Here is a 144,179-nt window from a genome sequence, read left to right as displayed (position 1 = left end):
CCCATGGGGCAAATGCCACAATGGGAGAATGCAGTTAATATGGAAATGATTTGGAATTAAGCATGTCAAAAACACCAAAATGAAACATATTAGTTTGGGGAATACTGAAATGATTCATTTGGATCAAAAATGTCAAAACAAAACATAGAATGTTTTCAGAATTTCTGTTCTGTAAAAAAATTTGAAATTTCAACTTTTGAAAAAAAATGTTGAAATGTCAGAATTTCCCACAGGCCAGACATTCCAAATTTTGCTCGGCTCTAATTGTATAATTTTCTAGTGTCTCCTTCAGTACGTAAGTTTTAGGCCTGATAACCTTAACAGATACCCCCGGTCTAGTTTACAGCACTACTGGACAGCCCAGTCAAGCTTGGACATGGGCAAGAATTTCAGCCAACATTTCATCAGTGTGATCAAGCAAACAAAAAAGACTCACGTTCACCAAAGGCCATATGCTCCCACTGATTCCTAGTGCAGCTCTCAGTTGAATAGATGGAGCACTGGTGTAAGGCAATATTTAACCCTAACAAATAATGGCTGAGCCGTGGAACATCTAGCCCTTCAGCTTTAACCAACAAGAATTTCATAGATATGTACACTCATTTCAGGTCCCATCCATGATACAGTTTAAACAAGTTTCCAAAATGTTTCCCAATTCCTACTGCTTCCAACGGGGGTTGTGGGTTATAAGAGTTTCCAGAAGTTTCAACTATGTCATGTGTGTGTCACATAAATATATACTGCAGGAAATAACTGATTTTCAACACGTACAATTAAAAAAATTTCCAAGGTAGCATTTCCCTCAGCAGCCTGAAGGAAAATATCCTCCCATTTCACTCCTAGAGATTAGGTCTAGGTGAGAGATCCTACCAGAGACTATATGGTCCCTTTATGGTACAGCTTTCAGATGCTATTAGGGGTTCTCATCACTCACAAGCACACATACATACACATTCTATCCATAAAGAATACTATTTGAACATTGGATAAATCCACCTTATTAATCCAATAGCATGATTTATCATATAATAATAATAATAAGTGCATATGGAGCTTTAATGATAACTAGAGCGGGTCAAAAATCAGAATTTCCATCCCACATTTCATTTTTGCTCAGTATAACACTGAACTGTGGCCACCTGGGCACAGTAGTGTCTCATGGGAGTTGTAGTTTAGGTGCCTCATGCCCACATTCTCCTCTGTGGTCCAGGCTCCCTGGCCAGACTATGTATCCCATGAGGCACAAGAGCTGTCACAGTGCATCATGGGAGCTGTAGTCCAGCCAGGGAGTCCAGTCTGTACTCAGGCAGACATGGATTAATGTCAAACTGACCCAAAATGAAATAGTTCAATTATGTTCAACAACCTGAAATGTTCTAACCTGGGATGACTGAACCCAAAATGAAATATTTTGGTTTAGTTTTCCTGATGAAAAAAAATCAAAACATTTCCACAAAATCAAAAATTTCTTGCAGAAAATATTGATTTTGCAGAAACAAAATTTTGCATTAAAAAAAAATAAAAAACACTGTCACCGAAAATTCCTGGCCGAAGCTACTAATCACTAAAATATCAATACCATGTCCCAAGGATTTTAACAAAACAAAGGAGGACAACATGCTTGGAAAAAAATCATTGCATCATCTTTAGTTCCCCATGCATTCAGACACTATATAATATTTAGCAAGCACTCATGAGTCGGGTTTGTCAGAAGAAAAGAAACAGCACTAATTAAATGAAAGGGTGCCGATCATACCAAGTCCAATCAGGCTTCTGCGTATATCCAGTCCACACTAGGCACTGTGTGTGGCTCACAAATATTAGCACAACTCCTCCTATCAGAGTAAGACAAAACCATTGTCTCATTAGCATGGCAACTTCTGTGCTAGTAAAATGATAGTTGTTCTAACAGGCACCTTCTCTCCCGTGCTTGGCTGCAAACAAAGGAGATGCTAAGGAGGTGGTTCTTTCTTAGACAACGCCAAGACTAGAGTTGGTTTAAAAAAGAAATGTGGATGTAAAAAAAAATCCTTTTCTGAACAAAATTAAATTTGAAAAATTTCAACTCAGTCTACAGTGAATTAAAACAAAAGGATAAAAGAATGTGTAACATTCCATCTTTTTCAGGGGGAAGGGAAAAGAAACGAAAGTGCACAGCACTTGTATTCATTTGTGCCACATTAACCAAAGGTTCATGTTTGGTAGGTAGCAATCATGTCAGACAGAGGCTGGGTGCTTCTGGGAGAAGTGGGCGTTGAGAGGGGCATTGAGAGGGGGCATATATTTACTAGACCAAGATGCATTTTTTTCATCAAAACATTTGTTCACGCCCGGTGGCTTGTCGCCCAATATTAAAATCCTCACTGCAGATTTTAATGTTGTTTGACATTTTTAATTTAAAAAAATGAGAAATTTAGAAAAAAATGTCCAAAAAATAAATTAAAAACTGCATTTTTTCAACCAGCTTTAATACTGGCACATGGGTGCAACTCCCTTTCATTGTGGCTGGGTTGGGACAGCCTTCATGGCGATAGAGCAGCATCTCTTCTTTATTCTGACATTCAGTTCAGATGCTCTCCTGAACCGCATCTCTCTCAGTCTCTTGGGGTGCAAGCCATGCCAACACAAGCTTTCTGCTACTTCCTGCCTCCCACTGGGCTATAAATATGGCCAGGAAGGCTGTGCTAAGAGCATTTTGACATGTTCACTTCTGGTCCCAGTCAGAATCAGGAAGCAGAAAGCTGCACAGCTACAAAAGCGATTGTTGTTCATAACATTCTCCAGTCCTTTCTAAACCTCCAGTTACAGTATTTTTTGCAAAAGTCTCCACACCCTACCCCCACCCTCGGCCTATGAGCCACCTACCTCTCTGTCTGAAGCGGAACCAGCTTTGATTTTGGGAACAAAGAGTCCATTCCAGAGCATCCCAGCCTTGCAATGAAACTCAGTGTTATGCACAAGTTTTCCAATGGGGCAGCTCTTTGTGGGTTTAGGCCCCCCTTCTCTCATACAAACCTCTTTGGTCTTTTAACACCTGGTGATGCTGCAGATTTTAAGTGTCTTTTATATGCAACATTAACCAGGCAGGACAGCATGAAAAGAGACAGATGTTTTGGTTAAAAAACAAATCAGTGACCTATCTAGGGATTTAGCTTGGCCTTGCGGCATTACCAGTCCGTCCAGGTGCTTCAGCAGTACCAGCTTTGTGCTGCTGGGTCAGCTGACTGATCCAGACTAAAGAGAAATGTAAATGGGGCGCTTGTTACTGTACAAAGGGGTCATCGTTAAATTCACAGTCAAGGTGATCCTTCCTGCTCTGAATGGGCTTGACCCTTTTCTATGTGAGCGTGTGGACTCCTTGGCTTATTCCTACAGCCATTCTACATGTTATTTAGCCATGCTTTCATTCCAACAGAGCCCCAAGAGCAATTAAAGACTAAACAGGGTTGACAGATGCTAGTAATGTGCAACCCAGCCATGGAAACACTAATCTAACCAGATGTGTGGGTGAGGAAGAAAGATTCCTGCGTCTGTACAATTGAAAAGATTATACTCTGCAACTAAGGGCAAGAGTGAGGCTCTAGTTCATTGTGATGGCTGCTGTGCATTCAGGTCAATGCACAGCAGACCGTGTGCAGATTGCAAAGTTGGTGCGACACTTGTGACAAGCAGAGAAAGAGCTCGTACTGGAGATACGTGTGTCAAAACCCCACAAGCTCATTTGGGGAGGAGACAAATCCAGTCCCCTTTGTTGTCCCACCACAAAACATGAATAACTCTTATTGAAGTCAAATGGATTTGCTCATATTTTGAGGAGGGAGAAAGAACCAAGGTTCAGAATGCTTGCAAAATAATTTCCAGGGATGCCAGGCAGCCACGTTGCATCATCGGATTCAATTTTTTTGGTCTAGATTCTGATCTCACTAGAACACCAGTGCAAATCAGGCGTCGTACCATCAAAGTCAATGGCATTAGTCTGGTGGAAAACAAATGTAGATCAGAATAGATTAAAACCAAATTTGCCCCGATTGCAGCAATTGGCAGCCAACTGCTGAACTGCAAACCCAAAGTACAGACATAATTTGGACTGGTGGAATTTACCTGGGTTTCAAGCAGGGGTAAGCGCCACCAGTGCAGTCCTGCCTCCCCTTTCCCTGTCTACACGTGAGGCATTCAGGGGTTCAGACACACTGATGGCTGGTGTGAGGACAAATTACCAGTGTATTCAAAAGCTAAAGATTGTCAGTAACTACCCCAGCAGTTGGTTGTGTATTCATCTGTAATTCTTGTGTTGTATTTTGCTCTGTATGTGTTCAATATGTACCAATTCGATGGCGGTTTCAGTAACTACGGGGACGGTGTAAATACGGCCTGAGAACTAGATTTGTGCAACAATGATTGTATTTCACATCAACGTATTCACCATTTCATTCAAAGCCATTGGAAGCCCTGCAGTGTAATTTCTTTGCACTAATTTCCACTTCACTGCCAAGCGCCCCCACATTTCCCCAAAAAGACATGCATCACTGGGAGCGTGGGAAGGGGGAACTAAGTGGAAACCAGTGGCCCTACTAGCCGAAAGACAAATGAGGACTATTTAGGATAGCGGAGGAATGCTTGATTAGTTGCCAGCTGAACAGACCCTTAGGCGGGGACCAGTGTTCAGTGGGGCACCAAGAAATGATCTAGCGATTATACCAGTTCCTTTTGTAATTTTTAATAATGGTTTTGCACCATGGGTATTTCATTCTGAAGTCTTTTTCTTGCATAAAGATGTTGTGTTTTATTATATCAGTGGTTGCTGTACGTTGTGGGCCAGGTTCTCCTGACTATCTCAGTGCTTTGATGGCCACCAACATGTAGTAGCTTCCGAAGGGTTAACAAGTCTATCCTCATAACCCCCAGGGAGGCAGAGAGTTTTTTCCATCTCCATTTTGCAGATGGGGGCCTGAGGCACAGAGGGAAGAGGGGCCAAATTTTTAAAGGTAATTGGACACCTAAAGATGCAGATGGGTACCAAGTGGGATTTTCAAAAGTGCCTAGGCAGGTTAGTGCCTAACGCTATTGAGAATCCCCGTAGCTGCCTGTCTGCATCTTTAGGCGCATGAATACCTTTGTGAATCTAGCCTTAAGTGACTTGCCCAAGGTCACCCAGGGAGTCTCTTTCAGAGCTAGGAATTTGACCCAAATCTACTGACTCCCAATCCAGAGCCTTAAACAGAAGGCCATCTTTCCTCTGCTAGTTCCAGTATAAATCAGAAGTAACCTGGCTGAAGCCATTGGCAGAATCAGGCCCATAGATTTTACTCAGCTAAATCCTCAGCTGCTGTAAATTGGTGAACAGTAAAATCTCAGTTTTATGAACACCAGTCTTGCAAACCACTGGTTATATAAACTATTTTTCTCAATGGGGCAGAAAAATAATTACATAACGAAAGTGATGCTGCTGAAGAACAGGTTGACATCCGTTCACATTCCAATGCCTTCAGTGCATCAGACGTCGCTTCATAGTGGTTTGAAGGACAAGAAAAAAGGTAATGTAGTGCACCATACTGCAATGTATACACCATCCCTGCTGTAATCTTGAGATGTTCAATTTTGCAAACTTTTAGATTTTATGAACTCCTCAATCCCCAATTATTTGTGAAATAGGGGTTCTACCAGGCCACAGACTTCCATGGAACTGTGCCAAGGATATGAGGATATGGCCCCTTGTATGCTTTGTGTTATGATTTCATTAGGCACACAGTGGCATGTGCTGTAGTTGAAAATTGGTTCTAGATTATATTTGCATATTGACATTCACTATTGGCTTAGGAATGACATTGATATTTTTTGGTAGGGTGGTCACTGCCTGGCAAAACCAAAAATCTTCGAGAGAACTGGGATAAACGAGCAAACTGAATTTGGAGAGGGTATTCATCACATCCAGAGCCCATAAAAGCTGCCCACATCTCACACTACAGGGTTTCACAAGACTGCAGAATGTCCTCTACAGAAATGATGAGACACGTTACTGCTGATGCTCCAACAGGGTCATTTCACTGAAGTGCTAATTCCCATCTTCACTGTCCCCCCTCTCATGCATAGGGCAGGTTTAACAGCCACCTAGGGCTCCTTATAAGTCCTGCCACTAAGATTGCTGCAAGCATGTGCTGCACCAATGGCCCACCATCCTTCCTACCCATGCCCTCTCCCTGGCCAGCTCCCCCTACAATTTGGGCTGTGTTGATCACATGGGTGCTGATCACCTTCTACTGTCCTAACCTCTGGATGTTCTTCCCTTACTAGGGTCTGTGTCCATAACATAGATTGGCCCATAGCTTAAGCTGTATGTTCTTTGGGGCAAGGACTTTGTACATATTTGTATAGTGTCCAGCACAATGGAGCCTCTGGGTACTTCTGCAATATAAATGCTATATAACAACAACATTGGTAGTCAGGCATATGGCCTTAGGGCAATGCATTGCAGATTGATCTGATTACATGAATACACTGTGCACTATGCTATTGATTTCCATCACCATGAACATTTCCAAAAGCTAATTTTTGCTTTTAAAATTTCAGTTGTAGCAGGAAAGCAAAAACCATTTTATTTTATTTATTTATTTATTTTGCAATTCAGCAGGAATTCAGGGGCTCTGCTCCCCTACTACTGCTTAGTAGCCCTCATTAATGTCTAACTAATTAACTAATGAGTTATATTCATACACTGGGGGAGAAAGAAACCCTTTTCAGTCCTGTGTGATCTCCAGATAAAACGTCAAACAGCACAAAGAGTTGCCACATTAGGCAGTGTTTCTGCCAAGATTTTCTCATTTGGGATTATGGGGCTGATAAAATTAACAGTTAATAGAGTAAAGAGACCGGTAACAGCAGGTACCTTTGGTACTTCTGGCTTCTGTCTGTCTCTAGTGACTGCCTAGCTATAAGTTAACATCCCAGAAGTGCTTTCTGAAATAGTAGGGCATGACTCCAAAATCATTCCTGGCCAATATTCTTTCTCCCAGTTACACTGGTTCTAGCATCCAAGCTTGCATGTGAGCTACTAAATGACACCCAGTCCCTCTGTTTTCCTAGGGCATGGGACAATGTGGAATCATTTACATTTATGTTAGGTAGTTGTAAAATGTGACCAGATTCTAACTCTCCATTCACTTCCACCAGTGTTACCATGTTACATTCAGGCCGCATTCACTCACAGGTGTAAATGACTCCACAGGGTGGAAGGCAGAAGCAAATCAGGCCACCAGATACAGGCCACCTAACTGACCTGTTTGTCAAGCACTTCCGGATACCTTGAGTATGAATGGTACTGGATAAAGTAAAATCCCATGATACACTTTCTAACCAAGCTGATCAAACTGATTTTCATTGCAAGTACCATCAGCTAGAATTTCTGTAATAAACGGTATCAAGGAGAATACAAATACAAGCAAATATTATGAGAGTGTGCATTTATTTTCAATTGTAAAATGACCATTGAGTAGGGCTGAGCAAAAAAGTGTTTCATGAACAAGTTTTCCCAGTGAAAAACAGCATTTTGAACAAAACAATTTTGGCCAAAAAAAAGTTTTGGTTTGTTACATTTTTTTCATTTTTGTTTCAAACGGATTGTTTACATTCCAGTTAAAAAAAACAATTTTCAGTTTATGGGGTTTTTCTGGGGAGGGGGGAATCCGCCCTTTCCCCCCTTTTTTGCCCTGTGCAAAAAGGGGTAAAGGAAGGGAAAAGGTGTGTGGGTGGAGGGAATCAAAATGAAACAAAGTTCTTATTTGAAAAGAAACAAAATGAAAATAATCATTTAACTGAAACCTTCCATGAACATATTTCAAACTTAATTTGTTTAATTTTTTTTCCAAATTTTCCACAGAAAATACTTATCCTTTTTGACCAGCTCTACTTACAAGGCTGTGGTGCCACAAAGATTTGGTATCCTAAACGTGAATGCAGAATTTGGATTCCAATCGGAAAACATGGCATACAGAAATACCTTTGTGCTGTCTGAAACATGAGCACACCACAACAGACAGTGTTGCTATCATCATCTTAATATGAATAAATTGTAAGAAGAAGAAGAAATATGAACAGACAATACTTCTTCCTTAACTAGTACCTCTTTTCATCTGAAGGTCTCAAAGCACAATAAAAAAATTAATAAGCTAAACCTCACAACACGCCTGTGAGGTTGGTCGGTAAGTCCATACCCTTTTCACAGATGCAGAAAACGAAGCACAGAGCTGTTATGCCCAAATATCATAAGGTGTGTTTCTTCGCCTTTTCAGAGGACACCACCTCTTTAGGTTTCAGAGTAGCAGCCGTGTTAGTCTGTATCCGCAAAAAGAAGAGTACTTGTGGCACCTTAGAGACTAACAGATTTATTTGAGCATAAGCTTTTGTGAGCTCACGAAAGCTTATGCTCAAACAAATGTGTTAGTCTCTAAGGTGCCACAAGTACTCCTGTTCTCTTTACCACCTGTTTAGTTCACCTAGAATTACAGGGCAACAACGAATCTGAAAATCAGGCCCTTTAAGGTGCTTCAAGTTGGGAAGCCAACAATAGAGTCATCCAAAATTAGTGGACAATTTTGAAAATGTGGGTCTTAAGTGATTTACCCCCTTAGTGAGTCCATGGTAGAGCCAGAAATAGAACCCAGGAGTCCCATCTCCCAGTTCCCTGTAATAAACAGTATAACATGATAACACCCCATTGCAATACTAGGGTTGTTAGTTCAACACTTTCACTTAGGCTAAGAATGTCAGTGGTTATATTTCTTGTTATTGTTATGCTTGGAGATAATGAAAATTACAAACATATTTTGTTAGTGGTCATCATCATCTCCCCCTAGTGGTTATTCTAACCCTACCAATGAAATCTGTACAGTAAAATATCTATAGTATGTTTAAAGAGAAACTGCGGGTAGAAAGGGATACAGTGAGCAGAATATGGAGCAAGACACTTTGCAGAGGGTTCTTTTTGGATAGAAAGTTTCTCTCTTTAGAATCTATCTTCACACACCAGGGATTGGCTCAGAGACGAAGCAAATTCACAGCATTTGAAAAGTCTAAGCATTTATACTGTGGTGCTCATCGCTGTGAAGTCTGAGCACCTACAGATTACAATGCACTGCTGATCAAAATGTCTTCTGGAAAGTTCATTTTTTAGGTCAGCTCAGTTTAGGGACAGAGCTGTCAGAAATGTGTCTAGACTTCTGCTGGGATCAGATCTCTCATATTCCTTGGAATCTACAGTGAAAACAGAGTGATTCCAAAACACTGTTTATTTTGCTATCGGTCACACCTGTTACTGCTGGATGGTTTTTTGTTCCACCCTCCAGAAAGAAAGGTTTCGGGGAGGGAGAAATGAAATCTACCCAAAAGTTTAAAAGAAAAAACCAACACAAGGGGCAGGTGGGAAGACCTTGTAGCTGACACTGCAAAAGCAGTTCCTGGAGACAAGTGGAGTCTAGTTACCTTTGCATACAAAAGCAATGAACAAATGCACACACCCAGTAATAGGAAAAGTTTGCAAGAGAGCAGCAAGAGAAAGAGAGAGACAGGACATAATCTTGAAGTTCGGAACCATATCGTATATAGGTGCTCAGATTGCGCACTTTGGCTGGGTTTGCAGAGAGAATGCCAAGTTGCAGTTTAGATCTCAATCTCAATTCCTGCCAACATCTGGGGGAGAACTGGACCCTGCATTCTGATATCCTGCCCGCTACACAAAGGTCTGATCTGGACCCAAAGTTCAGGAGAACAGGCCAGTCTGTTCAGACCAGTGGTTCTTATTCAGGTTAATCTCTGCAGAACAATTTTTGGGTTTTCAGCTTTTGCATTGTGAAAAGGGCAGATTGGGGGGAAAGCCAAAAGCAATCTGTAAATACATTTCAATTATAAAAGGAACCAGCAGCACAGCCCCATGAAGAGGGAAGGATCTGACAAGTTCCCAAGTGGCTGCTTTGAAACCCACAGTGTTGTATTTTGAAATGGACACAAACATTAGTGGAAAGTGGGGGAGCAGACAGGAATGGTTTAATAGACTGTGGAATGGCTATTAAAAAAATAGAAAGGGTAAAAAAGAAAAAGCAGATGGCAGCCCCTTCGCAGGAGCCATAAAATTTCATGGTGTATTTTCTATCCATGGTTTCACTGTAATTCAAGCCTTGGGGGCCAACTTTCTCTCTCAGTGGTGAGCGAGAGGCCTTGGAGGGCAGAGCTGCAGACAAGCCTTAACAAAGGATGGACACTTCATGGGCAAACTGATCAAATACTCTAGTCTCATTTCTCTGCTTGGGACTGGAAATAAAACTCACTTTGTGGAAATACTTAGGAGCCTCCTAAATGCGTCCACTCTGCAACCAAGGCAAAAGGTCCTATAACAAAACAAAAATTAAAGGGTCTTATAACTGCAAAGGGAAACCTCTTTGCATTGGCTTTGTATATCTGGGAATAGGATTACAGGGACACAGCATGACAAACTGACAAATAAAGGTTAGAAATAGATAGACTGTCTATAGCTATACGGCCTGATCCTGCACGCAGAACCCCTTTAATTTCTATAGGAGTGTACTACCTGGAAGATCAGGCTCCTGGGAAAGGTATACAATAAGGACCAAGGTTGCATCTCTATTTTAACCAGAAAACCTCCTTACCTGCAACTTCAATCCCTTTGATTACAATGAGCATGGTAAGCTGAATGTCTACTTGTGACATCGACTTGGATGTCAATGGAAGTTTGCCTAAGTAAGGACTGAATCAAATCTCAGTAAGGTCTTTCGGATTTGTCCTTATTTATTATTAGACTTAGATTGGAGCCAAAACCCCAGATCCAAATGCAGCTGAAATGTAATATAAGCTCAGTGGGTGAACTTTGTGGCTTGGGCTGGTTTAATTGTCCTTTCAGTATAAGACATTTGTAGCATTATCTGTTATGTGCACCTGCAAAATCCATCAGTGGCTCCATCATTTCTGAGTAGGTGACATCATGTAACATAGCATTATACATACTGTGCATGTAATATCATGTGTGAAACAAGTACACATCCATTTTACTCATGTATCAGTCCCCTGCAGGTTTCATACACCACCATTCAATGCTAAGACTCCCAAAGCATCGCTGAAATCACAGATGGAAGAGACCTATTAGGTTATTTTGTTCTCTCCCTTTGCCCAGTGCAAGACTGTTCAAACCATATTTTTCAGTGCTATACTGAGTTCACTTTTAAAATGCATCAAATTGAATGAATCAAGGACAAATATAAATAAAGACAACGGTGTGCAGTGTTGTTGCAGCCATGTTGGTCCCAGGATATTAGAGACAACTGATCATTTACAGTAAGGACTGGTTGAAAAATGGGAATTATTTTCTGCAAAAACAAAAAATTCATTTCATTTGAAATATTTTTCAGTGTTCTTGAGAAAATGATTGTAAAATATGATTCTGAAACAATTTGAAACAAAAATTGTTTTGATAGGAATGAATAGAATAGAAATTAAACATTTTCAGTTTGCAGTTTTTCCCCTCCTTTTTCCGCCCAAGAAAAAAAAATGGCCAAGAAAGGAAAGGAAAGAAAGGAGGGGAAAAACCACCCCCAATTTTTTAATTCAATTCCATTTAAAACAAAAACAGTGTTTCTACTAGATTTGCAATTTTTTTGTTTCCAATTGGTGTGCCAAAAAATAGCAGAAGAAAATGTTTCACAAACATTTTCAAATAATTCAAAAAGCCATTTTTCATCACAAAAAAAATGTTTTTAACAAAAAATATTCAAATATTGTTTAAAAACTATTTTTAAAAGTACACATACTCTTTAGTGAGTCTTCATTTTTAATGTACTATATTTATTTATTTAGCATTGTAGCGATCCAGTTAGACTCTTGGCCCCATTGTGCCTGGTGCTGTACAAACCCAGAGTAAAACACAGTCCCTGCCTCAGTAAAATCTTACAATCTAAGGCCCTGATTATGCATTTGTTCAAGTTTGTGCATGTGAGTATTTCTGCTGGTGTCAACCGGACCACTCAGATGGGTAAAGTGAAGTTCATATGCTAGTGATGGGGGATGAGGGTGTAATTTAAGACAAACTGTAACACTGGGTGTAACAAACATTAGGAAGGAACAGTGGAAGGATGTTGACAGTAACAGCATTTTAAACCATAAGCATAAGTATGTAAGTATAAGTAGTTTTTGTGTTTAATTGGTTAGTCTCTAAGGTGCCACAAGTACTCCTTTTCTTTTTGCGAATACAGACTAACACGGCTGCTACTCTGAAACGAGCATAACTCCATCTTCCTACTGAACAGATCTCTGACCTGGTGCTTTATCTGAAAGCACCATATATGTCTCATCACATCTTGTTGCCATGGCCTCTAGTTACTGACGGGATCAAGAGCTGAAAGAAACTTATGGGAGACGAACTTTTCTTTTACTCTTTCATTTTGTATATTTTGTCCAGAATGTAATCGAAGCCAAATCATAATTGTGCTAATGCAGCTATAATGAGAGACAGAGATGTGATGATTTCACTCCTGCACAGTGCCAGTAGTGAAGCAGCTGCAAAGGTGGTGAGTAAAAAGGAAGCAGTTCTGTACATTAGGGGTCTGCGTTTCAGAAGTGCCGAGTTCCTGAAGCTCCCACTGAAATCAATGGCAGGAGCAGGGCCCAGCACTTCTGGAAATCAGGGCCCAACGTTCCACCTGGTGGCAAGCCAGGCATGAGATGAAATGATCTATTTTCTCACTGATGCACCATGGGGATTTCCCCTGAGGGCTTTCCCTGGTGTCAATGAGTGAAGCCTCCATTGCTAAACTACCAGAGACATTAAACAGGCTTAAAGCTCAGTGCATTAACGGGCCATTTTTTCAGTTTCTTTACAAAGCTCCCCCAGGTAAACATCATGTGAATTGGCAGGGCGAATGGCCTTGAAAGCTCTAATACAGCTGTCTGTAAATTACCAGTGTTAGTAACAAACACGTGAGCTGGATTCCGATTTCCATGGAGGGAGCTTTGCACGGTCTGACACTAGGCGATCAGGAACTCGCTGTTTACAGTGGCTTCTCCGGATGTACAGGAGCCAGCAGCACAGGCTTTACTAATGAGCATTTTTATGGCAAGGTTAAAAAAGGGTCAAGGTTTTAATTATGGACGCTAGCCCTTTGACTGGTCTGTTTTGACAAACGGCATAATATTTGCAGAAAGTCAAGGCAGATAATGGAAAAAGTAAATAATACCAGCAATGTCTGTGTGAAACAAACCCTTTAACATGGGGTCTGGAAAATTCCATCTCCAGGAATTGGATATCGCATCCTACTCCAGTCTCGGTGGTTTGGACTTTTTGCGTAAACACCTACCCCTGTCAAAGAATGTTTAGAGATGAGCTGGCTTGTTCTGAATTAATCCAAGACTGTCCAACCAAAGATCGTTAGCCACACTAAACATTAGTCATGTTTCACACATGATGCCTGCTTGCCAGGCAAAACTCAGCCAGGCTATGCACACTGGTTCTGTACAGAAACTAGAAGTAGGGCTAGTTGAAAAACTTCCATCAGAATATTTTTTGGTGGAAAATTGGGGTTTGGACAAAATGAAAATTTTCTTGCAAAAGGAGTCTCCTTTCCTATACAATTTCCAATTTTTCATGGAATAATGAATATTTTTTTCCATTTTTTGGAAGTTTTCAGCCAAACATTTCAGGTTTGCTGTTTTTCAACAAAAAGCTGAAAGTCTCTGTTGACAAAAATGAAACAATTTTTTATTAGAAATTACCAGCATAATAAATACATACATAATTTTTGACCACTTGTAGTTGGAGACTTCATGGCAACTTTCCCCTATTGTAGCCCACAGAATTACTGTAATAATCTTTCAGTGTAAACGTAGCCTATTCTTTAAAGTATTCCACACAAAACTGGGTAACGTGCCGGAGCTCTCTATTTCCAACCCTCTGTCTTTTTAAATCTGGGACTCTGCTCCAAGGTCAGCACAGCTCTGGCTTCAGTAATACTTCTGTAGTGAGCCGCATCTCCGTTCAAATTGAAGATGTGCAAATAAAGACGCCTGCTTAGAGAACAGCCTGGTCCGTGAGTTCAACTATACTGCAACGTTGAACCTAGTTTGTAACTGGCTAGTGGTTTGGCTGTGTCTAAACATGTTGTGTGTCCATCCACAGCACAGTTAATGCTCCGTTAGTAGCCATGGAAACTAATTGTGTGTCACCCTTCCCAACGGCCAATGATTGTCTTTCTGTACTCATTCATAATATTGTCATTTTGCAGGGTGGACCTGGCCTCCGAAGTGTGCCCGTTCAGCCATTCCTCCTTCCTCACAGGTCTCTATGCAGTAGGACCTCCCAGAATTCATTGCTCCCAAGTGCTGCTGGTTCCTTTTGGTGTGCATGTCCTCCTGACACACTGTTTGCTACTGCATGTACTGCATGGTAGAGCTGCTTAGATTTTTCTCTGAAATGCACCAATACACACGTTTGTCACACAGATGCTTTGTCTCAACTCAACTCAAGCATGTTGTAACCAGCTGGGCTGGGCGAAATTTTACAGACAAAACTTTTTTTTTCCCAATGAAAAAAATGCAGATTTGGGTTGACAAACATTTCCTGAATGTGTGTTGAATTCAACAAATTGCTTGGGTCAAAAACTCTGAAAAAAATCAAATGTTTTGTTTTCACATTTTTAAAATGAAATGTGGGGGGGGGGGTTTCAATTTGAAATGACTTTTCATTTTGAATTTTTACTTCCATTCTATTTTTTAAAAGGTTTTAAGAGCTTGTGAACAAAATGAAAGGCTTTGTTTCAGTTCCCTCCACCCCGCAAAAAATCAAAAAAATTAAAAAATTCATTTTGGGGCAACCTGAAACTATTTTTTTCTGCAGTTCAGCCAGTGAACTGGAAAAAAAACCCAGTTATTTGCAGAGCTCTATTAACCAGGTCAGACGACAGTGGAACAAATGGATGAGAGAAAAACACCATTTGTATTTGTAGACAGTGTCTTAAGAGTGGGAAAATTGCTGTGGATCCTTATCTGAACGATCTGAGCTACTGCACCAGTGCAGTCTCAGCTTTTGGGACCTGAGCTTGCACACAGATCAACGCATATGGACCCTCAGGGCCACCCAGAGTCCCACAGACTTCAGTGCATCTGCATCCAAGTGAAAAGGACATTAATGTATTATGGAGAATATATAATTCAAACATCACACCCATGACTAACCCTCCTTTGTAGGGCAAGATCAATCACATTCAGGATAAACTCTCCCAGATCCACTTGACAGTGGACCACAGCACCATCATCCCCCACAGAGTTTGATCCCAAGTTACATGATGAAGATCTAGAAACCATGAGAAATATTTGAACCATCACCTGGGAATCATGTCCATGCAACATTCCTCTCCACCCCCGTTCCCCAGCCCCCCTGCTGGTAAAGACCAATGAAGAACTGAGTCCACTGCTAATGAAAACGATTGTCTCCTCCAGAGACATGAACCTGGCAACATCCCTGAGAAATGCAATAGTCCACCTGCCACTGCATAAACCCAGAGCACTCAGTGAAATTAAAATTCAGGACAAATGAAATGGAAGAAGGGAAATACTTTTTGGTGCAAGTATTTCACCTGTGAAACTCCCTTCTATGCTATATGACTGAAGCAAATAATGTAGCATAATTCTAAAAAGAATTGCACATTTAGATGAATAACTGTGGCATCTGCAGTTTCATTAGCTAGAACTAAAATCATAAGGGCTATCAGTCCTCTTACTTCAGGGCATAAAGTGATCACCAGCTGGGATTAGAAACAGTCATTCACTAGCGTTTAGAGTCACAACACTAAGTGAAATCCAGCATCAGTTAAAAATTGTGGGAGCATAGCTAATGAGTTAGACCATTGGTCTGTTCCAATGAGTCCACCCTTATGTCCCCACTTAACAGTGGTTGTACACCAGGTTTCTTTAGATACAGGTGAGGACGGTGTATCTTCAGATCTCCTACTCACTTAACAATGAAGCAAACTGGATCCAGGTGGAACAAATCATTTTCAACCCCCATCGCTACCTACAAACTGATACATGTTTATGAGAATTATTTCACCTAGATTACAAGTGACCATTCCCATTAGTGTTAATGTGCAGATAGGACTAGGGCTAGTTTTATGAGGCTTCAGATCGCAGGCTTTTTTTGTGCTGTTCTACTACACTACAGCACTGCGTAGAGAATATTTTCTATGCCCCGAACCCACCTCACATTCACAAACGCAGGGAACAATTTAGGCTTTGTTCTGACTGAGCTCAGATGAGCCAAAGCTTTCATGCTCAGGTGGGCATATGCATCTCTTCTTTCCTGTGCTTTGGTCTGCGGTATCATTAAGATGCAGCTATTTCATGTAGTTATATGGACTTACACGATAACCTCGATGCTGTTACATGAGTAAACTATGCAGTTACACATTAGGTTGTAACATTTCAGCACCTATTAGGAACAAAAGTGCTATTGTGAACACACAGGTTACTGAATAACTGCAGACATCCCCATAAAGAGCAGAAAGCGGTTTTAAGTTGTATTTTTTTTTCTTAGTTCTGATTTATACAAGAGGCAGGATTCCAGTTTGTTTTTTCTTCCCTCTGTGCCTCCTCTCTCCTTTCCCCATCAGCAATCCTCCTCCTGCTCCTTTCCTGGCAGCGTTTCAGGGGGAACGTGCCACAGAGGGCTCAAAATGGGGGTAACTGGGTGAAATTCTCTGGTTTGTGTTATCTGGGAGGTCAGGCAAGATGATCTAACAGTCGCTTTGGGCCTTAGAATCTGAGAGTCTCTGGAACTGCAGATCTAACTGGATTGACCACGGGCCTGATTTTCAGATGTGCTGAGCACCGTCAGTTCCAATTGGAGTCAACAGGAGCTACAGGCACAAAGGTCCTCTGAAAATCAAGGCTGTATACGCTGTGTATGCGTCACCCTGTTGAATGTCTGATTATGCCTGCCTCATACTGAGAATGAGGGGCGATCAGCAGGTTATCTCAAGTGCTTATATACGAATACACAAAGCCTTGGAAACAAGCAGGGAGAACTGGAGGTCCTGGTGATGTTAAGGAATTATGATGTGATTAGAGTAACAGACTTGGTGGGATAACTCACATGACTGGAGTACTGTCATGGATGGATATAAACTGTTCAGGAAGGACAGGCAGGGCAGAAAAGGTGGGGGAGTAGCACTGTATGTAAGGGAGCAGCACTGTATGTAAGGGAGCAGTATGACTGCTCAGAGCTCCGGTACGAAACTGCAGAAAAACCTGAGTGTCTCTGGATTAAGTTTAGAAGTGTGAGCAACAAGAGTGATGTAGTGGTGGGAGTCTGCTATAGACCACTGGACCAGGGGGATGAGGCTTTCTTTCGGCAACTCGCAGAAGCTACTAGATCGCACGCCCTGGTTCTCATGGGTGACTTTAATTTTCCTGATATCTGCTGGGAGAGCAATACAGCGGTGCATAGACAATCCAGGAAGTTTTTGGAAAGCGTAGGGGACAATTTCCTGGTGCAAGTGCTAGACGAGCCAACTAGGGGGGGAGCTTTTCTTGACCTGCTGCTCACAAACAGGGAAGAATTAGTGGGGGAAGCAAAAGTGGACGGGAATCTGGGAGGCAGTGACCATGAGTTGGTTGAGTTCAGGATCCTGACACAGGGAAGAAAGGTAAGCAGCAGGATACGGACCCTGGACTTCAGGAAAGCAGACTTCGACTCCCTCAGGGAACGGATGGGTAGGATCCCCTGGGGGACTAACATGAAGGGGAAAGGAGTCCAGGAGAGCTGGCTGTATTTCAAGGAATCCCTGTTGAGGTTACAGGGACAAACCATCCCAATGAGTCGAAAGAATAGTAAATATGGCAGGCGACCAGCTTGGCTTAACGGTGAAATCCTAGCGGATCTTAAACATAAAAAAGAAGCTTACAAGAAGTGGAAGGTTGGACATATGACCAGGGAAGAGTATAAAAATATTGCTCGGGCATGTAGGAATGAAATCAGGAGGGCCAAATCGCACCTGGAGCTGCAGCTAGCAAGAGATGTCAAGAGTAACAAGAAGGGTTTCTTCAGGTATGTTGGCAACAAGAAGAAAGCCAAGGAAAGTGTGGGCCCTTTACTGAATGAGGGAGGCAACCTAGTGACAGAGGATGTGGAAAAAGCTAATGTACTCAATGCTTTTTTTGCCTCTGTCTTCACTAACAAGGACAGCTCCGAGACTGCTGCGCTGGGCATCACAACATGGGGAGTAGATGGCCAGCCCTCTGTGGAGAAAGAGGTGGTTAGGGACTATTTAGAAAAGCTGGACGTGCACAAGTCCTTGGGGCCGGACGAGTTGCATCCGAGCGTGCTAAAGGAATTGGCGGCTGTGATTGCAGAGCCATTGGCCATTATCTTTGAAAACTCGTGGCAAACGGGGGAAGTCCCAGATGGCTGGAAAAAGGCTAATGTAGTGCCAATCTTTAAAAAAGGGAAGAAGGAGGATCCTGAGAACTACAGGCCAGTCAGCCTCACCTCAGTCCCCAGAAAAATCATGGAGCAGGTCCTCAAGGAATCAATCCTGAAGCACTTACATGAGAGGAAAGTGATCAGGAACAGTCAGCATGGATTCACCAAAGGAAGGTCATGCCTGACCGATCTAATCACCTTCTATGATGAGATTATTGTTTCTGTGGATGAAGGGAAAGCAGTGGATGTATTGTTTCTTGACTTTAGCAAAGCTTTTGACACGGTCTCCCACAGTATTCTTGTCAGCAAGTTAAAGAAATATGGGCTGGATGAATGCACTATAAGGTGGGTAGAAAGTTGGCTAGATTGTCGGGCTCAACGGGTAGTGATCAATGGCTCCATGTCTAGTTGGCAGCCGGTGTCAAGTGGAGTGCCTCAGGGGTCGGTCCTGGGGCCGGTTTTGTTCAATAGCGTCATAAATGATCTGGAGGATGGTGTGGATTGCACTCTCAGCAAATTTGCGGATGACACTAAACTGGGAGGAGTGGTAGATACGCTGGAGGGGAGGGATAGGATACAGAAGGACCTAGACAAATTGGAGGATTGGGCCAAAAGAAATCTGATGAGGTTCAGTAAGGATAAGTGCAGGGTCCTGCACTTAGGACGGAAGAACCCAATGCACAGCTACAGACTAGGGACCAAATGGCTAGGCAGCAGTTCTGCGGAAAAGGACCTAGGGGTGCAAGCGGACGAGAAGCTGGATATGAGTCAGCAGTGTGCCCTTTTTGCCAAGAAAGCCAATGGCATTTTTGGGATGTATAAGTAGGGGCATAGTGAGCAGATCGAGGGACGTGATCGTTCCCCTCTATTTGACATTGGTGAGGCCTCATCTGGAGTACTGTGTCCAGTTTTGGGCCCCACACTACAAGAAGGATGTGGATAAATTGGAGAGAGTCCAGCGAAGGGCAACAAAAATGATTAGGGGTCTAGAACACATGACTTATGAGGAGAGGCTGAGGGAACTGGGATTGTTTAGTCTGCAGAAGAGAAGAATGAGGGGGGATTTGATAGCTGCTTTCAACTACCTGAGAGGTGGTTCCAGAGAGGATGGTTCTAGACTATTCTCAATGGTAGAAGAGGACAGGACATGGAGTAATGGTCTCAAGTTGCAGTGGGGGAGGTTTAGGTTGGATATTAGGAAAAACTTTTTCACTAGGAGGGTGGTGAAACACTGGAATGCATTACCTAGGGAGGTGGTAGAATCTCCTTCCTTAGAAGTTTTTAAGGTCAGGATTGACAAAGCCCTGGCTGGGATGATTTAGTTGTGGGTTGGTCCTGCTTTGAGCAGGGGGTTGGACTAGATGACCTCCTGAGGTCCCTTCCAACCCTGATATTCTATGATTCTATGATTACAACCAGTGCTCATGCTCATTCATCTTGCTTCGGTTCCAGTGCAGCAGGGCCACTGCATGGAGTATGTTTTGCTGATTACCCTATGCTCACTTATGATTACATTGCATCCCACCTAGTGGCTTGTGCTAGCAATGCCACTTCTGCTGGGTAACCTTGAGCAAGTCACTTCACCTCTCTTTGCCTCCCGTTTCCCCATCTGTAAAATGGCTGTGATGATACGGACCTCCTTTCTAAAGTGCTTTGAGATCTACTGATGAAAAGTGCTATATAAAAACTTGGTATTAATTAATTAGTATTATTATTTGCCAGCACCACAGTTTTTCTGGTCAGCGACCTTGAGGTCTAACCTGGGCCTTACCTCAGGCCTCTTATTCTACATATACCTCATGAGAGCACCTGGCAAGTTGCTTGTTCCAGCAACAAGGTGGGAGGGGGCACAACTCTTTCGCCCTGTTTTTCTGAGCTCAGCCAGCTGTTATGCTCTGCAGCTGTTCCAGGCAGCTCAAGGTGGCTTCTCTATTTGTCATAAGATCATGTCTCAATTGCCTGCAAAGCCACTGGACAGGAAGCTATGTTGACGTGAGAGCCAGACCTCGGACTCTACCTTAGGCTGCCCAACTAGCCCCCTCAAAGGGGCAAGGGCATTACACAGCCACAATCTGTGAGGCCCTCGTATTCCTCTGCACTGCTCCTTTCCACTCTGGGGGGCTGACTAGCCCCCCAAACACCCTGGCTTTGTCTGCACTAAAAGTTTCGTCTTAAAATTTCCCATCACTGCTCTCACTGGTTCAGCTCCACCAGTGTTAGCAATGGTGGAAGGGCTAGCATGGGCAGGCCCCTGGTGGCCACCTGCATTGTAACCACTTGGCTGTGCTGATCTGCCCTGAGCAGGGCCAGATGCCTCACCGGTTTAAATGCCAGAGGCGGTCTGTCCCAGAACCGCCACCGCTGCTAGTCCCAGGGAAGCGGGCACAGTGGTAGCAAAGGTGGGATATTTTCCATACAAATTCTAGTGCAGATGCAGCCCCCATGTCTTGGGCGGAGGCGTGTGGTAGTGTTCACAGTGGACCCTCGGAACGTGGGTCGGTGTGTGGTATTGTCTGTGCTTGAATTGCCACAGCCTGGAGGAACTTTATATTGATGCCGACGTTAGACGCTGCTCCTTCATCTGTCGCCAACACAGATTGCTATATCTCACTCTGCCACGGCCCTTTGATTTAGGCTACACCCCTTTCTCCTTTCCTTCCTGCCCTGACACTTTCCTCCAGTCCTCAGCTACCTCTACACTGTAAGCTCGGGGTGTGATTTCCCCTGCTGGCGTGCGCATACCACAACGTTGCCATCGCAGCATGGCTACCAGCAGCGGAGGCATGGCTGAGCAGTGCCGAGGACATGCCCACCAGTTTCAAGCGGGTTTGTACTCAGCATAGTTCAGCTATGTCTCTGCTGCCCCTAACAAGGCCACTGCCACTATACTGCTATTTATACTCACCCCTCGCTTGGTGAGAACTAGCCAGAGCGTGTGTACACCCCCCTAGCTCCTAGTCTACACGCAGCTCTATCTGACACATTCCCCATGTTTATTCCCCCATCCCCCCCCACCGACCGTTCTTCACACGTTCTTGTCAACTGCTGGAAATGGCCCACCTTGATTATCACTACAAAAGGTTTTTTCCCCCCCACTCTCCTGCTGGTAATAGCTCACCTTAAGTGATCACTCTCATTACAGTGTGTATGGTAACACCCATTGTTTCATGTCCTCTGTGTATATAAATCTCCCCACTGTATTTTCCACTGCATCCATCCGATGAAGTGAGCTGTCGCTCATGAATGCTTATGCTCAAATAAATTGGTTAGTCTCTAAGGTGCCACAAGTCCTCCTTTTCTTTTTGTGAATACAGACTAACACGGCTGCTACTCTGAAACCTGAATTCCCCATCATGTGGCACTGGGAACTCAAGAGCTGCCCTCTTCTGCAGAGAAACAGAACAAGAAACGTACAGGGCTAGTTTCCTGGTCCAAGCTGAGGAAAGTGCCAACATCGACAGTGAAAAGAAAGTTAGATGCTGATCTCAGCTGTAATCACCTGAGATGTTAGGAGTGATTCATATCTGAGATTTTTATTTTATAAATTGCTCTTGAATGAATGTTCATGGTTCCCCATGACTTCTACTTATCTCACATGTATTGAATTTGATGGTCCCGGCTGAGATAGGAGCCCTGTTGTGCCAGGCACTGTACAAACACACAGTAAGAGACAGTCCTTGCACCAAATAGGGTAAAGTCCAAATAGACAAGACAAACAAATGATGGGAGGGAAAACAGAGGCACAGAGAGCAAAAGTGGCTTGTCCCCCCCATCACACAGCTGGTCAGTGGTAGTGCCAGAAATAGAACCCGGGCCTTCTGATTCCCAGAAAGCCCACTCTCCTTGAGTCGCCTATAGGCCCAGTTAGAATACACTGACTCAGTGAGGCCGACAGACACACACACGTACTTTGCTTCAGGTGTATCATTCTAAATCAGCATCAGGATAGTGTGGGTTGACCATTACAGAATAGCTATTGGGACTTTGTGTGTTGCATTGCACTTAGTCTACAAGAAAAATAACACCACTTTGGTCCATGGCGATAACCTCCCAGATTAGGTCCCTAGAATAAATTAGTGAAACATTCTATTCTCCTGCTCTGCAATCTCAAACCTCTAAAACATCAACAAAAATTCCACGGGTTTGATGGAAACAATGGTGTTAAGTCTCATGGTGTTTGAGGAATTTCCCAATATGACTGAATCAATTTACTGGCCGCACTGAACCAAGTCGTAAAAAACAGCCCCATCTGAGACAGATGAAAGGCTGAAGTTCCAAGCATTTAGTTTGCACATAAAAACAGACTGAGATTATCATTTACTTTAGAGTTCTTGCTCCAGGACTGAGATCATTTTTTTATTTGAACGTCCACAAGCCAAGTTTAGGGGTACCTCTGTTAAAAGTTACTATGTTTCGTTTAAGAAAAGGAATACTTGTGGCACCTTAGAGACTAACCAATTTATTTGAGCATAAGCTTTTGTGAGCTACAGCTCACTTCATCGGATGCATACTGTGTTTCCTTTGTTGGAATATGATGAAATAGGAATTCTGGAGTTGATGGGAACATCACACGAGAAGGGTATTTAAAATAAAAGAGGAATTTATTATCTACCCCCCCAAAAAACAACCAACATTGAACCATATCTTCATCTTTCTTGTCTGCACACTGTAGCTTTCATTTTACTTTCTTTGGGTCAAACCCTAAAAGCCTTCTTCAAGCAAAACCATCATTGAAATCAAACAGAAAAAAAATCCATTCCTGTGTTTTCTTATTTACATACCTTAGAAATATTAACAGCTAGACATATAGTGTTACATGTCTCTCTAATATCCGACAGATGCATAGAACTGTATGGGGACAGACAGATGTGTGTGAGAGAGAGATAGAGAGATCCCGAAGTTGCTTAGCCTAAGTCAGGAGTGATTAAAAACTGAGTTAGAATGCCAGGAGTTAGCCCTTTTTAATTTCCTAGCTAATGGGTGTCTAAACATTTAGCTAGATAGCCAGCGAATTCCCTTAAACCCACGAAGCACTCTGCAGAAGAAGTCAGCTCATTAAAACCACTCAGCAGATAACTTGAGTTTGTTTTCAAAAAGGCAAAGCCATCTGTCCATAAGGATTTCTCACGCTTCGTATGCCAGCCTTCGCCAGGGAAATACAACATTAAGTACACCAAAAGAAATTGTTGAATGAATAAATTATAAAGGCCTTCAGGGTATCTGTCTGGGGTATTATTTTACACACTCATGCAGAGTAGGTTAAAGGGGCATGTTCTGTCATTATTCCACTCTGTTCTGTCTGGAAAGACTCAGCATCTATATGAAAGTGAGACTATGGACATAGACCGTCATCCAACAAGGCAAGACAAGACTCAACTTTGTTAAAGTCACCTCATTTCATTTTTAACTGGAACTCTCTTTAAAAACCCAATGCTGAGTACATTCAGTGCAGTGAGTGATTAATAGTAGTGGCAAGAACAAGGCAAAATACTGCCAAGGTACTATGCAAGCTTTCAATACGGACTTCAGTCTGGACTTGCAACATCCCCTGCTATTGCAGTTGTGTACCCGCAGCACAGTCCTATCACTGCACATTAATCCTCTCCTACTATTCCAATTCAGGGCCTCACACAGCTCTGCTAATGTACCTCAATCCTGAGCTACGGCATTCCTTTATTGTTCCATTTCCTGCCCTCCATGGAGCTCTGCCAATACACCTCAGTACTAATGTCTTACATCCCAGCTATCCCAACCCTGAAAGGCACACTACTCTGCCAACACTTACGTAGCATTTTACGCACAAAGATTTCAAAAAGGTTTGCAAATATTAAACAATTAATCACCTCAATTCTCACCCCAATTTTTCACATGTGGGGACGGAGACACAGAGTTGGTAGGTGATGTGTCTAAGATCCTACAGAAAACCTGTAGCAGAACTGGGAATACAACCCAAATCACCTGATTACCAGTCCTCCTTCATACAATTCAATCCTGATCAAAAACATCCCAGTCCAATCCAGTTTGGAGGTTTGCTTAACCAGTTTTCCAATCATGCTGAACTGTCGAGTTTTTATGATGTTTAAGAGGGGAGATACCAGGTGAGTCACCAAGCATGAGCAGGATTAGAACACTTACCTTAAAGCTAGCTATCGATGGACCTTACGTTACAAGTTTACAAAATCGCAAATGTTTAGATGCTTATCCACACTTTATCTATTGAGGAGAGGCCTAAATTCTACCATTGAGAGGATATTTAAAATCTTGCCTCCATAAAAGTCAAACTGACTGTTACCATGGACTTCAGTAGGGTCAGGATTTCATTCAAAGTACTTAGTGATTAGTATTGCCTTTGAGAAAACAAATCACTCTTGATAGCAGTAAATCCCCAAAGCGATATCAGTTTTGGCCCGTCTCTTAAAAAAAGAACTGAAAGCTCACATGGGCCAAGCTCTACCCTCAGATATACATGCCCTGGAATTTCAAGCATAGGAAAGAAAAGCTGGTTCTATGCTTCAAGTACAAAGGTAGAAAGCTGAATAGCAGAACTTCGGGCTAATTTAGCGTCAGTGTAATCAGGCGCAGCTCCACGGACTTCAAAGGGGTTACACCCTGTTGCACCATGTTTGATGGTGGCCCTTACTGTGAGACATAGGGCACGTCACTTGCCTTCATGGAGATAATACCTCCCCTCCCTCCCAGGATGAATTCACAAGCTCATGGGGGACAAGGCCTGGATCTCACTATGAGTGGGAATTTCAAACTGAGCTGGGAATTGGACAACCAGATCACAGCCTACGTGCACACCCAGTGCCTTGTATAATGGGGATAGACAGATGTGTGTGAGAGAGAGATGGAGAGATCCTGAAGTAGCTTAGCCTCAATCAGGAGTGATTAAAAACCTGAGGTAGAATGTCAGGAGTTCGCCCTCATTCTTGGTCAGTAAATAGTAGGAATAATGAATGTTTGTACATTGGGTGCAATCCGGTAAGAGTGCAAAGTGTCATTAAGGATCTAAGGGCTGAATGTAGCAGCAAATGTCATGTTTTGAGAAGTCAGTTGCTGAGGAAACAGAACATGGCATAACGATAGGCCCCCCACCCCCTCCCTGCCCCGGCTCATTGCTATCCTATATAATCCTCCTGCCAAGGTTCACGGCTATTCATTGTTCTTGCCAACTGTGTGATGGTCTCTGCTGTTCCTCCAAACAGCTCATCTGGCCCATTAGCGCTCTGAGCTCGAAACCTTGGCCTTACGTTTCCTGCCTGAGCACTGAGAGTTTGTTTCAGCCGGGAGGAATATGTCTCTCCACTCACCTTCGTGTCACGTCATCAGAACCCCTGCCTATTTTATAGCCCAAAGAATAAGCTCCATGTGAAGCCTGCAGCTATGCTAGCATATCTCAGCCTCCTCCAGGAGCCTCCCCCAAGCTGCAGGGTGAAAACAAAACCAATGTTCCACAGCCAGCAGCTCTAGCCCAACTGGTAACATCTCTCCCATCAGGCACTGAGCCATTCCCCGTGACTGCAGAGGTGGTGTTCAAGGACTGTGTGAACAGGGGTAATTGAATTTACTGTGTTTTGTAACAAGAGATAAGAACCACCGGAGCTTTATTTTAATTTTATCAACAAAATGAAATCATTTTGATTCCGTTCTCTTTACAGCTGTCACATCTGAAAAAGATTTCACTGCTTTGGTATCAGCAGACTGGATTTAAAAATAAAAAGAGAGAGATTAAAAAAATTCCCCAATGATCAGGAGGCAAATAGTTTGTAAATTGAGCCACGGTGTCTTTCATTCCTTCTCCACCATCTCAATTTAATTCTGTTGCACCCTTGCCCAGGCAGAAACGCATGCTACCTAACCAAAGATCATAGAAGGAAGGTAATAGGCATACAACAAGGAGTCCCAGAAACAAATAATGCCAGGCAGCGTTTGGAATATTTGCGTTTCAATCGAGCAGAAAGCATCATTTTGCAGTTGTGTTTTGCCAGACTCTTTGCAACACCCTCTTGTTCCTGTTTGATTAATCGCTTCATGCTTAAAAGTCTTTTGAAATACTACTACTTTTAGCAAGCAGAGATAAATGTGCTGCTCTACAGACAGAGGCTGAGCCTTCAGGGTCTGTTTTATTTTGTTCTCCTCTTCCTCTCTTACAGAGCCAGAAAACGTTTAAAACTGGGGTTTGCTGGCTGTAAAATAAGGAGTTGGGCTCTGAAGAACAAAGTAATGCTACACCCCACCAAACACCCCCAACTCCCCAAGCAGAACAGGGATTACAAAAGCTGATGTAATACAAAAGTGAATTTTTCCAAATGTGCAGCATGATTACATATTGGCAAATTAAAGGTCTGATCCAATATAAAACTGTTTCCAAATATATAAACCACTTGACAAGACCATTATTACATCTGTCCTTTCCCTTCTGGCAGAATTTCTCAGTTCTTTATGTGAAGGAAAACAAAACAAATGATCTATTTGCCCTCTATGTGTTGCAGTGTGAGGAACTTGGTTTGGATTAAACGAGAATCCACTCTCTCCCCAAAGCTTTTGCCCCAAACTCAAATCGGAAACCCAAACCTGTTATGTTTCTCCATACACCACAAAGGCTGTTTAAATGAAGATGGTTTTGCTGCAGGACCCAGGGTAGAGCCATGCATGAAAAAGTCTGGGCTGGAAGAGGTTTTCTTATTAAATTGTGGAACTTCTGAGCTCCCCAAAAAGAGTAAGTAAAAAGGTGCGTGCATATGAACAACAATCTTTTATTGAAACAGTAAACTGAAGTTTCTTAAACCTCAAGAGACTTTGTTTGGTTCAAGTTTCATCTAAAAATGGTTCCCCCATTCCTAATGCAGACATACATCAGTGTCCTGATTGGACTCTGTGTCCTTTTTCTTTTTCCTGTTTGAGTGACTGGATACAGAGGTATGAAATGGCTTCTGAATCCCACTAAGGTACATTTAATCGACTACTTATAAGCAAACTTCAAAAGAGTTGAATGAGAATTCTGCAGATTAGTAAAACCTCTTTGGTCTAGAGCTGGTCTTGAAATCAGGGATGAGAAAATCAATTTTTTTTTTGTGGCGGGGGGGAGGGAAGAGACACGGCAGAGGAACAACAAACTTCAAATGAACCCTCCTCCCCCCAGTAAATTTGGGCAGCTCAGCCCTGCACCCCAATTACTTTTCATTTTCATGTGGTTCTGTACTTGCCGCTTGTGAAGAGTACCCTTAGAAAGGCTATTTTAACACGATTACTAGTCAAATTTTGCAAACTCAAGAATTCAAACCATCCACTCTTTTAGGGGTGTATTGAAACCTCTGGACCTTCAGAGGCCTTATCTGTCACTTCTAGAAATCCCCTAGAATCTGGATTTCTCATGGCGTTTGGATTTTATCATGAGAATAGCCTTAAAAATCAATGGAAGTTACTTGAGTGCGGAGCAGATGAGATCTCTCAATTTTTCTCCTCATGTGCAACACCAAATATTTTAACCCTCCTCTCCTTATGGGGCTGTGGAATTACTGTAACTGCTTTAATTACAATGGGCCTGATTATTCCCTTTGAGCTGCCCAGAGAAAGATCTTCTGTAGCCAAAGGAGCAGCATGGAGGTAGGGCAGGGGAGGGCCAGAAGGACAAATGCATTAACACTGCCTAGGGAATCCATGCAATAAGTAATACTGCTTCAGTATCCTAATGAATTAGGGAATCTTCTCCCCACACTAAAAAAAAAGTGGGGGGAAGTTCCAGAGCATGGGCTGTCCATGCAGGATCCCTGGAAAAACTGACTTTACTGGGATCTTTTTGCTTTGGAAGAATTAAGAGGAAAGTCCATGTGAGTTTTCCTCCAACCAGAACCTCTCCCCAAGAGCTCTTCCACAGAAAGGGGCATGTCCCCACCCTGCTTAGAGAAAAGACTTAACTCTTGCTACAGATCCTAAGAGCTTTCATTAGGGCATCTGGCAATGCGGGGAGTTCGTGTGCCAGCCTTTGACCTCAGACCACTGAGGCTCAAATCCTGGCTCAAGTCACAACTGAAAATGAGCTTGGTGGCCTCTCATTCTTGTTCCTCTCTCTCCACGTACGTCCCAAAGCCACACCACATGCAGGTCAGCTTGACTAGTTATCTGTCTTGCAGAGATGCCCAGGAGTGAAAAGTCAGGGAGGTGAAAGTGAAAGCCAGGTCTGAAGTGCATGAGGAAGAGCTTGCACAACACCTGGGTCCTTGCTCAAACCAGCTCTATTCTTCCCTCATTTTCATGAGGGCATCAGATTCAACTGCTAAAGCTATGTAAAATTAACTTCATTTTCAAACAGTAAGGAGGGGCGCCCCCTTGGCTTGAATCAGTTGTTGCTTTGATCCTGACTGAGAACACCACATCAGAAAAACATCCAATTCCTAATTGCTCTCCGGTGCTTGGCAAAGCCAAAATCAAGGAGAGGTCCTCTCTCTTACAGCTGTGGTTGTCAACCTTTTTTCATTTGCAGACTTCTAAAACATTTCAAATGCAGGTGCAGACACTTGGAAATCTTCGCCTGCAGACCCGCAACAGTCCACAGACGATAGGTTGAAGACCCCCACTGTCTTACAGATACACATGGTTCATCATGGAGAGGCTGAGGGAGCTGGGATTGTTTAGCCTGCAGAAGAGAAGAATGAGGGGGATTGGATAGCTGCTTTCAACTACCTGAAAGGGGGTTCCAAAGAGGATGGCTCTAGACTGTTCTCAATGGTATCAGATGACAGAACGAGGAGTAATGGTCTCAAGCTGCAGTGGGGGAGGTTTAGATTGGATATTAGGAAAAACTTTTTCACTAAGAGGGTGGTGAAACACTGGAATGCGTTACCTAGGGAGGTGGTAGAATCTCCTTCCTTAGAGGTTTTTAAGGTCAGGCTTGACAAAGCCCTGGCTGGGATGATTTAACTGGGAATTGGTCCTGCTTCGAGCAGGAGGTTGGACTAGATGACCTTCTGGGGTCCCTTCCAACCCTTATATTCTATGATCAGGCACCAAAGCAATCGTGTTCCCCTGGCAGGGCCAGGGGAGGGCTCTCTGCTCATCTGAAAACTTACTTCTGACACCAAGAAAGGTAGGTGGCTGAGAGGGAAACTTTGAATAAAGCAGAGCTAATTTTCCAGAATACAACATTTTAACAACCATAAAACGGCTATAATCTACGCACGAAGGTATGTGTAATCACAACTACATTGCTGCCTGGTATTATTTTCATAATAAGCCTGTTTTATTGCAGTTTACATCCAGGTAAGCTGTAATGAGCTATTTCCCACAGTGTACCTATGGCCCGCTCTCAGTGAAATCTCTTCCGTTTAACATCCATGCTAGAGGTTAATAAATGCCACAGTGTCATTTCCTTGATTTGCTGGTTTCAGTGAATGCCAAAGGGCAACATACTTAGCAGAAGCGGAGCACTGAATAGGGAAACAACGGCTTTAACATCCATCTGAAAGGGTTTTTCCATCTTCTGCCAAAATTCTTTTAGGGCCACTTTGGTCTTGTGTTTAGTTTTCAAGAGGCTCTGTGACTTCTCCCCCGCCCCCACCCCATACTTCAACTTTCCATTGGATAGGACCAGCAAATTGCCAGTGTGGGAGTTCAACTTTTGGGGGATGCTCTAAAGAATGAAAACTGGGCATCTTGGTAAAAAGGTGTGCCATAGTGCAAACAAACCAAACCAAACGTTTGATGCAGAGGTTACATTCCATGGCCTGACCTAAGCAGTTTCAGATGAGGTGTTCATAATAGTCACTTCTGGCCTTTAAAAAAACAACAAAAGCAAAAACAAAAACAAAAAAACACACATGAATATTTTCAAGTGCAGTATCTCTAAAGTCACAGTCATTCTTAGTTTTGCTGAGACAGTCCTAGCTTTTCATCTGAACTATTTTGGGGACACTTGCAATGTCCCACTTTTTCATTTAATTAATCAGTTGTTTTAATTAACTACACAACGGTTGTTTAAAATGTACGGCTGAACAAATAATCCAGTGGACCAAGGGTTCAGTGTGATGAACGGCTTTTGGAGTGAAAAGTTAGAGCATAGATGCTATTAAAGCTCTGCTTTGACTCGAAGTAAACGTTAACTACACTTGTTCAAGTATTTCATGATACGCTGATGGTCAGTTAGTGGAAACCATCTTCCACTGAGACGTGCCGTCTTGCTGTTGGCAGCAACGATAGAAGCCAACATTAAAAACAAAAGCAGATTTTATCTTTTGCAGGAGTAAAAACGTTGCCATAAAAATACCCTCCCTCCTTTTTTTTTATTTTAAAATGGAAATTTGAAAAGACAATTAGAATAATTCAACTGGTCTCTACTGCTTTCCACAGATGAACTAGCTGCCCAGAGCAACAACCGACCTCACTATTGCATATAAAAACCTATTTATCAACTAACACCAGCTGAAAATTTTCAACTGGAATTTCCAGTAGGGTATTGGTGTTGGTTGATCAGCCGCTAATCAATCTTAGTATGTAGTGGAAAAAAATAAGGCTCCACAATGATGAATTGGATTTGCAGTCAGAAGAGAAATAGCTCCTTATTAGATTTCAATCTATCTAGGCAGTTTCTTGACTGGCCTCTCCACCAATCAGAAAGGGAAACCAGGACAAATGGGCATGATAGAATCTCTTGTGAAGAATGTTTTTTGTCAAGCCAGCTCAACCTTCCATTGTGTCTCCATTGTCCCAGCTGCGGCCAGGCCCCTGTTTACAGAAGAGCACTGTGATGGATGCTGCCCTGACCTAACAGCAGTGAGGCCTCCAGGCCTTGACCCATGCAGGTTGCAATTAGCCAAAATTAGTCAGCTGGATCCAGGGTTTGTCTTCCTTTAAACACCTAACTGTGTGAAAGCAACAGTCCTTTTCACCAAGTCCCCCACTCAACCCTTTGTGTCCTTATCCCTCTCCTCCAGGGAGCCTCCTTCAGTTTTGTTTCTTCCCTTTAGGAACTATACCAATCATTAAAGAAACTTAGCAGTCCCATTAACACCCTGGGCAATTCTTAACTCATTAGCCTTTAAAGTTGTTAGACTGAAGAAAAAAATTAAACCAAGCAAATGCTTAAACCCATAAAAGGATGTTAATGTTTTACCCCAATGACAATGACCGAAGTAGGAGGACAATTATTACGTATATTTAAATAGGTTTAGTGTTACTTGTCCTTGACATGAGGTCCTCCATGAAGGAACTAATTAAAAATGGAGGAGTTTAATCTGGAGCTAACTTCAGAGGTTGATTTGAACTCCCCAACTGTGAACTTTCAAACACAGAAGTAAGATTGTTTATATTGACGGGATCCAATATCCTGCCTTCGCAGTGCACTTTTTACATCTTGGCATGCCTGCGTGGCTGTGATTATGCCAGATGGTGACATTAATTATACACGATCTGATCTGATCTTTCAGCAGAAAGCTCAAGAAAAGGCGCCACTAAGAGCAACTTGGATCCCTCTGCTTTGACGTCGTCCCCTTGTGTCTAAAAATAGCATCAAATTAAAAACTAAATTCCCACTGGATTAAGGGAAATTGCATTCAAAAGCTCAAAACCACATCCACTTCTTTAGAAAAATCCAGAAAATGGATTTTTTATATTAAGCAGTTGCTCTCTACCTTTAACACAATACGCTATTTTTATTCCTATGGATTGGATTGCTTGCTGCATCAGATGGGAGATAAAAAATGTCCAGATTAGGAAATGGGGCTGAGGTACAGTCAAGACACCTGGGCCAACCTTGAACTGTTTCCTTGCTTAGATGCAGGGTAACTGGTCTCAGGAGAGGCAGGGCTAGCATACAACCAGCTAAATCACACTGCAGCTGGCCTAGCTAAACAGAGATGTGTCTCACCTGGGAGCAAGGGGTGACATCTCCAAGAGCGCCTGCGAGACGGGGGAGCAGAGCTGTTTGGAAGAGGACAATGCCGGTACGTGGTAGCTTTCGAGGCTTTGAAATAGGTTTTCATTCCGCACGGGAACAAAAACCAAAACCTTTCCCTGACTATGCAGTTGTGTCACCATGTGGATTTCTGAGCTTTTAGATTCAGGCTGGTTTAGAGAGCAACACCCACATTCTATAGCCCCGTGGTAGGCATTGGCCGGGGATAGCCAAGTTCAAGGGCCTTTACTGCCTACATCAAAGGAGCTTGTCCTCCCCAAATCATTCCAAATCAGGCACAGCAAGGACATGAACCTGGATTCCCCTCCACCCTTATCCCAGGCTAGGGTACCAACTACCAGGCTATACCAAAACATTTTGGATTTGATGGAACAGCATATTTCAGCAAATATGATCTGACCAGCTCTACTTAGAACCATAAGTCCCATGATAGAAAGGACTTAGGCCAGATTTTCAAAGGTATTTAGGCAGCTAAAGATGCAGCTAGGCTCCTAAGGGGCAGATTTTTAAAGGTATTTCAGTATAGGCGGTGCCTAAATGCCATTCATGTTCAATGGGATTTAAGGCTTGTCTAGCGCATGGCAAGCTGGGATGTAAACCAACAGCACACTAGCCTGTTATGCACCAGCTAGGGTTGCCAACCCTCCCGGTTTGGCTGGGGGTCTCCAGAATCAGGCTTTATCTCCCGGAGGCTACTGAAGCTAATCCGGGAGATTTTAGGCCATTAAAAGTCCAGCAGTGCAGAGGGGCTAAGGTAGGCTCCCTGCCTGCCCTAGCTCGGCTCCAGTCCACTCCACTCCCAGAAGTGGCTGGCATGTCCCTGTGGCCCCTGGGGAGGGGGCAGGTGGTCTCCCCGTGCTGCCCCCACCCTGAGCACCAGTTCCACAGCTCCCATTGGCCGGGAACTGTGACCAATGGGAGCTGTGGGAGCGGGGTGTGTGCCTTCAGGCAGGGGCAGCGCGGAGCCCTCTGCCCCGACCCCCAGGGGCTGCAGGGACATGCCATCTGCTTCTGGGAATGGCGCAGGGCCAGGGCAAGCAGGAAGCCTGCCTTAGCCCTGCTGCACCTCCAACTGGAGCTGCCCAAGGTAAGCACTGCCCGGTTGGAGCCTGCACTCCTCACCCCCACCTTCTGCCCCAGCCCTGAGCCCCCTCCCAGAGCCGGTAACCCAACCCTGTCCTGCACCCCAACCTCCTGCTGCAGCTCTGAGCCCCCTCCTGTACCCAAACTCCCTCCCAGAGTTCACAACCCACACCCCCAACCCCCTGTCCCAGGCTCAGCCCAGAGCCCTCTCCAGCACCCCAACCCCCTTTTCCAGCCTGGTGAGAGTGAGTGAAGGTGGGGGAGAGCAAGTGACAGGGGCGGGAGGGAAATGGAGTGAGCAGGGTGGGGCCTTTGAGAGGGGGTGGGGCAGGGGCAGTGCCAGGGTGTTTGGGTTTGTGTGTTTAGACAGTTGGCAGCCCTAGCACCAGCTTCCCGTGCAGACCCTGCTGCTGTGCATTAGCAGTTCCTTAGTGCACATTGCCCAACGCCAGCTGCAAAGCAGAATAGCTCAAAGGGCACTAGAGAACTTCCAGTGCATGGCAGCAGGGTCCACATGGACAGTTAGTCTGTGGCATGCTACTGAGGGTGTAGATTTACACCCCCGCATGCCACAAGCTAAGCGTTCATCTAGGCAGGCACCGAAGAGCCGATGCGCCCTACATTTCTTTTGAAAATGGGACTTAAGAGCTTTTAAAAATTTTACCGTGTGATCAAGTTTTGCTAACACACTAGCTCGCCCCAATTAAATCTCACCACTTTTCCCAATCTAGACAAACCTTTAGGGTAAATCTGCACTTCACATTGGTCTGGAATTCCCAGCTTGAGGAAACATTCCCACGCCAGAATCATAGACTATCCGGGTTGGAAGGGACCTCAGGAGGTCATCTAGTCCCCCCCCCTGCTCAAAGCAGGGCCAATCCCCAATTTTTGCCCCACATCCCTAAATGGCCCCCTCAAGGATTGAACTCCCAACCCCTGGGTTTGGCAGGCCAATGCTCAAACCACTGAGCTATCCCTCCCTGCCTCTGATTGAGCTAACATGCTAAAAATAGAGTGTAGCCATGGCCATGCGAGCAGCAGGAGAGGATCGCCACCCTATGTACGATTCCATCGGCGAGGCTAGATATGTACTCGGGGCAGCCAGTCCCTGCTGATGCTTGCACCGCCCCAGCTACACCATTTTTAAGGCGCTAGCTCAAGTGGGTGGGTCACCTCCCAGCTCAAAATGTAGGCATATCATTAGGCTACATCTATACTACACACCACTGGCAACAGTACGTAGGGTACCTGTAGCTACATATGACAGTGAAAAGCAAAGGGTGGGCAGCTACCTGTGTCAGAACGAGGACTGGCAGGAGGGACAGCCTTTCCCCACTGCCTCCCCCCTGTATTTGGGGGTGGGGAACTATCCATGTATGTACTTTATATGCCCCCGAAAAAAGAACGCAGCGTAAACCTATGCATAGATGCTTGCTTTTAGAAGTAGTCAAAATTCTTTCATCAAAAACCTTTTTTTAAATGGAAAATGGCTTTTTCAAATTATACAAACATGTTCATAATCAATGTATTTTCACTGAAGTCAATTTTTCACTGAAACAAAATGAAAAAAGTCAACTCAATTCTAATTGAAATGACAATTTTCCTTTTTAATTTTTGGCTCCTTCCCCGCTCCATCTCCTTTTCCTTCCCCGTCCTTTGTACGGGGGGGGGGGGGGGGTAAGGGAAGGGTAGGAAGAAAACTAGGAATACTTTGCTTCAGTTACATTCATTTTGATTTGCTTTGATTCTTTCATTTCAAAGAAAGAATTTTTAAAAGTTGAAAATTCTCTACACAAAAAATGTTCATTGTTCAAAAAGTTTTGTTGTTGGGGTTTTGTCCCCTCCTCCCCCCAAGAAATACCATTTTTCAACTAGCCCTAATTGCTTTTATTCTGTATTTCAATAATTGTAGTAGAGGGGAAAACCTCTTTAGCTCTGTGTTCAGAAATAATGACACCTAGCTCTTACACAGCATTGTCATCCATAGATCTCAAACACTTTACAAAGGACATCAGAATAATCACACTCATTTTCCAGATGGGGAAACTGAGGCATAGAAAGGTGACAAGACTTGCTCATGGTCACCCAATAAGCCAATGGCAGAGCCAAGAATTGAGCCCAGGTCTCCTGATTCCCAGTGCAGTGCACTATCCACTAACTGGTACTGCTTCTATAACATCTAGGAAGTTTATAAACAATGCATATTGTTCTTCTGACTTATATACACACACATCTCTTTTTATTATTTGTATCACATTAGCATCTAGGAGGCCCTAAGTGAGATGGAGGCCCCATTGTGCTGCTGAGCTTTGTGCATGCACAGAGTAAGAGACACTCTTCGCTCCAAAGTGTTTACAGTCTAGATAGAGAAGACAAAGCATGGAGGAAACATAACTTTTATCATTATGTCACAGATGGGAAACACAGAGGGGATTTGCCAAAGTTTACAGCGGCAGACCTGGAAGTGAACACAGATCTTTTGAGTCCCAGTCAAGTCCTTAACCACAAGATCATCCTTCCCCCTGAAAGCTGTGCTGGTGTTTGAGACTGGGAGTTTCATTCAAGCCTCTATCTAAACAGATACCCCCAGGAGAAGACAGCGTGGAATTGCAAATACACTTGAGAACTCCTTGAAAAATAAACATTTTTGGAAGGGCTCAGTAAGTGGTGCAAGTGGAAATCTGGCCCTAGTTGAATCCGACAAATAAAACCCAGTCTTTTTGAGGTTAGCCTTGACAGACAGGAAGGATCTCAAAGCCAATTGCAGGGATGCAGCCCACAACCCAGCCCAGCTTCTCACACTATGGACAGAAGGAAGAGGCTGCGTACGTGTAACAGTGCTTCCTCAGATAGCCCCCAGAAAGAGATAAATGAATGAGAGACCAGGAGATGGGTCCTAGAAGCAGAAAGTCAGTGTGGGAGAGATAAGGTGTCTAGAATGACTGTGGTCCACTAACCTGTCTGACAGTAACCAGTAACAGCTGCTTCACAAAGAGGTCCAGGAAACCATACTGGAACATTATGGAATAGCCAGCCCCTAGGAGAAGCTTCTTTCTGACTCCCATGTTAATGGCTGATTTATGCCCTGAAGCAGGAAGTTTTATATCCCATATCCAATTTTTAATCTACTGTAAATACAAACAGTCCTCATATAAAGGTCTAATTCTATTTTTTTCCCCTGCTAAGCTCTTGGTCTCAATAATATAGTGGCAGTGAGTTCCACTGGTTAGCTTGCATTATGTGGCATCTCTGTGCTCTTATCCATAGAAGTGGCATACAAATAACACAAGAGATGCACTGAAACATAGTTTGTGAATTTCTTTGCCTAGTTAGCTTGAGTTAGAGAAGAACAGCAGAGTTTGCCTCCTCTTTGTTCTCCCAAACAGAGTGGTTATAGCAAGTTTGCGGGGGGGAGGGGAAGGGGCGGGTATTTTTAAAGATTCTGTCTGTACAGTGGCAATAATGTTTGACACACATTAAACCAGATTCCTATTTCTACAGTCTGGAATAAACAGCAGTGCAGAAAATAGCAAGTGTAAAATAGCAGTTATATAGCAAAAAGCTTTCCTAGAACATTACAATCAGGATCGTTGCAGAATGGTGTCACTGCTGACCCAGTTCATCCACTGCCTTGAAAGAAACTGGGTTGTTTTTTTTTTTTTAAAGGAAATGTCCATGTAGCTGATTCCAGCACCTGGAGTCGACTTCAGAATCAATGGCCTACCCTGTACAGCCTGGAGACATTCAAGATTCAGACCCAGTATGTGCATTTGAATTGAGCATATGCTTTCTTTGTCTACACAGCGCATTGGGATCTGGGTTGGCTCACAGAAAGAGGAGAGAAAGCAAGCTGTATGTTACTTCAGTTGCATCAACCCCCTAATGGTGAAAACCCAACCTTCATTGTCTTGCTGGAGTATAAAATGAACCAACCTCTTTGTATAAGGCAGGAAGGATGGTCTTAGGCTGACCAGATAGCAAGTGTCAAAAATTGGGACAGGAGGTGGGTGGTAATAGGTGCCTAGGTGAGAAAAAGACCCAAAAATCAGGACTGTCCCTATAAAATTGGGACATCTGGTTACCCTAGATGGTCTTGTGACTAAGGGTGTGTCTATACATCAAATGCTGCAGTGTGAAGACACTCCTTACACTGATGGGAGAGATTCTTCCACAGGTAATCCACCTCCCCGAGAGGTGGTAGCTCAGTCAACAGGAGAATTATTCCCTCCCCCCCGAGTGCTGTCTACAGGATGATGTCAGTTTAACTGGGTCATTCAAGGGGTGTGGACTTTTCACACCGCTGAGCAACATAGTTATGCCAACCTAATTGCCTAGGATTAACTAGGCCTGAAACACTACTGCAAGACTCAGGGAGATCTGGATTCAGCTCCTGCCTCAGTTCCCCCATGCCCAGCCCCATCTGTAAAATGGGGACATTACAATCGAAACAGGCAAATGAAGTGTTAAACTTTCAGGAACAGGAACTGTTTCTATGTGCATGTACAGCAGCTAGCACCAGGGGCTCCCCACCTTTGTTGGGTGGGGCCTTTAGGTGCGAGCAGAACACACCTAAGGCTAATTGTAAACACCCAGAATATCAGAGGATTATCTCAGCTACCCAATCCTCTGCAGTCCATCACCCACGTCTTGTCCTGACCTATCCAATTTCTTGGTCCTGGCCCTTGAAAACAAGGCCTCTATTCCTGAAATGAGCTAGTGCAGTGAAGTGCTACTTCAGCGTCATCCTCCCTGTCAGAAAAGCCAAGGGCAGCTTTTTTGTGTGTGTGTGGGGGGGGGGGGGGGGGGGGCGTGTCGCTTTAACTAAACATGGCCATTCACTGTGATTGCCACAGTTTAAGGAAAGCTTGAATTACTGACTGATGGGACGTTCATGCTCGTGGTTGCCTTTGCAGGCACTTGGGGCATAGCTGCGGTTCTGCCTGTTCGGAGTCTTGGTGGTTTTATATTTTACTGTTTTAAGAACATAACAAAAGCTGCAAGGACTTCCTTCTCCCTTCCAGAGGGAGCAAATAGAGATGCCAAGGCCAAACCAAGGGTGGGAAACAGGAGAGTCATAGGAAAGAAACATGCATGGAGCCAAATCAGGAATGTAGCCTGACTACACAGGACAAAAATATTTGCCCATTTTAATCAAGCTTCTTACTGGAATCCCCGTCACTCCTTCCCCACCCCTCCCCAGGCCTGCTATACCTCCGCCATGCTTCACACGAGCCCACAAAGAATATCGTCACTTATTCCTGCGTTGGGGTTGGTTCCCCCCCACCGCCATATTCTTTCCAACATTCATGGCCTGTCAACCAGCCCTGGTAACAAAAGCCCCACTAATTGGAATGTTCATGGAGATTGTTCGTCTCGCACAAGAACACCACACGCATACAGGAGTAGTCGGGGTGCCTTTCTTTCTAGCAGTCCGCACCTGTCCTTTTTCACAGCTGGATTTCTCCAACCTGGAACCTAATCCCAGGAGGGTGGGGCGGGGGGTTATTTTATCTTCAGAGAAAACCAAACAGGATGGGCGCTCATCGATCTTAAGAGAGAAACATTAGCCAAGTCAAACACATGCTGGGGGCTGAAGCAACAGGATGGTCATGCTGCAATGCCGGGATTCACCTTTGCTGTCTCCTTTTACACTCAGGACATTCTGAAGAGTGGCTCCAGCACGAAACAAAAGGAAACTTTAAAAGTGCCTCACCCAAAGCAGCCGCAAATCAGTGTCAGGATCCCAGCTCCACAACAGAAAATGAGTGCAGACTTGCTGTGGACAATCAATACATGAAAACGTAACAATACATTAGAGTCCACTTCAAAGAGCTTCCCTGATAGCTAGCAGGGAGAATCTCTTTGTCCTCGCTTCCAGGCTTGTGCCATACCGCCAGCTGCAAAGCAAACTTTTCAGAAGCAAATAATTGCAAAATGTGGGTGAGAGCATGCAGCTGTCTAGCTACCGGACATCAGGACACTAAAACTGCATTACAATTATTCTACTGGTCTCTATTGATTTATGTTGATTAAACTGGATTCTGCTGGTCTGTTAGTTTGGTCTGGAAAACCAGTAATTCCGCAAATCACTAAGCCAATAGACCCATTACTCTGTTCCAAAAACCTATCTGAACTAGGAAGCAGTTAAAAAGTCTCCATGAGGCTCAGGTAATTATATGTCCAGGTACCATCATTTGTGACAGCAAACTAGCCCCAAAAATCAATTTTGCATGAGCCAAATTGGAAGCAAGGTCCTTAAAATTCTGCAAAAATCAGGTTGGCACCCTTGCAAGAATGTTCTACTGCATGAGATTTCCAGTGCTTCCTGCTTCTAGTATGGGCCCCAGGTGCTGCAACAAGAGTCTTTGGGGACTTCCACTGGAAGTCCTGGAAAGAACAGAAGGATGAAAATGAAGACTGTTGGGGGTGGGAAGGGAAATGACAGGAACACTTAAATTGGTTCAGGTTTGGTTTAAGCTGAAGGATCAAGTTAATTTTTGTTTGATCTGAACTACTTCATTCAACATTAATTCAGAGTACAAACTGCTGGCATGAACCTCAGTTTATTATTCCCTTGGCCTCTCTCCCATGCTTATGTTGCCTCCATTAACAAAAACACTATATAATTAATAGACATCCATTACTGCTGAATTCCATGTTAACTCATGAATGGAGAGCAAACAAACCTAATATGATCATCCGTGCATTGATTAAAACAAAATACCCAAGAGAAGGGATTCAACACTGGGGAAGTCTTTAGCATTAAAAACCAGTCATTTTCTAGTGATTTGCCTCATTAACCTCAAGCATTGTGGACTTGCAGTCTCTGCTCAGATACTGAATGACACTTCAAGCAGAGCTGCAGGTGAAATGCCACATCACCTATGGAGGTTTCTTTAACCAGCCTACATTCGGTTTTGATTCTTTAAAAATTCTTAAAACTAATATTTTAATGCCCAAAGCAATACTTTTCAGCTGAAGGAGTCTTTGTAAGTTTCCAGTAGGAAACAAGATTAGTATTATAGATGGTCAAAAACCTTTTCACTGGAGAAGTTGTTCAACAAAACATTTTTTGCCTTTTGAAAGGCAAGTTTCCTTTGAAAGGTTTTGATTTGTCAGTGAAACGAAAAATGTCTCTCTCCTATCAAACATTTGTTTCATTTCAGTTCAAATTAAAAAAAAAAATTATTTTCAGATTCTTCATTTTCTTCCCAGATTGAAGAAAAAAATAAGCTGAAAACTAAAACTAAACAAAAATTTTATTCATTTTGTTTTATAAAAAAATTCAATGAAAAATTTAAATGAGTCCAAAAATTCATTTTGTTCATAAAATTTCACAGAAAATATCTACTTTTGGCAACTAGCCTGAGCTAATTTTACACCGAGTACTTCCTTTGTGACCGAACCCATCTATTCTAAATGCAAAAAGAACAGATTCTATGTGCATGAATTAGAAATTAGAGTGTTGCCAGCCATTTAAAGTATTAACAGCTTTTACTTTCTCATGGAACTAGCGGCAGGTTTGAGAGAGTGAGATTTGGTTTTGCAGAACCCGGATTTTGATTTTGGCAGGCAAAATGCCAATCAGTAGAATTGGTCAAAATATTTAGAATGAAGTTTGCCAAAAAATATTCTTTAAATACAAACATTTTCTTCATGGAAAAAAGAGTTTGTGGTAGCAATTTTTAAATTGTCATTTTCGTTGAAAGTGATACTAAAATGGTTATCAAAAATTGCTTGTGCCAAAAAACTATTTTTCAGTCAAAGTTTGATAAATGTTTCCATTAAAATCTTGCAATTAAAAGAAACCCACAAAGAGAAAATGACTAAAATTTCAAAACTGTTTTTCCATTTTTTCCACCTGTTCTAAAAAAAAAAAAAAAAATCAGGGAACCATTCAAATCTAATCTCCAGAAGACTAAGATAAAGTTTCAGATCAAAGTCCTGGTCCACCTTCATACAGCAAAACCTTTCATGATTTCCATTGCATTGAAAGAGTTAGTATCACTATATTTTGGCTTGCAGTAGCATGGAGGGGAGGATGAGGAGGGAGTGTTTTTTTAATTTTGTTTTATGGCAGGCAGCTTAACACACACACACAGGAACTGAAACCAAAAATAGACTTGACCCACAGACAATCACCTCATACACAAGAAGAAAGTCACATGACTGGGTGGAAGCAGCCCAAATGCAGCCCAAGAAAGAAAGAGCCAGGAGCAGACACTTGTGTTTATTTTCTCTTGATCTGCAAATTAAGCTGCCAAGCAGAATCACTTACCTCATGAGTCCACAGGATCACTGCAGCCGGACAGGCAAGGGGTGAAAGGGAATGCTCAAAGAAAGTTCAATAAGCTGCCTGAGAATACAAGGAGTATTTTCCCCTTAGGTTTGAATAAGCCAGTTAAAGTTTTCATCTGAACTGAGCCCCAATTTTTCCTTCAAAACTGAACTTTTTTACACTTCCGGGTTCTATCCTGAGGCTTGGTCTTACTGCAAGGAAGACAGTTCTTCCATTAGGATATTTCTGTCCAGTCCAAAAGCAGGAGGCAGCAGCATCCCACGAGAAGTCCTGTTCTCACAAGCCTTCCGCCCAGTTTATCAGGTAAAGAGATTTTAGTTCCCATAAATTTGAAGAGGCTTCTGAACTTTGAGGTTCTCTATCTTTTGTGGACACACTCCTGTCCTCTCAACATCCCTACCTCCTGAGAGACTGTTCCCACCAAATGAACCATCCCACCAGTTCACACAATTAAACAAAAAATTGAATCACCCCTTAAAGAGAAAACACCCAATGAAAAGAGGTCCAGGGACTGCAATCCACCTCTCTGCCACAACCCTAGACCCAAAATGGCTCATGAACCCTCAGATCCCATGAGGTCCCCTCACCACTCGAATCATAGAATATCAAGGTTGGAAGGGGCCTCAGGAGGTCATCTAGTCCAACCCACTGCTCAAAGCAGGACCAATCCCCAAATGACCTCCTCAAGGATTGAACTCACAACCCTGGGTTTAGCAAGCCAATGCTGAAACCACTGGGCTATCCCTCCCACCCTAGGCTGCAACTGTGTTGCTTGAGATCAGAAGATGTATTCTAATTAAAGTGGTGTGGGAACCAGAATGTCCATTATTGTAGGAGATTCCACAGATCTCTTCTGCATTCCTCAAAACAGCGGGCACCCCTGAAGAATTCAGGCCAGGCTTATCCCAATTCTTTAGAGCCAGTACATACAAAGGCAGGACACGTGGGGAGTTCCACTTCCAGGACTAGCTGTTTTACTTTAACACTATGCCTTTGCATGTTAAAGGGTCCCAAACAAAACTAAGTCACAAAAATCATCATTGTTCTTGGAAGTTGAGGCCACTATTAACCCCCTGAAATAACAACCACCCTGAACACTCCTGGTTGACTAACAATGCTGAGACAGGTCTTGCAAGTACCATGTGAAAAAAAGATGAAGGCTACCTCCATGGATCCTTCCAGCAAGAACAGCAAGGTACAGTCCAGAGGAGACCCCACTCTACTTCTCTTTAATATGTAGGCACCTGAAATTACTTGGGATGCATCATCCTAAATCATTCTAACAACTAAAACTCCATGTGGTTTTCCTTTATGCTGAACTACATTGTTAACGTTGCTTAACATGTACCTAACCATGCACTTTTCATCTACAAAAGTACTTGACAAAGCTTAACTAATTAATGCTGCAACAACAGTCACTGCAACAGGCAATTCTTGCACCTTCATTCTTTCAGCCAAAGATGAAATTCAGCTAAAAGTCATTTACAAGAGACCAAACGATACATTTGGGCACAAGGTGCCTTTACATTTACAAGATGTTTACTAGTAGGAATCCCACACAAGGGTACTAATAAACCAAGTGTCTCAGCCCCTACAAAAGGCAGGAGGGTTTCAGAACTCAGGTCTGTCATGAGACCTCAGGATTATGATGAGGTTTCCACATCATCTGTGCTAGGGAGTAAAGAACAGCTGAACAATTATAGATCCAGCCTGAAGAACATCACTGTCTTTTGTAGAGTGTTTAGACCAGGATTTTCAAAGAAATTTGCAGGGAGAGCTGGGTGCTTAACTCTCTTAGGCCCTTTTGAGCATTCCATCTTTAATGTATAGGCCTGTTTTTCTAGGCATCCCCATCAAAGCAGCACATGTATTGTCCCCATACAGACTGATGTGGTCCAACGTTCTTGCCCTCTTTCATGACTCCTCTCCATTTGTCTGCTTTAAGCATTCTCATACCTAGTGGCCTCTTTCCTCTGTAAGTAGGGTACAGCTGCTCTCTCTGGATCACATTCATTATGCTCACCAGCTAGGCACTGCCAGGCATGAGGATTGCAAATCTCTTCTGACACATGGACGCTGGGTGGGACCACATGCATCCAGAAACGAACTGCAGCAGGCCCATGTGGAATGCTCGCATTACTTGGATACAGGAATGCCCCAGAGACCCTAGCATCATACAGGGGGAAGATCTTGGGTCAGTTAGCAACTCCGTAACAGCTGCAAGCTTGAGTTAGAGGCACCATGTTGACATTCTTCCCATTACCTGCTATTAAATGGGAACAGCAAGAAAACAACCGGCCGTGGCATTTCTTTCTCCCTCTGACCACAGCTGGTGACCTTTTTCCCCTCCAAAACATTTCTTTGATGTGAAGTGGCCGGTTTCCAAAAGCAAAAACAAAACCTTTCTGAAAATTCCCAGTTTTTCCTTAAACACAAAACAATCCCAACTGGCAATTTTTCAGTCTGGGGTTCTTCATTGGCCCCCTCCCCCCCATTTTTCCTCCCTTCCCCAAGAGTTTTCCATTTCCCCTCTTTCTTCCCTGTGAAAACACTGCTCACCACCAGAGCGCCCTCTCATGAGTGGGTGTGGCATAGCCGCTCTTTCATCTAGCACCCCTTACTGAGGGTCACCTCAGCCCTGCATAGTCCGCCTCTTCTTGTGGCTCATCCCTCTCCCCAGGTGACTTTAACATCTCTCCCCTCCTGGGATAAACAATAAACTGAACTCAAATAAACATAGTTCTTTGCCCCTACCTGGACTTGCTCCACAGATCTCCCCCTTCCCTTCCCAGGGGCTGGCAGAGGACACCAAGCCCTCCCTCTGGGCTCCAGTCCAGGGACTCTGTGGCAACCAGCTAAGATCTGCTCCTCAGATACCTCACTGCCTCCTTGCACTTCTCCCCTCAGGCCCCTCCCTCGGCTTACTATACATCTGCACCTCTCCAGGCTTTTCCTCCACTCTGTAGCAACCAAAAAGGGCTGCAGAGTCCTTCTTCCTACAGCTTCTTTGCCTCTGGGCTTCCTCCCTTTATACTCACCACGCAATTCCTCTCCCAGCTGGGCTTCATCTTCAGTTGGTCTGGCCTACCCTCCAGGTGCAACCAGGCACCTTAATTAAGTTCTGGAGCACCAGCTCTTAGTTCCAGGGTGGGGTATATGCCCCTGTCATACTCTCCTTTTCCCACTTTGCCCCTGAAAAAGGTGATAGGAAGAAAAAAGGCAGAAAAAGATGGAGGGGAGAAGGTTGAAAGCAAACACTGAAGAAAACAACACTGGAGAGGAGGGTCAATTTTTTGTTTTACTCTTTTTTAAAAATTAAATTTTTGGTGAATTTAACAACAGCATTTTAAGTTCTCTTGCAAGACACATGCACCATTTTTCAACCAGCTGTCCCTGCAACTATTTTTAAGGAGCAGGGTTTGGACTGTTACTGTAGGTTACTATAGAACATCAAGAATGGGCTGCATGAGGAGATGAGGAATTTGTAAGTCAGGGGAGACCAGTTCACCAACAGCCCAGTCCAACAGAGGAAGAAACTCTGACTGTGGAAGGAAGAAAAATCTTGTTGGAAAAATACAATTTTGGTCCAAATTTAAAAATAAATGGATCCCTCTCTGGTCAGAGATGACTAGCAATGTGTAGTAAAGTGGTCACCAAGGATTTAACTGAGTTAGTCAGAGTATTATGGGCTGACACCATGCTCTGCCTTCTTTCTTTCTTTCTGTTCAGTTAGTGTGTCCCCCCCCCCGCATATAGTTGAGTAAAACAGCTCATTCCTAGCCTGCGGTACTGTAAGGACAGGATGTTTCTTGTGCACTGAGCACTTGACAAAATAGTCATTTTGCTTCTGGGTTTTCCCAGGTTTCACTGTCAGATCACTGTGACCTGCTCACTCTAGTCATCAACAATCTGCAGCTGGTTTCACAGGTAGAAATCCCAGTCTCTGTCCACCCTTCCACTGACAGCCTGAAAAATAGCCAGTATCCAAAGGGTTAACATGCATTCTGCCTTCAGCAACAGCAAATGACTGTTGCATCCCCATGGCTTTCCAACAGTTCCTTGGGTTAAATGCAGATTTCATCCTATGCAAATCTACTCCAAGTTCTCAGCCGCTGGGAGAAAGATAAACTAGAAGAATCTCTGAATAAAAGAGCGATACAATTTGAATACTTTGCTAGTCGTTAAACCCACCTTCGGTACCAATCCAAGTCAAGGGATGTCTGTAAAACACTATTAGATTTTTGTTGGTTAAATTCTGTATCAATAAAGGGCAGCAGAAGGCTCTATAGCAGGACATTTTCAAACCAACCCATGGTGCAGCATGTGTGGACACTCAGACTTCCATGAAGTACTCACAAGCTGCACTGCGGTCTCCGCCTAGCTCCAGCTTTTGAGCTCTATGAGTACTCTAATCAGGAGCACTGGGGTATTTGAAATCTCAATTATTTATGTGTTCATGCTGCGGGTTAATGCTGACTGACACTAAAGCACTGCCTAGATTTAGCTTCATAAAATTTTTATCCCTACTATGAACTGCAAGTCTTTCTCCAATTTCATTTAAAGGAAACGGAGTATTGAAAAGCCTACTGAGGAATTCATGAGCATTCAGCTACAGCCCCACTATTCCTCCAAGCCAAATCCTGGGACTCGATTACCATGGCAACATATCATAATTTTAATTCCCTTCCTGGTTGCATTTGCACACAGACAAATAAATTTTGCTTGCTTTCGTAGTAACCAGCCATCTACTCCAAGTATTGTTCATGGCTCTTGCTTCCTACATCATGGCACAAGGAGGATGCAAGGCACATGTTGATGTTAATTCATTCTGCATGCAAAGCATTTGGAAAATGTAGCAGTGAATTCAGCAAACTCAATCAAATATATATTTTCAGTTGCACTAATCTTCAGGTGTTGCATTGCACTCCAGCTGAGAGGGCATCTGTATGTGACCATACAATTTATAGTAGAGGTGAGATTTTGTAGGAAATTACACTTAATAGCTGTTGTGTGCCTTTATGAATTATTGCAACAAACAAAAATAACCCTTACTAGACTATAGGCAGAATTAACAAGGGAAGGGGGCTTTTATGGAGGTATAGTCTCCTCAATGGTGATTTCATTCACCCACCTCAGTGACTTCTCTGGTTTTTCAGAAGAGGCCCACAAAATTATTATACCCAGGTAGTTAAAAATTCTTATTGGATTATAATCCCCTCCCCTTTCACAACATTGGATTACAAACACAATAGATGCCTTTCTGATTTTATCCACTGTATATTCATGACCTATAGTGATACAGTGTCTTTGGACATACAGGTAGGGTTTGAGCAGAACTATTATTAAGCTCCTTTCTTGGGGATTTATGGCTGGGATGTAGATTTGAACTTGACGAGAGAACCTGATAACTATAGTGTCAAATCACAATCATTATTTCAATCAAATAAAATAATATGATTTCAGCCCACAATGCCCCCTTTTCACCCCATGCCCTATCAATGAGGCCCCATCATTAAGTTTTAGAAATGTTTTGTGTATTACTTTTAAGATGCACTTACAGCATCTGAAAGTGAATGTTGTGACTGTCTAATATGGGCAACAGTGCCATGTCCTGTTATGGATTCACAATCACCTGAGCTGCATAATATGTGATGGCCAAGACTATAACGGGATTCAAAAAAGAACTAGATAAATTCAGGGAGGATAGGTCCATCAGGCCAGGATGGGCAGGGATACAAAACCATGCTCTGAAGTGTCCCTAGCCTCTGTTTGCCAGAAGCTGGGAATGGGCGACAGGGAATGGATCACTTGATGATTACCTGTTCTGTTCATTCCCTCCAAAGCACCTAGCATTGGCCACTGTCAGAAGACAGGATACTAGGCTAGATGGACCATTGGTCTGAAGCAGTATGGCCATTCTTATGTTCTACTATGTATTGTTGATCATACACATTCTTTGGAGGGGGCAATCGTGGTCTAATCTGTGCATGTTTATTTGCATGCACATAAACACATGCTTATGTGTCCCCCTAGAGCTTTGTGGGAACCAGAATTTCCATTTTGCAAGAAATGCCACAATTTTAAAATTTTTATTCATTGTTACTGTTGTTGGTTTTGTTTGACCCAAACTGATTAAAACATAACAAAATGTTTTGTTTAGATAAGATTGAAACATGACATTTCGATGTTGACATTATTTAATTTTCCTTTAAGAAATTAAAATATATTATAAAAAATTCAGAATGTAAAATTGGAACGTCCCATTCCAAAAATGTCAATATGGAACATTTCAACCTTATTAAGAATGCTTTCTTTCCCCCTGAAATGAAATTGCATTACATAGACATGCTCCTGTAGAAAGTGTTGGTTCTGACAAAATGGCAATTTCCAGCAGAAAAACGCTCCATTGTAAAGTTTCCAATCAGCTCCATGTCCCACTATGAGAGAGGTATTTGAGTGTGCACTCTTTGCCCCTAATGTGCTGGGTTCTCCTGGGTATTGCCGATGAGGCATTCCAAGGAGTAGGTCTCCTCTACTTTCCACAGTTTACACTTGTCTACTGTAAGAGGCTCTTGAGGTAACGCTAAAATTGAGCCCTCAAACTGAAGGGAGGGTGACGTTGATTTCCCTTCTTCTGATGGAGTCATTCCTGCTGCCAAGGACTCCTACTAGACCTGATGATCATCAGCAATTATACGGCCTTCAGCATGGGCCAGACTGCACCAAAGGCAGGTATTTTTGAAGGTGTTCCCATGGGATTCTCCCTCCTCCTGACCCCTCAAGTTGTCCACACCACCTTCCTCCGGGCGAAGCGGCACACTGTGCTGCATCCTCAAAGAGCTCGGGGCAACATCCTCAAACAGCAAAGGATGAAAGGAAGTGCAGCTCCATGTATGGTTGTTGAATCTGTTATGAGAAAGCTTTTTGTGCTTAAATGAAAAAATGAATATCTAGATTCCTTAGCCCTTTACCCAACCCCTCTGTGAAACAAATGCATCCCAATACATGGGATGTAGCATAATCTAAAGGTGGAACATATTTGCAGGAGTTTTCTGATAAAAATATTAGCAGCAAGTCACTGTTCTGGAATCTCCAGTCATTTGCCCCAGTCACAGAGCTGGTACAGAAATGATTTTCCCACCATTAAAAACTTTGATGAAACATATATATTTTTACAATTGAGCATTTTCTTCAAAATGTTTCAGGTTTTTGGTGAAAAATTAATTGTTTTCATTTTTTTGGCAACTGAAAATTTTCTCTTTGCAGCTCTTTAGGTTTTCAATTAAAACCTAATCATTTTTAACAAAAAATGAATTATTTTGCAAACAGTTTTGTTTAGTCCATTTTCCATTGGGAAAAAAAAACATTTCAAAGGACAATCTGCAACCAGCTCCACCCTGGAGGTATGTATTCTTCTCCTCTAAGGCTCAGATGTTGCAAACACTTTGGCTCATGCTTAACTTTAAGCAGAGAAATGCTCCATTGAAGAGAATAGATTGGTGCAAGAATATTCTCTACAGAGCCATACGTGTGTTTTCTACTCCATCTTTAAATGTAAGAATTCTGCCTCCCTCTCTGTTAGGGACAAGAAGATTCTGGATAGAAACCACACTGTATTCTCCCTCTTTCATGGAGGCTTTGTATTTGTTCTTTCTTTGATGTTTTCCTTAATCACAAAAAAAAAATTTCAATCATAATCATAAAACCAAAGTGAATAAGTTCAGTGCTGTGGATGTTGTTAACTATATGATCACTTTTCTGGGAAATGTCATCTCTGTTGTACCTAAACTTTTTAAGGTGTGCCCAGAAATTACGATAGGCACCTCATAAATGCTTATATGTCCTGAATCAGGAAACCTCTGAAGCACATTTTATTTCACCCCCATTCAGAAAAGCACTGAAGAATGTGTGTAAAGTTAAGTGTATGCTTAAAGTTAAACAACCGCTTAAACACTTCCCTGAATAGGGATGTTTTCCTTAACTGGGGCTACAATGAATATGGACAAGACGGTCTGATGAGCCTGCCTACGATGGCATTTAGCTGATCTACAACTGCTAGCAGCAAATATCTCCAATGAACGGTGATAGGACACTAGATGGGGAGGGCTCTGAGTTACTACAGAGAATTCTTTCCCAGCTATCTGTCTGGTGGGTCTTGCCCACATGCTCAAGGTCTAACTAAATGCCATTTTTGGGGTCGGAAAGGAATTTTACCCTGTGTCAGATTGGCAGAGACCTGGGGGGGGGGGTCACCTTCCTCTGCATCATGGGGCATGGGTCTCTTGCTGATTTGAACTAGAGTCAATGGTGGAGTCTCTGTAATTTGGAACCTTTAAATCAGGATTTGAGGACTTCAGTAACTCAGCCAGAGGTTCAGGGTCCATTACAGGAGTGGGTAGGTAAGGTTCTGTGGCCTGGAATGTGCAGGAGGTCAGACTAGATGATCATGATGGTCCCTTCTATAGAGTCTATCAGTCTATGAATAATAGTATAATATGCTAGCTCAGCAAAACCAAATACCTGGGGCCAGATCCTCAGCTGGTGTGGATCAGCATAGCTCTATTGATTTCAATAGAGTTTTGCTGATTTACACCAGCCAAGGATTTGGCCTTTATTGTGCATTGCATATCCAGATATAAAACAGCCCTTTTGCTCAGGATTTTGCTGCTTTTACCCCCTATTCATTTTTTAAATGGTAAACTGTTTTGGGGGGCAAGGGGATTCTGCCTTAATAAAGGCAAAGAAAAATGAAAAATTGGCTACTGGGCTGAGACTTCCAGTTGACATTGCCTTTGAAATTAACATTTATTTTTAAATTCATATAAAATCCTCTGAAAATTAGAGTTGTAGACAGAAATGTTGAGAGACCCACAACTCTGGCAGGGCTAGTTGTCATTACTTTAAATGACGGGTATACTGTACAGAGACTGTATACGTGAGGAGACTGTTAATGGTTATGGATTTTGCACACACTGTTTCAAGGGTCTACCATCCAGATGAACTCACTGCAAATATAGGCCAGTGTCAACTATAGCGATTACTCAGAGTTTACAAGGTAAGTATCCAACAGTCATACGTATTCAAAACCCACCATTAGAAACTGTGTACGGTACACTGAGAAAGTGGGCTTTAGTGATCATTCAGGTACATGGCTCAAATCTTATCCTCCAAAACCCATTTCTGATGGATGCCACTGTGTTTCCTGTTACTCTGCTTAGAGCAATCAGCCAGGCAATTTGATTGTAAGGATCTGATTAGAAGTGATTTCTCTGCCCCTCTGATATTTTCAAAGGCAGGAAAGAATTTCTCACCTTTTAAGTACCATCCGGCTCCATTTTAAAAATGTAACAGCTTGTGGGAGAGCGCTAGAGAGAGCAATGACAACCTGTCGGACCTGCACTGGCTTTCGCTGTCTCGCAGAAGTGGGGAATGCACCATGTCCTTCTAAGGTAGAGAATTTGTTTCTACACTCGTATCTGCTTCAGGAAGTTCACTGTTTCATGCATCGACAGATCCAAATTTGAAGTGTTTCTAACTGGATAACGGACACTTGTACTCATTGAACCATGCTGACAATGCTTGTGACAGAATTTCCCTGTGCTTGTGTGAGAGTACATCATCAGATGGTATGTGATGAATATTACCCATCCCCAGCATATAAGCGTGCATGCTCACACCCACACAGCCCAGTATGAATTGTGTTGCACCGTGGAGCCTTGCCAGGATTTTTATTTTATATTTTTTTTTGCAGAATTTCACAGGTTTTCTCTCACTTGACCAGGGCTTTGTGGAACAAACTCACACCATTTGCTTATGCTCACGGAACCTTTCAGCTGAGCCCGGAATTCTAAGAAGCATGGCCATGAACCAAAACCTCACATCTGAACCACCCTGAGCTTTTGGAAAGTTTTGATCTAGATCCAGATTGCACAGCTGAACTCTATACTTAGTAACAGGCAAACAAAACCCCTTGAACTGAATCTCTCCAAACTTTAGGTCTGGGTCTCTTTGAGTATGTCTGCCCTGCAAAGAAAAACCCACAGCACCACATCTCAGAGCCTGGGTCAATGGACTCGGGCTTGCAGGGTTCAGGCTGTAGGGATAAAAGCAGCAATGGAGACACTCGGGCTCAGGCTGGATCCCGGACTCTGAAACCCAGTGAGGAGAGGTGGGTCTCGGAGCCCAGGCTCCAGCCCGAGTGGGAACGTCTGCACTGCTGTTTTTAGCCCCACAACCCAAGCCCAACTCAGTTGACCCAGGCTCTGAGACTTGGAGCTGTGGGTTTTTCTTTGCAGTGTAGACCTTCCTTCTGGGACTGAGGCTCATAGTTACTATTTATCTGAGGCACTTATTACCATAGAATCTAAGCGCCTCACAATCTTTAATAGGTTTATCTTCACAACCCCCCTGTGAGGTAGGGAAATGCTATTATCCCCGTTGTTCAGATGGGAACTAAGGCCCAGATCTGCAAAGGCATTTTAAACTGATTTAAGTGGAAATTAGGAGCCTAAATACCTTTGGGGTCCTGGCCCCTAAGTGATTTGCCCCAGATAAAGGCTGGGGTAGAGCAGCAAAGTGAATACAGCTCCCTTCAGTCCAAGGTAGCACCCTAAGCATTAGACCGTCTATCCCAGGGGTCGGCAACCTTTCAGAAGCGGTGTGCCGAGTTTTCATTTATTCACTCTAACTCAAGGTTTCATGTGCCAGGAATACATTTTAATGTTTTTAGAAGGTCTCTTTCTATAAATATATAATATAGAACTCAACTATTGTATGAAAAGCAAATAAGGTTTTAAAATGTTTAAGAAGCTTCATTTAAAATTAAATTAAAATGCAGAGCCCCCCCGGCTGGCGGCCAGGACCCGGGCAGTGTGAGTGCCACTGAAAATCAGCTCGCATGCCGCCTTTGGCTCGTGTGCCATAGGATAGACCAGGGGTAGGTAACCTATCAAAAGCACTGAACAGCCTAAGGTCCCATCAAGGTCAACGGTGATCAGCACCTCTGAAATTTTGTCCAGCACCATACAATTAAATTAACTGATTCCCAGAATGCACTGGGGTGATGCTTTTGTTTGGAGCGGTTAATAAGTATGAAGCAAAGGGCCATCCAATCCATCACCAGCTAACTGAGCCATCAGCAGCCATGGTACCCACAGCTCAAACCCATGCCAGGGACTTTGGTGAACATCCAGGCAGTCAAAAGCACCAGCTAGGGCCCTGAATAATAACATGCATTTTTATGCTAAGTACTTTTTTTTTTTTAAATGCGCTGATTTTTTGGCAACACGACAGCCAAGTTAATCAGACCTTTCATTTCTCTAACCAGCTTTAAAGGATTTGTAATATTATACTCGTATATTAAAAGGCAGAAGGAAATTGTTTGTCTGATTCAAAATCTGTTATTTATTGTGCATTACCAGTGCAAACTCTTTATGCAGTCAACAGCAGGATACTTTATCAGGGCTTGGGGGGGTGGGGGGTCTCCAATCCTACCAAATGGCATAACCTACTCTGATCCTTAGAAGCCACCTCTCGAATACTAAAGAGCAAGGGCATAAAGAACATACTTTCCAATTAGGTCATTGGCTTCAAACACAGGGTATACTAAATTAGTAACATTTGGTGGTAAATTTCTTTGAAGTTCTCATTAATCTTGCTGTTGGGTTTGAACTTTTCTTGGCCATGTTCCTCATGGAATCTGGATCCCAGTTATGTCAAAACAACTGATTAGCCCCACAGTTTGAAGGCAGGGGGGATTAGGTAGGGCGGGTGTTAGATTTCATGAAAGGCCTATTTACCTAGTCATTCAGCATGACCAAATGGGAGGGCAGCCAACAAGGGCGACGCGCTGGAAAAATTCCAGGGTTCCTGGCTCATTAGGGATCTCCATAGCGAATGGTCGAGTTGCAGTTGTGATAATAACTGGCATTAGAATTCAGCTGCTATTAGGACTAGGACAAGGCCACTTTCATTTAGTCTCATTTGCCATCATGACAGAGCTCTTCAGCCTAGCAGAAAAAGGCATCACAAGATCCAATGGCTGGAAGTTTAAACTAGAAACAGCAACCATGGAATCTTCTTAGAAAGACAGATACAGCCAAAAAACTATACTCGGCATCAATAAAATGTTCATAAATTTGGGACAAGCCACTACTGGAATCAATCTCAGACTAAGGCAGATTTCATATACATTCAAGGTTCAGGTCAAATGTTTCTTGTAGTTTAAGCTACTGCACACTGGCTTGCAATGCTTCAAGTCCATTTTAATCTCTTTCCGTTATAATATCCCACACCTTGGTTGCAACATGCTGAGCTTGGTTGGAACCAGAATTGCAATGAACAACACAACTCTGGTGATAAATGCCTTACATCAGAAGTGGTGTTATAAGAGAGACTTTGGTCTAACTACATGTCAGTTAGACTATGCCAGCAATAGCATGTAAAACAGCATTTCTTCTGCTATACTAGCAATTCAACACAGATTCTGGGCAGAACCAGGTCATCCTACACCGAGCCACATCTTAAAAACATCGGTAACCTACAACCGATACAGAATTTGGTGGTGCGCTTGCTAAGTGGTATTTCCTATCATAAGCATATTAAGCTGATGCTGTGATCTGCACTGGGAGCCTCCTGGCCTGTGTTGATTTATAAGATGTTGGTGTTGACCTATGAGCCTTTAAAAAGAGTGGGACCTACCTATCCAAGAAACCACCCCTCAGCCTGGGAGATATTGCCACAATTGTGTACAACAGAGGTATCCGAGCTGGAGTTCTATTGGTATAAATGAGAAGAGACTGCTAAAAGGGCATTATCTGTGAGGGGCCTGTGTCTTTACAACTCATTCCGCTCCCTCCTCCCCCTGCCGCTTTGGGAAAAGTCAGACTTTATTAACATTCAGGGTGCATTTGAAAGCCCATTTTTTGCCATTGCCCACAAGGTGGTGAGTGGGGATGGTAATAGTTTAGGGGGATGTTGAGGGGAGGGTCTATATTACATTTTCTTATATCTATGTTGCTGCTGGGTTATTTGATCTTGGGATAATTGATGAGTTTGCAAATTTATATGGGTATTTTAAAAAAATATTGACAACAGCATCGAGGGCTTTGGATGGGTTTGTAGAATAGTAGAAATAAAAATAAATTATAGCCTACAGGCAGCAGGGAAAACCACCAAGATCTCAGAAATAAGCAGTAAACTTCACTTCATTTAGGAAAAATACACACGAGTTTAGGGTTCTGTTTGAGTCTGGTGAAAAGGTTTGGTTTGATTCTTATTTTATGAACCTCATCTCTAGGGTAATTGACTATTCAAAATTTCACCTAAAGCTTCCTCGCTTTCTCCAAAATGTGACATGAACGATGATTTAGATCCTGATCCTGCAAACACTTGAGCATGTGCTTAACTCTAAACACACACTGTAGTTTCAGTCACTTCAATGGGGACTACTTCTGTGAATAAAGTTAAACCTGTGTCTAGTTGTTGGCAGTATCATGGCCTTACAATTTAAGCAGAATAAATTTTAACAAGCATAATTAGGATTATTCAGAAATGTGAAAAAAAGTAGCAGCAGCATCTTACTGGCTGGAAAAAATATATAACATGCATGATTCATCTCTGAGAAGAGCCATGTGGTCAGTGACCTCAGGGTAGCACTTCAGAAAACCCTTCCCATAAAACTGGAATTATGGGGAAAACTACATTGGCTGGTCTGTGGTGAAGCAGAGGCACACTTTCCATGGGACATATTTCTCCCCCCCCCCCCCCCAATTTTTTTTCTCTTTAATAAATTTTGCCTCAGAATCACTTCTTCCATATTTTGGGGCTACGTCATGTCACACACTCAGAATGATGTCACAGTATGGAAAAAAATTAAAAAGGAAAGAAATAGCACAGAACAGTCCCCTTTCAGAGCAGTTAGAGTTGATCTTTTGAGCGTGGGGGTGGTTATTTTCCAAAGTAAAATAATAATAATAATAATAAAGTCTCTTTATTTTAGTGCATGTTGTTCTGTAGTCCTCTGAAATGCTGGATAATGAAACTAAGCTTCAGCAAAAGCATTGGGGTTAGAAAGGTTTATTTGGTCAGTTAAGTGCCTAGCTTGTATATCATATACATTACAAAATCTTTGTATTTTAGAAGCAATAGTATTGTTACCTGCCTTGTCCATTCAGTTAATGAAGGTCTTCAAGGCATATTATCTCTTACTGTTGTACAGCACCTAACACAAGGCCCCAGTCTCTGCTGCTGTTATAAGGAAGGAAGAATGATCTAGTGGCTATGGGGCTAACCTGGGATTTAAGAGACCCAGGTTCAGTTCCTCATTCCAGCATGGACTCGATAGGTCACCTAGGATAGGCTGTGTATACGCAGCCAAAGCCATGCATAGGCTAGCGTGCTAGCTGGGTTCAAGCTAGCTTAGGTAACATAAGGAGTGAAGATAGTGTAGTGTGAGCTTCACCGTGGATAGCGAAAGCCAAAGCAGACTCTGGGCACTTGCTTGGCTCGCTGGCTTGCCCGCGCCTGTTGCGGCCCACTCTGGCGGAGTTCAAGCTAGATCAGGTAGGCTAGCCTACACACAGCTTTTGCAGCATAGACACAGCTTCAGACAACTGCCCTGGTCTGTTCATTCCCTTTGAAGCACCTGGCACTGGCCACTGTCAGAAGGCAGGATACTGGGCGAGACAGGCCATTGGTCTGACCCAGTATGGCCGCTCTTAGTCTGTCTATGCCCCACTTCTTCATCTGTAAAACCTCCAGCTGACAGAGGTGTAGGGAGGATGAATGCCTTACCAGTTGTGAGGGATCACAGATGCTATGATGATGGAGGCCAGATAAATACCTAACGGTAGGTGCTACTGTAATACCAACAAGAAACATTAGCTCGACAGTTAGCTGACACTTTGCAAATGTGCCTAAGGGTGAAGGGAGGGGAGCACGAGAGACGGTCTTTCCTTGCCCTGCCCCTCCATGCCTCACCTACCCACCCTTGCCAAATGGATTCTGCTAATGGCCTACCCTAGACCAGAGTGTTAAAAAAAGCAGATGAATTAGCATGTTGTGCGGTAGTAAGAAAAGGCAAGACTGTTTTGTGGAGTAAAGTTTTTCCTCTGGTTTGAGGCCAATTAAAAATCATTAGGTGGTCTACAAAAAGAAAAGGAGGACTTGTGGCGCCTGAGAGACTAACAAATTTATTTGAGCATATGCTTTCATGAGCTACAGCTCACTTCATCAGATGGTCTACAGCTTCTTCACATCTGGCATAGCATGAATTCACATGCTATTTGCTATTTCAGCACAATTTACAGTCTTTTTGGAGAAAGGGGAAGGTGGTTATTTAGTAACTTCTCTGCTCACCCTTAGCAGGGTCACATCTTTTTGTTCCTTGCCAGAACAGTGCAAGCCATAAACTACGGGAGGGAGAGTGTAATGGGAGGCAGATTATATTACTCTGCACCTGGGTAGCACAACAAGCAGCAATGTAGCGCAGGAAGGTGGTGTATTAAGAGACTGAGTATTATGGGATTGATGGGTCAGAGATGGTATGCTGAAGCAATGTTATAGGACTATGGGCAGTATATTGTAATACAGATTGGGATTAAATATATTCTGATGGAATCTGCTGCAGCCAGTTTAGGATTCAGGGGAAACTGCGAGGGGCAGGACGGAGAAATCCTGCATCTTTCCCAGCAGAACTTCTCCCATCCGAAAGAAGAAAGTAGCAAGGCACCTTCAACTTCTCTCTGCCAGAGCTGTTGCCATTCCACAGAAGAATTCTGTGGATGGCTCCACATTCTACAGCTTAATCCACGTTCTATGTGGGGTTACTGCAGTTTATAGAATAGCACAGAGCTATCAGGGAGTGGAAACATAGTAAAACCTGCTGCAAACCCCTACCACAAGGGACTACGTGATGCAAACATCAGGTCAAAAATATTCAGAACAGTTTTCAAAAGTTTTAGCCATTTTTCTGGGAGACTTCTGTATTTTTGAAAATTTTTAGCCATGCTGATAAAAAAAAGTGTCACTGAAATTTTGGACATTTGAACTTCTTTTTTCAAATCAGCTTTAGCGGACATGATACATCCAATGCCATGCAATGGAATTTCCACCACCTATCTGGAAGAAATGTTGAGCTACACAACCAGAGTTGTCATGGACCTGGCTCTGAAGCAGATCCTTGTGCACGTTCAACTATGGCATTAAAAGAATGTGGTAGGTTTGAAAAGCGTGGAGGCTCAGCACAGACATCTAGTGATACAAGGAAATGGCTTCCCCATATTGCTACACCCATTTTTTAGCATTTCATCTTCCATCCCATATCATCAATGGAAACTAACCGTTAAACACAAAAGGCAATGGCCAATGGTCTGAAACTTGCAAGAAGTCTTCACTGCAACTCTCAGAGTATAAAATGAATGGCTTCCTATGTCGACACCCCCCCACACACACACACACACCCCTACCTTTAGGATTGTATCTTCTGAACTATAATTCTCCTGGCTAAACCTCATTTATCCCCAGGAAGTTTGCAAAGTCTGGGAAATCAGCAACTAAAGAATCATCAAGCAAGGCATTTTTGAATAGTCTGAATAAAGATTGTAATGCAGTCAGATGAACTTCCCCAACAACTTCCTTGCCTTCATTAACCTGACAATCAACATCTTATTATGCAACCACAACATTCTTCTGCAATTTAAACAGGACACGAGTAATGGTGTGTGATCTTCAAGGTCACGTTATGGAGAGCTGTCTTTAGTTCGGCAGCAGCTGGCTGGTTAGGAATAAAAATAACAATTTCGCTAAAGTAAATTAAGTCTTGGATGCATAATAAGATTCAGCAAGTGCAATGGGGATGATCAGATGGCAGATCTAAACTCTGCTTACATTTCTTGTTACCATATAAAACAGCCTTCTGAGATCCACAAGCATTCTAGACTAGTCCTTAAAGGAATAAAGAAAAATGCCATTATGTCCTGCTACACAGGTTTATAATGATAGACAATTGAAAAGGGGCAATTTCTTGCTACTGTATGTGGAAACCCATGTCTGTTTAGAGTAGGTTTCCTTGGATATCCTTTAACTTGCAAAGGGAATTCATCTCACCTCAGACAGCCACTTTCATGCACAGGCAAATATTACATGCTACACATTAAATAACCCCTCGGACCTGTTGTGCAATTTTCTCTCTCTTTCCCAACCTTCCCATCTAAAGAGAAGCTTATTTTTATGCAATAATCGGCTCCCTTTTTCCTATACGATTAGTAATTGCACATGGCTTCAAAATCATTTCCAGGATGATTAATTGTGATGTCACAATCTGGCATTTGTGACATCAGTGAACAATGGGGGTTCCTTATAAAGGAAGATGCATCCATTTGTTACTATTATTATTTTATTTATGGTGGCAATCACTATGAGCTAGACACACTCTAAGGAAAGACAACTAGACAGATCTGGGGAAGGGAACAGCAACAGGCAACTTGTATCCAAGTCAGCTTGATTCACTGTAAACAGCACTGCAAAATAGGGGACTTTGAGAAGGACTTAAATGTGCACAGCTTAAGGGGCTTGCAGATAAATCCATGGAGGTAATATCATGCAAAGGAGGCTGTGTGGATTAATGCACCAAGATGATTGTGCAAGAAGCTGAAAAAATGGATGAACAAAGATGGCGATATTAGCAGAGCATAGTTAGAGATACATATCTCGGTGATTACCAATGTGTCAAATCATGGTGTCCTTCCTGACGGTAAAAAGATATTACAGAATGACTTGTGGAATAATTTGATTCTTAGTTGCCACCAAAGACCATGCATGTCCTCTCAACTTGGGTTTGTAGACTGGCTTTTCTACAGAACAGTTGGGCCAGATTCTCATCCTTTACTCGAATGGAGCTATGCTAATTTCTACCAGCTGGGAAACAAGCCCCATGCAGAGAGTCAGAAGAGTCTGCTTTGAGCTATCATCTGGAAGCTGGAATTATCTACTGCTGTATTCATTTACAGTGACCTTGCAAAAGTCAACACCACACCATTCCTTCATGTTGGAAAATATTAAGACTGTTTAGATCAGTTCCACCTTAAATGTAAGCCACCAGAGAAAAACCCCATTCTGAAGTCTGATATTTACAGTTATTCAAATTCTCAGTGCTTGCATTTGTTAACATACCAATTTGTTGTTTAAGAGGAGGGAAAAACTTGCAAATAGGATTTTTTCCTTGCAAGAATGACATTTTTAATATACTAAGTATATTCCTTTGAGTTACAGTCCACATACAAAGAATTTTTGAGCAATTTAACACCATATAAGTACAGTTTGCTAGCTTGCAAAATAAAATCTGGGCATTGCTGACTATGGACTCAATCCTGCAAAGACTGACCCACCGCTCAACTTTAGTTCCATTGACTTCAGTGTGCTTACTCACCTGCTTAAAGTTAAGCACACATGTAAATCTTTGCAGGATTGGGGCCTGGAATTTCAAAATGGGAAAATGTTATGTAGCTTTGAGTTTATGGAAACAGTGCTCAGTGGGCAAATGTTAGAAGGAACAACTGTGCAGTGCTGTCCTACATATGCTTACTTCTAAAGTGGCCACTACCATTAGTCAACAGCACAAGTGGGAAACCTCTCTGGATTTTGATGGTTTCCCGTTAGAATCATAGAAGATTAAGGTTGGAAGAGACCTCAGGAGGTCATCTAGTCCAACCCCTTGCTCAAAGCAGGACCAACCCCCAACTAAACCATCCCAGCCAGGGCTTTGTCAAGCTGAGCCTTAAAAACCTAGGATGGAGATTCCACCACCTCCAGAGGTAACCCATTCCAGTGCTTCACCATCCTCCTAGTGAAATAGTGTTTCCTAATATCCAACCTAGACCTCCCCCACTGCAACTTGAGACCATGGCTCCTTGTTCTGTCATCTGCCACCACTGAGAACAGCCTAGCACCATCCTCTTTGGAACCCCCCCTTCAGGTAGTTGAAGACTGCTAAGAAATTCCCCCCTCACTCTTCTCTTCTACAGACTAAATAAGCCCACTTCGCTCAGCCTTTCCTCATAAGTCATGTGCCCCAGCCCCCTAATCATTTTCGTTGCCCTCCGCTGGACTCTTTCCAATTTGTCTACATCCTTTCTGTAGGGGGGGGGCGCAAAACTGGACACAATACTTAAGGTGATCTAGTTCAGAAGGTTGCCATGCGCCACCTGCCGCCTTCAGTCACTATGCCAATCCATCTACAACAATACCTCCACTTTCACTCAATGATCCTATTTTCCAGAGAAAACCTCAGCATTTGGAAGTTTCACAACCTTTGCTGTGACCAAAATACATTTTTTTCTCCAAAACTTTTTTTAAAAAAAATCTGAAACTTTCACAAGCTCCAAGGCAAAAACTTCATAAACTCAGGCAAAATTATACTCACTGTTTTTCAGATAGCCCTAATATAAAACTCCCAGAAGGTCCCAAGAGAGGGTTGTGTGCCTGTTGCTGGAGGAAGAGGATATGTCGTAAAAACTATGGCCTTGTCTACCCTGAGGAATTGCCCCAGTTTTACAGTCATAAATGAGTGGCTGACAATGTAACTGCATCAGTGAAAACTCCTATTGTAGCTGCTATAAACCAAGATTTGCACCAATGCAGTTTACATCAATTTCAAGCTACACCAGAGCTGCATGAAATCTTTCAACTAAAAATTTTCCCATCACCTCTGGTCAGTGAAAAAAATGCAGATTCAGCAACACAAATGCTTTGCGAGTTCATGTAATTTTCACCAGAGTATCTCAGTCAGACTAAAGAGTTCAGAAAAAGAAAACCAGAAGGCTTTGTTTTTACAGTTTCAAAATGAAACATTGATTTTTCAGTCTGAAGTGACTTCATTTCAAAATTTCCTTTCATTTATTTTTTTTAAATAAAAAACATTAAAAATGGTCAAAACTGAAGCAACACATTGTGTGACTTGAAAAAATTTTTTAAAAATCCTTTCAATTTGCCAAAATTAAAAAAAAAAAAAAAAAAACAACAACACATTGTTTTCAGTTTGGTCCCAAACAACCTCCCCCACCCCACCCCCCCAATTTTTCAGAATTGCCAGGAATTAAAAAAAATAAATCTATTATTCACCCAGCCATAGTCAATACCTGCACAGTGCGGTTCTGTGTTTCCCTCTAGTTACTGGCCCATCTATGGAAGTTTTAGTCTGCTACTGCCTCTAACCGAAGGAATCTGTTCATTTAGCTCAAGCACCAGAGCCATATACTTTAAGATGCAAAGGTTCCAGGTTCAGTCTCCATAGATGACCCATCAAGGACCTGCCATTACAAGTAAAAATTGTGCCTTTGCTTGTCTACACTAACAGTTTGTACTGGTGCAACTATACCACTGGTTGAAATCCCCTGTGAAGCCATGTACCTTTCACTTAATTAACTGCTGAGGCAATTAACATAGATAATGTACATATCATAGGAGATTTACTTAATGGAAAATCTGCTAACCCTCATGAAACTCCAAGCACTACAAAATATTCACCATGTGTTTGCAATAAGAAGATAACTCAATATCCTTGCTTGCTTGTCATGCTGACCGCAAAATTCAAATGAAGTCCATGCTACTGCCGGCATCTTTTGATCAGTCCTGTTGTCAACAGTGCATCACCAGTTTGTTAAGCATAGTTTGGGTTTCTTTATGAAAGTAAGTTTGAAACTAAGTCACTGCATATGCTCACTGCCAGCCCATCTAAACTGAAGCTCAATGAGAAGAGAAGAAACAGTCTGTAAAACAAATTCATTGGACAGAATCAATTGTTCAGTGGCGGTATCAGGTACATGAGTTTTCCCACAGGACTGTAACAGAGATAAGTGCACACTGATGAGGTGTGTCAAAATTAAATGACCCACAGATTTCCATCCAGCAGAGAAAGTGCACTGGCCTATAAACAAAACATTTCTGGATATTGGGTAGAAGCATCACATTCCATAATGCAGAGCTCAGCAGGAGCGGAAGGGAAATGACCTACATATTCCCTTTTAACCAACTGCAGGAACACACGGTTTGTTTGGCACTAGGCTGGGTTCTGATTCCATGGAAATTGTTTCACCTAAATTAGTTTGCTACTCGAATCAGGAATAGCATCACCAAGCTCAGGCCTTGTCTGCACTAAAGAAATGTTGCAAACAGCCTGTGTGTACAGCGCCTGGCACAATGGAGCCCGATTTGTATCTCTAACACCACCACAATACAAATAAGATTGAGAAACATTTCCCAGTGTTAATAGTGTAACTATTCAGCCAGGTGTTGTCAGCAGCAAAAAGGGCTGGGTTCAACTTTCTAAGGGTTCCTTCTAAAGTCTTATCAGCTTGAGCCCCCACCCAGAAACCTGGTAAACTATATATGCCATCCTGGGTTCCAAGGATGAGCAATATTTCCCCACTTGCAAGCACTGACTGTAGGGGTTAAAATACAGAACTTTATAGTGGGGAAAGGAGGACAACAGAATGAAGACCCCTTCCCCCAGATGTCTTATCAGTAGGCCTGTCATAAATATACAGCTAAGGGTAGCATAAAATCCCTCCTTACCTGTAAAAGGGTTAAGAAGCTCAGATAACATGGTTGGCACCTGACCAGAAGGACCAATGGGGAAAGAAGATACTTTCAAATCGGGGGGGCAGGAGAAGGCTTTGGTTGGTGCTCTGTGCGTGTTCTTCCCAGAGACGAAGGGAGAGACCAAGCAAGTAATCTAGCTCCCGCTGAAATGATACTTACTATTTCTGTAATATTAAATGTAATAGCAAGGAAATGCATTAGAGTATCTTTTGTTTTAATTTGTGAATTGTCCCTATACTTTATCCCTGTTTTTGTAACTTTAAAGTTTTGCTTGGAGGGAAAATCCTCTGTGTTTTGAATCTTTGTTACCCTGTAAATTTATCTTCCATCCTGATTTTACAGAGGTGATTCTTATCTTTTTTTTTTTTAATAAATTCTTTTCAGAAGCTGATTGATTTTTCATTGTTCTTAAGATCCAAGGGTGGGTTTGTGTTCACCTGTACCAATTAGTGAGGATATTATTCACAAGCCTTCCCCAGGAAGGGGGTGTAGGGCTTGGGGGAATAGGACTCCAATTGGTTCTTTCCCTGATTCTTTGTCTAAATTACTTGGTGGTGGCAGCGTACTGTTCAAGGACAAGGTGGAATGTGTGCCTTAGGAAAATTTTTAACCTAAGCTGGTAAAAATAAGCTTAGGGGGTCTTGCATGCCGGTCCCCACATCTGTACCCCAGAGTTCAGAGTGGGGAAGGAACCCTGACAAGGTCCAACCTCAAATCTCCTGGCAACTGTCAGTAGCTGATGGGCTCTGGCCACTTCCCTGCTCCCTACTTACCATTAGCTGTCCTGGGCTGGAGAAGTCCAAGAACTCTAGCAGGTCAGTGCTGCCTGGGCAGCTCCAGGGTCTGTACTACCTGACCCAGCTGGCATAATTTCAGCTTCAGTTGCTTGGTATAAAGACCCACACCAGAGCACCTTGGACAGGCTGCTTTTTCTGCCTAGAGCTGCACCCGCTACTGCCCTGAACTATTCCTCATCTTAGAAGAGCCACCACACTGCACCATCTATTAGCTTAAAGGTGTGGCTGCTCTGCATTCTCCACAGCTTTGCAACAGTCTCATCTCAATTCATCCAGATCAGCATTATCTCTGGCATAACCCTTTATAGAGTCCTCAATGTTACCTATGGTAGAGCCCTTAATAGACTCCTCATCACCCAACAGCTGCTCCTAGCAAAAGATACTACCTTCTCTTAGGGCTCGCTCAGCTCCCTTGCCCAGCTGTTCCTAACAGCAGTCTCAGTCAGGGTGACCCCAGACACATTTTCTATAGATCCCTTGCCCCTTCATCTCCTAATATAAAGGCCTGCACTTTATTGCCCCCAAATGCACAACTTAACTGCAATGTAACCAAAATGTCACAAACCATCACATAAAACTGAAATGCAAATGAATCTGGGCTTGGCCTGCTCAATCAATTCCCTTTGCTCTCCAGCAGAGGCCAGCAGGGAGTTCCCTTGCCAGTGGAGCCCTTGTCCATCTGGAGTTCTCAAGTGCGTGACAATAGTGAGTTCCCTTCTCCCTAAGCCTGCAGGCACAGGGCTCACTCCAGCCTCCATCTAACGCCACCAGTAGTAACTAGGTTGGGAGCCACAGTGTGGCCAGACCTCTGGCTTCCATTGGTATTTCAAGCAGCACGTTGATTCAACCTGCTCTGAGCAGGGTTAGAGAACACAGTGTTTCAAATGCTGTCAGCTGCCGGTGGCCCACCAATACGTGGGCTGCCAGTGTTGTCTCTACCACTGGCCCACAAACAGTGCTAGAAACTGTAGGCAAAGTTTCTCTACCTGCACCTTACCCTTGTGACCTCCATGCACATTCACTTCACTCCTCCAGTGCTGGCCCCTCTTCTCTTCCTAAAACATCTCCAGATTTCAAGGGTCACTTGCTCTTGTGCTCTACCTCACTAGAATTCTCTCTGCCTGCTACCTCTAAGCCACTGCATCGTTTCGTCTCTGGGTATCACTCCCCTTTCTCTTTAGCTTCCAGCGCTGACTTTTAGTGCTTTGGGAGATTCCATTTCAAATGGGCTTCAGAATTTCAGGATTCTGGAAACTGGATCAATGCCCCAAATATGGGAACTACCCAAATGCTCCAAGTCTGCAAAACTAGGTTAAAATCCCTTATGAATATGGAATGTTTATAGAATCATCAAATATTAGGGTTGGAAGAGACCTCAGGAGGTCATCTAGTCCAATCCCCTGCTCAAAGCAGGACCAACCCCAACTAAGTCATCCCAGCCAGGGCTTTGTCAAGCTGAGCCTTAAAAATATATGGAGACTTCTGTCACTTCTTGTCACTCCACAACCAGCAACAGGGAAGACTAAAATTAATTTCTTTTTAAAATGTTACTTGAACTTTTTGGAAACTCTCTCATATATATTTGGTTTGCGTTTGAAGCAAAAATTCAACAGAGTTATTCCTGTACCTTAAAGCAGGTTCAGTCATCATTAGCAGCTAAGGGCACTAGATCAGAAGTGAAATATATTGTACCAGTAACATAATCACAGTGGACTTCCATAAAATGTAACCACATGGAGAACTGGGTTGACTGAAATCTGCCATTCAAGCAGGCTTTATAGCATTTATATATAGAATCATTAAAAATAAATTAAGAATGGGGATGACCCATTGTCTGTCTATCTAGAGGCCTAAGAAAGATGTTAGCCTGTGATACAGCTTGAAGATTAGCATTTAATAGGACCAGGGATGCTGCCTGACACACAAAAATACATTATTTACAGAATTTTAAAGTAAGTAAATTAACAAGAGATAGTGGCTGCCATGAATAAGAAATGAGATAAGTACCTTTCCTTTTCCTCCGATGCCTTGAGGAAAGAGTGACTAGATTCAACTCTTTGGAAAAAAATGCAAGTATTCAAAGTAATGATGGGGGAAACAGAGATAAGCCAGAGAAACACCTAGCCTTGATCCAAAGCTCATTGAAGTTAATAGGAGTCCTGAAAGGAAAGATGGTCTGGTGGTTAGGAGATCCAGGTTCAATTCCTTGCTTTGACACAATTAGTGTCAGGGCTGGGCCCTGGGCAGCCTGCATGCACTGGTCAGCTACTTAGTTGCAATCAGGAGATAAGTAGCAGGGAAGGGGTCAAACTGGGTCAGGATATCAGGAAGTCAGGTTTCAGGCACCACCTTGCAGGAGGCAGGCAAATAGAATCAATGACAAACCAGGCTCAGAACCCAGAGTCCAAGGTCTACAGCAAAGCAAGATCCAGAGCAGAAGCAAGCAGGCAGCTTGTGTTGTTGCTCAGACAGCTCTCCATGATGGTTTCCTGGGTTTTATGCCAGCCTGGGCCAATCAGTGGGCTGTGGGGGGCTGCCACTCAGGCCCTGCTGGGCGGTACTTCCTGCAGTGCCTAGCTTCACAGGGTCCTCCAGCGGAAACCTAGCCTAAGCTTCCAGTAGTGGTGCAGAAGCATCAGCTGCCCAGAACCTCCATGGTGGCAAGGTCATCACAATTAGTCTCTCTTTGCCTCATTGTCCTATCTGTAAAATGGGGATAATAGCACAATCCTACCTCACAGGGGTGTGTGAAGATAAATACTTTAAAGATTGTGAGGTGCTCAGATACCATCGTGAAGGCTGCTGCTTGCAGTATGCAAGTATGTTGATGGACTCCACTAGGCTTTCGGTCAGGACTCAAAACCTTACCCAAATGTCTTTTATCTGCTAAACTAGCCGGGCAGTCTCAGAGGGGCAAGCCTTCTCAGAGATGTTATCTTCATGGGCCGGAAATACAACTGCAGTAGCCTTCCCTGGGATGCTTTGGCTTCAGATCCTGAATCAATACCTATACGTGAAGAGGAGCTTAGAAAGGATTAAATGGGATTGGCCAAACATTCTCAAATACCTAACATGCTTTGGGCTGGATTTGAATCTTGGGCAGAGGTGTTCTATTAATGCTCTCACTTAGCTGTAACATTCTTATTTCCATATTTATTAGTATTCGATGACCCTGGTGGAGATCAGGTTTGGAAGACATCTCCATATTTCAGTGAGATGTGCACGCATGCAGACACAAGTGGTTGCCCTATACACATTGTTTTATTACATTACAGTTTTAACATCTCCCTGATCCTTTTTTTCAGTCCCAATTATGTTTGAGTGTGTTCAAAATTAGGGCAGGTGAATTTGTACGTAGTATTGAATGACCTCAAGCTCTTTTAATAGATCATATAACATCTTGTGTGGGTGTACTTGGATCCATGAGGGCATCTTTGGTCTTGTGAGATGGTGGTGCCGCCTGATCTTTTCACTGTGTTCATTTGCTAGATAAGGGTGTTTTTGATGGCACATGAATTGGCTGTGGTAAGTGATACCAAATCAGGTTTAAACCAGTCAGGTTGTACTGGGCTGAGTGAAAGAAGCAATTGGCACAGAGAGGTGAAGTGATATACCCAAGGCCACAGAGCAAGTTAGTGTCAAGAGGGGGAATTAGAACTCAGGATTTCCTGGCAGTCTGCTCAATCTAAAAGGTGTCTCCAAAGAAACAGCACAAATCCAGACTGGGATCAGCACCAGAGAGCATCCAATAGGCCACACTTGTGCATTGACAACAGGGACTAAGTAACTTTATAAGGCTTTCTTCATGTGATGTTTCTAGAATAGATGAGTTTTCAGACTAAGGGAATTTCAGGGGGATGGCATTTGTTGCAGGTGGTGACGTCAGAGCCTCAAGACCCTAGTAAGGAATGGCAGTTTGTTTTCTTACACCTTTCTGCAGAGGGTTCATCAAGAATCCAGCTTCTCATCAAACCATCTCCGTGTGAATAGCGCTGAGAGCTTTGGAACAAACTCAGTGCAGCCATTAAACTGCTAATGTCAGCTACTGCCTCGAGAAAATGGAAGGATTTTAATTCAGCTACTGTTACTGTCAGATTTGCCTGCATGTTCTTTCTGTGGTACAGCCTTCAGCAGTCACATACATCATTGCATTGAACAGTACTGAGGGAGGACATGTGGGCCTCTTGCTGGAAAAGGAGCTTCTGCATGACTGACAGGAAACGCGGTCCCTCCCTGACCCATCCTTCCCAAGCAAAATATTGCTGTGTCCTCAATTCTATTTCATGCTAATGTGGTGTCGTCCATGGATAGGGTACTGGGCTAGGAATCAGTAGAACTTGGGTTCTGCCCCCAGCTCTGCAACTGATTCAGTGTGAGACCTTGGATGAGTCATTTCACCTGTGAACCTCAGTGTCCCTGTCTATAAAATAAGGGTGATAGAGACCTACCTTTTAAAAGTGCTTTCAGATCCATGGATAAAAAAAAATGCTCAAAAATACATTCAAAATATTAATTATCATAGGCAGTACACCGTGCTAGGTAATACATTTCAGGATAATATCTATGGCACTTCCTTGCTGTCTATCTAGGTTTTTATACCATACCCATATCCAGTGCATTTCCCTGTGTTAATAAATACCTTGGTTTGGCCTAGTGGACACAGCATGGGACTGATACTCAGGAGACCTTGGTGGATCTGCCACTGGCCTTCTGGGTGTCCTTGGACAAGTCATGTCCTTCCCTGTGCCTCAGTTTTCCCCGCTATAAAATGGAGGGCATGATACTCATTTGGAGATCTACTGTTGAAAAGAACTATATAAGAAACTGGGGTTATTATTTTGACCTTATAACCCACTGATTAGATCTTTTTCTTTTTGGGGGGCCCCAGAAGCTCAGGAGGGTAGAGCGCTAATTATCCCATGTTTGATGAGTGAAGCAACATTCAGCTAAGTGCCCTTGCTGCTAAACAGCATGGTGATCTCAGCAATTCTTGCCTGGCCACCTTTAACTGGCTCTACAAGCTGTACACACATGCCCTGGCATCATTCCCACCTGGACCCACAGCACACAATGCTCGTTGAGCTGAGGCATGTGCAGCCATTCGTGGGCTGAGCCGGACACACAATCCTGCCTGCTTTTCCTTCACACATCATCTTTCAGGAGAGAGTCAGTGCTCAGAGGAAGTTCTCCACCCTGATTAACAGCCTTTCCAAGGAGGAACGACTCTCCTAGGAATCTCGACAGCTTTAGCATCTAGGGACGTCTTTCTGGGTCAGCGGCTCATGTGAAGCTCTAATTAATGCATTTTATAAGTCAAAAATCAACTCAGGCTGTCCCAGCTCAGTATGAACTCTGATATGAATAGGACTGTGTTGTTTATTGAGCTAAAAGAAAAGGAGGACTTGTGGCACCTTAGGGACTAACAAATTTATTTGAGCATAAGCTTTCGTGAGCTACAGCTCACTTCATCGGATGCAACCGATGAAGTGAGCTGTAGCTCACGAAAGCTTATGCTCAAATAAATTTGTTAGTCTCTAAGGTGCCACAAGTCCTCCTTTTCTTTTTGCAAATACAGACTAACACAGCTGCTACTCCGAAACCTTTATTAAGCTAATCACACATGAGTGTGTGCTCTAAGGGAACCACAACTAAGCGACAGAGGGAAGGACACATCAGTTGCGATTCTTGTTGTCTGGCTGACCTGGTTTAGATTTTAAGCTCCTCCCAGGAAGGACCTTGACTTTGTAGGGGCCTGGGAAGCACCAGGCACACATATGGTGCTATAGAAATTGCAGGGTCCCAGTCACGTGGTTGGACCCCAGTACGGGTTTGGAGCCGGGAAAAATGACCCCTCATCAGCCTGATCAGTTTACTAGGAAGAAGAATTACTGTTTCCTGGTGAAGGAAATCCATTTGTCCACACAGTGAGAAGTTTGAGAATCCCCTGGCCTAACGGCTTCCTCCTGGGTGAAATTAAAACAGTGGCACGGCTAGAGAGAGGAGCTGATCTTTCCCCTCTATATATGAACAGGTGATATTCTGCCTCATTTACAGGTGTCTCAGTGAATTCACTAACTAAGTTCCCCTCTTGCTTCCAGGCAGAATTAGGATATGCCTATACTGTGTTTTCAAACCCCGGGCAGAGCTCAGGTCTACAGACTCCAGCTCATGCTATGGCGCTAACACTAGCTATGTTGATGTTCAGGCTCGAGCTGGAGCTCTGGTTTGGAAGCGCACCCTCCTCCCTAGACTTCAGAGCCCAAGGCCAAATGTCTACTCTGCTGTTTTTAGCTCTGCAGTGTGAGCCGAAGTCTGTAGACCCAGGCTTAGACTCGCTGCCACAGATTTTAAAATGCAGTGTAGGTGCATCCCTAGTGCCTCGTTCGTCCCCTCCATGTTTTGCAACTGACGGGATTAACCGAGTGGAAACTCTTCTCTTTTAGGTACAATTCTGTTGCAAGGAAGAAGGATGAGTGAACACACCTGCATCTCCATCCCCACTTGGTACACACAGTCTATGCATTTGCAGCCCCACGATTTGCTGCAAGAGGCTGAGCTGGGGGAGAGTCGCTCTCCATGGCATCCTCTCCCAGCAAATCAGCAGGGGTTTCCACAGAGGACAATACCAAGCTTGTTCGCTTTACTTTCTACCAACTCACTCCACCCTGCCAGTCCTCTCTCTCGAGAAGTGAGGGGAAAAGGGCTGGCCAAACAAGGCTACAGATCCCATGAGACTCACAATCATGAGAGAAAGGATGGTCCAGTGGTGCTAGTGGGGGACTCACGAGACCCGGGTTCAATTCCCTACTCTCCGATGGCCTTTTCTGGGCTCTTGGGCAAGTCCCTGAGTTCCCACATCTTTCAGACAGGTCTAATAGCACTGCCCCACCTCCTAGTGGTGCTGTGAGGATAAGTGCTTTAACAACTCAGAGGCATTCACCGGCTATGGAAATGGGAGGCATGTCATGACCTTAGATAGGAGGCTGGCAGAGTACTTTTGAGTACTTTGGGTAAACAGGCCACTCATGAGCTCTGGGAGCTTTCTCCATGAATCTCAGGACATTGCCAGGGCACCAGAGCCATGCACACCCCTTTTCACTATTCAGAGAAGCCAATCCCCACACTTACAATCAGATGGTACAGTGGAAACTCCAGGATGTAGTTTCCCATTGAACTTTGGCGTTTCCATGGGCTTTTATCTGGACTTGGATGTCACGTCAGTGATTCTGATCGGTCTGTCCACATACCCTTCTCTCTCACCAGACTTCTAAGGAACCTACCAACTCAGTAGGTAAGATTGCTTCAGAGAAAGAGAAGCAGGGCAGCCACTGTTGCATATTGAACAAATGGAGCTTTCTGCAAGCATCTGCACCTTCGCTAGCATCACACTGTAAGCAAAACAAAAATAAAAGCACAAGCTTTCTCTTTTGCTTTTTTATTACCCTCCTCAAAAAAAAAAAAAAAAGCCATAGGATTAGGGTTTTTTTATGAGGCCATCCTGCCATGCTATTGCTCCATAAGGACTTTATTAATGCCATTTACTGCTGAAATAATAACTAAGCTGCATTGTTCGCCACAGGCTGGAGCTTTGGAAGAGTCATTACTTTGGTGATCACAGCAAAACCTAATTCCGACTGGCTACATTCTGGTAAGGCCAGAGTAGCAGTCACCCTACGTTCTGGCAATAAAATTAAATTAAATTAAAGATCCCACTTCACCAAAGGCCTAATACTAATTTGTGTAAAGTTTCCATTAAACAATGCTGTCTGCAGAAAACCTACACTAAAGCTCTCTGCTGGCAACTTAATGGGAAGAAAATTCCAATAGAAACATTATTAGATTTTCCTATTAATGCTGCTCAGATTACACACTCACTTAACAGGCGTTAATGACATTAGTGGGACTGCATATCCAGTCCTGTTGGAATCTTGTAAGTCATTCACACACCATCAGTCAGAAATGGAATTTCTGGAGTAACAAAAGGCAAAAATCGAGACAGAAAACTAGATCAAAACCTGCATTTTTTACCAACATGTTTTTAGTAGACCCATGTTAGACACAAAAACACTTTTGCAGAATGTCAGGTATTCTGCTTTCACATTTCTAGACAGACGTTTTTCCACCAGTTTCTCCGCAGCAAATATTTTGCCCAGCCATGGTCTTACTGGTGGAATGTACCTTTGACATACGGAGTAGCAAACAGGAAGAGCTGTTTTTTTTTAATTTGCTTTATTTGTGAAGCCAGCAAAAAAAATCCCATTTTCTCCACATTCAGCAAAGCACATGTTTAAGTTCCATTGACTCCACTGAGAAATCAGGGCCCATTTGCAAAAAGTATTTGGCAAACAATTTCAGACCACAAATAAATGTAAGACAAATGGCAGTCTGCATGCAGACTGTTTGCACCAGAAAGAGGGAAAACTCAAATATTTACTCTGTCCTACTATTTTGTATATACAATTTCTCTTCAATTATATTGTTTTACTCAGGCACAGGGTAAGCTTCCAACCCATGTTCTGGCCCTTCTTCACTACATAAAAGGACCAGAGCTGTGTAAAGAGGCTCTAAAAACTCTCTATCTGGCCAGGGGATGATTCCCATAGTGTAGGCGCTGCAGAAGACAGCCTTAAAGCTGCCTTCTAAGGATCACTCACAAAGAGCTTACAGTCTAAATATGCAAGGCAGACAAAGGGTGGGAGGGAGAGGAAGAGACCGGGGGAAGCAACTTGTCTAAAGTCACACATCAAATCAGTGGCAGGACTAGAACTCAGGTCTCCTAAACCACAGTCCAGCCCGTTTTATATGGGTGTGCATGTATCCGTTATATACTTGGAGCTGGTTCACAGTAGTCCTGCATCCTGTGTAGTCATTTGCACCAGCACCAAGTGTAGAAAAAATGTTATCGGACCAGCATGGCAGCATTTCATACCCACTTTTGCAGTCACTTGTAAGTGACCAGTGTAAATGACTGCAAAAGACTCGCAAGGCGAGGGAGGGTCAGGCCCATGAGTTTTGTGTTTATATGTGTGTGCTTGTGCATGTCGAGACGCACTTATATACATAATAGTCCCCAAAGAGTTAATTAGTGCTACTGTATATTAAACTAAGTAGCAAGCTGATGGCTCTGGGCCTTTATACAGCACGTCTGCTACATTAATCCTTTTAGCATTATAAACACGAAGCACCGTGTGTAGTTTAAAATATACCCTAATCCTTCCCCTTCATCTAAACCACCAGTAATTCTACTAGATGTGTTGGATTATTAATTAAGACAAATTTAAGAAAAGATTATGTCTTCAGACTAGTCTCGGGAAAGGGTAGGAGATTAAGTACAGAAGCGTACAAAGAAAAATAATAATCTGACCTTCCTTTATTCTCATCCTTGCTAAAGAATTCATTCTGTTTATTGTCTCTTTAAAATATGGCTGTACAGGTCGTCTACTCAATATCCCACGACTCCCACGGTCCAGCTGGAGGGGAGTGCTACTAGTGTCACCCTAAAGTAGCACAGTAGGTAATCATGCCCAAGATCTCTATTAGCAATAATCTTTACATTTCCCCCTAACTGGGTTCCTTAACACTTGTAGAACCGAGTTCAGGATCATGGCCCTATGTCCTAGGCCCCACTTATTGTTTTTAGACCCTCATGATTCTCTGAGTCTGGAGTCTGAATGGCTGGCACAGAGTGGGAGCTTAGAGCCCTTCCTGCCTCCGAACAGTTTGTGGAGTAAGTCCCGCATCATCCAGAGGCACAAGCCACCACAGAAGCTCTCCAGCAGCCTGGGGCAGAGCCATTCATTCACCTCAAGAATGGAACTTAGTCTCCAAATGGCCACCCAACCCACCAACAGTGGGGACCCACTTCCTTCCCAACCAACCACCCCACTGCCGCTGGACAACTCACCTGCCAGCCCAGGCCAAGGAGCTACCTGTCTGCCAGCGCTGCTGCCAGGTAAGGGAGCCAGCTCTCAGAACCTCAATCAGGAGCAGGGGAGGGGGAAGCAAGAGGTTTAAGGGACACTGGATGGTGGAAGAACTGATTTTGAGGATGGGGTAAGAGGACTTTACTAAGAAGGAAGATTTCTGGGAGAGCCCTTTGTGGAGACTGGGAGCTCACTTGTGCTTAATATCTACTGACCCATGCTGGATTTGAACCAGCAACAATAACCTAATGACGGAAGGCCCCATTTTCCAGTAACAAACCCCTCCAGGCAGGTACATTCTTGTATCTTTAAGAGCTTCCTAAATAGGAATGGCTATTTGCCTTCAGTACACTGGTGGGAAAGCAGCAAGAACCTGCTTGTCTGGAAATAAGATTCCTGTCAGCTTGTAAGCAAATGGACATGAACTGAAAACTCTCATTAGCAGCCTGTCTCCCCAGCAATCACTCAGACCCTGTCATTTTGGCTTAAGAGTCATTTAGACTAATTGGCCTTTCAAGGACTGGACTCCATCTTCTGAGTCCCCTCTCTTAACCAGCTCCTGACCCTCTCCACCAGCAAAGACGGCTGGGTTCAAATCAATCAACTAAACATTATGATAATGCCAACAAAGAGATGCCTGTCCCACTCGAGGGACGCGGGCAGCTTAGGGTATGCCTACACTGCACTTAAACACCTGTGACTGGCCCATGTCAGCTGACTCCGGCTTAGCTTGCCAGGCTATAAAACCGCCATGTAGACGTCTGGGCTCAGGCTGGAGCCTGTGCTCTGGGCCCTCCTGCCTTGCAGGGTCTCAGTTTTATAGCCCCTCAGTCCAAATCAGCTGTCACAGGCCAGCGGCAGGTGTTTAATTGCAGTGTAGACATACCCTTAGACACCTAAGGCGTTTCTTGCAGGACTGAGTTAGGTGCCTGGGTTTTATTCCAATTTAGGCCACAGGCTTGCTGTGTGTGCTTGGGTGAGTCACTTTCTCCCCAGCGGTAAAACGGGGATTGTAATTCATATCTGCTGGTGGAAAGCTTTGAGATCCTCAGATACAAAAGATGCCATGTATACTAACACATAGCTCTTTGCATCAGAAGGTCTCAAAAGGAGGTCAGTAACATTATCCCCATTGTACAGATGGAGAATCTGAGGCACAAAAAAAGGGACATGACTTGCCCAAGATCACCCAGCAAGACAGAGACAGGAATAGAACCGAGCTTTCCTGAGTCCCAATCCAGTGCTCTCCCCTATATATTATTCTAGGAAGCCCTCTTATTACTATTATAAACAAACATGACACAAAATATGTAAAAGAAAACTCATTTTCATTAGTAATCCAGAGTGTAAAGCAGCATCCTTCAGATCCCTGCACCCACAGAAAGAGACAAGGTTTTCTATCAGACTAGATGTTTCTAATGACACCATCTGCACAGTATCTGGGCACCATATTCCAGGTAAGGTCACTTTCCCACACACAGCATTGTACTGTGTTCTTCTCTCTGCCCGCGGAGGTTTAAGAAGCCTCCTCCAAGACACCAGGAGGTGGCTCTGCCAATAGGCTGCCATTTATAACACCTAAGCAAGATCCAAGGCCAATTATTAAAAAGAAATTACTCAGCACAGGATCTCTGTGTGTCAGTAACTCCCAGGGACCAGCACTCTGGCCACAGCTAACGCTAAATAAATATCTAAACCGCCAGTGCCCACAGAGGAGCCTCATTCCATGCTTGATGTCGCTGCATAAGCCGTGCCCCACTGAGATACCAGGCAATGGCTTGGCTGGACAAGATAAATGCCATTCTCCAAGTGATGACCCCAAGGAGGTTTGATGTACTTAGCAATGCCAGGTGTTTATTCAGATCCCTCACAAATAAGCATTAGGTAGCAAACACGTGGCAGGCGAGTTACAATAATAGGAAGCCAAAGGACTAGGAAGGAGTGATAATAAGATCAGGAGGCAAGAGCAGAATGACAGTGGGCCCCTGTGCTAATCAGCCAGGCAATTTTTCCTGAGCAGCTTTAGATTGGGGAAAAAACTCTTCTCCTGCAGCCCTAACTGAGAGCATAGGGAAAAGATGGCTCTGGAAGTGGAGCGCACACGAGCCTGCAAAAGGAAAGAACAGAAGGCCCTTTCAACAACAGCTACGAAGCAGAGGTGGGCCTGAATCAAGCTGCCAGATCCACACACGCTTAACTTTGGAAAGATTTCGTTCTGGTTCCAACTTTGTCTCTTGGGCCCCACTCTGCTAGGAAGTTTACCTCAGGCATCCTGAAGTGGGAGGTGCAAACGTAAACACAAGGCATGACGTTCTAGTGGGTGAAGATTTTACTGTTTTTGGCAGGCGTACGGAGCATCCTGAACTGCAGCGCAAAGCACCCCTCAGAGCTGAGCCTTAAAAGTTAGTTGGGGATTGGTCCTGCTTTGAGCAGGGGGTTGGACGAGAAGACTTCCTGAGGTCTCTTCCAACCCTGATCTTCCATGATTCTATGAAAGTTGTTCCATCCGCTCCCATTTGTGAGCAAAAGCAGGCAGTTTGGGATCCAGAGACCCCCCATCTCAATACCTAAAATGGGACAAGTTCACAACTAAGGGCACCCATACTTCTATGTGTGGGTGTCGAATCAGGGGCTGTGGCTGAAAATTTGCCTCTTTATACCACCGTGGACCTTTAAGTTTCACAGCTTATTAGCTGTGCCATTGTGAAGCTGGGCCAAGGAATCCAGATCTCCCAACAAAGTACCCTCTCCTTCAAGTTTCAGAGTAGCAGCCGTGTTAGTCTGTATCCGCAAAAAGAAAAGGAGGACTTGTGGAACCTTAAAGACGAACAAATTTATTTGAGCATAAGCTTTCGAGAGCTACAGCTCACTTCATCAAATGCATCCGATGAAGTGAGCTGTAGCTCGCGAAAGCTCATGCTCAAATAAATTTGTTCATCTCTAAGGTGCCACAAGTCCTCCTTGTCTGACCCTGTGCTCTCTCACTCTCAGGCATGTGAAAAGCTGCAAGCATCGCCCTCGATCTATGCCCCAAACTATCACTGACATCAATTGTCCCTAAGTCCCTGTCTGAATCTTCCCTGTCATTGTGAAAATATTCCTCTGAGTTTATTTTTAGAACCCTTCCAAACACGGAGACACCTTTGCTCTTTCTTCAGGCTAGCACAGATCCGCGTTTGTTTGGGTGTTTATCCTGCTGTACTGCCAAGAAATGGCTCAAGCCCCTCTCTGCAATTCATCACCCCATAAAAGTGTTGAAGTGCGTCATCCAAACTTCCAGGAACATTATCGAGGCAGGAGCTGCTGCTACTAATCCATGTGCAGAGCACACGGTGATTTTTATCAACAGCATTCTAGGGTTTCAGCCAGAGATTAGCCTTTGTGATGTTCATGCCCTGCTTATCATTCCCTTTGTATTTGAATTGGACTGGTACCTTACAGACAGACACCCACACTCTGTGCCAGTGTCCAGCTCCTATCTATATCCATCCAAGAGAGGACCTCGTCTGCCCTGCTTAGCTTATGAGATCACAGTCTCTAGAGGTATGGCTGCAGGCCAGTAAGAAAACAGATGGTGGCTATAGACACCACTCATTGATACTTTATTCCCATTTATTATTTATCTAATACTCACTCTAGGTCAATTGGGGTTATGTTCCTGAGAAACCTTCATTAACGTTTTTATATTAAAGGCTGCCTAAAATAACCATGCAAGAAATTGAGCGGCATATTTGACAATGAAGGGAATAATTCTTTCTAGTATCTTGCACTTACAGGATGTTTCTTTGCTTTTTGATACAGAGTATAACATGGACTTTTCTTTGGAAGTGAAAGCAAAGGAGTGGAAGCCAGGAGATATGGGTTCTAGTCCTGACTCTCTTACAGATAGGTCAATATTTTCCAGATTGGCCATTGAGTTCGAGTACTTTAGTTTTGGGATGTCCATGCCTCAGTGTGGAAGTACCCTACCAAGTTCACTGAGTTTTGGAAATGTAGATTTTACTGTGTGTCCTTAGCTGAGTCACTTCTGTTATGGTCACAACGCACTTTGTATATCTTAGAATCCAGAATGATACCACACAGTAATCAAAAACAGAGAGAGGCAAAGCAGGCTGCTCTCTACGGCAGAGCAAAAAACTTGTTCAAGGCTGGCTCTTTCCAGACTGCTGCTATGCCCAGATTTCATGGTTCCTTACAGAGCCCCTTAGCCTGAAAACTGCAGGAACCTGCCCCACCCTGATCCTCCCACACATACACTCCCAAAGTAACAGCCTGCAATTCCAATACAGTCCTCAATGTACCACAACTTCCCAACTCTGCTGTTGGTTCTGTGTGAACATGGACCAGTCCCAGAACTCTGTGTAAAATGGGAATAGTAATAGTTGTCTTTCTGAACACAGTATCATGAACCTTAATTTATATTTATAAAGCACTTTGAGATCTTCTGACAGAAGAAGCTACAGGAAAATGAGAAATCTGATTGGGCTAAATGTTAAGGTACTTGTCCAGTCTTTACCCAGCCTCCCCCAGTCAAAACTGCCTTTGACTTCAGTGAGAGTTTTGCATGAGTAGGGATTTCCGGATTAACAGAAGCTGATGAGTAGATTACCTGCCTCAGTCATTATCCTTCCTTGAACACATCATTTGATTAACCTCCCAGGGAACTGATCAGTGTTTAAGAACTGCTCCCTTTTACAGCAGGGCAACGACTCTTTGCTCATCCAGCTTTGTCACCTTTTAGGGGGAGGAGTCTGTATCATCTCCTTGGCTTTCTCTGCTACCACAACAATCATTATTCCATTTTTATGGTCCCATTAGCTCACAGAGGGAGAATCTAGAAATGTGCCATGTGACTATCGTATCTGGGAAGTGGGCGGGGAGGGGAGGGTGTTATTGTGGGGAAATCTTTTGTTCCCTTCACCTCAGTGGGTGTCAAGGGAAATCAGCACAGTTGAATCAGTGTAGGTTCTGCTGCATGGGAAAGCGCAAGGTGGGGCCTTACTTCCTAGTGTGATATGGAGCCCAATTCTGTCTCAACTCCTCGCTTGCAGCCATGGAGGTGATGATGGGCAGGGGGAGGCTTGGATCAGGGGCTGGGTAGGCAACACACAAGCAGTGTGAACAATGCAATGGCAGCAAACATTATGTTAGGTACACAGTGGGTTTAGTTAGGAAGGGATCCGCTAAATGGAAAGAAATGGGAAGGGAGAGGGGGACAGGGCAGAGGAGAAGAGAGGAGGAGAGGCAGGTGTAAAGAGTGAAAAGACGGTGAAGGGCAGCAGGGTTGGAGCAAACAGCCAATCAGCAGGGGGGCAGATAAAGTCCAGTCAAAACCGCACAAGTTCTCCAAGTGGCCAAAGGTCCCTGCTTAAGCTGCTTGTACCAGCTGGTGTCTCTGGCTAACTCCTGCCAGGCCACACTGGGGAAGGGGAGGCAGCACCTGGATCCTAGTGCCCCTAGAATAGGGGGAGTCTTCCCCACAGAGTTCTAGGGAAGGGATGTCCCCAGCTGGGCCCCCCTTTACCCACTCCCCCGCCCCAGTGCAGCCGTCCATCCTTCAGGCGTCTGAGTGCGGCCTGCAGCAACTGGTGACTTTCCACTGCAGCTACCTGCAGTCGCTGCCTTCCTGCCACAGCTGTCTCTGCAGAGCAGGTTGTCAGCTGCTGCAGGGGACACCCAAGAGTCCTGCTGGGCATGTGGGTCCCCAGCATCCCTCAGGGAAATGCCCAGAGTCCCAAACTCAGGTTTTGTCCCACGAGTCTCAGCAGAATGTTTGAAAAGCCTCTCTGTACATGGGCGCCAGGTTTGTATCATTTTTGGTGGGGCCCAGAATGGGTCCAAGCAGAGCCGTCCCATCCATCGGATGGATTGGGTCAACTGCCCCGGGCCCCGCGCTTTGGGGGGCCCCGCGCTTCAGGGCAAAGTGGGGTCCAGTGCAGCCTGGAGGGCTAGTGGGGGACCTGGTGCCAGCAGCAGTGAACAACCCGCCCCCAGCCAGCCCCGCTCCACCCTGCCCCGCCAGCTCCCGGTATCACTCAGTGAGGGGGCGGAAGCCTGAAAGAAGTGGGGCGGGGGCGAGGGCTTGGAGGAAGGGGTGGAGTGTGGGCGGGATGGGGCGAAGCAAGGCTGGCTGCAGCCAGCTCATTCGCTGCTGCTGGTGCCAGGCCCCCCGCTAATCCCCCAGGCTGCCCTGGACTCCGTGTTCCCCTGAAGCGCAGGGCCTCCCAAAGTATGGGGGCTGGGGTGGTTGCCCAAGTCCATCCTATGGATGGGACAGCTCTGAAAATAGAACCCCAAACAGGCCCACGTTCCTGAATATTGGTGGAGCACAGGCACCATGGGCCCATTTCACTTGCCACCTATGTCTGTGTATGTTTCAAAAATACCTTGTAGCTACAAATATATGCGGAGGGCCAAGTCCTTTATGGGGCCAGAGCAGCTGGGCTGTGCAGTAGAGCATCCCAGGGGTTCTGTGGGAAGAGCTCTCCACGGTTGCTTCTACCCTGAGGCTGCAGCTCTGTGCGGGTAACAGCTGGTCTATCTGTACAGCGACCAAGCCTCTGGCCTTGCTTTGCTACATCAGGGGCATCCCATGCAGGAAGGCGGCAATATTTACCCTTTAATGATCTGGGGCTTTTAAAAGCTTTATTGAAAGGCACCACAATTCACCTTCCAAAATGCAAAACGATGTCCCTGTCCAAGCAACGGCTCGGGTTATCAATCAGCTCCTACAAATAACTAACACCCCGCTGATGCCAAGGGACATGATCAATCATTACATATTATTATGACATGATGAAATTCTAATTATAGGAAGGAAACACAGCATTACATTTTCCAATCCATCATCCCAGTGCTTTGCGCTTAGATGGCACCTTTCAATCAAGGCTCGCCAAGTGCTTACCAAACTGTATTCCCCTCCCTTCCCTGCAGTGCAGGGTGGGCAAATATCGCCCCATCCCCAAGAGGGGGTGGGGAGAAACTGAGGCACTGACTGGGTAAGGGGAAATTAACCCAAAGTGAAGTTATCATAGGAGAAAGACACCCTTCCTTTGAAGTTTGTGTATGGCTGGCTCATCATTGTATTACCTACGCTACCACCCCGAGGGGGCAGTGGACACTCTTGACTTCCAAAGCAGTATGAAACCCCTATGTTTGTCATCTGTCACCAGATAGGAATCAGTGGAACATTTAGGAAGGGAAGAATATGCATTGGCTGATTTTTCCCAGACAACTAGGATCTATTTAGATTAGCAATTTGAGGCAGGGACCATCTGCTACTCTTCCTTTACCATGCCTTGCCCAATGGGGCCCCATTCTGGATTGGCCCTTAAGTACTACTGTAATAAACAAGATTAGTAATAAGTCTTGTGGTTCTAGCAGTGAGCGGAGCTGTGGGAGGCCTGCCTTTCATTCCTGGCTGTGCCACAGGCCTCCTGTGTGAACTGGATAAATCACCTAAACTCTCTGTGCTTGTCAAATGGGGACAAGAATATTTCCTTTGTCTCATCTCCTTAAATTGCTAGCTGACTGGGACAGAGACTGCCTCTTACAATGTGATTCTGCCCTTCCTAGCCCAGTGGGGCCTTGATCTTGGTTGGGACCACTAAGCACAGCTGTAATAATAGGAATCACAACCACCACCTCAGGTCAAGGCTGCATCATTTCTTCACCCCATTTTTCACCTTCAGGAATTCATTAATTTCCCCTGCATCCTGTATATAATCACTCGTGTTATGCAGTACATACTCTGCACATTAATAACCACACTGATTTCTTCTGCTGTCTGACAGGCCTACAGAGCCCACGCTCCGCTAACATCTGCCAAAAGGGTCCTCAAGCAAGGAGCTGCCTGTAATTGAGCTCTCCAAAGTACCTGCCCTGAGGCGAGATGCAGAGAAACTTTACAAACCAAGATAATAGATGTGTGTGTCACACACAACTACAGATGGCAAGCCGCAATCACTCACGCCATGAATTCAACTCCAGTAGGAGCTGAAACTGCTTAGTCCAGGGCTGAATTTGCTTCTCTGTGCACTGCTGTCTGATGGCTGTCCATTGCTGTCAGTGCCCATGAACTAGCCTGTGACTCACTTTACCTTTTGCAGTGACTTGAGTTGAGTTGAGTGGCTCATCTAGCTTGTCGAGCTGGTCGTCATGTTCTTTTGCAATAAATTCTCTAACAAATGCACCTCTCTTTTCTGTTCACAAACTGATCTCACTTTTCAGGAATGGATTCATTATTGGTAAGTATTGGTCTGGTAGCTCCTGGACACATAGGGCAAGATCTTCACCTAGGGTTACTTGATCTACCTCCAGTGAAGTCAATGGAACAATGCTGATTTTCTCTAGCTGAGGAAGTAGCCCATATTTTTTTAGCCCCTGGGGAGATGAACCTATTGGTTATTCATGGTGCAGCTAAGTCACATGGAATTGTTTACTTTTTAAACAGTAGAATGATGGATGTTGAATAGCAAACACCACACATTTGTGTTTAAACAAGCACCAACCATAGTATCTGAATGTTTCACAAACATTAATGAACCCATATGAGGTAGGTAGGTACCTTTTATCTCCATTTAGAGATTAACATAGGAAGCCTGGGGCACAGTTCGGAATAGAACTCCAATCTCCAGAGTCCCTAGAATGTGTGTTAATCACAAGACCATCCCTCCTCTGATAAGGACGCAGAAGTGTTGACATTCCCCAGGAAAGACTTTTTTCATGCTCTAGCAGTCAGCCCAGAATCATATCCAGATATAGGAACCAAGGCCCAGGTCCTCAAAGGTATTTAGGGTGTCTAACGCCTTGGCTGGGTCATCTATAGGGGCTGAACCCTGGATTGCTGGCTCCATCCACAATCTACTACCACTTGAGCAAAAGGACTAATTCTGTTAGATGGTAGCTATCCACAGAGGATCAGCTACTGATGGGAACACAGACACACTTTGCCAGCATGTTACACACTTTCCACTCCAACCTGGGGAAACTCAACCCAAACTTCTAAGATCCCCAGCAATTCAACCCTATGGGTTTCTAGAGGCCCCAGGGGAGATTTCACCATCCTTTCTTTTCTTTCTTCCCATTTTCAGTCCTACTGCTCAGAACGTACTGAGATTATTGTTCGATGATGTCACATAAATACAGTATATTTTCCATCAGGATACTTAAACAGAGCTTTCAAGACTGCTCTAAAACAAAGCAGTATACAGCAAACATGTACTGTGTAAATGTAATGAGATCCCTGCACTGTTACCCCTCCAGGGCTAAATGTTATCCTGCCACATGGTGTGTGAATTTCCTGTGGCCTGACAGCCGGCTGGATGTCTTGTACAACTGTATCATTTTACACATCTGTAGCCATACCAGCATATATGTCATCTGCATCAAATCCTGACAGTGCTGTATGACTGCTAGGGATGGAGTGGTCGGGAAATAGCCAACCTGCCCTGGTATGCATTAGTATCCCCCCAAAACCTGCATCTAACCAGACATTTACACACAGTACAGATCATGGATCAGATGTTCAGCTGATGTAAATATAGCTCTAATTAAGTTACTTAGACATATCCAATGGAGATATGCTGATTTATATTAGCTGAGGATCTGGTCCCAATGTGTTGGTATTTGACGAAGTTTACCTAAAAAAAAAAATCACTGCTTTGTCAGACTCTCTCTCTGTCCTGGAGTTCCCTGTCCCACAACATCCTCTGAATAAGTAACACACACCGCTGCGCATGGCTCATAACTAACCAAGTGCTGGTGCATCTGCTGACTTGGGAGTTAGATTTCGGAAAAGTTCTCAAAGTTTTCGTAACAAGTAAGACAACAGAGATTCTTCCTTCCTGGGTGTTCCACTGAACCCAGTCTGATGACAGATTACAAATGTACATCTGAGGACAGATTACAAATCCATCGTTCCGTGGACGCAAATAAGAACTTTGTAGTAGATGACCTAGAGTATTCTGCCAAGATGGCAGCAACTGCGGCATTTCAAATTCACTTTTCACCATTCTTTTCTGTAGCAGAAAGAGACAAATTCTGTATGAGCTGGGACATGTGCTTGAATTCCTGCTGCTGATTGGCAGTTGGTATTCTGAGTACCTAGAACAGACAGGTGGTAAATATACCTTACACATCCACCTGTGCGTCTGATCCATGGAGGAAGTGGGCATTACAGCCACCAGCTGGAAAAGCTGGCTTGTTAAACTCATGTTGTAGAGACATGTGCATTCAAGACTGAGATTCCCAGGTTTAGTCCCAGCAAGTTACTTTCTCCCCGAAGCCGAGTCACAATTAGAGCTGATCAAAAGTTTTCTAGCTAAATCATTTTTTCAATGGAAAGAAAACACTTTCCACAGAACATTTTGACTGTTGAAAAACTGAAATAGTTTTTGGTTTGTCAAAGAAAAGTTCAACTTGACTTTTCCACAGAAAACATAGATGAAAATGAGTTTTTCTCTGTAATTTTCCACAGAAAACAAAGACTTTCTGACCAGCTTTACTCAGAATTCATCTACCCTTAACTGAATAAACTATCCAGTTGTCTAAAATGCCATGTTTATCGTATTCTCTACTTTATCAGCCATAAATCATTGATCGGCAAGTTTAAATATGCCAAGCAAGGAAAGCAAATCATGGTGGATGATACAGCCATCATTGTTTGATCTGAGTGCCTCTAGAACTCAGGACATTGGCTTAGGGAGGGAAGGAAAAGGCATACACCAAAGCAAGGCTGCATTTCCCACAGCAGGTTGCCTGCAGCATGGTCTCTTTCAATCTCTTTAGAACACAGGGCACTTGGCAGGGAAGAGCTGGCAGGCTGGACAATTGCTCAGCCCTTGCTTATTGGCCTGTAGCCCGCAAATCAGTATGCCCCCATGTTAATAACTCTGATAATGCAAATGTGACACACCCCTCAGCTTCATTCATGCCATGTTACCCTTCTGAGCAGAGCCCTGGGAAGCTGGCAAATGGCCTGTTTCCAGAACCATGTTTGAAAGAGGAGGAGGGGCATTTCTACACTGCTGTTGTAGAAACAACTTGAAATGGCAAAGTCAGTTTAACAGGGTGCTCTGCCCCTTTAATAGCCTGAGGCAGGAGGGAAAACAGGAAGCTGCTGACCCTGCCCTCAAGAGAAGCCCAGCAGGCGGCTGCTAGAAATCAGCTGATCTGTACTGCATGACCATGACTGGCCCACTTCTCAGCTGGACAATATAAAGGGGGACAACCAGGTGAGAGCTGTCTCTTGTAACCAGAGCAGGAGGCTGCAGGCCAGCTGACCTTTTGGAGACCCACCCCCACCGCAGGGTCAGAGAGGGCCATACCCAGTAGCTACCAGAGGCTGAGAACCCCAGTCTGAACCCCTAACCAGACCATTTGTTACTTTTTGCACACTTTTCTTTCTTGTTTGTAAAAAACAGGTAAACAGAGCCCCGAACAAAGGGACAGAAAACTAACCTGGGAGAGGCTGATTGTCTATTCCCAGCTGATGACTAGGGCCACCAGTGTACAATTATTATAGTTTTCTTATTTCAAGCCAGCACAGGAGGACAGTTCACTGTTTCATGACTGCTCTGACAGTTCAGCCACATCTAATTTGAACTAGCCATTCACAGTCATTCTGGTGTTGCTTTGTTGTGTTTCAAAAACATTTTCACCCCGCACAGTGCCTCTAAGCAGGCCCAGTGTGAGGTAAAGCCTTGAGAAGAGGGTATTCTAGGAATCCCAAACTGTCCTGTCATATCTGTTTTCTGTATAAACCTGTGCTTCAGCCATCTGCCTCTTGTCCCTTGTTTTCTTTGCAGCCTTATTCTTCCAGATAAGGGAATAGATACTCAGCAGGTATGAATCAGTATCGCTCATTGTCTTCAATTTACACTCATGAAGGATCTATCTGCATGGTGTTTCCCTTCTAAATGGCATTTCCATACTGATGCCTCCAGGTGTGCATGCTTCCTTCTTCCCTCCAAGAGATGGTATTTTACACCAAGGGCCAATGGCCTGCCGTTTGTTTTCTCGGTCATTTGCTAACAGGACCACCAAACCACAGATTGCACTGGAGCTGCGCCCTGTGGCAACCCAGGGCTGGTTGGGCTGATGTTGAGCTTCTCTGGGTTTGAAGGGACGGGATCTGTTTTGTTGTTAGTGACGGAGGAAAGTTTCAGGGGCTTGACTGAATGGGCATAAACGTCCATTGGCTGGATGCTTCTCCATGTCAGAACTCCAGGCAGCCGGCTAAGGCAGGAACACACTCAGGACGGAGCAGGAGCAGGGCCCGGCTGGAACATGAGCAGTCTGTCAGAACTCTTACACAAAAAGAGTGCTCCTGACCCAGTAGCAAGGCTGAGCAGACTGGAAAGATTGCTTCCCTTAGGCGCCTATATATCTGCCTTGGGATCACCTGGGTGGGTCCTCACCTATAGATTGGCTGAACCCTGGTTGAATGGTGTGAGGCCTATTGCATGACCTGCCTCTGATGACTCATCAGGCTTAAGCAGGTTTAGGCTCAGAGGTAACTCAGGGATGGCTCATCACCCTCTAGGCTGATTTTCTTTGGTCTGCAACAAAGGGACTGGAAACCTCGTGAGATAGGCTCCCTCTGGAGATTCCATGAGCTCTGGGTCCAGTCTTGAGCAGAGATGGGGACCAGATGCAGTAAGAGGGGGACATGGCAGAGTGAGCACCAAGGAGTGTGGACTGAGGAGGACATAGGCCTCTGAATAAAGGGCTCACCGCTCAGCTGCAGCCGAACTCTGCTTCACATAGCAGAAAAGAAAGATTTGCAGCTCTGTGGTCTTGAGGCTGGCTGGGGTCAGACAGGATATATGGCTAGATGAACCCCATGTCTGACAGAAATTCCTCTATTCCTAAGAGGCCAGTCCTCTGACTTGGAAGTGATCAGAGGTACCAGATAGGTGCTGAGGCCTAGAAAACCAGTTTTAAAGACCAAGTTAGGAACTAAAGCTGCAAAGTAGAAGGGCCAAGGTCTACAGTAACCCAAGCTTAACACTTGGAAGGGATCCAGGTGTAGTAGCTAGAGGAACCAAGGTCATCACTGCTGAAGACAAATGGTAGCCTCTGCAGTAGCCTTTTTGGAGTAGAGCAGTTAACCAATTATGAAATGGACAGGATAATATGCCCTCCAATGTATGCCATTTTTCACATAGCACATTTACCCCACTTTCCACCACAACCAAGAATGGCAGATGCACTGTAGACTAAATAAAATCTGCAGACCCAGGGGAGATCACATAAGCAAAGCTTCTGTACCAATGGCAAAGGGAGGGCCAAGTCAACTCCAGCTTCAGGAAATTAAAACTAGGATCCAAACTCCATCATTCAGGTTTGCTACTGAATTACCAAGGGGTCATTTCTTTAAACAAGAATTGCATTTCTTTGCTTCAATGCCAGAAAGATATATAAAATATAATTCATGATCAGATTAATGAGAGAGAGAAAGTCATTAGAAATCAAAAATGAGATAATTCTGCTGTGGACATGAGTGATGGCAGTAAATAAATTATATATGGCTGACATTACTTAATTAGTTGGAAACATAGCACTTTTTAAATTTTGCTTAGGTTAAGTTTTTCAGCTTTTGACAAGTAAATTTCAAGATAAGTATACTAGATGCCAAGACATCCAGATATGTCTCATCACTCGTGTCATTTTTTGGCCATATAATTTTGAAATTTGATTTTATCATTTTAGAATTTTGGTTGCCGCCATAACACGGCATATTTTTAAATTGGAGTACAGTATTCAGATTATACAGTGTTCTTGAGATCAACTAGTCAGTGTCCTCTGATGCAGCTCTTAATACAATGGGCAAAAGATCAAGTCGGAGACAAATGGTGTTGTCTTAATTGTTGTAAATGCTTTGATAACCCATAACATTTTGCACTTCTACAGTGCTCCTCACCTGAGCAGCTCAAAGCACTTAACAGGCATGAATTAAGCCACACAAACTAGAGCTGGCAGGGTAATTTGGTTGCAAAGAATATTCTCTAGGCAAATTTTCATCAAACAATTATTCGCAAATGCGTGTTCCTATTATTCTGCTTGCAATCTCCTTCTGCGGTAGGAAAACATTATCCCCATTTCGTATAGACAGACATGCCGAGGCAGAGAGGTTTAGCTGGCTTCTCCAAATCATACAGGGCTTGATCCAGAGTGAGTGGTAAAGGGAGAATTAGAAACCAGTAGTCCTGGATCAAATCCCTTGCTATGTCCCTTATTCCACGTAACCATTAACTCTTTTGCTAATGAGTCAGCATCCAGGATCCTCCATTGTTCTGCAACACTTACTGTCATTATAGCTCTAAATAATGGAGAATCCGAATTGGCTGACTGGCTTAGTAGCTTAGTTTTCCTCCAGGTGGAACATTCCATTGGAATGTTGTTTTTTGTTTTATCTTGTTTAAGAAACAGGCCATTTAAGCCTTGTGCAGAGTACTAATTCTACATAGGGATAGTTGATGGTTTTATAATGAATTAGTAAGAATCATTACCTCTTGGGATATGTGCATGAGAAAAAAAATAACTATGGAGGCCTTACCCAGCCAGACAAATTGGAGGATAATAGAGTTAGCTTTAAATAAAGTTACTGATGGACTCACCCCATGGCTAAGTGAGATTTTTCAGGAAAAATAACAAAATGCAGGGGAAAAGTCACATTAATTCAGATTGCTAATGTTTTTGCATTTAGCAATACTGCCAGCTAATGCAGTTACTGGGTTGCACTGACTGGCTGGGAAGGAGGGTTAGCAGCACACTACCTCAGTCATTTATATACCGAAGATCTTGCATGGTATAAATCAGCCAAGGGGCAATGATGGTTGGAAAATGACAATAGACTTAATTCAAGACGGTTCAAAGCTGTGAAGTTCAGATCCAGATCCAAAATTTCTCCACCTTCCGGACTGTTTTAAATTCAAGGATTTGATCCTAATCCTAATAACTTTAGGGGCCATCTTCAAAGTTCACAGCTTGGTCCAAACACCAAAGTTTTGGGGGCATTAGAGACAGGCCCAACCCACAGCCCCAGAGCCAAATGTATATGGATATAATTAACCACTTAGGACTGTGCATTTTGTGCTCTGTGGTGTATCATGGAACCTGTACTGGGACAGGAGAGTCCCTCAAGGAGAGCTGCAGATGAAACTTGTCATTCAGGCATTGGTATTCTTTTCTCTTTGAGTCAGTACTTACCTCACTGGCCCAGCGTAGCGTGGGGAGATGCTGCGCTCATGGCCTACCAGTTATGATAGTAAAGCTTTCATGGTGCTTTCCACGCGAGTATGGGTGATAGTTCTGGGTTCCTGTTTGGGTCATTACAGTCTGCCTCCTAAATCCTGCCAGCTGTTTCTGTTACTGTCCCTCTCGCACACATCCTTAACGTCCCCTCCACTCCCTGTCCCCTCCAAGTCACTGTGAGTAGTACACCTGCTCCTCTACCTTCCTCCTTAGCTAGCCCAAACCCAGATCTTATGTCTAGCTCACATCCTGTGGAACCCTGGCGTGAGCTGAAGAGTCCTGAACCCACTGAGTTCCAGGAAGTGGGCGGGCACAAGCCCACCCATGTATGAAGGCCCCTCCCCCAGCCTAAAAGGAGGAGTGACTAAATCCGAGGCCCACTTGCCTGGCTGCTGCTGCCATAATGAGCTCTGCCACGTTAGGTGTTATCAGGGGAGGAACAAATGAACAGGAAAATTGTGTGGCAATTGTATTGATTTACCAGCAGCATAGTGCTATGTCTTGAGCCCACAGCACTTAACCCGTTCCTGTCTGGTGCAGGGTTTGTACACCCCTCACAGAGCCAGAGGTCATCAGCTTTACCCTGATTTCCCTAATCAGCTTCCTATGCCAAGGTTCACCCATATAATAGCAACCACTACAGTCCTAGCCCCAAATGCTGCAGTATTGCTATGATAAACTACAGCAGTGATACTCAGACCTCAGTGGTTCAGGAGCCAAAATAGGGATCAACGTTACTCAAAAGAGCCTCAGTAGTGTGAATTCATTGTTTCATTTACTATATATATAGTCTTGGTATTCTGACCAAGTATTACTATTTTCTCAACTACAATTGGTTAATAACATAGTAAAAGCATCCTGGTTGGTTAATAACTTTGATTGGTTAATAATTAAATCACCCTGTTTTAATAGTATATGCCGCAAACAGCCACAGGAGCCACCTTGAAGAGCCACTTGTAGCTCCCGAGCCTCAGTCTGAGTATCACTGAACTACAGCGTCTCAGACAATCACTGTATCATACTCATGTACCTCTCCATCAGATCATTCACCTTCTTCAGTTTCAAATGATGTTTCTGAGTTGTGTCTCCTTTATCAGCAATCTCTGGCCACCCTATCTTTTGGAAAATCCCTTCAACCTGCTCCTCTTAGGAGCTTGCCTCTCTTTGCACTTAGTCTTTCCCTTGGTCTCCTTATTCCATTTAATGAAAGGATGCCATGCTGAGCTGCAAAACCTTGAGAGCCCTTTTCAAACAGGGAGAGAGACCTAGATCCTCAAGCTATTTAGGCACCTATTTCCCATTGACATCATTAGGAGAAAGACACTTAAATACCTTTGAGGATCTAGGCAGTCTACTTGATCCTTCCATATCAGCTTATTAACCAGCACCTGGCATCCCCGGTTGGTGGCAGGGTTATCGCTAAAGGTCATCTGTGTTTAGAGTTGTCTTGTCAGAGTTTAGTTCTCCTTAGCGAGGTGGTTCTGTTTTGCCATCTTTTTCCCCCGGGAGAAAGGAAGACCCAACAAGAGAGCTAGGCTGGGATTGGAAATTGTACTACAGTGGCACCAATGTAACTACGCCGCTGTAGTATGTGTGGTGAAGACATTCTCTGCCGTCTGCATAATAAATAGCAAGAGGTGGGTGTTACATTGGCTGGAGAAGCTCTCCCGCCAACATAGCGCTGTCCACACTGGCAGTTAGGCTGGTGTAATTTACGTCACTCAGGGGAGTGGCTTAATCATACACTAAATGACATAAGTTATACCGACATAACCTGTAATGTAGACAAGCCCTGGGGCTCTGTCCAGTTCCTAGCAGACAAGTGCCCATGTCACAAAACTGCTCTCACAACTTCCCTCTACAAAGATGTCAGGGACTAAATGGACATGGGCCCAGAGCCTTACCCCCATTACTTTCAATGGGAGTGAGGATCTGGGCCATGGGGCCTCAGCTGTTTTGTCGGTGCTGTTAGCAGTGGGGCCATGCAGCGGCAGCTTGCATTGACTGAGCCCTTGGTGTTCATGATCCTGGTTAAACAGAACAGTGGTTCCCAAACATTTTATTAAGGTGACCCATCAACTGCATTTTGTTTTTTGTTTTGCAATTCACCCAGAGTGCAGATTCATGGCAGGGGGGTCATAGGCCAGCATCCTTCTCTTCCTCACCCTGCTAGGAGGGCACCAACCACCCACAGCAGCACCTCCCCCCTCCGCCCCCAACACTGCAACCCTAATCCTGGCCTGGTGTGAAGGGGAGGCCCTGGCAGGGGTGTTTGGAGAGTTAGCCTTCCCCACACTGACCCTACAGCAGCAGCACTTGTCGGGTGGGGCTGGGCTCGGCTCTCTGCTCCAGGCATTGTGACCTAGCACACATGGTCACCGTGGACAGGTGGCCAAGCCAAATTTGAGTGGCACTGCAATCCTGTTGCAATGCCCAGAGTGGGGAGTCAGGCCCAGTCCCACCGGTGGGTCAAGACCCACCATTTGGGAAAACACAAATAGATGGCTTTACTTTCTACTTCCCTTAGAGCAGCAAGTCTACTAGCACTAAGGACTGGGTACTATTCCAGTGCAGTCAAGGGCAAAACTCCCATTAACACAGAACAGTCTCTAAGGAACATCAGCGATGTAACGAATACAGTAGAACCTCAGAATTACAAACACCTCGGGAATGGAGGTTATTCATAACTGAAATGTTCAGAATGCTGAACAAAACATCATGGTTGTTCTTTCAAAAGTTTACAACTGAACGTTGACTTAAGACAGCTTTGAAACTTTAAAAAAAGAAAAGAAAGAAAAGCAGCATTTTCTTCTGCATAGTAAAGTAATTTATATTTAACACAGTCCTGTACTGTATTTGGTTGGGGTTGTTTTGGTTGGTTTTTGGCTGTGTGGCTGCCTGATTGCGTATTTCCAGTTCCAAATGAGGTGTGTGGTTGACTGGTCAGTTGGTAACTCTGGTGTTCGTAACTCTGAGGTTCTACTGTGCAGTGAATTTCACATCTGATGCAACTACTATAATGGCAGTAGCATCAGATGCTAAATTCACTCTGTTAATTACATCGTTGATGTTCCTGAGATGCTGTCTCTGCATACTTACTGCGTATTACTGGCCAACGCCTCCTCTATCCCTAGTGAGAGAGAGAGAGAGAGAGAGAATGTATTTCTGTAACTCAAGGTACTCAATCTACTGGTGAGAAGGACAAATTGTCCTCTGATGCTCTCCTGTCAGGTGCTGAGCACCCTCACCTCCCATTGAAGAGCTAAGAGCCCACAACTTCTCCAGGATCAGGCCCTCAATGCCCAATTCTGCATCACTGAAGTCAACACTCAATTGATCTCACTGGTTTCAATGGAAACTGGGTCAGCCCTTGTGGCTGTGATTCAACAAAGCACTTAAACACTTGCTTACCACATGGAAGCCCATTCCTGTTCAATAAGGCCTCCCAGTTCAAGAACGCAGTCCTGTTCAGGAAGGGCACTTAAGCACACGCGTCAGTGGTTTGCTGAATTAAGGCCTATATGCACATATGCAGCCTCCACTGATGTTAATGGGAGTTGCTTACAAGTATCGGGTGGCAGAATGCGACCCCAAATGTTACCAAAATAAGCTTGGAACATGATGTCTTTTATTCACCTCCACAGGTTACAATGAAAACAAGCATGTCTATGATTTGGTAAAATATATTTTATTTGTTCATACAAAGAAATAGTATGAATTATCAGAATTTCATTTTCCTAGAAACATCTTTCTCTGTGTAAAATTAATTTGTGTTGTACATACCACAAAATACTTGATTTACAATTTTTTAATTTTCTTTTTTAAAAACAAATTGGCTATTCTATAGTACCATGTTACAGACAACACATCGCTAATATCTGTACTGCACTTCTGAATACAGGGCTGAATGAAACTCAGCCATAAATTAATGTTACAATGTGAAAAAAGAAAAACTAACCACACCTCTGAGTTTAACAGTTTATCATTCTTGAAGAAAACAAAACATGATGATAGCATCGAGTCCATTATTAGCAACCAGATGCATACTACAGGGAATCCAGTCTTGGTTGCCATATTGCTTAGGTAAGGCCTTTTATATTAATTGGTCTTATATAAATTTTGTTACAAAGGCTGTTCAGCCAGGATTAGCAATTTGCTTAAGGTATTCAGAGTATCAAACACCACATATTTCTATAATCCAACATGGTTGCCTCATGAAACCATTCAGTACCAAGGCTTGATTACACCAACTAAGCCAACAGCCTGGTGAATTTTGTACAGTTGAGAAAGGCATCGGGAGATCAAAAATTGTTACAAAGAAAGCAATATACAGAGAGATCAGGGCACCTAAATCCTCCAGTATATATCTATCTATATAAAAAACAACCTAAGGAAACAGAGGTGAAATGAAGAAATGACAAAGTGATAAGTACCTGAAGTTGGCCAAGTACTGGAAGAAATGGGATCACATGGTTGGACAATGTTGTCACTTCACCAGAAAGTGACCCTGGTTTCATGAAAGCTGAGTGAACAGCTGGAGAGTTATTCCTTCCTGGCCATGCAGGGCCACCAGAGTACAAGGCTTAATTCAACACACTGCATAAGTTCTTCAGTAGGAAGACACAGAGATTCAAGTTCTGTAATAACTAGTGTCCTAGGATGCTGCTTTACAAGATCTAAAGCTTTTTTCTGCAATCATTCAAGAACCTCAAGCTAGCAGGCCCTTATGGTAAACTGAATATGCTAGTATATTTATCACTCGGTAGTAGAGGGGGGTCCACTCCAAAAGCCTGGACCCAAAACGCACACACATCCAAAACGCCCCTTGAGTCTTCATCTCAATTTTGGAACCCAGGGCTCCCTCTGCACTGCAGTAATGAGGATGCCACACTCTCTACTGTGGTTTTTCATAGTATTAGCTAATGTGTCATTCAGCTGATGGAACTGCCTATGGCAAAACAATACTGTTTCACGGGCGAGATTTTACCTTTCCTTGAAATGGGAAAGGCTCGGAGGAAAAACCAAATCAAAGGTTGCACCATGCTCCAAAACCAACCAAAATTAGACTGTCATTATAGAGCTTGATACCGCAAAGTGCTTAGCATCCCCCGGCCTCACCCTGCTGGGATTTGAGGGTGCTCTCATATACCCGTCTTTCTCCTCTCCCACCAACCTGGGTGTGGTCCCCTTCCCCCAGTGGCATTGATAAATAGGAGAGCTGGGACAGGGGAGCCTTTTGACTCTGTATCTACCTTTACTTGCCATGACATTACACTGCTCTCATAAACAAGTTAAAATTCCCAGTTAGTCATTAGGTTAAACTAAGCACTCCTTGGGTTTAGAATGGGAGCAGATCCATCCACATTTCAAGGGACAGCATTTTACTGCAAATCTCTTTGTTACAGAGACAGAGGGCTGGCTTCTACTCTCAGGACCATTAGTGTAAGTGAGATCAGAGCTGGACCCAGACAGAGCAACATGGGCCTGTTAATTGAATAGTTCGGAAGGAAAGTTATTGCATCTGCATGTCCATCATTAAGCAGCTGTACTGGACAGCTGTATAGAACAAGCAAGAGTAAGGATGCTGTTAAAGTAAAAGCAACATCTGGGGAATGCTATATGACAAACACCACCACAGCTGGGTATTGTTTAGTAATCTGGTATTACAGTGGAGGGGGTGCTGATGGGGGTGGCCACTGGCATCTTCAGCCTTGTGCTAAGATATATTGGTGACACATATGTAACAAACATATCAACATAATGAAATCATGTATCCTTTACCCATTTGCTGTTGCTGTAGCATTATACATGCAGTTGTCTAACGTTTTATTACATTGCACATATATTATGCAAGTACTTGTTTACTTACACAGTAACATCATAAGGTTTATTTAGCAAATACCTTGCTGCTCCCATGACATAGTATTTATACACATTCCTGCACACTCTATGAGAGGTGCAATTAATAGCTTGTTTAATCTACACTCAAGGTTAAACTGGAGTCAAAAACAGCCACATGTACCCTGTAGTTGCCCTGGAACGATGGTATGGCCCTGCTTTAATTAAATTCAGTGGGAATTAGGATTGGGATTTTCTGCAGTTACCCTAGCCACTAAGAGGTCCATTAGAAATGGGTGAACCTCAGGCAGTGAGGATAGACACCCAAAGTTTGTGGAGATTATCCACACCACCTAAGCCTGCAAAATTTGGCCAGAATTCTTGTGAGAATCAGATTCATTCACTAACCCCTAGCTTCTGTCAGAACTGTAAATTCTGCAAGAATAGCCATTCTGAGGGTGGGTCAACATTTCTGGTTCCACTCCTGGCCTGACACCAGAAACACTCCTCTGAATAGCCCAGCTCCTCAAAAAGCATTTGGTTCAAACTACAAGCAAAATGTTCGGTTCTTATTTTAACTGGTTGTCCCATCCTCGCTTATGTATTTAAAATGATCAACGGTTACACCTCTGAGTAAAGAGCGGTCTTGACGAATATCAGGGCCCTGTGCGATACAGAACAGATGTTTGATTCAGGGTCTTATTTTCCAAATATTTGGGGTGAATGTACTGCATGTGAAATGAGGGACCAATGGCAGTAATTGCAAGCAAGTACAATGCAAGTGTCCCTAAGCAGTTCTATGGATTTGTCTGAATCCTGCCTGGTAACACCCCCTCCCAGTTCCAGATAGAGGCCTGTTCTGGACAGAGACTGTTGATGAAGTATTAGACTAAAACGTAGGGTGGACAAGACAACATCCAATGGAAATAAGGCTGAAGGTGCCCCGCCCCGCCCCCCAACACATCCCCACACAATCACTGCACTGCTGACCTGCCTCAGATCCCCAGCTGTGGATGGAGTCACTGTGTCCCCTACCCACTCCTCGGGGAACACTAAATCAGTGATAGACTCATACCCTGGTTTGTGCTAATGGCTCCTGTGGTTCTTTTGATTTCTTTGGTGTGTCAAAGCAGATGCTCTGCCTGCATGCTTGGCTCTAGTGCGTTTTAAAATGGGTTCCCTACAAGGTAAGTGCATATATGTAGGAGCTGAATTTCATTTACCTCGTCATAGTTCCACCCAGCACAAAGCATTTCACATCTTTAATAAGAATAAAGTTTTTCAAAAAATGCATAAAGTCCCCACCCAGGAAACCCTGTTTGGGCCAGTGGGGGGAGATTCTCCTTGTTAAAAAAAACCAACCAAACAATAAAACAAAGCCAAGAAGGAAAAAAAGAACAGACTGATAAGACTGCTCCCCCCTTGCAGCAAAATGTCATGCTATTGGTACTCTTTTCCAAAGGAGCACCTTATGCACCAAGCAACACTTGGGGAAACAGAAGCAAGCAGAAGACTCCCAGCAGCAACACAGCTGGGCACTGGGGATCCTGATGGACTTTGCACATTAGAACGCCCAGTGAAGCAGCTGCTGTGTTAGGCGTAAGTATCTGAGCTCCATAGAGCAGCACAGCCTCTCCCTCCCCTACTGTTATTCAGACGGCAGGAAGGAACGTGATGACGGGCCAACAGATCTCATGAAAAAGGTAGGGGGACAGATACTAGGGAGTGGGAAGATGACAAGTAAATGGTTATAAAGGCCTAATACCCGTAACGAAAATAAAATTGTGCTTTTTCCCCCCCCTTTCCTTTCCAATACTAATTTCCTCTAGGTAATGGAAGCACCGTCAATTACAAACCAAACAAAATAAAAAGACCAATATTAGAATTAAACACCATGGAATGTTAAAAAAAAAAAAAGGTTATGGGCTAATATTCTAGACAGTGTGGTTAGGCAGCTTAGTGAATTAATTACTTAAAAATTAAAAATAAATTATTATAAAATAGATTTCTGTACATTTTACATACACACACACACACACACATATATCTTTATAGAAGCAAGCTGCACCGTGGGGTAATTACAGGGAGACACTGTCGTGTCAGCCTCAGTCCCAGCCGAAGTCGTGCCCAGTCATCTGGTAGAACTTCATGTTGAAAGGCCTGTAGAACTCCCGCAGTCTCTGCACCACCTCTCGGTCTATATTGGGGTGGGTCCTGCCTTTCGTTTTCCCCAGGCAGTGGGGTTTGCTGCTCCCTTCAGCCTTCTTCAGACAGGGGAAGCCCTTGGTTTTGTTGAAGTAGAAGTGTTTGTCCGTAATGATCCTCTTAAGGCCCAGAAAGTCCTGGACCCTGCCCAGCTCCCCGGCAGGGTCACTGATCAGCCTCTCCCCACTGACAAAGAGGATCTGCCCAATGGGGAAGTAGAGGAGCCAGTTCTCCAGGTGCTTGGCGTAGATGCCGATCTGGATGGCGCTCCACGAGGTGTCGATCAGGCCTGTAGTCCTGTTTTTGAAGGTCAGGCTCTCAAAGGTGGGGATATCGGGCTTCTTTGAGAGAGTCTGCGTGTAATCGGAGATGGCTCGGGTCACGGGGTCCCGCACCACCACGATGAGCTTGGTGCCCTTCGACATGGCAGAGATTCGAGCAGGTGCTTCCTTGGTGACGAAGTAGCTGGGGGTTTTCTCCATGGTGATCTGCCCATCCAGGGTTTTGGGCATCAGGTCTCTGCCAAGAAAACAAATGCACTGGTTAGGACAGCAGGATAACTCATTCCTTGCAATGTAACCTTTATGGGCCCTCCTACCAGCACACGTCCTATTAGCGTGACTTGCAAATACACAAAGTATTCACGCACGAGGTTAGACTCTTGGCAATTATACCACAGTAGTGATTCATGCTCTATGTTCGGCTTGCTTTAAAGAGGCTAGTCCACCTCCGCAGGGTGTGAATTAGCTGCAGCCTTGAAACTACATTAGTTCAGCAAAATGGAATTGAAATACATTCATCAGAAAAAGCTGGAGCACAAAGAAAAGGAATCATTCACCCTCAGGTGCCTATGCAGATTGCCCAGCACAAAGGAAAATCCTATTTCCCTATTACTTTGCTTTTGTAAAGGTTACTGGGCTAAATTTCTAATGGGACACCCATTGCTCTTCTCTTTTGTAACACTACACTGGGAAGTTTTTCTAATGTGCATCACAAGAGAGACCATCTCCTGCTTGTGAAGCATAAAGCACGTACAAGTGTGTGCAATGCAGCAAGTTGAACAAACAACTGCATGGTAACTTGTCAACAGCAGGCCCACCATGTGTACTCAGAGGAAGAGGCCTCTTAAATTCTCTCAATTGGCCTTTCCTCTAGCTCCCCTGAAAGCGCACAACTGTTTCCTAGAATACTTGTACAGCATCTAGCACAACAGGATCCAGGTCCACAACTGGGGCTCCTAGGTGCTTCTGTAACACAAATAATAAAAAACAACAACTCCTGTTGAGTTCAATGGGAGCCATGATCATGAACCCAAGGGAAAAACTTGAGCCCTGTGTTTTAATATCATGTAATGTGAATGTATAACAGCAAGACAATCCTTAGTCTAGGACAATAGCTTTCGTGCGCTTTGGCTAGTAATTGTACAAATTTTACCTAATCCAATAATACTTAACTCCTTGATGCAATGTATCAAATCCACTGTAACTTGTATCATACTAATAGAGAATACAAGTGAAAAAAAAAAAAGATCTCTTCAAAAGGCAGTATCCCACATACCTCTTCTCAGGCATTCCACCCACTAAGCTCGAACATATTGAAACATCATAAGAAAGGAGCATTGGGGCTCCGTAATTTAACATGCCAAATGTTTTCACATCTATATGCTCCTCTTTCATTTCAGGCAAGATTTGCTCAGGAGCAGTCTAGAAAACCCATGCCCACAGTAGGTCTGTGCAAAGTGGCAAGAGGCAAAACCTCTGGGGGAGGGCAGCTAGTCTTTGCACCTACTGCGTGCTGTGGGAAAGATCTCCATGCCAGCTTTCCATAGGTCAGTGTGTAGAGCAATGGTGGGGCAGACCAGTGGAAATGCTGTCGGATCCATGTTTAAATGGATGTAGTGTCCTACCATGCAAGCAGCCAGAGGAAGTGGATTTCACCTCTCCCATGCCGTTGCATTTCACCCACAGTAAGGCCTAACTCCACACGCTTCACACAAATGCAGCGCTTTTTACCCATTGCATGCCATGCCTGAACACTGGTGTCAGATGGAATCTGCACTGCTCTATCAAATTCCCAGGGTGAGTGAGTCTCCAAAAAACACTTTGCCAAGTAAAAGAGTAATTTTCAGGAGAAGCTGCTCTCCAACTTGTGAATCCCATAAAAAGTCTATTTTCCAATCCAATCACAAAACACAGCAGGCCAATAATGGCACAGCAAACAACTACTGAATCTCACCAGAGCGGAGGCTGAATTTGACAGACCACTTGTTCACCAGTGTCTGTTTTTTTGAGGAAACTGAACCTGATCTCCATAGCCTGTGCTGGCTGTCTCCTGGCTTAAGACGTTGGTTTTGACTTAGGTAGCTCCCAAGCCAGCCAGGGCTTCATATCTAGGAGATGGTTCACCCCTGTGACCTACTGCAGCAGCTGTGGTTGGCGGAAGTGCCTACGTTGAAGCCCCTTTGGAAGTAGAAAGAGGAGTCTGTTAGTGTGCTGGACCTTGGGAACTGCCTTTCTCCCAAGGTTCGTGAGAGCCAGAGCTAATTAGCCTTTGAGGCATGGTGGAAGGCCTGCTTTTTTTCCCTGGAGGAGATAGGTAGTCTCCATCTCTTGCTTTCTTCGAGACCAGATGCTTTAGCCAAGCAAGTTATTGGGCTCAACACAGAGTAACTGGGTGAGATTATAAGAAGGTCAGCCTAGATGATCTAATGGTCCCTGCTGGCCTTAAACTCTGCAAATCTAGGAAAGGCTGGGCAGTGGTGGTGTGTAGAACTCTTGGATTGCATAGGAGGGGGAAGTAGTAGGAATCAATTAATTTTTATTACATTTATAGTGTTGCTGGGTCAGTTGATCCAATTGGAGAGGAAGTGACAGGGGCATTTATTTAGTTCGTTTTCTAAAAGAACATCCTGGGCACTAAGAACACTGGACAAATGCTCCATTATGCTTTGTAAAAATCCAAAAACTAATACATCGCCCCTGGCAGGTACAGCAATTAAATCCACAGGTCTTTGGGATGCTGGAAATGTGGGGTTCACTGGGAGAAGAATCGTAAATCTCATGATCTAGTGGCCTCCTACCTTTATAGATGTATATCCACCTCCCAGAACAAGGAGTAATGGTCTCAAGTTGCAGTGGGGGAGATTTAGGTTGGATATTAGGAAAAACTTTTTCACTAGGAGGGTGGTGAAACACTGGAATGTGTTACCTAGGGAGGTGGTGGAATCTCCTTCCTTAGAAGTTTTTAAGGTCAGGCTCGACAAAGCCCTGGCTGGGATGATTGAATTGGGGATTGGTCCTGCTTTGAGCAGGGGGTTGGACTAGATGACCTCCTGAGGTCCCTTCCAACCCTGATATTCTATGATTTTACAATTCTCCCAACAGATTTACAAAATAGCCACAACTGGCCAGAACCAGAATTCATGTGAAATGCTGCCGAGACACCATAACTCCTGTTGGCTTCAGAGTGAGCTGAGGGTGCTCCGTTCCTTACAGGATTAGCTCAAGAGAGTGTTTCAAAGCAAAGTTGCCTGGGCTCCCCCTACTGGATCTGCAGTGGCATTTTGCAGAAAGATGGTGTTTCTAGAGCTATGAACGTCCCTGTTGAAATGCTGGCACAGATACTACAACAGCAGCAGCCAAACAGACTCATATTGTGCCTTCCTCTGCATGTGAAAAACCCAGAGTCTGTTCTTTGCCAGTGAAGAAGAATAAAACTGGTAGGGAGAGAAATGTGATCGTCAAGCTTTTCAGAAGGTATTCCAGGCAAAGGAGAGTAAGAATAAAAACCCTCTCAACATGCATTAGAGTTGTTGAAAGTGCCACTAAGATCTAGTTCCAAAGCAAAGCTTTCCCACTATGTGCTGACGCTCTGTAGTATATGGGTAGCGTCCCAAGACCACAATCCCACCAGCAGAAGCACAGAGATTGTCTCACAGGGTCTGCCTTGTTTTAAAAGGCAGTGTACAAAGCAAAAGGACAACAATTGCATTTGATGGACAACGAAGCCTGTTGATACTAAGATGGGTTTGAACATTGGATTAAAACAACCTCATGCTTTAGGAAAATTAAGATCTGTATCTAGGTCCAACTTTGACGTTCTGGCCCATCTCTAGCAGAGATCTGCATATGGGTCTTCCATGCTTTCCTAAACAGGAGAGTAGTTGGCTTGCTTGCGACTAAATAGGGGAAGCATCAAAGTCACAGGACTACAGGTTTACCAGATGGCCTGAGATTTACACAGGTGGAGAAGTAGCTAATGCTTGTTGATACCTACCTTCACTAAGAATAGATCATGATGATTCCTAGGTGAGCCACCATTTGATTCATGGGTGTATACAAAGGGCAAACTGGTCTCATCTTGTGGCACCTTAGAGACTAACCAATTTATTTGAGCATGAGCTTTCGTGAGCTACAGTTTCCACGGTATGCATCCGATGAAGTGAGCTGTAGCTCACGAAAGCTCATGCTCAAATAAATTGGTTAGTCTCTAAGGTGCCACAAGTCCTCCTTTTCTTTTTGCGAATACAGACTAACACGGCTGTTACTCTGAAACTGGTCTCATCTTGGCACTAAGGGACCAATCCCTACACACACTGAAGTCCACAGTAAAACTCTTGTTAGCTTTGGTGCAAGAAGGAATAGGCCCGAGTCGTACAACCTAGTCGCTCTGAAAGGGACTGATCCCAGAGCTTCAGGAACAGCAAGAGCAAATTAAATCAGTGGAGACGCATTCATTGGAGAGAAGAAAATTAGAAGAAGAGACAGTGATCAGAAGAACTGCTGTAGTGGACACATTGTCAGGCTGTAACCCATCAGGCTCAAAGGAGGGGAATCTAACTTTGCCCCACTCTTGCTGATCTGCTGGGCATAAAGGCTAAAGAGGCTAATGTGCTACCTGGATGGCTCTGTAATGTATTCTACAACCACTCCTCATTTCTAATACACAGGTGCAGCTCATGGAGACTATAGGATCCAGCCTGCAGGCTTCATCCTGACCTGCGGAAGACCTACATCCAAGTTAAAGGTCTGGATAGCTTCAGTCTGCTCTGTGCAAATGGGTGTGGCTCCTGATAAACTCTTAACACAGGGTGAGACTATGAAAGAGGAGTTAGCCATTGGCAATCTTAATACCCTTTTACATCTCAGACAACCTTTCCCATACTCTTTGGCTGGGCAAGGTTTGGGTGCCTGAAGCTTTCAGAAAGCTAACAACAAACCCCCTCTTGGCGGTTCCCAGCACCCCCTCATGCAGACACTGCACCACACTGGGCCAGACCCTCAGCTGGTGGAAGCTTGCATAGGTCCATTGACTTCAGTGGAGCTATGACAACTGACACCAGCTGAGATTTGGCCCTTAAAACTTCCGTGGAAAAGGGTCTCGGCAAAGCCATGAAGTGGCTGTGTGAGCAGAGAGATGCATTTTCCACAGGCAGAGAGCAGACCTCCTAACTCCAAGCTCTTAAGATGTCAGGGAAGACAGAATTAAAAAAGCTTTTCCTTTAATGAATATTTGTTCAGCAAAGCTTCACCCATCGTAGGCGAAGTGATAGGCTTACCCTAAAGATGGATTGGCCTACTTTACCTATTAACCACTTAGACTAATGTAAGAATGAATAAAGAGAGCCTAACCGCTCTAATCCCCAGGCCCTTTGCAGGCCCCAATCTTTATTAATAAAGCAAGTGAACATAAATGTTTAAAACGAAGAAAAAAAACCTGCCCTGAAACTGCAGCATTTTAATACAAACTCTTCCAATCTGAAAGACGGAGAGAGATAAATTTACAAAGTCGCAATGACAGGTGGCCACATGGTAATCCAATCCCCGATGCCTAATTCTCTTTGTGGCAGCTTTTTGTCCGCACAGAGGGACTCTGAACTAATCTGTTGACACGTCTCAATAAAGAATATCGAGAGAGGCTATTGTCAATGGGAAGGGGTGGGTGGATGAGGGAAGGTTTACAAACTGTTGAGCGGTTATTTGTTTGTATCAAGTCGGCAGGTACAACAGACCTACATTTGCGAGAGACAAAAGCTTTCCCCAAGGTGCATGTGACTGACTAGCTATACCGATGGAACAGAAGCATGTCAGGGCTGGTGTAGTGACCCTTCCTGGGAAAAAACCATAAATGCAAGAAAGGTGGGTGTGTTGGGGGAAGAGGAGTATGGGTGGAAAGATAAACCTGACTAGAAAAAACTAAGCGGCATGCAGAGCCCAATTTGCTAAACGTGTGGCATGGGGTTGCCAATGGGGTGGAGCAGCCACAGCGGGTGCAGAACTAGAGATGCCTGCTCCTATGTCTCTCTCTCTGAAGCCTCTGGCACAGAGACATATTGGGGCATGTCAGAGAGGGGAAAAGGAGCAGACAAAGTGTGATGTGCTTCTGCAATTGCCAGAGGAGACCTTCCAACTGGAAAGCAGCATAAAACCCAACCCCAGACACTTCCTCTTGAGACAGCTTTGACCATGGGCTTGGGAGTGAAGAACTCCTGTATTCTAATTCTAGCTCGGTTCCAGGTGACCTTGGGTCAATCACCTCCCTGCTCTGTGCCTCAGTTTCCCAAAACTGTATAACAAGGATTATAATGCCTGTCTCATGGACAGAGAGGGATGAGATAAGACAGGGTTGTATTTTGAGTGGTTTGAAGATTAAGAGAACTATTTAAATATTATTTGGATAAGCATCAATGTCCCAGATCCTCAAAAGGAATTTAGGTGCCTAATTACCATTTATTACAATGGGAGTTAGGTGCCTAGCTACCTGTGAGGATCTGGGTCTAAGTGCCTGGATGCCTATCTAAATCCCTTGAGCCTATAAAACTTGGCAGGAAATCATGCTGTCTTGTAAAATTTACAGCTCTCCCCTCTTCAGCTCAGGCCACAGACACAATGAGAATGACCTTTTTCTGCTGTATTTCCAGACTTCACCTCCAGCTGTTCCCTGGAAGGAAGAGACAGAGGCAAAAGCGAAATTTAAAAAAAAAAAAAAAAAAAGAGAGAAAGAGAGAGAGAGAGCGCGAATCAGGCAAATTATTTTGGGCTTCAACAACATTCAGTTCAGGTTCAGGCCTGTAATCCAGATTCATTTGCCTGTCTATACTGCAGGCCAGATTCAGAATACCCAGACTAGTTTTGCTTAACTTTTAGTGATGGAAGACATGACAAATGTTTAAAGAAGAAGAGAAGGGGGCCCTTTTGCAGACGCAATCCACGGTGGCCTGATATTCCCTATGGAAGGTGCTCAAGCACCCTGATGGACTGTTTAAAACCCCAACTAGATTAGATTGAAGGTTCGTGTGCTTAGCAAAAGCCCTTGCAACCACTTCCGATCAAAGGCTTCAGAAGACCAGCTGAGATGCACAAAACAGCTCTGAGCTACTGAACTTCAAATGTCATTTATGACAAGGGAAAGGCTGACCTTGAGGTGGCTAAAATCAGCCTGAACATAACACTTCCTAAAGCTCCAGTGTAAGTCTGTACAGCATCTGTAGCCTTAAATGGTGGGAGAGGGATGCAAAACTTTAGACACCTGACAAACCAAAGCACGCAAAGTTACAGGTTGCTTTTGAAAAGCTGGGCCCTAACCTCCCTATGTGGAGAATACTTCCCTAGCTCCTGGGACATGTTGCCAGGACAAACTGGTTACTGTTTGGTAAGTGCACAGATACTACAGAGATGAATGGAGAGCAGGAAACCCCATAAATCACAGAACTGGAAGGGACCACGAGAGGTCATCTAGTCCAGACCCCTGACTCAAGGCAGGACTAAGTATTATTGAGACCAGGGGTGAGCAAACTTTTTGGGCAGAGGGCCACATCTGGGTGGGGAAATTGTATGCAGGGCCGGGGCAGGGGGTTGAGGTGCAGGAGGGTGTGCGGGAGGGCATGCGGGGTGCGGGAACGGGCTCAGGGCAAAGGATTGGGGCAGAGGAGGGATGCGGGGTGTATGAAAGGGCTCAGGGAAGGGGGTTGGGGTGCGACAGGGACTCAGGGCAGGAGTTGGGGTGCAGACTGCGGGATGGAGCTCAGGGCAGAGGGTTGGGGTGCAGGGTGCAGCAGGGAGCTAAGGGCAGGAAGTTGGGGTGCACGGGGGTGCGAGATGCAGGCAGGGAGCTTAGGGCAGGGAGTTGGAGGGCGGGGGTGCAGGAGAGGTTCAGGATCCAGCCCAGCGCCACTTACCTAAAGCGGCTCCAGGGTGGCAGCAGCGCGCACCGGGGCCAGGCAGGCTCCCTGCATGCCTGCCCTGGCCCCATGCAGCGCCACTCCGGGAAGCGGCTGGCATCACAACCCTGCGCGGCCCTGGGGGGGCTCGGCGTGCTGCCCTTGCCACGCCTCCAGGTACCTCCCCCAAAGCTCCCATTGGCCACGGTTCCCTGTTCCTGGCCAATGGGAGCTGCGGGGGGCAGTGCCTGGAGGCAAGGGCAACACACCGAGCTCTCTGCCCCCCCGCCCCCAGGGACGTGGTGCTGGCCGCTTCTGAGAGCGGGACGGGGCCTGCAGCACCACAGGGGGCAATCCCATGGGCCGGATCCAAAGCCCCGAGGGGCTGGATCCAGCCTGCGGGCCGTAGTTTGCCCACCCTTGATCTAGACCATCCCTGACAGGCGTTTGTCCAACCTGCTCTTAAAAATCCCCAATGATGGAGATTCCACAACCTCCCTAGGCAATTTATTCCAGTGTTTAACCACCCTGACAGTTAGGAATTTTTTCCTAATGTCCAACCGGAACTGCCCTTGCTGCAGTTTAAGCCCATTGCTTCTCGTCCTATCCTCAGAGGTTAAGAAGAACAATTTTTCTCCCTCCTCCTTGTAACAACCTTTTATGCACTTGAAAACTGTGATCATGTCCCCCCTCAGTCTTCTCTGCTCCAGACTAAACAAACCCAGTTTTTTCATCTTCTCCCCATCCTCCTTTGCAGGGCTACAGTGGGGAAAGGTGAGAGTACCCCATGACTCTGTTAGGGATTTATAGAGCACTTTTATAGTCAGTATCATCCGTAGGTGATGATAACAGCAAGGAGGTGTGAGGCAAATAAAAATGGTCTCTGTTCTCAGCTTACTAGGATTTGGTCACTTGTATTTTTTTTTTTTTTTTTGCTTTGTTCCTATCGTTTATGACACAATGAACCATCCCACAGGTGCAACAGAGGGGAAAACTCTACAAGGAAACAGAATTCAGCTTCAGGCTTTGAAAGGTTATCTCCAGCAGGGAAGTGAGGGAAAGATTTCAGAGATTGACAGCATTCTTTCCTGTGCCTTACACTAATCTGAGGACCACCATCATCCTCTGCTTGGAAATGGTGGGCAAAGGGAGGGGTGAAACATTGCTGTAAAGCCTCTATCATCTTAATGGAGGCATATTATTTGGAAGCACAAATAAACCCCTTGGATGCTCCAGTTTCACATACCGAGCCATCTTCGCCCACTGGGAAATTAAATGAGCGCCACCCTACCTCCCTTCATTTGCATTATGAATATTTCCTTTGGTGAAAACACACTCTTTAAAGGCTCAGTGTTTTAGAGGGCCATCAGGAATATAAATTTAGCTGAGAAGAGTATGTTCAACTGGGGGCCCAGGAAGGTTTGGAGACACTGTAGAGGGTGTGGGGGCGGGGGGGGGAAGGGAATATCCCCATTTCTGGCACCAAGCTGCTTTGCTTTACATTTCATGCACATTGCCAGGGCGATAACCAGTTGTTCCTAGGCTCCAAGATAGCAGGCTGCTGACAGGAAAGTGGGAGAAATTTACAATAGTTATCAACGGAGCTGAGAGCTAGATTAAAAAAAAAAGCTATAATGGGGCCCGATAGACAAGAAAGCGCTGAATAAACCTGAGAAGCTGAAAATACCCAATGCGGCAAGGCAGCTTAATACCAGCCTTTGTCTTTAAAATGCAGTATCAGTCTCTTGTTTGCTGCACACTTTATTGCAAGTAGGTCCTTTGCCAGCTTCCGTGGAGAACTAACCCAGGACTATTCTCATTTAACCCTGGCTGCAGCTTGCAAGCAGAGACCCCCATCCTTCCAACTCACCCTGATTTAAATGACAGCAGACGATACCCAGCACCCTGCAGGAGCCAGACCCCCATCACTAGCTAATGTGGATGCTAAGCGAGAGGGCACAAGCACAAGAGCTTCGAGTCATACTGAAACATACTCCTGGGTTTCTTTTAGCCCTACTCCACCCTCCTGGAGTTGTGGCTGGGCCTGATCCAGAATGGTGCTGATCTCAGCGGGAGCTGAAGGTGCTCAGCAGCTTGCAGAACTGGGCACAGCTTCACTGGGATGTCCAGCGTTAGAGGGGGGGTTTTTGAAGGACTTCATGGAAAGAGGCAGGAGATGAATAGTAATGCTGCAATAAAGACTATTTACTGCCCGGTTTAAACTTCTGGCTCATGGCTTGAATCATGTGATTGTTTCTGACATCACAAGTAAGTTTTGAAGGAGCTAAGCAGCTTCAAGAAAGACTCCAATGTCAGGGAAAGATGGACTGGTCTGAGCATGGCTTGGGGGGGAAATCAAAGGAGTTTGCAGAGGGAGTTTTGAAAATCCTATGAGAAATGTTACTCCCTCACACCACAAGCTGTGGAAAGGAAGCTACGTAAAATGTAAAGTTATTTCTCTGGCAGCTCCAAATGACGCTTGAAGTTTTAATGGCAGCTCTTTCCTCCGGCTCAATATGAAAATAATCGGATCCCAGAAATCTGGAAGAAATACGGTTCTAAAGCAAGACCCTGACAAGCCCAGTGTAAGAATGTTAAAGTAATAAAGCGTCTTAATTTCATCACGGAGGCTGCCATCCACACCGAGGTCAACTGGCTTTGAAATTACCACTTGGCTTTTATTCAGCTTTCTCACAGCAGTTGATGGGGCAGGGGGAAGGATATTAATAAAACCCCATTTAAGAACCCGGTTCTCCTTTGTTTGGTTGGGGAGGAGGGGATTTTTTTTAAGAATATTTCATGTGAAAAATACATAAACTGTAGGTTTAAGGAACGCCCCCTCCCAACATTGCACCCAGGGCCCTGACGGTAGCTCTCTCCATCACCTCCGTCCCACAGCACATGCCGCAGGAGCTCCTTCATCTCAAGTGGGAACCCGTTGTTCAGGTTCGCAAATTACACAAGAAAACCCAGAGTGATTGCACCAACCTCAGCTGCTTTGGAAGGGGTGTAAGTCGCCGCCATGCTGTCAAATGCATGCCATGGAATTTACACAAAACAGATTATGGGAATTAATGAACTTCACAGGGTGTGTGGGGGGGAAATAAATAATTGGAGCTGAAACAGACTCACCAACTGCCTCCTGCACCTCTGCCACTTCTCCATCTGTCGGGGGGCGGGGGGGGGGGGGAGAGAGGAAGAGACAAGGGAAGATTCCTCCTACACAATCCCATTCAGGATTTTGGTACAGCCAAGGAAAAGACCATTCCTGGGTTTCCAAGGCCCTCCTGATTCTGCTATGTAGGTTCCATTATATGAATGGCGAAGTATTTCCAGTCCAATGTTTAGCCAAGGGTAAGGGCCTCACCCAACTCCCACTGAAGTTAGTGGGAGACTTTCCACTGACAGTTGGATCAGGCACTAATTTCTCTGCCAGTTTGCTTTTCTTCTGTAGACTCTTTGCGCTTCTATAGTGCTGTCCAAAAGTACTCAAAAAGTGTACTGCTTTCACTACCACTAAAGCAGAGCACTGCCTCTAGTGTGGATGCAGCCACATTAAGAATCCACCACAACCTGTGGCAAGTTGTTCCAGTGGTTAATTACCCTCACTGTTAAACATTTATACCTTATTTCCAGACCTTTTCAAGGTATTGAACCAACAAACATCGGGCTTTGCAAAGGCTTGTCTAGGGTTTGAACCCAGGCCTTCTCACACCCAAAGCAACTCACACCTCTAAACTGACAAGTCACTTTCCATTCCCAGCCACTGTGACTCAGCTGGGAGTAGAGCCCAGAAATCCAGTTTCCCACTCATAGGAACACAGGACTGGAAGGGAGCTCCTGGGTCACTGAGTCCAGTCCCCTGCCATTGCTGATATCCCACCATATAATCCCATTCAAAAATCCACTAAGCTTCCCTTAAGGGGAGTTGTGACACTGCACCCCATATTCTTCATAGTGATATGATAATGGCATAATTATGATGTATTTTATGCAAGACAGGTCATGTAAGGGGTCACTGGAAAAGTTATGATTTGCTGAATATGACTGTCCCATTTGTATGCATGTATCTTTTTTGTATCTGAAGTTATAAAAACTGACTCTCTCTCTCTCGCTATATATATATCTATATCTGTATTTCAAATGTAGTTACACCTGGGTAATGTCCACTAGACAAGATACTTTCAGTCTAGATAGCTGGTTGGGAAAGGCCTATTCAGGGCAATGAGCCATTAGGGAAAACCATAGGCCTTAGGAGAAGCTTATCTCCCACCTAGTGAGCCTTCCTGAGAACACTCCAGACAGCCTGTAAGTAATGGCTGCTGTGACTCTATAAGGACATGTGACCAGGCCACACAATTCTGGATTCCATCTTGGGACGTCAGTATTTTTCCCACAAACCAGTCTGGGAACCAAGTTTTGAAACGAAGGGTTCCCACCCTATCCCAAAGCTATACAAGTCAGGGAGTGACATCATCTAGGGTTCTTCACTCCCCAAACAAGAAGACACCTGGAAACACCTGAGAAACAAAGACTGAACTGGGGAAAGTGCTAGACCCAGGCTAAAGGGATTTCTAGCCTGTGTATGAAACACCTGGGGATTCTAAGCTATAAAGCAAGTGCAGCTTGTCCCATAAGAATCTGCAGCCCACCTGCCTCATCAGCCAGGGTGAGAATTTGCTAGTTCATATCCTAATATCTTAGACTTAGTTTGTGTTTTGTTCATGTACTAGGTAATCTGCTTTGATCTGTTTGCTATCACTTAAGATCTACCTTTTGTAGTTAAACTTATTTTATGTTTCAATCCAAACCAGTGAGCTGTGACTGGAATGCTTGGGGAAAATATCTGCTTGATTACCACACGTGTGCATTGTTCTCTTCATATTGGGGGAGAGGCAGACTGGGTATTAAACTCATATACTGGCCAGATTTGACCAGGACAGGACGGTACTGCTCTGGGGTTCTAGGCTGGGAAGCTGGTGGTTAGAGAACTATTTTTGTCAGGGGTGTGGCTGTTGACTGGAGTAGTTATACCAGTAAAGGCTTAGCGTGGATGCAGTTACATGGGTAGAACTCAGTCTCCTTCCCCTCCTGGAATACGTTAGATTAGTATAAACGAAACCACTTTTACACAAGTATAACTGCATCCACCCTCAAAGGGGAGTTGCCACTTTAATTACAGGAGAGCTAAAACTTTCAAACTCAGACAAGGCCTCACAGTAGCTCCTGAAGAGCCTGGGTTCCCCCACCCCCGCATCACCAACAGGAACTTTTATTTAAAATCCATCCCGGAGGGGTTGAGGGCCTGTTTCTAAAGCCACTGCGTAAATGTGCACCACTGACTTTCCCCAGGCTCTGGTCAGGGGTAGAAATTCAGCTAAAACAGAACCACCTTATCCCCTCCCCCACACCTTCACCTGTTAGCCATGGGCTTCTTTTGAGGTGCTAAGGTGTTTGGATAGCGTTTTGCTCTTCTCCTCCAGTTACCAGCCAAGAATCTGGAAGCACAATGTGCTGGGAACCTCTAGGAAGAAGCCTCTTCCTAGGGGATTTTCAGCCCAGTTTTACACAGTGGGGCGTGTTGGAGAAATACTCCAACACTCAAATGCTCACAGGAGCCCTCTCAAACCCAGTTTCCTGCCCTTCTATCAGTGTGCCATCTTAGCCCCCTGCTGCACAAAGCGTGGCCGTCACCTGTGAGCGCAGAGCAGTTCAGAGACTGCATGTGCCAGTGGAAGAGAAGCACGTCTGGGTGGCTGCAGGGCGGGGGGGGAGATGTTTCTTGGGGGCCTGATTCTCCACTGCTTTACACCACCCTGTGATTAACAACTGGGCAAGGTGGGCCCAAATCATGACCACTCTGAGCAGGCAGCATTCACAGGGTGTAAGGCACTGAAGAATCAGGACTTCCTTTTGGGGAGGGAGAGACATGGGAGAGCTCCAATCCTTTTCTCCTTCATCCAAGCTGCTTCTTCACTGGAGCCGGCTGAGACATTCACCGGGCCCTGCAGGCTCATTAGATGGAGCCTCCTTTTTACGTAAGCACAGCAGCCGCTTTCTCGTACTGAAAAGCTCTGAACTTCCACTAAATAATTATCTTCCTTTCTTGGGGAGGAGGCAGGGACAGCACTTTGCACATCAAACACCTGCTTTGGAGGGGCTTACTATAATTTTAGATGAAGTGGTAAATATTCTGTTCGCTCCAGTTATAGTTTTGATTCCATTAGTGAGGCCCCGAGAAAGCAATGGCATTATCATCTAGTGAGCATATTGGGGGGGCGGGGGTGGTAGTGAAGGGAGCATGCGGCAGAAGGCAAGTAAAAATAAGATGCATTTGCCCGCTCCACCCCCCCCCACTCCTCTCCCCAAGAAAGATCTGATCTCCATTGTCCTGATGCTTCAATGGTGCTTTGCTCTGAAAGTAAAAAGCTTTCAAGTGCAGCAAGGGGCAGGGCTGAAATGAGCATCTTATTCCTTTTGGTCAGCTCCAGCTTCCTTTCATTCTTTGCAGGAGCCCCCCCATTCCCCTCCCCCGGGGTGGCAGATCCACCTAACAAAGAGCACCAGTTCCTGTTGGGGTTGGAAGGGAAACAGGGGGTAGCACTTAGATTAAAAACTAATTGCTGTCTATGGAGGAGTTCTTTAGAATATTTCTCACCATTATCAGACTTCACTGCCCACTGTCTAAATCAGACGAAATTAGAGTAATCTATTTCCTTAAAAAAAAACTTCATGTTTCTTGCGCTGAAAATGGGGGGTGGGGGTTTTACTGGGAAACATAAGTTAAAGAAACCCTCTAAACCCAGCAGGAAACATAATGAAGCTAAATGGCAAACTAGGATCAGCTGAAAAAGGCTTTAGGTTTAGGGACAGCTGCCTGGATCATGGTGTGTATTTTTTTTTTTTTAATTCTGTAAGTTGCCTGTTAATATATCTCATTAAAAAAAGTTTACCTGGTTTTTTGCCCCTTCCATCAATATTCTGTTTACCCCCGGGTACTCCTCCCTCTACAATGGGTACATCTACACAACAGCCAGGAGGTTGGATTCCCAGCTTGGGTAGACATACACACTAGCTCTGTTTGAGCTGGCGCCTACATATAGGAGGGTAGTTACACTGGTACAGGCAGGAGCTTGGGCTGGCGACTTGTGTATGGACCCAGAGCAGTTACGGGGGGGAAGAAGAGAATTGGGCTCTTGCAGCTAACCCACTGCAGCCACCCTATTTTTAGCACACTACCTTGAGCTGAATTAGTACACGTACGTCTACCTGAGCTGGGAACTGTGGCTCCAGCTGCTGTGCAGATGTATACGTTACTTTGTTTTCCCTGGCTTCATGGACATTAATATTAATCCCTCCTGACCATCAACATCTTAGATTTCTTTGTACAATATTCCTGACTCCGCCCCCTCCAACAGCGTTTCAGCCTACTGCACAAACAGGCCCAATTCTGATCGCTGACACTGATCTCAAATTATGTAAACCTACTCATTTCAGCTGATATAAATGGGTATTGTGGTGTATGTTTGGAGTGACTGTTAGGCTCTCACCCCATGTGATCAAAGAGAGTTCTTTATTCTCGTTGCCTCCTGGATTTCTGGTGCAAACACAGGAGTGAAATGTCTTAGTCACATAAAAACAACTGCCAAGCTCTGAATCTCTGTGGAGAAACAACTGTGGATTGTTGCAAAACACTTTTTTGTGTTTGTCTACAGAGATTTAGCATTTGGCCTTAAACATGGTCTCAAAGGGAGTCTTTATTAGGATTTTAATGTTAGGACAACAGCATATGAGCCAAAAGCCAGAAGAGCAAAAACTGCTAGTCAGTTTCCCTTTCCCTCAAAATCCATAACATTAAGTCCATGTTAACAATTTATTGAAGGACTTTGTAGTTCTGTGTCACCATCATTACATCAGTAGCTCTGTTCCTGGAGTTTTGAGGCCATCACAAACACAGATAACGGGAGCCAGTGGTTGGAAGTTTAAGTGGGACAAGTTCAGACTAGAAACGAGGCATTAGCCATTGGAACAACTTACCCTGGGTTGGGAAGATTCCACATCACCGGCAATGTTTCCATCAACCTTGGATGTTTTTTGTAATCGATACTCTAGTTCAAACAGCAATTCATTGAGGGATATACTATGGTAGGATTGGCTGAACTTACTGACCCTCCAAGCTGCATACAATAATCTTCAGAAGTTTGAGAGCTGCAAGACATACACAAACTGCCCCATGGAACACCACCTGCCAGGGTGTAGGGCTTCTTCCTCTCTACCCTACCACCCCTCCTCCCCCGCTGGGCTAAAGCCCCTAGTCCCCCTCCCTGCAGGGCAGAAACCCATAGTCCCACCACCCTGCTGCAGGGCAAAAGCCCTGAGTTCCTCCCTGCTCAGTCTTGTGGGTGGAGAATGGGGCGGGACTAGAAGGGCTCCAGAAGCCGCACTTTAACTGCAAAAGAGCCACATGCGGCTCACGAGCCACAGTTTGGCCATGCCTGTACTAGGGCCTGTGCTGTGCAGGGGTCAGACTATGATCACAATGGTCCTTTCTGGCTTTCAGCCAGTTTAACATCCCCTTATGATAGATTTTTTTTTAAATGCATTGAAATAGCCTTCCTAGGATGAACCCCACTTTGCAGTGTGCATGGAGGGAAACCGGAACTAAAGCCAGCTTAACAACGACAGATTCAGTTACAAGCAAGCCAACAAAACAAGGCAGGAGTCTGAATCAGTAAAATCTTTGAGTTCTCATCTAGCGGAGATGTGGTAATGAGAGAGATGTGAAAATAAACTTGGCTCTCACAGGCTTTAGCTAGCTCAGAGCAGGCTTAAGGAAGAGGCTTCACTTGGAAGCCATTTAAACAGTTGATTAAGAGGACATCTGAAAAAGTTTGTAGCTGCTGGAAAAATCTAAGACAGCCCCAGCTGCATAGGGGCTGAGAAAGGGCTGTAGAGATAACAGCACCCCTTTGGGACCAGCCCGATGCCGTGAAGTTAAGAGTTGTGCCCCTGGCTTCTATGGGGGTGGGACCAAGCAACTTCATCATAGCTGCACCATTAACAAAAAAACGACACTTTACAATTCTGCTATTGGCATCATTTCTCTCCTGGTTAATTCCTCATGATGAATTTGTTTTCATCCAGTCTTTGCACCAGACGGGGGAAGGGGCATTAGTAGCCTGATAGCGACAACTTTATCACAGGTTTCACAGAGGACTAAGCCAGGAGAGGGCCAGTGCCTCAGCCTGCAATGACAGCAGTTGGAACGGACTCACCTGTGTTGCACTCTGCTATGGCCTGGTCTAAAATAGCCCTTGTACAGGTACAAGTATGTTAGTAAGTGGTGTAATTCCCAGATCGCTACAGTTCCTAGCGTGGCTGCATTTACCAGTATAAAGACACCTTAAACTGGTATAGCTAATTCCCCTGCCTGTACAGGAGTAGCTACATGGATACAAAAACACCTTCACAGGACACAACTGCATCCATGCTAGGGGCAGCTGTGCAGGTATAATTAAAGCAAGACAAATCTATAGTGTAGACAAGGCCAAAGTCTTTCATGTGACACTTCCCTTTTTGACAGGTTTCAGAGTAGCAGCCGTCTTAGTCTGTATCCGCAAAAAGCAAAGGAGGACTTGTGGCACCTTAGACTAACAAATTTATTTGAGCATAAGCTTTCGTGAGCTACAGCTATGCATCCGATGAAGTGAGCTGTAGCTCATGAAAGCTTATGCTCAAATAAATTTGTTAGTCTAAGGTGCCACAAGTACTTCCCTTTCTGGAATTCCTTCCCCACATCCCTCTTCACTCCTCACCCCCAAATACTTCTTTACATAGCTTGAACCAAGTGAAACTATCATTTGTGGATTTGCTTATATGAAACAATGGCACAGTCATTACAACTCCTTTGCACCTCTCCTTGGAGTCTGCAGTGGGAAATGGCTGCAAATGCAGATTACTATCCAAGTTATCCAAAACTGCAGCAAATTCTGCAGGTTCTGGAGGCCCTGGGTTGTAAATTTTGCATATTCTGCCAATGGTGGCAGCTCAAACACCTCTGCAGGTAGTCTGATGAGAGCAGAGAGTGCCTGTCAGAATACATGTCAAAATTTCACAATAAGCATCTTAATGGGGGAAAACATAAACTGAGCAAAGAGCCCTAGATCTGCCAAATTGCTCTCACTTGGACTAATTTGCTTCCCTCGAATCAAAGCACAGCACCATGCTGTCGGACAAGGAGTTAAAAACCAGTCACCAACCACTCATCTGTATGGCGTTTAAGTTATTGCCTTCCCATGGTCCCAAGAGAGTCTACTTGTAACAAAAGTATCAAATAACTACAGGGTTAATAAAATACTTGCTTAGAAGCATTTCCTACTTGTAGTCACACAACGGATCCCTTTAAACATTAGGGATGGTATAATGGTGAGCCAAGTAATAAGTTCACGTTAACACTCTGGGATAACGGTATTGGATGGAGTCAGTTGTCCTAGAACCACTGAGGATCCGCTCTCAGGTCTCATATCACATGGAGTCCACTTGTGGATTTCCATTTGAAGTCAGTGTTTCAGGGAGCTGCATGGGTCCCTTTCTTGCTAAGAAAGCAAACATATTCCATGGAACCTCAGGTTCTCATCCAGCTCTTCACCCTTCTGAAGGGAACTAGTCTGAAAAATTCAACGAAAAACAAGACTGACAAAACACACTTGAAATTAAGGGTCACAAATTTTTTCCCCCTGGTTTTCTGAACAGCTCTAAGGGCTCAGTCACACTGGTACAATGTCACTCACTTTAGCCAAACCCACTGAGTGCCATACTGTTTACCATGTTTGCCCTTTTGGCTCAGATGTTATGGAGCTATGGCCTTGTGCCTCCCACAAGGGCATTAACAATTCGATGGATATTTTAGTTGTAAGTAAGTTTCCCCTCCAAGTATTGAGCAGCATGCTGTAGCTCATGAAAGTCTACCTGCCTGTCAGCCTTCACCCCAGAGGTAGCAGTATTTCACTGGTCTTGTATACTGGTCCTTGAAGATAATACCTTGCATTTCTATAACGCATTGTAATTGTGAGATGCCCAAGGGGATGACTCATGTAGGAGTCCAATCTGTCAAGCCTGGATGGGTGTTCCACATGCATCGTGTGGGGAGCAGAATCTACATAGTTTGTAGTATCAAACATTCTGCTGGATTCTTACATTAGTATCTAACCCAGCAGAGTTCACGTCACAACAAAGGTGAAGCATCCAGAAGAGAAAAGCAACATTTAACATGCCATGAGCACCTGTATCACAAGCTGAACACTTCACAAAACTGTTCAACAGAGGTGGCCTCTTTCAGAGTTAAGAGCAAACTGCTAACACCCTGCACTGGTAGGAAAATGAAAAATCTCTGGTTAAAAAAATGCAATGGTTGTTACTGCATCAACATAAGTAGCAAATATTTTTTCCTAACAACTAAACACAATCAGAGATGGGAAATGGCTCACCTGTTACTGGGGTAGCTTCGTTATAGTAAATTTGTGGTAGACAAGTACAAACAGCTCCAGAAAAAAAAAAAGTTCTTTGAGTTTCAGCAAGGGTGGAACTCTTGGAATTATAAACTCTGGGAAGAGGAGGGAGGGAGAGAGGGAAGGGGGAATAGAGCTTTGGCTTTAAGTACGAGTGATGTCCCTGCAAGGAAATACTGCATTATTCTTGTGGTCACACAGGTACTATTTGTGCTAAGGACATGGACACAAAACCACCATCTGAACAGGATAAAAGCACCACTGCAATAGGCTCTCATGGACACTGGAGTTGGCAGTCACAGCAGAGTGGCTAGAAGCTGAACGGGCCATGGAAAGTGAGCTCTCCTTTGCCCACATAGTGGTGGCCCCTTCCAAGGAAGAGCTGAGACACAGGGCATGTCCAGACTACGGAACTCATTCCAGTGGTTCACCCTTGAGTTACTACCCCCAAGTCAGCCTAACACTGAGTGCATGCTGGAGGAGAGCAAAGCAGGAAGGTGTTTATTAACCCTGCCCCTGCTGGACCTGCACTACCTGCATTTAACATGCTACCCCTGAAAAAGAGCGATTCCTGATCACTTGGTTCCAGAGCTATGGCAGGGGGAGCACAGAACTGCCTGTTTCATCTTTCACCAGCGCCAATTTCAGTTTAGAAAGCTCCCTGGCTAGGCACCACACAGGTGAGCAAACACCACAAACAAAAGGTTTTGCTCACTGTGTGTGTCTTCGTTTCAGCCTTGTATCCTAATTACCTACATTAATCAAGCCCAAGTCCCTTTGTGAGCCCTTTCTGTGTTTGCCACAAGCACATACATTAATGCACTAATCTGTGTTCCTAGCACTGAGACAATCGGACACCAAGTTGTACAGGTAATGTGGCCCTCTGTTATCCAACTATTAAAGCAGCTCAAAACATTTGCCAGGAAACTGCATTTCTCACCACCTTGCCAAGTTTCCTCTAAAAATGCCCAATCTCCTGGTGCCTTGCCTTTATCAGGAAGTGCACTTTTAATCAATCCAGAGCTGACATCCGCCCCCAGCCCCCTTTTTCTGTGTATAAAGACATCCCACTTTCCACACTCATGGTTAGTGACTGATCCTGGCAAAGGCAACACTCAGTGGCACGTATGTGGAACTTCTGTCCTCAGGGTGGGTGGGTGTCTTTAAAACCGATGAACATTAGCTGGATCCTGTATTTGATTAGAACAAGTGTCAGACATCCTGATAAATGAAGCTGTAGAAGCTCAGACCTGCCAGAGCCAGAAGATAATGGATTTCGTGCCATGCTCAGTGCCTCCTGCGACATCTCTTGGGGTCCTCTTTCATTCAGTTAACTTCAGGCCTGGGGAAAAAGCAAATCTCCAAACAAGCAACATGCAAAAGGGGCAAGTTCCCCCCAAGGAACAGCGTGAACGGGCAGGAACAATGCTGCATGGTCTGCCATGTGTGGAGCAGCTTTCTGGAAACATGAGTATTTGACATGAAGTTCCTGTTGGGCTGAATTGCTTTTGTTCCCATCTTCAGCAGGAGATTCCTGCCTCCCCCAGGCCAGTTTTTCAATCCTTGTGGGCTGCGTTCAGTCACTGGACTAGCAAAGGCCAGGCCACCCTTAAGAGCCCCAACCCTTCCTCCCTCCACTGTTTCCTCCTCCTCCTCTCACAATTAGTCTCTGTAATTCCAAATGAAAACAATCCCTTCCTCTTCAGACCCCCTTCTCAAGCCTGGATAAAAGGAAGGGGGGGTTTTAACTACAGAAGTAGCCACACTGCTGAGAAGAGGCCACTTAAGGAATTGTGTGAGGTTAATACCCCTGAACGGGACTGGCTACAAGGTGGTAGCCATGTGACAGGCCTGCCACCGACTGGTTTCTTTATGGTGGCTAGGTGCTGAGAGAGGGAGGGTGAGCGTCCCCTCCCTCCCCCTTGCTGATCATACAGAAGAACCAGTTTTTGATTTTTATTTATCAAACAGCACTTCACTCTGCTGGGCTCAGCTGCCCTCCCTGCATCGAGTGCCCTCGGTACTGAACTCCTTCTATTCGGCTGTTGAATGCGAGCCAGTTTACTGATGAATGCTGGGTCTGATTGACTTCATCATGCAGCAATGAGGTTTGAGCATTGGCCAGCTAAACCCAGGGTTGTGAGCTCAATCCTTGAGGGGGCCATTTAGGGATCTGGGGCAAAAGTTGGGGATTGGTCCTGCTTTGAGCAGGGGGTTGGACTAGATGACCTCCTGAGGTCCCTTCCAACCCTGATATTCTATGATTCTATGATAAGGGAAATCCATAAGGTTGGGGCGGGAGAGGCTCAATACCAAATTTAAAAGCCAGAGACATTGTCAAAGGTTTTCAAGAGCAACTAGTAATTTTCAGGTGCCCAACCAGATATCTTAAAAGGGCCCCGACTTTCAGAGGGCAAGTGCTCGTTATCTTCTCCAAAGCAAACCCCTTGAAAGGAATCAAAGTTAAGCACCATGAATCAGTTGCAGTAAGTCACTTTGCCTTGCTGTGCCTCGTTTTCCCCACCTGTAAAGTAGAGATAATAGGAGCCAAACTTGACCAGATGAAGCTATTCAGTGAATATTACATGTGGTGACAAATATTTTATTCACTAATTAGTTGTCCAACAAAGATTTGGTCACCTGGAGAGCTGGCTGCATAACAAAAATGAATTGCTGAACAACGTTTATGGAATACAATACCTGGTTAATATGCAACCAGCTGTGCTACTTGCCCACTTCCTACAAGTGCTGAAATGCTTACTGAGGTGTGTAGAGTGCTTTGAGATCCTTAGAAGAAAGACAGTAGAGAAGTGGAAATTCTTACTAATCTGGATCTCTCCAGAGCTTTAGCCCCAGATTGCTGGCCATAGGTGTCCTTACAGCAGAGGCTTGGCTGATCGGCTCTATTGCAGGTTTTTCATTATTCTAAAAACCTCAGCCAATAAAGCAGCTCAAGATATTTATACATTAGTGAACTAATTGGATAGGCCAACATGCAATAGATTCTCCCCCTCCAGGAGGGCCAGATGTTCTGCTCCAAAGAAGGATAGGTCTGTGAGTTTGGTTTTTTTTTTAAACTAGGAGGGTGGGGTTGAAGAGGTCACTGTTTAAATCTACTTTAAACTACAATATGACCTGGACAGCATGTACTTGCACCAAGATGAACTATATTTGCCACACTCTGGAATAAAAGATCTAGCAAATTAATACACTGTTGACCCTCTGTGCTGATCCCTAAAAGCATTTTAATACAAATGGGATTGCCTTCTCCAATCACTCACGATTGGATTTGCGATTACAGTCATAAAGGGAGTAGCCATTGCATTAAATTAGCGTGGCTGTAAACAAAAGAAACCATCAGGTCCAGGGCATGTTTGGAAAGAAGTCTAGTGCGGGATGATCACCTCTACAAAAACCTACCTACCAAGCCAGCCCCCACTTTGTCCCTCCATCCTCAACCCCCCAAAATAGAAAAATGTAAAAAAAACATTATAAGTTTCAGAAAGTGTACTGGGACTGCTGCCCAGTACAGTTACAAAAAGTACAGCTTAATGAGACTACAAAGTCAGAAGCTTGCCATCCACAGACAAATCAAAGCTAAAACGTGCTAGATCAAATGAAAACAATTGGCCTATGGAGAGAGTGAAACTCCCAGAAAAGTAGGACAGGTACTAATTAGAAACATTAAGCAGGTGTGTCTGCAGAGCAACCCACATTAGTTACAGGGGTTCATTATCTTGGTGTAAAGAGTAGATCCAAAATAGATGATCAACTCACTGCCAAGAGGTCTTTTAAGGAGGACTCAGCCATGAAGATGTCCTCTGCTGTATGTAGGTATGGCTTCTAATTACACTTTAATGAAAGACTTTGCATTTCCATACCAATGATCTGAAAGACTGAGTGAGTCTATTGGACTATCCACACATGCACATGCTCCTGTTCTTCTTGTCATTTACTTCTGGGCTACCCAGATCCTCTCTCTTTATAAGACTAGCTTCTCTTCCTATTCAGGAAGAGAAATCACATCCTTCTGTCTTCACTGGACACCATCAAATACATGGTTAAGGACCGATGGAGCCAGTTGGATATTTTGAGTCTGTCCCATAACGCTAACACCCACCACATGCCTTCTCAGCTTTTTGCACCCAGAGGTACCTACATGGTGTCAGAACCTCATCCAATTAACAGCAGCTCAGCCACACTGTGGGATGGGTATGTGTGCAAACTCATACCTCTCTTTAATGTATCCTCACCCAGAGCTCGAATTGATTTTTTAAAAATTACGGTACTCATCTCAAAATTACTCCTAAACCCTTCAGCCACAATTTTGTTATTAAGAACCTAGTGGGTTTATATGCAAGAACTTAGTAAAGCCCAAGTTAAATGACTTTTCCCTAACACTGCTCAGTTTGAATGAGAGCCATTGTTATTCAGATTAAAGCAAGTGTCAGATTAACAAATCAATGGGCATATGAGATAAGCCTGGTCACCATTGAAGTCTTTCAAATACCCAAACATATGGATGAACCAAATCTGAATTGTAATTGACTCACCCCTCTTTGATCTCTGTACCCTATAGGCTCCCAAATGAGACAGTGCCATCAGCCTCCATACTAGGGCTGAGGAGTGAAAAGATTCCATTGTGAACTGGCCACATACAATGCCTATTCTCTCAGCTTCCGTCTGCTGGATGTAGATGTGCCGTGGCACTTATAATTGAGACAGATCAGCTCCAAAATCAAACAGTGAGTAACCGAGCAGAAGAGCTCAATTGGGGTCATGGTGTGTTATGCAGAAATCATTTACAAACCCATCTAGTACAGGGTATTTTCCAGAGATCCCACATACCATTTACAAGTGGTCCTTGTACCTGCCCCAGAACTCTAACGGCTTCATCATTTTAAGCTGCACAGAGGGGAATCGTGCAGGAGTTTTAAAGGAGGCTCCATGGCAAGCCAGTACAGGGGTTTGTGGTACTCATGGTGTCTGAAAAGGCTATAAAGCAGCCAGCCCTTGAGTTCATCTTACTGATTGCTCTCAGATTCAGAGGACCCAGTTGCATACAACCAAGCACAGAAACCAAGGACTGAACTTCTAGAGCCATTGTACTTTATCCATTGCTAGCACTGACAATCACCAGGCATTCACATCTCTGTGGCAGGCATAGGACAAGAATCTAGATAAAGCAATAAGCACTGCACTACAGAAACCTGAGTGTCAACCCAAACAAATGCAGGATCACCCTTTAACCATGTTAAAATGCAGTCTCCTCCTGTCAAGTCCAATTCTGCCACCCTTACTCAAGTGGAAATCAATGGGGACTGTTCGCTGAGTAAGGTACTACTCTACGCAAGTAAGGTCAGCAGAATCAGGCTTGAACAAAACTGTTCACCACCTTACCCAGCAACATCCCATGCCTGGCCTTGCTTATACTTTAAGTACTGCAGTGGTTTTCTTTATTAGATGGAGTTTTGTGGGAATTGGGGGGGGGGGGGGAGGGGTTTGCAGCTGAATTCAGGAGCAACTAAAGCATGGTCCTTCAAGCCATGGAAAATACTTGGTTTTGAGTTTTGCTATGAACAAGATTTTCCTGGGTTTGGGTAGAGGCAGCCAAATAAAGGTTTGAATCATATATTTTCGTTATGTAAAAAAGTGGCAAGATTTCTCAAACAAGCCACATAACAAATATTTGCTAGCTCAAGTTTCATCACCAACCCAATATTTGGGCTGGGTTTCCCAAAAGGTCTGCAGGAAACTTGCCAAATCCTTCAGCAATCTCCAAATCCTAGAGACATGAAAGGGAGAGGTCTAGGGGTTTTTTTTGGTTTTTTTTTTGGTTTTTTTTTAACCCTGAACCATCAAGTTTCGATCCCTAGGGTTTTGTGGCATACCCTTGGATACCTAATAACCTTGGTAATTGGGTCACGTAAAGATCAGAAACGCCTTCTCTCAATTAGCAGTATTTGGCATATGATCCCAAGTTGAGCAGTTTTGATTCCATCCAGTAGAGGGCATACTATTCAGCTCCTTACAGGTATAAGCGTGGGGGGGGGGGAGGGAGAGGAGGAAATCACACTAAATAGGTGGTCACAAAACAAATCAAAACGAGCTAGAAAAGTTCACCAAAACTGACAGACTTCACAGAGCTCCATTTATTGTCCAATCATGCAGTCGGCTTAACGCCACCAATGAAGTCTGCTGATGAAATCTAAGAGTTCTCAGTGTGGCAATTATAGGAGCTGGCATACAAGAATTGGGGAAAGATAAGATACCTTTACTTTTTCAAATTAGAAAATTCACAGGCTCTTAATCTGCTTTAAGACCACCTGGGCCTACTGTTTATATACAGCCTAATTATTATGCTACCTTTATCTGTGTGACTTCAGCATGGTCTCTGGGGAGAGCTAATAGCTGTAATGTTAAAGATACAGTTTGCCAGAAGTTAGCAATGTACAACCTGGATATTTTGCACACACACACACACACACACACACCCCCTGCAGAAGCATTAGCAGAAAGAGGGCTCCACCTTCCACAACACAGATCCAGGCAGTACAGCAGAAAGAGAACCTGTAATTAACAAGCTTAAGGACAGACAACTAGAGCTCCCACCCCATATCAGTTTGCAGTGAGACCTGGCTTGAAATGCTAACCCGCTATTCAGTTTTATCTGAGCCTGATCCATTGCACGTCTGACAACTTCCCCCTCCACCCCATTAACTGGATTCTCTCAGCCTTTCAGAAACACCAGACAGACCTGCTGCTCACTAGCTGCAAGAGCAGCAATAAATGGAAACAAAATCTGCTATCAGAATTATGTGTGACAAATTCTAACAAACTGATTGCAGGGTGGTGGGGGGAAGAGAGACATTACAATCCCCTTCCACCCACAGAAAGTGTAAAAGCCAAATCAAAAACTTTACAACACTAATGAGCTCAGCCTGCAATTCTGCCAGTCAGAGCACTTAGCATTCTGGTATAGAGATCTATTATATGAAACATTCTGTTTAAATGCATGGTGAACATAGGTTCACTTCCTATACTAGGATCCATCCATTAATTCCAACAAAGCCAATGAATTAAAATGGACCCCAAAGATATAGCTAGCTCAAGGGTATAATTTCTACAAGCTCCTCTGACTTAAGAGCCTAACTCCCATTTGCAAGAGCGACTTTAACCAGTTAATTGCTGACAGTTTAGTGGCTTGATGTAAAGTTTTCACTGGTGCCTCTATTGAGGAGTGCAAGTCATGAGAATTTGTGGAAAAAATCTTATCCCAAACCACTAAACTGTCAGAGACTAACTGATCTATGAAACCCCACCATCTAGCACATCGCAGTGCTATGGGATCGGTGTTATAAGATCTTTGGATTTATTAAGATAATATAAAAGGAGGGACGAACGGGAGACATTCACCAATGCTGGACTGAAATTTAGTTAGGCCATTCATTCCCATTTTTAGCGCTGACTCACCACTGTTACTCTGGAGTTACACCTGGTATAGCAGCTGCAGCCCCTGAGCACATAATACTGGATTGTGTGAGTAAGTCCAGGTTAAGGCCCATTTCCAGCAATGTTTGCATATCCCGGCAATGAGGCCAGTGTCAGAGTGAGACATTCAGACTCACTTCTGCCGAGAAGAATTTGGTTTCTGATTTTAATTAAGAACAGGAGTAGGCCCATTGTTTGTACAACATCACCAGCATCGTTTTAGAATTACAGTTTATTTGGCAACTAGTTTCCTGGGTATAAAACATAAAATACATTTTTACAAAGACAAATTATGTTGATGTTTAAAGGCTAGGATACTTGGTCTACTTACAGGAGTACCTCACAATTCTTAAATTATTGATTTGAAAATTCATTAGATGGTAAAATGAAAAACACCTCTATTTGGCCTTTGCACATTTCTAAACAAATATTTAATAGCCAAGTGTGGCATGGAAGATTATTAGTAAACACTTCATTTTTTGTTAGCCATTGGCCTACCCTGCACTAAAAACACTGTAATTTTAGTAATTACAGAATTACTGATGTTACTCCATAGAATCATAGAATATCAGGGTTGGAAGGGACCCCAGAAGGTCATCTAGTCCAACCCCCTGCTCAAACTCCAGGTTTATGCCACTGTTACGGAGAGCAGAATTGGCACAAAGTTACAAGGTATTTTAGAAGGCTATGAAATACTCTGTTTAAAAATGGAATGACGCTTGTAAAAATAAGCGATTCCCAAAGATTCATACAATCTTTTTTGAAAGCTTTGTTAACCTAGTCACTAATTTGCATAATCCAGTAATCTACAATTGATCTCCTGGTCACCAGTGCAAATTACTGGTTCCACTGAAGCGCTATACATATACAATACGATTAAAACCATTATTCACCTCCCTGGAGACAGACTGCAGCTTTGCAAAATAGTGGACGTTATTTTTTACATAATGCAACTGGCATTGAGGGGTTGGGTTTTTTTTGGTTGGTTATTGCATAATGAGTGTAAAAACATTACAAAAGGCAAGGGTTGCATATCTTTATTGCAAAGTATATGTATATATTCATGCCCACAGAAATAGATGTGAAGGACCCAATCCTGCATTACTTACTCTGTCAAAACTCCCACTGTGACTGAGGACTTTAACCAAGTATTTTGCTATTACCATACATCAGATCCTGAGGTCTACAGCTCCGGTGTTGTCTTTTAAAAAGCGTATCCCCTCATTAGAGTTACATGTTAAAAGTATTTTTTGTAAGTAAAAGGATTTCAAGTGCTGATTCCAGTGATACTTGGTTCTGCTCGTCACAGGGCCAGTCATGCAGCAGTGCAGGATCAGGCCCAGCAGCAAGGATGATCAGAATTTAGTCATCCTCTCCCCTACCTTCACAAACATGCCATTCTCACCTAACTGATAGAACAAGCAAATTGAGTACTGACCAGCTAGGAATCCGCACTAGAGGAGGTAGAACATGCCAATTTAAACAAATAAAATGGAGTTTTCCAAAGGGAATCGTGCGCCTAAAAATCATTTACATACTTTTTGAAATCCAACGCGCAGTGACGCTGAAGTGTTGCATTAGTAGACCAGCCAGATTAGAGCCCTGATCTTTTATGACTCATCCTTAATAGCATAAGACTTACTTATACAAACAGTCCCACTGATTTCATTGTGAGGACTACTTGGGCAAGGGTGACCCTTGCTTTGCAAGAGCCCCATTATACTTAGTTAAGCACAATACTAAGTTAGCCACTGGTCAGTTTGGATGGAAGATTAAATTTAGGGGGGTGAAGAAGGGGGAAATTTAGTACAGTCTGGACCTTGATCCTCAGCTGATGTAAACTGGCACAGCTCCACTGACTTCAACCTGCCAGTTAACACTAAGTGAAGAGATGGCCCTTGATAGAGGGTCTCTTCCCCTACCACCATTTTTCCTACAGAGAAAAAAAATGGACCTTTAACTGGACTGGTTTGGGGGATTATTTTGGGCTCATGGTTTGATGTATATAACCATTTTGTTACAGTCAAAATGTTCATTAAGTAGTAAATTAGAATAGTTTCAGATTTTTTTTCTTAATAGAATTGAAGGCAGCTGGAAATAAGTTTATTTTAATTAAAGAGAGTCTGATCCCATTCAATAAACTTGAATGGGCACAAGATTAGATCCTGAATTCCATGCCTTGAGATACACAGGGTGTTAAAGGGACCGCATCAAAAGACCACACATTTTTGCCTGAAGTTTCTTTTGCGGTTATTACTACAAGAAACATTTAAGCCCCCAATCCTGCAAATATGCATACTTGTGCTTAATGTTACCCTTGTAACTACTCCCACAGACTCCAACAGGGCTACTTGTGTGTAAAGTCAAGCATGTGCATATATGCTTGCAGGGATCAGGGCCCAAAATTCTTGGGCCTGAGAGACTCAAGAAATAATTACACTCTCCCCCCCCCCCCCCACTGGCGTTTACGTTGAGCATTTGACAGCACTAGGTAGGATCGGTTTCACTCTAGTCCATTTCCCTTCTTAGCATCGGTCTTTTCCACCAGTTGCAGAGGAGTGAAGAGCACATTTAAAAAGAAATAATTTGTAAAACCAGCAAGTGGCTGAGGAATCTGGGCCAAGTGCAGTACCCAACATGAGTTATTCGAACTGGACTAGAGTTCAGGCTGATTTACGGATAATCCAGGATACCATTGTGCACCAAAGGTTGTAGGAATTTTGTTTTCTCTTACAGCTTTTCCTTACTGTCCCTAGACAGCCACCCTTGAGGCCTGGGGACAGGGTGTTCTTGGGGGAAGGATTCTGGTTTAGACATTGTTGCCTCCACTGGTGGATCAGAACCCAAGTTTACTGACTTCAGAGCAGGTGGCAAAATACATCATTTTGGGGCAGGCATTTGCCTGGGGAAATTCTTCTAGTGGTAGCACAAGGATCGATGAGGGCACTGTTTGACTGATCAACTTTAATATGTTGCTTGTTTTTAATGTTCCATGTCACGGTAATGGGTGCCTGACAGTCAATAAAATATGGTCACTTGCAACAAAAATTGAGATGGGAACCTGCTTAAACAAACATGTTTTGCCCAGCATAAAAGATTTTTTCCCTCCCCATTTATGCTGTGGCTAACAACCATGCTCTGTACAGCTGATCTGCATCAAGTCATGCATGTACTATGAATATAAAAGGAATTTTCATAAGATAGTCATTACTCCTATGCAGTGTGCCCCAGTCAAATCTTCTGCCTCGTGTTTAATATTTAGTTTATCAAGTGACCAATATTGCAGTCTATTGGAGTGCTGCTAGTCATGTGAATCAAATTGCATGATCAGAACCTTAGGAGGTGAAGTTAAAAAAAAAAATCCCATTTAGATTGGAACACCCGGCTGGGGGGGAGGGCAGGAGAGGCAAAAAAAGCAGATTTTGCTATCACTAGTGTCTTGATATTCTTTGCAAGCTTTTTTAAAAAAAATGTGAAGTGTTACATGTAACATTACAGCCCAATTTGGTTTCTTAGTGAGGTTGCAAGTTTAAATTAAATCATTACAAGTAAAGAGATGTGAAAAATTGTTGGGAGCACGAATGAGAGCAGATAAGTAAACTTCTCTGCACTTTAGATCTCTGGGACTATTTTGAATGTAACATTATTGTGACTGAAAGTTTAATATACAATCACACAGGCATCACTCCAGTCACTCCTCAAACATCACATGGTGAAAACAGGTAGCAGCTGATCGCTTCCTGACCTTCTCATTAAACTGCTGAAATAACGTGACCTGGTATTTGTTGTCCTTTGGAGCCCATATGTCCACTGTCCAACGCAGACCTGGTCTATTAATTATCCCCCAACCCACCGATTACTGGTATTCACACCAACACAAGAGAGGAGTGTTCACATTGAAAGAGGACTATACTTTGTTCTTACTACAAGGAGCCCAAGGTCTGTGCAGTTATTCCATCCTAAGTCAATTAAACAATTGAAGCCTGCCTCTTCCTAAGTACTCAACATCCTCAATTTTGTTTTTTTGTCGATGACTGTACTCAGCCCTTTGCAGGGCGGGAAAGAATGAACCGGTTTGGCAGTAGAACACATCCAGAAATAAAAAAGTTTGGCACTACATTTTTCAAATGACAATCAAAGCCTTCTACCTCCCAGAAAGCAGCTGAAGATATTCAGCTGCATAAGTTAAAGAGTTCACCTTGTCCACTTTAATAAAAGATACTAAGCACCAGGGATTCTCTTCCAATTATTTTGATGCCAATCGCTAGCATAATGTTCCATGACATGCCACAGAGTATCGCACTAATCAGATTAGCCAGGCAGATCCACCACCCAAATAAGCCTCATACCCACCCCCCCAAAAGCATGGTCAACTTTGAAAAAGTTCAACAACTCAACAGGTGAGGCTATGAAACCTGATCACAGCAGACAATGTAGCTCCTCTCAGCGTCGTGCTGGGAAGAACTCATCACGTGCGTCATATCAGGCAATGTGCTTGAAACAGAGTAGCGCACTGAAAGCCCAGCAACACGAATAATCTTTGCCATCTGTTTGAACAACTCAACCCTCCTCAGATCTAAAGGAATGATCCCATGAAACACAAGGGCCTTGCTGACTGATCATAGCAGTCCACCCCTCCTTTCTGGGGCCATTTTCTTCATAACTCCACACAGTCACTAAGACAATGTCATTTGGGTCTGTCAGGATCTGACTGGAGGCAATAAGTGCCTTGGAGAGCATTTTTTTGTTTTTTTTTTTTAAAAAGACACAGAAGTAGTGATAGCCCCATTTAAAATCCTATTGGACTCTTGCCTGCAAATATTAATGAGTGGGTAGGAAAAAATCCCCGTCGACAAATGATTTGGGGGTGGGCAGTACGAGGCAAGCTCAATAATAGCATGATCTCTTTTTGAAAGAAAAAGAGCAAAGATCCCAAAGGGATCAAAAATGTTAAAGAGAAGCCATCCAAAAACAGAAGAACAAAGAAAAAGCCTTATTTAAAAATAAATTGTAGCTTTCGTTCCAGTTAAGTGCAACTCAACGACATTTGGTAGAGAAGCCTGCCTTCTTTGTACAGATGCTATGATTCATATGCATGAAGTTTTTTTTAATCAAAGGAATCCAGGTCCAGTCCAGGTCACTCTGAAGTTTATTGTAAGAGACCGCTTTGCATCCTTAAAAGCAAGATCTTGCAAGGTTTGAGTGCCCTTGGAAGATGCCGTCAGTGGTAGTGGAGGGCACTCAGCACCTGGCTGCATTGGATCCTTGTTGCTTTATCAATAGTTTGCACAGATCTGCTGCAAGAGGTGTTGGAACCACACACTTGTCACCACTGTAAAGCAGGTATTTATAGTGCTGCAGCGATCATGGGTAAAATCCCAGCCTCAGTGAAGTCAATGAAAGTTCACTGTTAACTTCATTTGGCCAGGGTTTTACCCCATATCATTAATGAACCACTTGACTCTGAGACTAATTATCCCCCTACCCCCTTTCTAGAGCTCTGACTAGATACCAGGGGGCACTATGGGACAATTTGCTCATTATGGCAATTGTGACGTTCCTATGGTAAGGAAGTTCACAGCTCACCAAGTCTCTGCAGAGTCACCATGAAGCAGCACCTAACACAACGGGGCCTGGATCCTTGAGATTCCTTAAGTGCCAAGTAATCTAAGAAGATTTTCATAAATGCAGTTATTACCATGCTTGAAATAGATAAACCACATGTAACCAGACATGCTCACAAGCCTGAATCTGCAGCCACAACTCTCACTAAAATCAGAGATTAGGGACTCTGCACTTGCAGGAGGATCAAACCCTAAAATTTGGCTTTCCAAGGCAAGGATTCCATCAGTGTTTTGTTCAGAGCACTGTACATTATGGTGCTATTATTTAGATTACAGCACGAGGGCACTTTCCACACACAGACAAAGCCTACAATCTGGTAGTCTAAATAAACATTCAATGGGGAACTGGGGATATTCAGCACATTGCAGGAAGTGCTTGGCACTGCAGCAAACCGGCCCTACAGCAGATGGAAAAGTTGTTAAAAAAAATATAATAATCCAGCAAGCAATATAGGGTCAGTTATACTTATTGTGAGACAGACTTAAGTTCTTAGTACTATTTAAGAGTATCATTATTGCTGCCCCAAATAAAAATACAGAGAAAATAGTTTCAAAATATCATAGAACTGATATTCTAGGCTTGCAAGGAGGAGTGATTTTTCTGGCAGTCCTGTAAGACAGCAATTGCATTATATACCAGTCCACAAGAGGCTATTCCCTTGCCTCTCCCCACCACAAATGCACAAGGTTGTTAATGCTGCACACTTCAATTTTCTGAGACAATTGCAAAGAGGAAGCTTAAATATCAAAAATTCCACACACTACTTATAATTAGTTTGCAGTAATGGCTGGATCTTATTTCTTTTCTGTCATGGTAAATACTCTCATTTGAAGCAGCTAACATGCTGCATTAATTACCAGAAAAAATGCAACATGCTTACAGAATTTGTTTCCGTTGGATCTCCAGCTATCTCGCTATTGAAAATCCATTCAATTTTTCCCCTCTTATCACTTTGCTGCTTCAGGGACTATATTTCCCGAACAACATTATCTGATTTTGCTTTATTTTTGCAGCAGAAAAAAATCATGTTTTGTTTCACTTCAACAACCCCTTTACCTTGTAAACAATTAAGCAGAAGAAAAATAAAAACCACCATTTTGCTTCTCCTTCACAAGCCAACATCCTTTATACTTTATAAAGTAACAGTTCAGACAAAAATGATATATTGAACACTATTAGTCACAAATACCATTCCAGAAAGGAAACTTATCTAGATAAGCAAGTTCTATTGGAAGTTGTGCCTTGCAGGAGTCATTTTTTTTTTAAAAAAAAAGTTATTTTTTTTAAAGTTGTCTCTCAACTAAAACTAAGTACCAACTCCTCAAAGATCTACCACCACCTCGGGGTTAAATATCCCCATTAACATATTGCTAGGGTGAAATATACCAAAAAAAGATCTAAAGTTTTAAAACTGGACAGTCCGATTTGTGCAACGAAGACTCAATCCTGCAAACACTTATGCATATGAGTAACTTTACGAATGCAAGAGGCCCCATTGACTTCAGTGGGAAATACTTGTGAATAGTTTTGAAATGTTCGTAAAGTCAGAATCAGGGGCAGTATGCATATAACTGAACAGTGAGTAATTCATAGCAGTTTATATTTTCTGGTTATGTGAATGACAAAATAAGAAATTTTATTATTCAGCTACAGCTCTTTATCCTGTCTGACATCAATTTAAATTTAAAACATGAGGAGATTATGGAAATATGCAGGACCTTGAAACATGCTGAGGCTCAGTTAAGTCACTGGGAGTTTGGAGACAGAATCTTATTTCTAATTCATATGGTCAAACTCCTTTAGCTTATTTGGATCAGAGAGTTAGAAATTTGCAAAAAGTTATTTTAATGAAAAAGAGTGATGTGCTGTCAGATTTTTAGTTTGTGACATTTATAAACTGTGAAGCTGTTTGGCAATTGAAATGTTCATTTTCCAATTGCAATATTCGTTTTTAAGTGCTAAACTTAGGCCCCAATCCTGCAAACGCTTAGGCACATGAATAACTTTCAGGTATAATTTGCAAATGTGCCTAGTGATTTAGAAGCTTAAATCCCTTTAAAAAAAGGGACTGTCAAATTCCCAATCTCAAGCCATTTTGGTGACAAAGTTTTACGCTTCATCACATGCTGTTGAAATCAATGGGTCCACTTGCATAAGCAAAGTTACAAAAGTACACAAGTGTTTACAAGGTAACGGGCTAGAGCTCCAACCCAAACTATTACAAGAATTTCTATTCCAATGAATCGCTTCAGAATGAACGTGAATAAATTGAATACTGGCATTTCCAAACGTAAAGCAAAAATATTTCTTTTAAATATTGACAGTCTCCCAACTCATTGCATCTGGGATAACATTTATGATTAAATTACTTTTAGTTATTTTCCCCCCTTCACTTGTAAAAGATTAATCAACCATTTTATGGTCTAATTTAGATGCCTAATTAAAAACAGAGTTCAACACCTTCAACACCATTTTTGCTAATAAATCTTGACAGCTCTTCTCCCTTGTAACATGCAGGTTCTCATTTCAGAATACCGCATTATAAATGCGGTTAGCTTTTTTATTTTACCTTAACTGCTGTAGGGTTGGCAGTACACTGTTGAAGTCCCAGAATTGGTAGTAAGCGATTTCAAAGAGACTTCCGTTTAGCTAGACTGTATTTACTCCTCTCAGTAACCAATGCAGCACACACTGTGACCTTATTTTATGTTTTGCTAACAGAAGTTGGAGGGCGGGAGTCGTCTCTCCCTCAAAATGCATTAAAATTAAAATTTGGAGAGCTTGAAATCTTCACAGCTGCTACCTAAACTCACAGGGTTTCAAATTTAACTCCATTTAGGGTTCTATTTTTAGTATTCCTTTACACTGAAAAAAAAGTGTGTGTTTCTTTAAATGTCAGTATTTTGTTAATTTGACAATTTGAAATATTCATACCAATCTTCACCATGCTCCTACAGGCTGCTTATGCACATGCTTAATGCTATGCAACAGTAGTTCCATTGGCTCCAAAAGAGACTACTCACATGTGCAAAGTTAAGCAGGTGCTTGCAGAACTATGGTTTTTATAAAGCCTAGATTACTGCTCTCCAAGCCCCCAATCCTTTAAACCCTATGAGTAGTCCCATTGACTGCATGTGGGTAAACTATTTGTGTTTTTTCGGGATCAGGCCCTAGAACTGTAGATTTTAGAATTGAATAGCTCCTACCCCCAACCATGCAATTCCAACCCCACTGCCATTGAAGATAAGGAGTTCATAAATTTACTATTGCTCTGAAACGCCACCCACATAACACTGAACCTGGTATCTAACCAGTTTTAGCCCCATTAGTGCAACTCCAGTTTAATGAATTAATTATCTTCATTCTGCTTCCCAAAATGACTAATCTGAGCAATTTATCAGTGGTGAAACTGATCCTGTGTGTGAGAGAGAGATACACTATCCTAGTATGAACTACTAATGCAAAAAGTTACAAAATTAATTCTCTCCTAATTCGTACAGATCTAACCACCACCACCACACAACAACAAAGAAGTTCCAGTCACAGGGCACACAGCACAGCCTGGAGTGATACCACTATATTTTTCGTATGGTCAAAAGAAAGATCTGGTTCTGCTAACATTTTCATGCTATGTGGTCTTGTTTCACTAGCAGAAGAGAATTTAATCCTAAATACGTCTAAGCAACACACGAAATCTTGAAAGTTAAGTGGAGGGGAAAAAAAGTAGTGTTCACAAACTGAACAGTATTTATGGTTTTGTATAAAATAGTTCAGTTTTAAGTTTACTATTAAAACCTCAGTTTATAATTGGCCTGTGGATAGAATTTTAGCTTGTTAACCTCAGTAGAGGAAAACAAGCTAAAATTATTTGCACGATAGATAACTAAATAAATATTTTCCCTTATTAAATTTGCTATTAGACAAAATATCTAGTGTTCAAACACTTTTTGGCATCGGAGTTTAAAGAACTATTAAGTTGCAAACATGTTGTATACTGATTTGGGGGGGGGGGGGAAGGTGGACAGGGGAAAGAAAGAATCATTAAAAACCAGAGCTTTTAATTAGTATTTCCACCTCATCTTCAAAAGCATGTAAACTCTGAGGAAGTGATCCGGGACAGTATGAGAGTGAATAAGTAAAATCTGAAGCACTCCAGTCCTAGTCTAAAGCAAACTTGATTATGGGGGCAGATGACTGTTTTGTTTCTTTTCTCACAGCCGTCCTGAATCACAGCAAACAGAAGGGGGGAGGGATGGGAAGAAAAAAAAACCATCACCCAATCAACATCTTTAATGAGCTTCATCACCCACAAATGTCTTTTGTTTAGGTTAATGGTGCCTTGTTATGCCAAGTGGAACTACTATTAAATTCTGATGCTTAATGCAAATGTCCTCCTCTGCTTTGCCACTGTAGCTCTTGGGATTATCAACCTATAAAATCATTACCTACTTAACCGGTTGTGAGCAGTGCAGTTTGTGCCGAAGAGACACTCTGCAGCATAACAGCCCCTCAAGTCTACCTTATACAAGTCAGGCAATAAGTTCTTTTTGACTATCCCAAACAGACAACATGGGCCATATGGTATATATAGTCTAAACCTTGATCTAGGGTAACAAATGCCTCTTCCATTCCCTCCCATTTTAATAATGTTATGAGCAGAGCACCACCACTGTTTGTGTGATGTATAAATACAAGTCATCCTTATTTATGGGCTAGGTTGTTATATTATTTTTTATAATCCCTGCAATAATTTAAATTACCACTGCTTTCAAGCAAGATGGGGATTCAGGAGTGCATTAATAATGAAGAGTTATAGAAAGACAAACAATCTTTTCATCTATTTTTTAATCCTATGGGGGGGCTGGAGGGGGGAAATAGACCCTAGTTTAGAGTTTACAGTTCAAATACTGACACTGAAATTTAAATCAAATTAAAATAAATGTTAACTCCCAAGTTTGAGTAAAGTTTTGGATTAATTCGGTTGATAGGTTTAGATCACTGATCAGACCTTACACCCAGAGCAGATTGCAGGAGAAGCAGAGAAATGAAGGTGCAGGACAGAGCACAGGGGTGGGAGAGAACCCACCATTTTTATAGATAGGTGTTTACATTTTTCCAGGCAATCATCTTGCCCTGGTTGCAGTAGGATCCTAATGCTGCTCTTTCAGCAGAGATTAGCGTAGAGGTTAATGTTTCTTGTCACCCTGACAGTTTTGCTCATTAATTTTGTGTTTAGTTTGGGGAGAATATTAAAAAAAACAAAAAACCCCAAACCTGTTTTGACTCCCTTAATGAATCTTCCTTGAAAGCAAAAATAGTGCTAAGATTACCAGCCTCCTCTGAGGCTCTGCTAATGAGCCTGTTTCTGAACTGCTAAATAAAAAAAAAACAAAAAAACTTGACACATTGGTGCTTTGAATTTTGTTGTTGGAAGATCTTGAAAAAAAAAGGGATTCCACCTTTACCACCCGCCCCCGCCCCCCCCCCCCCCAAGAAAGAGTCCTAAACACATACCTGAAGTGACTAACAGACTTTGAATGGGCCAGATCCCATATAGTCTTAACACAGAACTCCCATTAACTTCAGCGTCTGCTTATGAGTTTCAGGACTCAGTTAAAATAGATCTGACTTCTGTACCATGTCCCTGAACGAAAGAGGGAAAGATTGAACCGAAGAGTAATAGCTAGTTTGGTTTCTGTTTTATTGCAACAAAATAAAGTATTTTCTTTTGCTGGACTCCACCACCTCTGAAATCAACAAGTACCCATTCACTTTAAAAATCAGCAAAGAATTAAATACACAGTACTAACAGGGTTTTGTAACTAACATCCCTAACGAACACTGTGGGTGCTACTGGATTTTTCACTTGGTTTACAGTTCATTTTTTTCCCCTTTCCCACCAAATGTTTTCCAGCTGACACAGATTATACCTTCACCTTTCTTTGGGGATTAAATTAATTACTCCAATTCAAATGGAAACATTCCTTTATTTAATAGAGTCTGTTCTGGAGTTAGAACATTATATGCCTGAATATGTTTTCAAAAACTAACCAGATTTAAAATAATCATCTTTCTTGAAGGAAAAAAAAGTCAACCTACAGCTACAAAGCAGTCAAGTATACAATAAGTGTGACGTTCATGCTTTACATTATTTACTGCAAGACAATCAAATCTGACTATTGTAGAATTAGACAACTGATTTTGTTTAAAATGCACCCAGGCTACTTTATATATAAAAATCGTAGGTGTATATATTTAATGACATGATTGTGTCACTGTCTATAGACACACGATATAGATCTACTAATTAGGCTTGCACACTCATGCTTTATTATATGCATTTTAATCTATAGCTATTTATTGATCCCCTCCCATCAACTTGAAGTCGGGTCTAGTTCTCAATTCGTCAGATGCCGTTGTCTCCTAGGATTTAGTGTTACCTTAAAGGCTGACCAGATTTATTTGAGCATAAGCTCTCCTGGGTGAAAACCCCACTTCAGATGCATCGGAAGAAGTGGGGTTTTTACCCAGGAGAGCTTATGCTCAAATAAATCTGTTAGTCTTTAAGGTGCCACCGAACTCCTTGTTGTTTTTGTGGATACAGACTAACACGGCTACCGCCGATACTAGGATTTAGTGGAAGTTATTCACTTTCCATTTGTCAAAAAGCGCCACAAACTGGGCTTGCAGGAACTGTGCTCACAGCTTAGCGAAAAGGGACCCAGGCAGATGAAGGCTGCAGGTGAACAGCCTGCCCCTTCCCCCTGAAGTTGGGCTAACTTTTCTCCCCTGGATTTTCTGTACAGATCCGTCACCTGCCGCTCAGTCCTCACCAGCGCCTTGAGTTTACAGGGTTTTGCTGTTCTGTCCCCCTGCCCCAACACCCCTGTAATACAGCTACAGGGTAAAGCAAGGCAGCTCGCAGCCTGGGACATGGTGCACTAGCTGCCTTTCATCATCCAGCAAACTTCTAGACTTTTGTAACTCTTCAGAATAAAGAAATAATTAGGGAAGGAAAAAAAAAAAAAAAGACAATCAAATCACTTCAGTCTCCCCGGAGCTGCATTTTCTCTCCACAGTCTCTCCCTTACACACACAATTTTGTTCTTTTGGGGATTTTATTTTTTGCAGCCCGTATTTGTTCTGAAGACAGAACTTTTTACAACCCTGCTGCCAACACAGTTTTAAACAAAATTCAAACAAGCAAGAGACATCACGCTGGTAAGACAGACAGCCAAAGCAAACCTGTGTTTGGGCACCACAAGGCAAGCGGGGAGAAAGAAGAACAAAGCGTTAATACGAGACTGTTACTCTTCCATTGCTGTTCAGCTCGGCCGAGCCCAGACATGTTGGACCGCAGAAGTTAAAGGGAACGCGGTGCAAAAAAAGAGAGACACGAAGTGGTAGCAATGTTTCAGGAATTCTATCGATGGGATTCTCTCTTTCCAAATCCCTCAAACAAATCGGGCTCAGATTATCCAACACTGCGGGGCAAATCTAGTTTAAACTAATAATTTACTGCAAACTGGAGTTTGCACCCCAGAGCCTCTAAACACCGGCTCACTATAACACAAAACTCATAACACTGGAGCAGCTGAGATTGAGCTGTCTCAATCCAGAGACATTTGACAGTTAACACTTTTCTGGCATTTAAAAGGACAAAAAGGATCCCGTGCATGTGAAGTATTTTCCCCTCTAAACTTTTCATGATCAAAATTTATTTTAAGGCAAAAAAAAAAAGGGGGGGGGTATTTTGTTTTATCGATAAAACCCAAACAACGGGTCTTGCGAACGCTCAAAGAAAATTGGTTCCGTTCGGTTCGCGTTCCTGCGGAACGGTACCGGAGTTCTGGATCGATTCCCTTTTGCAAAGAAGGAGCCGAGAAGGGTCTGATGCGCTGGAAGAGATGCTGCAGTGTCCCTTTCTTCCCAACAGAGATCACTACATCCCTGCTCCATGCTAAAGCTGCCTCCCTCGCAGCGATCAAACCCCGTCTGGCCAAAGCAAACGACGGGCGCCAAAAATACATGCGAGGAATTAAAGTCAAGGGCACGTTTATACGGATACTGGCAAATGCCGACCCTGAAAAAGCAGCTCCTGGTGAAATGGTACACGATGGGAAGGGGCACCTGCATTGCCCCATCGGTCACGACAGTGAAGAACTGTTTCCATCTTCTAAATTGTGGGGACTTTCCCAGCGGCCTTATCTGGGCTTTTTAATCACCAGCTGAGCTGCATTCAGCAAACAGAACCGGGACACAGCGGCTGACTTTTTGTCAGCCAATAGCCTGACCGAGAACACCAGTCCTAACCATTCGGGGTAATCTTACAAATTATGGGCCGATCCTGGCTCAGTGGCCCAGATGGCTATTGCCGGACATAGCAGCAGAATCTAGGCGCCCGATCCTTCCATAAACCAGATGCCCCCCGGATTTCTTCGCCGATTTGTCAGAAACAAGGAACGAATCTAACCAAAGGGCTTCCCCTTTGGGGCATTCCCCTCGTGTAGCTCGCCGCCTTATGAGGGGATAGTAGAAAGTAGCTGAATGGTTCTCCAGGATTCAAATTTAATTGGAGGGAGAAGCCACTATTTTTTGCAATTTCTATATCGCGCTGAGAGACAAACAATCCCACCCTCCGCCCCCTCCGATAGCGGAGCAGTACAACCACTGCGGAACCAACTAGAGAAGAAAAATAAACTTTCTACATTTTTCCCCCTGGAGTCTCTGCGGTAATGGGAATCCCCAGCGGACATATCGATTTTTTACATATATAAAGTAGAGCTCCCCATCTATTTCCACAGAGGGCAGTTTACAGGAAATCTTGTCCTGCTGCAGAAATTAGAAAGGGAAAAATACACACTGGGTGGGTCTAGGTGGGCCAGGGCAAAAGCCAATCCGGAGCTGCACCTCATTTAGACCTTTTCCTGCCGCAAAAAGCGAAGTTAGGGAAACCTCCGGGAGCAGCATCTCTTGTATGTTCAGAGTGGGGGAGGAGGGAGGGGGCGATTCCTGCTGCTGATCTGAGGCTATAAATTATGGATCTGTATAAAAGGTGTAAGTGGAACCCCCCCCCCCTCCCCTGGAGGGGGAAATGAAGCAGAAATGGCCTGGAGGGTGAGGAAGTTGATTTATGGGTTTGGTCCAAGTGACCCCGCAGGAGTTAAGTTTCAATCACGCACACGCATCAGGAGGCACATGGAGGGGAGGGGGCAGGGGGGTACCTGTACCAGGCGAAGCCCCGCTCGTAGTTGCGGTCGAAGAAGTGGGGCTCGGCCCCCACGGCCCGGATGTCGGGGTGCACCCTCAGGAACTCCAGCAGCGCCCGCGTGCCGCCCTTCTTCACCCCGATGATGATGGCCTGCGGCAGCTTCTTGGTGCCGGAGCCGTTGAAGAAGCTGGAGATGGGGCTGGTGGGGTCGGGGGCCGCGCTCTGCTCCTCCCGCAGCTCCGAGGGGGAAGCCGCGGCGGGACCCGCCAGCCCCTGGGCTCCCCCGGAAGGCGCCCGGCGCAGCAGCTTGGAAAGCACCTGGAGACCCTCTCCGCGCGCTCCAGCGGTGGCGGCAGCCTCCCCGGCCCCGGCAGCGGGCCTCCCCGCGAGGCCGGGCACGGAGGCGCAGGAGCCGGCGCAGGAGTAGAACATGTAGAGCCAGAGGAAGAGCATGATGCAGAGCAGCAGGAGTTTCCGTCTCACCGGGAGGAGCGGCGGCGGCGGCTGCAGGGCGCTGGGCGCATCGAGGCAGCAGATCAGGCGCTGTCCCATATGCCCGCCTGCGCGCCGGGCAGCATGGCTCAGCGCACGGGCACCGCCGCGGGGGTTGCTCCCGGGCCCCGCCAGTCGAGCCCCAGCGCCGCGCGGGGGTGCCCCTCCGCCCAGCCGCTCAGGAGCCGCGCTGGGCAGCGCTCCCGGAGAGAGGCTAGCGCGGGGAGGCTCGGGGTGCCATGCCGCGCTCCCCGGGGCGCACGGCCAGTGCCCCAGGGCAAGTCACTCAGCAGGCTCCGCGCCGCGCGCCCAGCATCGCCGCCTCTGCCCCAGCGCCCCGCGGCTGCTCCCCGGGAGCCTGCCTGCGACCGGCCCCTGGCAGAGCCTCCCCCGGACTGCCCGAGCGCCGGCCTCCAGCGGGCAGCCCCTCAGCCCGGCGAGGAGGGGTGGGAAGCGGTCGCCCGTGATAGGCAGCCCCGGTGGCCTATAAGAGCCGGGTTCCCTATGATAATTAGCCCCATTTGTTGATAGGAAGGCAGCCAACGGGAATGCAGGCTGCTCCGGCGGGGCGGGGCGCTGGGGGCTGCTGGAGGTGATTAGCGATTCTAATTGGCTAATGAGCCGTTCAAGGGGCAGGGGCGGCTGTGGAGTCAAGGCTCTTTGGGGGCGTGGGGGGGGGGGGGGATGGAAGGAAGGCGACGGGGAGGGTGGATCAGCAACCTCCTGCCCCGAACTCATTCCTCCTCCGCGCTCAGCCACGCAGCCGGGGAGCCTGGGCTGCGCGCTGGAGACAGCCCCGTTACCCGCCCAGATGTGCAGCGAGACGCAGCCAGATGTGGCGAGCGCGCGCACACAAGGGGGTTGTGGAGGGGGGGCGGGGAGGGATACTGGCTCCGGAAGGCAGGGATCGTCCGGGGAAGGTCGTCAACCCCGTGATGAATTTAGTTGGCTGAAGGGACCCGGTTAGTGGATGAAGAGGAAAGGAGACGCCTAGGAGCGGACAGTGCTACTTCCAGCGCCCACCCTCCAGCTGTGCATAGAGAGAGCCCTGCCACCAGCAATATGGATAGGGGGCCCCACTCCCAAAAGCGCATGGCACTGCTACCCGGCAATCTGCGCAGCTCCCAGACCCCCAGAAGTATATGGCACTGCTCCCCGGCAATATATAATGGTGATATAGGTAGATCCCCTGTCCCAAAAGTACTGTATATAGCCCTGCAATCAGCCATATAGCTATCTCTCTCTCCAGCAATATATAGGGCTCCCTCCCGCCCACTCCCATACTATACTGCGCTGCTCCCAGCCATGGAGACTTCCTTCTGCACCAGCCTGGCTCCCCGGTGCAGGGCTGGCAAGTTACAGCACAAGACCTCAGACCTACCCCACGGGAGGCCATTGGTTTCTCCTCCTGGCGAATCGCTGCCCGGAGTTTCCATTTGGGGGCTTCGCTGTCGGAGCCGCTCTACCTTCCCTGGAAACATTTCGTTTTTCTTTCTGTCTCCCCCACTTTTGCCCTAGCCTGGTGCGGTTGCTTACAGGGGGGAGGCGAACTTTAAAGTGTTCTTTAGAGACAGAGACTTTTAACTGTAATAACCGCAGTCAGCAGGCAGACGAAGCCAGGGAGAGAGACAAACGGGTAGCTAATGACCTTAGTACTTAGTGGGGGGTGTTTTGTTTCTTAATGAAGTAACGCGCTTTAGATGCAGGAAGGAAAGGGGGAAATTCGCTGATAAATTCGATACAATTGTGCTTTTTATATTTATATTGAGGGCAGAAGAATGCATATTCCATGGACAAATGCTCCTAAGATTTAGAACGAAAAATATTGTCATGCCATGTTACTCTTTCTTTCTTTCTTTCTTTCTTTCTTTCTTTCTGCAAAACCAACAAGACCTCCCTACCTCGATTTGCAAAATAGATAAACCCTCTTGCTTTCGCCCCACACTTAACGATTTCATTTTCTTTTCCTGCGGGATGCCAGGTCGGTCTGTTTTAGGTTGTGTTGGTTCATGGCAAAGCAGGATGCCCCCAGCCATAGAGCAGAGAGCTGCTGTATTTATCAGAGCGGGCTGTCTCATTATTTTTGTCTTTCCCTAATAGCGGGATAATCGTTAAAGGCCCTTCAGGACTGCAGTGCAAGTGAGCTGAAGTTTACAGAGAGAAAGAGGCAGCGTGTTTGGGGGTAATAGCGGGGGTTATCTGCCCACCTCACTCTGTGGCTAGCCTGCAGAATGACTTGGGATCTTTCCCCGTGTAGAAAATGGTGCTACCCGGGGGGAAGAGCTGCTTTGTTGCTCACTGCCTGGGGCAGCAGCTGGGCTGTCCCGCGGCAGTAATTACACGCGTGACCGGGATGGCCAAGGGACACAGGTTTCCCCAGCGATCCGTTTGAAAGTGGCAACATGCAGCCTTCAAATGGCCCTTTTCCCTTCCAGCCGGGCGGCGGGCGGATCGGCAGCCCCTGGAAACTCCGCCGGAGGAACTTTCTGAAACAAGCGGAGGTCCCTCGCCGCAGCCTAGAACAATGGGCAAGGTTGGCGGGCCAATGCGGATCACACCCACACCCAGGGAACAAGATGGTCCGTGCTCAGTCCCGGGGGGAGAGACTTCGAGACAAACTAAACTTCGCGACAGGGGACCGGCACAAAGACTCTCATTTTAGATGTAGACGCATGGTTTCCTGACACACAAAATGCAACGCTTCTGGAGTTATTAAGGGGAATCAACATTTTCCTTCTTCCCTGGGGCTTTAAACCAGCCTGGATCGTTCAGTTACATATGTCTTCATTTGCTGTTGTCAAAATAAACAAGCGCTACAAGAAAACACAACATTGGGTTTCCATAGGAGTTAGTGGGGGTGAGGAGAGGGTGTCTGGAAGAAAGAGGGATAATACAAAGTTAACAACATTTCTTCCCAAGGAAAATACAGTTCTGCTTATGGATCATCACTGCTAGTCGCTTCTCTCTGAAGTGTGTAGAGAGATTCAATGGATTCAACAAGAGAGGATCGGGCCCTTGAATGAAATAATATTTAAAAGAAAAGAAAAGGGCAATCCGATTTTTTTTTCTGTCGAGTTTAAGTACTTTTTTCTCGGTCTAAATCTGTTGAAGACGTTTCGCAGAATGTGATCATTATTCACCCTTAGATCATTTTAAAAAATAATTCTTACAGCGTACACAAATTCGACTGAAGGGTAGATCAGATTTGAATCCACCTGAATAGAATCCGCGTTATCACTTTTAAGATTGATTTTTTTAAACCAACATTTCGTATTCTCGACGGGGTGGGGGCACCTCCTAGAGATTAATGTGCTGTTTCACAGATACCTGGTAATGATCCCTTGAAAGAGGAAAGGCCAGAGGAAAAAACAAACAAACACGTGTTTGTATTCCTACTCAAAGAACAAAAGAGAACTACAGATTGTAAACAAGCCGGACTCGGTTAAGATCGCCTTATAGTTGTAGAGACATGTCAATTTCCCAGTGAAAACAACCCAGTGCAAATATCTGTCTCTTTTGGCCATACCAGCTATGGAGCTACTAATTCCCCCCCCCCCCCCCCCCCCGCCTTTCTGTGGCAAAGACATTTGCAATTTGTTTGTCTTGATTTATAGACAGAGGATTGGTTGATAAGTCCCCAAAACTTGTCAAAGCGACACTCCCAAGTTTTATTGGTAGGAAACCGTGTGCGTAGTTTGTGTGCTTGGCCGATTTGCACGGGAAAAGCTCTGTGGAGCCCAGCTATCGAAAACTACCTTGGGATCTTCCAGGGGTTTGTGCGGTTATGGTTGTCGCCTTTCGGAAACTGGTCATTGGGATGGAGCAAATGCCTAAGCAATTGCCTGGCCATCCCAAGAGAAGAAATGCAAAGGGAGCTCTTCGCCGCCGCGCACAGCCCGGCTGGCTGGAGGAGGGAAGTTTAGTGCGTCCCTCGGCCAGGAAAGGAAGGCGATTGAGTTTCAGTTCGTTGCAAACCTGTCTCGGAAAAGCTTTGAGGCGAGTCGGCAGGTACGCTGAAGCCAGCAGGGGCGAGGGTCTCGAGTTCCCCGGATCAGGGCGCTCCTCATGAGAGCAGTCACCCTCAGCGCACGGCAGCAACACACATCCCCGCTTCCCCCGCCCAGAACATTGGGCCTTTCGCTCCGGGACGGCCCAAAGCGGGCAAGCCTCGTGGGTAGGAATCGGTGCAAATCTGCGCTGCCCCCCAGCCCCCAGCGAGAGCTGGCAAACCACACAACTCCTGTTCTTTTCGCGGCTACAGGCTAACACGGCTGCTACTCTGAAACCACACCGTGTGGTTGCCACTGTGATCAG

At 44.2% G+C, this 144,179-nt stretch overlaps 1 protein-coding gene across 1 annotated transcript; it reads right to left on the bottom strand.

Moving 5' to 3' along the window:
- Nucleotides 1-93,005: 93,005 nt before the first annotated feature.
- HS3ST3B1 (heparan sulfate-glucosamine 3-sulfotransferase 3B1) lies at nt 93,006-140,305 on the bottom strand. The gene is made up of 2 exons (XM_048817584.2): nt 139,387-140,305; nt 93,006-97,900 (listed from the first exon to the last, which is right to left on the bottom strand). The coding sequence occupies exons 1-2, from the start codon at nt 139,923-139,925 to the stop codon at nt 97,282-97,284; spliced, it is 1,158 nt and encodes a 385-aa protein (XP_048673541.2). The 5' UTR covers nt 139,926-140,305; the 3' UTR covers nt 93,006-97,281.
- Between the last annotated feature and the right edge of the window lie 3,874 nt (nt 140,306-144,179).

This window comes from Caretta caretta, chromosome 14 (assembly GCF_965140235.1).
Source record: "Caretta caretta isolate rCarCar2 chromosome 14, rCarCar1.hap1, whole genome shotgun sequence".
Classification (NCBI taxonomy): Eukaryota; Metazoa; Chordata; order Testudines; family Cheloniidae; genus Caretta; species Caretta caretta.
This window is presented reverse-complemented; position numbering and strand designations above follow the sequence as displayed.

Excerpts from the sequence above, each read along its gene's own strand:
- HS3ST3B1 (XM_048817584.2), bottom strand. The coding sequence starts at position 139,925 with ATGGGACAGCGCCTGATCTGCTGCCTCGATGCGCCCAGCGCCCTGCAG. Across the intron at positions 97,901-139,386 it reads CGGGGCTTCGCCTGGTACAG|AGACCTGATGCCCAAAACCC; the intron begins GTACCCCCCTGC and ends TTTTCTTGGCAG.